Source organism: Acipenser ruthenus, chromosome 33, assembly GCF_902713425.1.
Source record: "Acipenser ruthenus chromosome 33, fAciRut3.2 maternal haplotype, whole genome shotgun sequence".
Lineage (NCBI taxonomy): Eukaryota > Metazoa > Chordata > Actinopteri > Acipenseriformes > Acipenseridae > Acipenser > Acipenser ruthenus.
The window spans coordinates 4,928,430-5,072,608 of NC_081221.1; the positions used below are offsets into that span (position 1 = coordinate 4,928,430).

Genomic DNA, 144,179 nt, shown 5'->3' on the forward strand with positions numbered 1-144,179 from the left:
GTCAGGGCCACACCCAGTTTCCCTGACAAACTGTATAAAATTCATTATTGCGAGTTGCATGTACAGTTAATTTGTTGACTTTCACAAATCCAGTTTTCAGTAAATGTTATTATATAAATAACCATTTCAAATGTCAAATAACTTTTATTGTAAATTATTAGGGATACAGACCTTGTAGAGAGTAGCATGTTACTGCTCTATTCAAGCCTACATCAGATTCAGTGGTTACCAAGGCTGGTGTATTAGATTAGAAACAGAAGATGCTATGGGTAAAATAATGGTAAGGATGGAGGTCAGTGGTCTGGAACAAAGACACAAATAGCCACCAATACGCTGGCAGCAATTCTTTTGAAGTCAAAGTTTTGGTTCAAATTGTGGGTGTTCAAACTGTAAACAGGCAATTTCAAGACCTCAAGCTACTTTTCAAGAACTGTACTTGCTGTACACGTGTGTAGTCTAAAACTGAAGCTTTTACCAAGACAACCCCTTAGAACTAGTAGACCATCTTATACCCACGTGCCCTGCGTTAATTGTCCAAATACATTAAGGGTTGCTCCTTGACATCAAAAGCTATCAATGATGAGAATAGGCAAAAGGTTACTACTTCACAAACCAGCTTTGTAATCATCACAGCACTTGAAGACAGCAAATGGATACAAAACAGAAACTTGAAAAATAACTACCCCTCTGAGGCCTACACAAACTCTTGAGGTGTCAGTTAACACACGTGGCCGTACGTACAGCTGAACAGAGCAATGCAATAGTGTATGCCAGACATTTTGCTTCTCAGATTGCTGTCCAATAGGCAGGTCATGTTACACGTTTTTTTTTTAGATTGCTACGAATAAAGATCACTGCTATCTGTTCCAACTAGGTTATCAAACATTGAGTTTTAAATTGGAGGCATACTAAACAAAATAAAACACACATTTTTTAAGGCGATGGGGCATTGAAATATGTTTTGCTACTTACGAGCAATTGACTATATAAATTGGAAATTCTGGCCTGTGATTGGTTAAATCCTCATCATAGGAGCAATAGTTTCCCTCCGACATTTGATTGGTTTACATCACTGTCAGTCCTGTCCCTTTTCAAAGGAACGCCCTCCACCTCCACTCCTAACAACAAGATAAAATGCCTGAACTGCTTAACGGTGATTCTGTGACATAACAGAAATTTAATTACAAAACATACTACAAAAGAAAGAAAAAAAACTTGCGGTATGAACTTCAAAAACATTTTCTGTTATTTATTAAACTACTGTAAATCCATAAATATTTGTGGCCAAAATATTTGGCGAATCACACCCATAAAACCTATTTTGCTTCAGAAATGTTGGCGACCTGCTGCACTGGTAGTAGTATTTTACATAATTATCTGTACAGCACTAAGTTTTTTTTTTTTCATACGTGAAAAACGCATAATAAAAGTCTCACAAATATTTATGGCTTTACAGTATATAAAGTCATATTTACTATCCTCTTATTTTGACGGACTCATATATTAAATATGTACTGCAGACTCAGCTCATAGTGGAAAATTAAATGCCCCTCGGGAAGACTATTGTTACAAGCAAGGTGCAGGGTGGCTTCAGGCATTATAGCCCCCGGCCGGTAACAATAGTCTTCCCGAGGGGTAATCATTTTCCACTATAGCCCTCCTCTCCAGTGTGTATATTATATATATATATATATATATATATATATATATATATATATATATATGACATTCCATTCTAGTTACACACAACCCCTGTGTAGTTGGAAGCTTTGCAGCCACAAGTCTCTGTCAGTTTCTGGCTACCTTATTTAAACATAACTGTACACGATGGTGGCTACTTGGTAATGGAGCAGCGTATAGTTGACAGTTGGTCTCTAAGGCAGTGTGCTGGTATTCATTTGGGCTTTGTTGTTGGTCTACTCGGAATAAGGGGCTCTCCTAGTATCAGCTGGTTTTCTGTTAAATCCATTACAGTTGGCACATATCCATTGGTTATATGGGTTTTTGAGATTGGCTCAAGTGGTACGTTAAATGTACAAGTAGCTCAAGTCCCTTAGGCATCCTCCTCCACTACCTAATTTAATCAGGAGCAGTGTGGTGTGTTTAATATCTCCCCGTAACATCGGTGACAGTCTTTCATTGCTGTGACCATGATCTCCAATTTGCCTGAGGTTGAAATGAAAGTAATTCCAGTCTATACATTAATACCACGCAGCATTAAAGGATACAGTGTTCTTGCTCTTTGATATTGATTTGCTTTACATTGTTATATTTCATCTCAAAATAACAGCAAAGAAATTAACTTAAATCTGTGCAGCGCAATTCACTATGCTTGTGTTAAATTCTTGTTTATAAAAGAACAACATACATTCAAGGTAAGACTTATACTTTAACAATATCCTAAGATTGATTTAATTTACTTGTGCACTTTAATGTTAGGCTGGAGTTTAACTGCATCACCCTAAATATTTTTTTCTGGAATGGGTAGATGCTATTTTTTTTTTTAAAATAAAGACTATCAGCTGCTTAGTTGGTTTGTTTTTTAAATGTGTTTCATAGTTGTGTGTGGCATTTTTTATGGCACCTTAATAAATCCTATCATAACGTCTCTCTTACAATGTAAATATAAAAATGTTGTTTGAGTCTTACAAAAGCGCTAACATGAACTCACTGATTCTGAAAAAAAAACGTGCACTGAAAAAAAACAATTACAACTGAATAAATGATAAATATATCTGGTTCTACAACGCTCTGTATATTGTGGACAAATGAATTCCTTTTTTGGGGGGGAGGGGGAGAAAAGCACACAATTACAGTACACTTCCTCAAAACATACAAAATAATGAATGTGTTTTTCTAGAATGAATTTTAACCTCAAATAAATGATACAAAATGTGCTATAGTCAATTCATATTAGTATCTGTTGTGGTTATTGTGGTACTGTTTGTAACCCAGATTGACAAACATGACAATTTATACCCTATAAAGCGTAGCAAACTTTTCTATCAAATATCGACCTTGCTTTTGCATGGTCTTTTATTCCACTCACGAATGAAGCAGTATTTTTGACACTTTTGTCCGTATCGCTATTCTTTTTTTTTATTATTATTGATTACAAAGGGAATGGTATTCTGTTCTTTAAAAAAATTACAAATAAATCATGAAATTACATTTCATTAAAATGTATAAAAAACTACACTACCGAGTGCATGCAAAATATTAATTATATATAGTAGTCCTAATTGCGTATCCCTCGCTTTTTTACAATGTCTGTTTTTTCATACTTTGTCTATGTTTCTGTGAACGCAGGAAAACAGTTTAAACCTCACAGTATTGTCTTCAGGCTATACAAAGTTGAGATTTAGTTTACAAATTTGGCACATATTTCCTCTATATGTAGCCAGTAACTGTCTCTGCATTTCTCTGAAGTACTTATGGCTGTCTTACACATGACCTTCATTCCCAGAACTTCTATGCAAAGAAGGCACTTGGCTGGTTCTGTTTGCAATATTACAATGCTAGTTGATTAATTCACATGCTCATTTTCATTGAGGTGTGATTCAGAAAGGAAAAACATGCTCAATAAAATTACCAAACCAGATATAAACAACTCAGACATGTAATGTCAGAGCTTGCAAGTAGACTAAAGCTGTTTTTGTTTGTTATTGTAATTGGTGTTTCTTTCCATTCCTTTGGAGTAAATAGCTTTGTGTATCTGGCCCATTGTTTTAAAACCAAGGGCCTTCCTTTATTTAGATGCAATCTAAAGTAAACAGTTGCATCCTTGCGTGGTCGTTTTAGTTTTGTTTTAAATTAAACCATGTCTGCAGCAAGGGTAGGCAGCCTGTCCGTAGAACGGACACGAATGTCTCTGGCAGTGAATACATCTAACACACACACGCACGAAATTGTGGCCAAGAAGTTGTTTTTTTTTGCTTTTTTTTTTAAATGTCTGTCACCACTCGACATGGGGCTGACCCCTACAAGCTGGGTCACAAAGTGGATTCAGCATCTTAGCCTCATTAAAAAGTGGATTTCTCACAACAAATGGGTCCCTTCATGTCCAGGATGGGCTTCCCCATTTAAGGGGTTAAAGGTTAGACTTCTTTGTACCTCTGAGAGACTGCTGGGAAGTTTATTCTGGATTTTGCAGTTGCTCATAATATCTTGTATGCAGCGGTCTTCCGGGGTAAATGAACAGTCGCGGCAACTACTGAAACCCTGCCACATCCACAAGGTATTATGGGCAAATGTCAGCAACGGATTTTGATAATTTGAATGTTATGGCAGCATGGTAAACTGTTGCTGTCTAGTCATACTACAGGTGCATTATGCGAAGATGTACATTATTAGTTATGCTTCTACAGGATATGAAGTTTTTGCTCTTTAGAATAAGACTGTACCTTTTGCCTTGGTGCTATACATAATGCTCCCTGGAAAAAAAACAAAACAAAAAACAATACACTAAGTAGCTGTTATAGCTGTACCACTCAGACCTCTCATTTTACAGACTGCATTACCGTATGTATGCCCACCACACATGTTAATGAAACGCTTCTCAACGGCACTTATTGAAGGATGAATATTGATATTGAGCTTTGTCAGGGTTGTGCCATCGAGCACAGCAACCTTTAGGTTTAGTTTTTTCTTTACAAAAAGACTGTAATAAGTAAGTCCTATATAGGTTCAATTCAGTCCACAGGTTAGAAAATAAAAAAAACAACAAAAGAACAAACCCACAAAGTTCATTTGGCAGCATGTGGAAAAAAAAACAGTCCCCCCTCCCCCACCCCTTAAAAGAGTTAAAAGAGTTTTAAACGTTCTTCAATTGTGTACCTTCAGTTCAGTCCGGGGGCTACACAACACAGTTACTCACAGGAAGAGAAGCAGATTCTAGAAAGTGTAGTCTTCCAGAAGGTGAAAAGCAGGTCATTTTTTCTTAGAAGGATTTACCTGTGAGAACTAATCAAAATATCTTGGGCTGGTTTACTTTTTTCCATGTAATTGCTACAGCATTTTATTCTGATCTTGCCAAGTAAACATCCAGTAAAGTATAACGTAGTAAAAATTCCCACACTGGTAACTCCATTATCCATGTCAGGCTGTACAGTCTTGGTGTGGGGGCACATAAAGTTAATTATTTTCAATATCCACATCCCTCTATCCTGCCTCAGGTGGATCACTTATGCTTTTTTCCATAGGAAGAAAACAGTTCAATAAAGCAAGCTGGTTTGTTCCAAAATTCTATATAAAATGGCTCATCATAGATGGTTTTGTTAACAGGGATGACATAACACCATTACGGCAGTTGTGGACTATGATTCACCACTCAGGGGAAGGTTTAAAAAAACAAAAGGCATGTATCCTTTGGCTCCAAACAGTTGCAATTCCCTTCTCACTTTCATTTTCCTATAAGCCAAATGATTTTGGGTTGTCAGCTCCAGATTCTCTATGATATTTCTGTTTGGCTCCTGTCCCACATTCATAGGTATTTTCTCCTAATTTTACTGCAAAGATCAACACCTGCTGTAAAAAACAAAAGCTAGGAAACTAAAATGAAACCTAGGACACTAAGAAGTAGAAGCAATCACTTTGAAATGATGAGTATAAACATAATGGGGTACAAATCGTGCTCCTTTTTATGTGGTCTTGGTTGTACTTGTGCTTTTCAGTGTCAGACCCTCCGCAAGGTAGAACAACAGCAGTTTAGGATGAAACGAATAAATGTGACAACAGAATGACAGCCCTATTAAAAGTGGTCACGTTCTACGTCAACGTTTACTTGACGTTAAAGACCATCAGGGGCCGTTCCTCTCGTTTCTGCCATGGGCTCTTCTTGTCCCCTTGATCGTCCCCCCCTTCTGACGGGTCATTCATTTCATCTTCGGGGCTGGTCATAGAATCCCGTCGGACTTCACTGTTGCTGCTCCTGGAGCTATTACCTCGGCTCCGTCCTCTTCTGGGAATGGTAGCCCCTCGGTTTTCCAAACTTTCATCCAGCAGTGGGGTCAGAGAATTATCCTCCGGGGAGCAAACGGCCGTTCTGCTTTCGCTGCTGCTCTGCTCTGTGTCATCCATGTACGCCAGCTTGGAGTACGCCATGGTTCCATAGCCATGTTTTTCCCGTTCCTCCTTTATTCTCCGGGGAATCTTGGATTCATTCACATCTACTCCTGAATCCAAACTGGCATCGTTACTACGGCTCCTCTCGTTCCCTTGGAGGTCAATGTATGAATGCCTGATGTGGGAGTTGGACCTTCCATCTAGAGACACAAACCATGCCCTTGGGTGCGGCTTGACCCCCAGCTCTAGTAGCTTCTTCTCCGTCAACGCTTGGAGTTCTCCGTTCATCTGAGCTACGGTGGAGTCGTTAAACAGCACAGGGATGCGGACCGGGCCTGTGGAGGGATGGGGTCCCCACCCTCTGCCTTCCGGGTCTTCAGTCTGCTGGTTGGCCTGCTGTTGCTGCTGCTGTTGTTGATTTAGCTGGTGAACTTGCATCTGGATCCCTTCCATTTCCTGCTGCTGCTGCTCCAGGGTCATCCCCATGGCTTGCTCCATCTCCTGGTATTCCGAAGCCAGTCTCATGTAATGAGCTGGTATGACCAAAGTCGGCATCACTTTTCTATACATATTGTCCTTCATGTGGTCTATGGAGCCGCAGAAGATCAGCTGCCCAGGCTGGGACAAGGATGTCGGTCTGGCCAAATGGTCGACAGATTGAGACATCATGAAATCATGAGGAGGTGGCAGGGGCGGGGGAGAGGGAGGATCTTGAGTGTAGCCCTTGTTGTCATTGATGATGTGTCTTCTATTGATTTCAGTGCTCTTATCTTCCATGGTTTGCTGGGACATCATGGAGTTGTAGCTTCTTCGGTAGTCATCCAACAAGGGCGGATCCACTGTGTTAGAAGGGTCTATGGAACGAGCGACTTTCATTTGGAAGCTCTCCATCGTTCCCCCCCTGCGAGTGATAGTATCTGTATTAACTTTACTGTGCCTCATCTTCTGGGAGGGGATCTGCGTGAAGAACTCTTCACGGGAACTTTCAAATTCCCGTGAGGACGAGAATGCGGATTTCAGGATGGGAGTGTGGCCGTCCATGTCTCCATTGGAAGAGGCCGACTCGATGTGGCTGCTGCTGATCAGGTTGAGGTGGGAGGTGGACGTTCCCTGGTCCTTCTTGGAGCTGTCGAGTGTGCAGGAGATCTGCAGTTTGCGGTGCTGCTGCTGCCTTGGTTTCAGACACCTCCTCCTGAAAGACAACCACAGTAAAGAGAAACCTAGTTACAGCTGTAGCAAGAGCTCCTTGGCTTCTGAAACATGACCACTTATTTTATAAATGGGAATGTACTCCATTTCAATTATGACTCATAATTGCAATATTGATTGTCTCTATTTCTTTGTGAAATGAGGCAAAGTGGAACACATTTAGATATGCGGTGCAAATAGTCAACACGGTGTGGCGAACTGATTTAACAAAGAACTAATCGATATTATAAATGGTATGACCTATGATGCCTGAGGAATGGGACACCCTGTATATAAATCTGTCTTCCCTGTGCAAATATATCATTAAGTACCTGCAATAGTAAAGCAGTAAGCAGAGTAGAATTAGGACCAGGAGAGCCATAGACCCCAGGATAGTGAGCAGGAAGATGGTGTGATAGGTGGTGATGTCACGCAGACCTGAAGGATTCATCGCCATACCTGCAAAACAACAAAACCAATCAAGCACAGGTTCAACATCATCTTTATATGTCCATCACTGCAGAAGTGTTTAATAAAAGGGACCCTGAGTGAACAAATAACACCAAAAATGGATACATATTTAATTTATTTATTAAAGAAGTTATGCAACACCCAATGCCCCCATGTGAAAAAGTAAATGCCCCCTTAGACTCAATAACTGGTTACGCCACCTTTTGCAGCAATAACTGCAACCAAACGCTTCCTGTAGTTATTGATTAGTCTCTCACAGCACCGTGGAGGAATTTTGGCCCACTCCTCTATACAGAACTGCTTCAACTCAGTGACATTTGTGGGTTTTCGAGCATGAACTGCTCGTTTCAGGTCCTGCCACAACATCTCAATGGGGTTTAGGTCTGGACTTTGACTAGGCCATTCCAAAACTTTAAATTTCTTGTTCTTCAACCATTCTGATGTAGACTTGCTTGTGTGTTTCAGATCATTGTCTTGCTGCATGACCCAGCTGCGCTTCAGCTTCAGCTCATGGACGGATGGCCTGACATTCTCCTGTAGAATTCTCTGATACAGAGCAGAATTCATGGTTCCTTCAATGATGGCAAGGTGTCCAGGTCCTGATGCAGCAAAGCATCCCCAAACCATCACACTACCACCACCATGCTTGACCGTTGGTATGAATTTCTCACTGTGGAATGCAGTGTTTGGTTTTTGCCAGACATAACAGGGCCCATGTCGGCCAAAAAGTTCCACTTTAGACTCATCTGTCCATAGAACATTGTTCTAGAACTCTTAAGGATCATCCAGGTGCTTTTTGGCAAACTTGAGACAAGCATTCATGTTCTTCTTAGTGAACAATGGTTTCCGCCTTGCTACTCTGCCATGAATCCCATTTTTGCCCAGTGTCTTTCTTATGGTAGAGTCATGAACACTGACCTTAGCCGAGGCGAGAGAGGCCTGCAGATCCCTGGATGTTGTTCTAGGGTTCTTTGTGACTTCCTGGACGATTTTACGCCTTGCTGTTGGAGAGATTTTGGTAGGACGGCCACTCCTGGGAAGATTCACTACTGTCCCAAACTTTCTCCATTTGGACAATATGGCTCTGACTGTGGTTCGATGGAGCCCCAGAGCCATAGAAATGGCTTTGTAACCCTTTCCAGACTAATAGGCAACAACAACTTTTTTCCTGAGGTCTTCAGGAATTTCTTTTGTTCGTGGCATGATGTGCCTCTAGAACCTGTGTGCTGACAACTTCACTCTGATGGTAAGGACCAAAGTTAGTTAGATTTATGTTGGGCAGGGCTGGCCCAAATCAGGGCTGGTTGTTAACCAAAGTACTCAAACTGCTGACCCTAATTATCCCTTTAATTGGGTTGAGTTAACTAGGGGGGGCAATAACTTTCACACCTGAAGATTGCATGTTTGATTACCTTGCACACCAAACAAATGAAAGAAGCACCAAACTTTGGTGTCATTTTTTCTCTCAGACTCCCTCTATATACTACAACAACCCACAAAAAAATCTGACCAAATACAATGTGAAAAATGTGCAAAAATCCAGAAAATCAGACAGGGGGCAAATACTTTTTCACGGCACTGTATATTTCCAATCTGTACTGTAGAAAGAGAACAAGAAACCCCACTGTGGCGCACTGGCTGGTCAGCGGCAGAAATTGGCACACTTTTATTATATACACAAAACAAAGCAAACACAGGAACAAAGAACAGGTTTAAACAAAAACCCTACAAACTCTTCAAAACAAACAAAATATAACACCCAAGCTTCAGCTAGCCCGGTGTTCTATTACTTTCTTTCTCTCTGTTCTTTCTTTCTATTCAGGCTGGGCAACTCACTTTCACTGAACACTCTCCTACACACCCACACCCACTCTCACTCTCCAACACACTCACTCCAAGATGGCCACCAGCCACCAAACTCTCCCACACACCCATGCACCCATGTATAGAGCCTCTGCTCTGTCACACCCACTTACAAGGCTTTCATATAGTCTTTTATGGGGTAGCAGTGTGGAGTAGTGGTTAGGGCTATGGACTCTTGACCGGAGGGTCGTGGGTTCAATCCCAGATGGGGGACACTGCTGCTGTACACTGTTTAGATGTATCATTCAGATACTGAATCATAAAATGTAAAACTAAGTCAAGGAGAGAGATTATGATAAGCTGATCTTGGGATACTTTAGGTCAGTGGTTTTCAACCCTGGTCCTTGGGGACCCCTTTGTCTTTTGGTTTTCATTCCAATTGAGCTCTCAATTACTTAACTAAACCCTTAACTGAACTAACAAGTAGCTTAATTAGTCTTTTAATTGTTCTCCTCCTAAACGGGCAGCAGTGTGGAGTAGTGGTTAGGGCTCTGGAATCTTGACCGGAGGGTTGTGGGTTCAATCCCAGGTGGGGGACACTGCTGTTGTACCCTTGAGCAAGGTACTTTACCTAGATTGCTCCAGTAAAAACCCAACTGTATAAATGGGTAATTGTATGTAAAAATAATGTGTAAAAAATAATGTAATTGTATGTAAAAAAATAATGTGATATCATGTAACAATTGTAAGTCACCCTGGATAAGGGCGTCTGCTAAGAAATAAATAATAATAATAATAATAATATCTTTCAAACTGAACCATGCTGTTGCAAAGCATAAACATCTTCGCGTGGAACAAAAATGCTGCATTTTACTTTAATACATGTTTTATAATTAGGGCATCTGTTTCTAATTTAGTTTTTCGGTGCTCTTTTTTCGGGGCTTTTGTTTTTTATACTGTATGAAATTATTGTTTTTGGTGTTGGGCATTTTTTTCTGTCACAATATGTATAGTAACTTGACAATACTCTGCAAATTTTGTGTTTGTATCTGAAGGCACATGTGCTGTGTGCTCCTACTCGTTGGCTGAAATCTGTGCTGCTGGTTGAATCAACATCTAAATAGGTAAGTGGATTGCAGTTAATTTGATAGTTAAAATCATTGTTTGTTAAGGTAACTATCCAGCACTTAATAATTGTAATTACGTTTTCTTAACTGTGCTGGGCTGTGTTGAATTGTGAGGTTGATTAGAATATTGTGTTAAGTATACGGCTGTAGGCCTACAGGATAGTATAACTTGGTAAACTGTGTCTTAGAACGCCAGCCGTTCTAAGCGCCAGACAGTCGAAGGGCCACACGTCCAAAGGCAGCCTGAGCTGTGGCAGTCAGAGCAAGGACTTTTTCCAAACCTCTCCCAAAGGCTACTAGAGGCCTCATTCCTACACTGATACCAAACTTCTGGATCCCCTGGACAAAATATGCTCACTCTTTCTTCCCTCCTAGAATGAACACGGATAAGTACCTGCTTCAGATACTGCTACTAACTCCCACTCCCCCTGTACTGCCTGCTACAAACTGTAAATTCTCCTTCCTAAATTGCTGTTCTCTGACTAACAAATCTCTGCTTCTCAACAAACTTATAACTGATGCTAATCTTGATATTCTCTGTCTAGCAGAAACCTGGCACTCTGAAAATGATAAGCACATACTACATCTATCCACACCAAATGGCTACTTGCTCTTTGACAAGCCACGCCTCAATGGTAGAGGTGGGGGCAATGCTGTTATTGCTAACTGTGCTTGCTGCCTCAACTCTCTCTTTGCCAGCCTTCTCTTCGTTTGAGCATCTCGCTATCAAGCTCCCCTCTCCTATGTCCCTCACCCTTGCTGTTATCTATCGTCCACCAAAGAATAACTCTGCCTTTATTGCAGAGTTCTCGCAATTCCTCTCCCTAATCTGCACTTCAACTGACAAAATTCTACTCCTAGGTGATTTCAACATTCTTCCCCTCTAGTGACCGACCTTGTCACGCTCCTGGACTGTCTTGGACTCTTTCAATGTGTCAACGTTCCCACTCACACCCGTGGACACACACTGGATCTGCTCATCACCAGGGGTCTTGATATCTCCAATCTCTGTCACGGATATCTCCTTTCTGATCATTTCTTAATCACTGCCAATATTAATCTTCCTACACCTTAAGCTACTACTGATACTGTTATTTCCTTCCGTTCCAAAAATCATCTAAATCCTATAATACTCTAAGAATGTGTCTCTTCTTCCCCTCTGACTGGTACTCTCCCGTCTTCAGTCGATGAAGCGGTGACCCTCTACAGCGCCACCCTTACTCAGATCATCGACACAGTTGCCCCGCTTACAACCAGAACAGTGAAGAAACATTGCAACTGTCCATGGTATACCCTCGAACTTCGACTGCTTAAGTCTGCCTGCCGCAAGTCTGAGTGCAAATGGAGGTCATCTGGACCGATCACCTCAGTAGCTACAGGCGTGCGCTCGCTGCTGCCAGGGTGAAGTACTTCTCAGAAATCATATCTATGGGACACAGTAAACCAAATATTTTCTTCAAAACCATTGATCAAATTCTGCATCCATCCACAGATAAATCCATCTCCCATTCATTCGCCTTTCTTACCTGCCATGAGTTCTCCTCTTTCTTTCGGAACAAATTTATTCTTTCGACACCATTTATTCTATGCTCTGCTTCCACAAACCCAGTATAGTACTTTACCACCTTGACTCCCCTCCAATTGCCCCTCTTGCTCTCCTCTCTCCATTACTAATGTCTCCAGCCTATTGTTGAAATCAACTACTGTCACGTGCCCCTTGGACCCCTGGCCAACAAATCTCATCCGTCTCTGTGCTTCTGATCTTGCTCCTTCCATTATGTACACTTTCAACCTGTCCCTGGTTTCAGGCCTGGTTCCTGCTGCCCTCAAGACTGCCCGAGTAACGCCAGTGCTCAAAACCATCCCTTGACCCGGCTGTCTCATCTGACTTCTGTCCCATAGCCAATCTTCCTTTTCTCTCCAAAACTCTCGAAAGGGCTGTAGCCAGCCAGCTGATGAAACACCTCACAGATAACAATCTGCTTGAATCTCTGCAGTCTGGCTTCCGGCTGCATCACAGTACTGAAACTGCTCTGCTCTGGATTGTAAATGATCTTCTGCTCAATGCTGATGCTGCTGCTCCCTCTGTCCTTGTCCTCCTTGACCTAACTGCTGCTTTTGATACCATAGATCATAGCATTCTTCTTGACTGCCTTCAGAAGTATGCTGGGATCTCTGAAACCTCCTCTCTCCTGGCTGTCCTCTGGACGCATGCAGTCTGAACAACTTCTAGTAGAATTGAAAACTCAACTCAAGAATCTCAATATTACTGCCTTGAATCTCGGAAACTGTCTGCTGCTGCCTTCCCCCACTGTATGAAGTCTTGGTGTACTTCTGGATAGTAACCTTTCCTTTGATGCCCAAATCTACCACCTCCAAAACATCTCAAAGGTCCGTCCCTACCTTGCCCTCCCGGATGCAGAGATATTCTGTCATGCATTCATCTCCTCTTGACTTGACTACTGCAACTCTCTATGGTGGTCTTCTGTCACGCGCCATAAACCGATTGCAACTGGTTTAAAATGCCGCTGCTAGGATCCTTACCAGATGTAAAAAACATGATCACATTACCCCGTCTTGCCCAGCTGCACTGGCTACCTGTAAAGTTCAGGATTACTTTCAAAATTCTCCTGCTTGCCTACAAGGCCCATCATCACACAGGTCCAAAGTATCTCTCCAACCTGCTGACCAGCTATGTCCCTGAATGCAAGCTGAGTTCTTCTGACTCTGGCTTGCTTGTTATACCCAAGCAAAAGCGCACCACACTCGGAGAGCACTCTTTTAGCTTTATGGTCCCGACTCTCTGGAACTCTCTCCCAGCTTTAGTGCGTGTAGCTCCTACAGTTGCTCACTTCAAATCAATCAAGACCCACTTGTTCTCTCTTGCTTTCAGTGCTCTTCAAGCTTGGCATCTATTATTAGCTATATGTCTAAATTGCTATTTCAGGTTTTTCACTCCATCTTATTCGTATATTTCTGCATGACACACGCATCCACAATGTTTAGAATTCACATCCTAGCCCTGCATTTAATGTATTATGCCTGTATTTAATGTATTTGCATTGTTTTTTACTGTTTGTATTTAATGTACTATGCCCTGTATTTCACTGTATTTAATGTATTATGTATTCTTCCTCACTATCTTGTAAAGTGCTTTGTGATGGTGGTCCACCATGAAAGGCACTATATACAATAAATACTGACTGATTGATTGATTGATTGATTGATTGATTAAGTTGTACCTTTTTTCCTTTGATGGCTTCCTCAACAAAATCTCTATGATCATTGACACACTCTTCTGGGGTTTTTGTGTGTCTAGGCATTTTATTGACATTTCACCACAATTTGCAATTTTATTTTAAATCCTCCCTATCCGACTGTAATATGACTTTAAATCCTGCGAACAAGTCTCCGTTCCTAACTGTAATCTCGTTTTAAATCTCGTAAGCGGAGTCTCCAAAAGAAATATAGAAATGTGCTGCCACTGAGTAGTTGGGTGGATTTTCAGATCGAATCAGTGACAGATACGAGTCAGGAAAGAGGGACATTGCCCAACTGCACTTGGAAAGGTAGTCTGTGTTTGGGGAAAGGGGTTACGTCAATAGGAATTGAGTATCCCTTTCCAGTGTTTTTCCGGTGTTTATTGGTTATACACTGATTTAATTTGTTTTGTATTGGGGAGTGTTTTATTGTTTTTTATCGGTTAAAACCAAAAATCAGAAGTCCTATTTATAATATATGATTTCAGTCTTTATACTGTGAGCAGTATCTGTCATTAGGAAATAACCTTTTAGGCTGACTTGCAGACTTCCCAGAGTGTAAAATTCTCTTATCAGGAGCAGAGATTTTTATGGCCATCCTCAGACTCATCAGAGCTCAAGAGCCTATTTAAAATGTACCTGTAGTGGTAGGGCATATATAATCATTTCAATAGAAAACACGTGGCTGAAAACGTGACACAATTTAAAGCACCTGCTTTTAATAAAAGCATTAAAACAACGTCAAGCTTCTATGCATTGGGTCTCTCATGTGGCGCACAGGATATGACGTTGGGTCGTTGAGCTCCCTATTTCCGAACACTGCTAGTCTATACTGCAGCTAACAAAATTATTTGTGATGGCATTTATCGATTATTATGGATGAAAAAAGTCAAATAGAAGGATACTTATATGAACCGTTGAGGTCCGACTACCCCATTTTAGCTTTGTCAGGCAGTGATAGTGAATATTCAGATGAGGATAACGAGGAGTCTGCAACCAGCCTAATCCGAGAAAACTGAACCAAGAAGGCTCCAAATACTTGTTGCACTTGTAGGAAATGCATTTTATGGAAACACTGCTGCAGTAACTTTTGTCTGTCAATTATTTTTATACAAGATCTCCATACCATGCACATTTAAAGTAAAATCACTCTAGATGTTTACTTCAAGGTACATAGCCTGTCAGAACAAAGCACTCTGTACTGTAACTTGTGAAGACATTATTATTATTATTATTATTATTATTATTATTATTATTATTATTATTATTATTATTATCAGAAACAGCCGTTTACAGCCCTATACATTCTGTAAGAACTCCCAGAGTTTACAGCCTTTATGTAGGCTACCTAGTAAGATTATAAGGTTTATTATCCTGAAACTGTAAGAGAAAGGGAGTATTACCGGCCAGAAAGAGAAAGGAGGAAACACACAAACAGGCAGTTTCAACCTAAAAATACAGTAATTGTAATCAGTAAAAAATGTAAAAAATGTACAAAAAGTACATCCTGTTATACTAGTATCTGGGCTTCAGGGTGACATTGACCTTCGGTCTCGCCATTTATCTTGCTCACTTTGATGTAGCTAAACGAAAATGCCGGCCTTTGCTGTGTGACATTTCTTCTTGTTGTGAGGAAATATCGTTGGCATCGCATCAGGTTTTAACCTCGTCTTCTATTCATACCCCAGATGCTCTGCCTGCATGTTCCTTTTGTAGCAGGTTCAAAGTTCACATACAAAAGAATGTCGACCGAACAGAAAGGTTTTCAGTGTCTCAAATTATGTAGTATTTTTTTTTGGTTTTGATCGCCATTTTGAATTAATAGGTTTTGGCACACAAAATAACTTTTTCTATCTTGTTTTTATGCTTATTATTCAAGTACCTAAAAGCTCTGCACTCCCCATGTCACACGCTATGGGTTTTCACCGACGTATCCCATAAACCCATGTGTGCAACTTTTAGTCTATTGGAGAAATCAACGACTTGACGTCATGTCGCTGCCTGAAAGGCTCCAATATGTCAGCTCCCTCAAGTGTTACTTGACCCAGAAAGTGGACAAAGAAATTGAAAACACTGCTAAACATGTGACTTGTTGACCAAATCGGTGCAGCAAGAAGCATTTGTTGGATATGCAGAGCACAAAGAGAGCTTTGTTATTTTTGGGTACAGGTACCCTTTAACCAATATGTGTCACACTGCAGACCCAAGAACCACTGAATGTGTCCTTTTGGTAACCTAGCCAGTTTTCCTACAAGAATCAATATCACAGTCATTAGGTTGGGAGGAGATATGGAAAGGAGGAGTGATCACTTCTCGACTGCTTTATGTACAGAAGGTTTTTAGCTGTTCATTTTACAGCGAGTTGAATACATCATTTTAAAAAGTGTCATTTGGTAGAAATCTGGCAGAATTCAAATTCATGTACAAGATTCCTCTGTGGAAGTAAACAATAGCATTGGCAAATAACAAACAAGGCTTACGATGTTGCAAAAAACATTTCACAAACCTATTGTGAAAGATTTATAACGCAGTTCATAAGTGAAAAATAGACATGTTGACTGAAAGATTCTGAAGAACATCTTGTTTATCTCTTTTTTAACCATTTTATTTAATTCACAAATTCATGATACTGTAACCAGACTGACAAAAATGCACCACCATGGATGTTTCAATGTATGGACTGGAGCACCAGTCTGGCATGCATTATGAAAACATGCTAACCCCATGAAATGAACAGTCACTTATTTTTCACTGTCATTTCCAATGTTAACCAAGAGAGAACAGAACAGAGGATTGTTGACATCCCAGGAATAAACCCACAGTCCTACAATCTCTATAAAGGGCTGATATGGAGAGTAGGTTGCAGTTCCCAAAAGAACTACATTTAAAGAAAACAACATTTAGGCCTGAATATAACACCGCCATAATTTAAACTGAATCCAGACCTTTTTGTAAGAATTTGTTTTTTTAACCCTAAATAAAAGAATTACTGAAAAATATCACCAAAGTACCTGGCAAACCCATATAAAAAAAATGTAAATACCATCCAAATGCATACAGTAATTAGAGTATAGTGCTGTACATACTATAGTAAACTATAGGATCACATAGTGTTTTTGGATGGTACTAGTGTATATTTTATACAGGTGTTGAAACATTTATATAATTTTAATTTTAAAAAAATGTAATACTGTACTACTGAATATGTTTGAGTGGTGTTACCAAGTACTGCTGGCTTTAATTATTATTAGGGCTGTGCTTTTTTTTTTTTTTTTTTTTAAATGACCCTATATGACTTATTGTCTTATTCCACAGTATGTACAGTGTAATAGATTGCACCCCCCTCCCCCCGCCCTTACCTCCTGTACCTGAAGATATGGCTGCTACCCAGTATCCAAGCTGAGGGGCGATGAAATTCCATGTTAAATGAGCTCCTTCCTTCTTTACGTAGCCCGTTCCATTCCTAATCCAAACCCCTGCAAGACACAAGCCATCAAAACCCATAAGTCAACCAGCTTCCCGTTACTCCTACCTATCAAGAGCTAAGCAATCAATACCCTTTACAAAAAGATCTTCAGTAGCAATGAAACGGCACTGCAACCACTATGCAGTCGATCTGTACAAAGATCAGTTGCTAATAAACACAATGGTAACCCGCTGCAGTGTGCTACCGTATCAGGAGCACGATGTAATCAATAGATTCTTCAAATGCATTCCATTGCCAATGCTGTTAATGCTATGGTCTGCTTGTGGTACAGTTACTTGAGGGTAAATCCTACAAAAAAATATATATATAATACGAAAATAAAGTGATGGTGTGGTCTTGGAGTCTGCACTAAAAAGCTTGTCCTTGAGATAAGTAAGCCTTATTTCTGAAGCAAATTAAATAATCAATAACCTAGTACTACTTGTTTATTACAAAACAGTGCAAAACCATTAAGGATTTGCTGTATATCAACAGACAGATTCTGGATCATTGATGATCTATGATCCATTATCAGAATCCAACATCTGCTGCACTGTGTAGACAATAGTCTTGAGTTGAGAAAGGTTCTTGGAAATCTTGGAAAGAGTAAAGAAACTTAAACCAAAGAGGAAATATGCATTTCCTGTCTCCTACTTATACCCATGGGCCTGACAGCGCAAGTCAGTGCGCTATCGGCCCCTTGCAAGTGTCCACTAGACTCCACAGGCGCCTGGCGTGTAGGAGTCTCTGCAGTGCAGTGAGGTGTCTCAGTCCCTTCCAAACACTGTACTGCACCTGAGGGAGTGCCAGAGTCAATGCACAGCAATGACTCACCTGACTGTATGACTCACCCTTAACACCACGTGGTTGTGTAACTTTTATTTTCTTTTACAGAAAAGGGTGAAAAACTAAGAACCTTAACTAGGCTCATTCTAATAAAGCTGGTTATGGTAATTTCCCCATGTAGCAAATGCACTGGGCTTCTTGTGTCAGCAAAACATTTCCTTAGTTACTATCTCAGCCTAGCAACAGGATGGATAGGAAACACGGAGGAAAAACAGACAACAACAATCAACAGCTGAAATACACAAGATACTGCCGGTTTCTTTTAGAGGTTCTGCAGAAATGTGGGAGGAAATTATTGTAGAGAAAGTTAATGATGTTTGCCCTTCAAGTGGCACAAAAGGGTATTGTGCAATTACAGAACTCATTATGAATAAAGAATCTGATGCCAGAGGCAACCAAACCTGTCAGAGAGCTCATCTGAGCTCATAGCGTTTAGTTCTACTAATTGCTCAGTCTCACCCAGTATATCAAAGATGAAGTCAGGCCCAGTATTCTATGCTTAAATAACAGAGCTCTGTGATCGGATCTTTTGAAGTAGATCAGACAAGTAGGTTCTTTGTTGCATCAGACTTACAATGTAATGGAGGTGAACTAGCAATGTGGGTAGAGGGAGATAAAAGAGAAAACACAGGTATCAAAGGGTGTAGAAATAATGCAGATATTATTATTATTATTATTATTATAAGTAGTAGTAGTAGTCGTAGTAGTAGTATCTAAATCAATAATAAGTTACATTAGCATCCAAGTTAGTTTTCAGAAGGTTTGTTAAAAAAAAATGTTTGTCTTATTAGAGAGGTAAATTAACAGAGGTTTGATATGTTTATGGACTGAGGTAGCCAATAAGCAAGGTTTTGCAACAGGCCTGTAGATTGAATATTCCCTATATTCAAAAATATTCAGAAATATTCAGAAATCCAGAACTCCGCTGCTCGCCTGGTGTTCTCTCTGCCTCGCTTCTCCAATGCAACGCCACTGCTCCGCTCACTCCACTGGCTCCCGATCACCGCTCTCATCCATTTCAAGACTCTTGTACTAGCCTACAGATGCCTTGACCAGACTGCACCCAGCTACCTCCAGACCCTCATTTTTCCCTACACCCCCACTCGACCTCTCCGCTCCTCCTGCACTAGAAGACTGGCTGTACCTCCTCTACGCTCCCCTGCCTCCACAGCCCACTCCTTCTCCACCCTCGCCCCGCAGTGGTGGAATGACCTTCCTACAGATGTCAGGACTGCCCAGTCCCTGACCACCTTCTGGCGCCTCCTCAAGACTCACCTCTTCAGACAGCACCTGTAGAACTCCTCTTTTCCATCTAGACACTTATCACTCTTCCTTAAATGCACTTTACTTGCTCTTATCTGCTCCCTATTTTACTGCATTTAATCCTGTACTCTAGAGTACTGTAATCTGTCACAAGTGTTATTTAATCTGTAGTATTTTGTATTTAATTATATCCTGATGTAACTATCACTGACACTGTTATCTGCTCCGTTATTGAATCGTATTTTGTCATATACTTGTACTTGCTAGAACCAAAGTCATTGTATTTTATCTTGCTCTTAATTGTATTAATACTTCTACTGTGGTTCTTGAAATGTATTTTTGTTTATGACTGTAAGTCGCCCTGGAGAAGGGCGTCTGCGAAGACATAAATAATAATAATAATAATAATAATAATAATAATAATAATAATAATAAAATAGACTATAGAACACTGGCTTCTATAACCCGTAGGTTTGTTATCAGGATTTATTTGTAGCTGTCTAAAGCCTTTTAATTCAAACAAAAACTTGGGAATATAGAAAAATGAAAAAAAAAAAATGTTATATCCTGACATTTTTTATAAAGCAAGAAAGGCATCAAATTCTATAACAACAACAAAGCCAGACAATACACTGCGGTCTCCAGTACCCTCTCTTTGAACTGTTTATTTACTTATGAATGCTGAGCTAAGGGAGACAACATAATGTCACTCCCAGAAGCTCCCAATCGGCAGCACCATCACCATCACTGTGACATAGGGGAACAGAATCCTGCAGCATTCTCCCATAGAGAACAGCTTGTTTGTTTTTTTGTAACCTGATTTAAGAGCCTTGAGTCTTTAAAAAAAAAAAAAACACACACATCAAATTGCAGGAGGCTGCAGTTGTATAATAAACTAGCCAGCTCCATAAAGTGTAATCAGCAAACAGTTTCCTGAGTGAATATTGGACAGGTAATAACCAGCACTAAATTGATTGAAAATACTTTATAATTCAAAAGCAAGGGGCAATAAAACATGTAGACTCCTCACAAGTCTTCAAATACAACTGAAAGCATGTATGTGCATATTATTATACATACATAGCAATATAATGTATGCATTGAAAAAACAGGGATGGAAATAAGACCCCCATTGCAAGGCAGTTTGAGCCACTCCTGGTTTTACTATGAGTTTAATAAGACACACCTATACACTGTGGCTGATCCAGCTCCTAGTAAAACCTGGAATGGGGGTACTGCTATGCAATAAGTGTTATTTCCATCCCTGGAAAATGTTACCCATAAAAAGCAATAAGCAAAATTATTGAAATGATCACAATAGTGATTGTGGTCATCCTTTAAGAAGCTGGCATCTGATATTGGGGTTTCCTTCCCAGCTGTTCTGCAATATCAGTGGCAAGCCTGGCTTTTTAGTATACGGTTTGCTGCTCACACCCTCACATCTCATCATACATTACTGTGGAATTAAACAAAACCTGCAATCTCTGTGCAGAATAAGCAATAAATTGCTATGTCATTTATTATATTAACTGCCTCCAAACCAGTCTCCCCTATTAGAGTGGGTAGATCAGTCATAGCTGACAGCTCTGTTCTCCTGAGAATCCCAGCCCTTTCTGAAAGAAACTCAGGCAAGAGTCAGCATCTGCCAGCAATGTTGTTTCTGGACTGTGACGATATACTGTACACAGCAGGGGCCAGTCCCATTTAAAAAGCAGGCCAACATGACCTATATCCAAGTCACAGCCACTTCAACATTGACTATCAGTTCACCAGTAACCTGTCAAAATCAGCCTTACAACACAATAAATGTGCCTGTTTTGCTGTGAAGTCAAATATAGTACTAGGTATTGCATTAATAACAATTTTTTTATGTTTATTAAAAACCCTTCTTTTCAATATACAGTCTATTACACTATATACGTACTATATAATAGATACCCTACTTTATATTCAAAATATTCTGTACAGCAACTTACTTAAATGTAAACCTTCTTAACTAATGCTTATAAATCCCCAAATAATATACAGTAAAGCAGGGTAGAAATCAGTATGAATGTTAAATGTGAGTGATATTAACCAGAATGTGATAATAACCAATGATATTATAGGAGCTTATCCCCATTGGCTCCCATTATATTCTGGCAGTGTCATTTCTATGCTGTGATAATTAGTGGAGGGTGACAATAACTGGAGCGATTCAATACAAATTACCCATAGCACTAATATTGCAGATGGAATCGCAAGACACCGATGAAGGCTTTAGTCAAAATGGCTGTTTGACTCTCATATACTATATATATATATATATATATATATATATATATATATGAGACATCAGATATGCTGCGTAGTGAATTGCTACTGTTACTGTGCTCAAGATACTGCTTATACATAAATAAAGAAGTATGATCCTGCAAGGGTTGCACCTTGATTTAGGAACTGACTGTGTTAAAAAAAAATCCTGTAAATTGCAGTTTAAGAACAGTTACACTAGAGGGTGGTGTGAATCCACTTGACTGGAGCCTGGCATTTTCCTGCAGTTGCTTCTCTGACCCCAGTATTTCCTGGATCGGTCTCCTTCACTATTTACAGATAGTAACATTTGCCATTTGCCAAGAAAAGCCATTTCCAGGTCTAACATTTATTTAAATAGCAGCAGGCTACTGCATTTATGTTACAATACAAATCAAAAAAGGACTGACCAGGAAACAAAACATGAATTGCACGTTGTTTTGCTTTTCTTCAGAACAACGATAGAAAACAAAGGTTGTTGGATCATGAAAAGCCACTACCCTATATTGAAATATAGCTCAGCCAACCTAGTACCAGAATCATAACGTTTCATCTGTCAACTGAGCTGCAGCTATGAGCCATCAGTCAAAGTCTGTCAAATCGAGTCCTGCCAGTCCTGACTTTAACAGGGAAATGCATCTTTTATATATCACATATGTTGAGTAGGTCAGTCAAGCGAGAGGCAAACCGTTCACACAAAAATTACTCTTTCTTCTATCAGATTACTATCAAGTAGTTATCAAAAGGAAACAACAGCTGTTGCTTAGAGATATGTGCTTTCTTTCACAATGGTCTCTTCTCATAACCTTGGCTTGTTTGTGAAGCTCCCTCTGGTCGTGCTTCTTAATTTAACATCTTCTGGTGTGTGTGTGTGTGTGTGTGTGTGTGTGTGTGTGTGTGTGTGTGTGTGTGTGTGTGTGTGTATTGAGGAATATCTTCTGGTGTGTGTGTGTTGAGGAATTCCACAGATCTCCGAAGCCCATGACAGCTGCATCCAGGAAATACGACCAACAGCAATGAAGGCAGCCCTGGTAATTCCATTAATCACATGGCACCCAGGAGCACAGGGCCCGTCCCTAACCCCTTGTGATTTAAATTCATGGCAGGCATCGTTCTGTGTGCAGTTCTCCATAAAAGAAACCCTGCAGGGCCCAACTCTTGTACTCCCTCTTTATTCTTTTTCTCCTTCCTTTTTTCTTTCCCCTTTCTTGTAGGGTTGGAACAATAATCGCTTCTCTTGATATTATTGCTAATTTGTTTAGTTTTGATTATTGTATTGAAAAACTATTAATCGTAAGCTAACAGTATGAATTGGCAATAAAGATGTTTTTTTGCTCCTGTTCTGTTCTATCCTTTCCATCTTCTCTTTTCTAATCCTGCCCCCTCTCCATACTTTCTTTCCACCTTTGTTTCACCCCTATTTCCTTCACTATCCTCTATCTTCCATATTTACTCTCTCTCAAGCACAAATAGTTCACACCCTCCACCTGGTTTTAACAACCCCCCCCCCCCCTCCCTTCATGGAAAACAGCCACTGTCATCAAATCTGAAGGACACCAGCAGTTGTGTTTAATTAAAGGGCAATATGTTAATACAATGTGTTTCACTTAATTGCATAATCTGCCAAAAACTGCAAAGCACATTTCTAATAAAATGTAATGTCTGTTTTTGATAATTGAATTTTCTGTTTAATTGCCTACATATGTTTGTCAACCGAGCTAAGTAATTAATAGGAATTTCCTGTACAACTATGGCCAACGGTTTTGCATCACCATATATCGTCAATTATTTTTCTTATTTTCTCCCCAATTTGGCAAGCCCAATTATTGTTTATTTCAACCCGGCCCACCGCTGCCACCCCCGCGCTGACTCGGGAGGGACGAAGGCGGACACATGTGTCCTCTGAAACGTGTGCCATCAGCTGTCCACTTCTTTTCACTTTGCAGGCCGGCCATGCAGTCACCTCAGAGCTTTAGTGTCAAAGGACAACGCAGCTCTGGGCAACTTACAGGCAGGCCAGCAGGGGCCTAGCCAGTCTACAGGGGTCACTGGTGCGCGGTGAGCCTTGGACACCCTGGCCGACCTAAGCTCCCCCACCCCCCCTACCCCCCAGACGGCACTCGGCCAATTGTGCGCCACCCCCTGGGAACTCCTGTCTATGGTTGGCAGAGGAATGGAGTAAAATTCTTGGTGATAGAAAAAAATCAAGCTAGTGGTGTTTTTTGTTGTTGTTTTTTTCCTTGTTATTATTATTTGTTTATTTAGCAGACGCCTTTATCCAAGGCGACTTACAGAGACTAGGGTGTGTGAACTATGCATCAGCTGCAGAGTCACTTACAACTACGTCTCACCCGAAAGACGGAGCACAAGGAGGTTAAGTGACTTGCTCAGGGTCACACAATGAGGCAGTGGCTGAGGTGGGATTTGAACTGGGGACCTCCTGGTTAGAAGCCTGTTTCTTTAACCACTGGACCACACAGCCTCCTAGTTATTGAACTACACCATGATCCTGCTCTACAGAGTCACAAACAGCATTAAGAAATGCATATTGCTGATGTGAGCAAATATCAAAATATCTAAAATTGCTCATGCTCTTTTTGAGAATATGTGTGGCTGGCAACACAGCACATCACAGGGAAACCAAGCCACTACCCTCCTCCCCTCCTCTCCTCAATTCAATGCCACTCATCCTCTCAGGACTGGTAGTCATGGCAACAGAAACCTAGCTGGTCTGCACAACGTTTCCTGAGTTCAGGGAAGAGAATGTTTAGTTCAGTCTTCCAAATGCTTCAGAGACTTTCTCTTAACAAATGAAATACTTGAAATGCTCAGCAGAATCAATCAACTGCATTTACCAGTATACCTACAGCAGTTTTATTGGGGGGAAACCATAATTCCCTTTATGGCTGTGTGAATTATGCCACATCCTCAGTTAAGATTGGTGAACGCTGCAAATGCTGTCTCAGAAAAGCTACTTTACAATAGCCTTTACAAATAAATAAGGTTTGGCTGTGAAACAGGCTGCTTTCTTCCCTACATATTGGGCTTATATCTTATAAGACATGTCTGGTAAGATAAACTGTACCCAGCAAAACAGGACGGTGTTCTGCTTTGCTAAATGTCACGAGTTTTTACCAGCTGGAGCTTGTGAATGGGTCTCCATCAGGACTCTTGTAACACGCACAGACTGTACTCTTCTCTGATGAAGCCCAAAGACTTTAGATACTGCAGTAATATCAGATTTTTTTCTTCCTTAGGCAGATTTATGTAAATAGATGCACAGATGGAGGGTGAGAGTAATACAAATGTTAGTACAAATTGTGTTTCCTGTAGCAAAGCCTAATTTAAAGCTTCAGCACTGTTACATAACAGAGCTTTAACCCTTCAAAGCTCAGCCTTATTCCCCCAGGTTAACTCTTTAGATCAAGATAAACTGAACAAGATGCGCCTCAAAATGAAAGAACAAACACAATGTTTAGCAGGGTATTTCTGCACGGTACTTTTGCAGTTTCCCCATGCGTTTCCCATGCTATGCAGTTACCTTCCCGTGTTTTTTTTTTTTTAATATGCTTTACCGTAGCTCTCAGGGCTTCACAATGCTTATGCTTTACCATGATTTCACTATGCTTTATTACACTTTGCTATGCTTTTCCTATGGTCAACTTTTATAAGAGAAGATATATCAAGTATTTCTATTTCAAATCATAAAATATTATGTATTTTCTCTTTTCTGTAATATGCTGTTTCTTTCATCATATACTGAAGTTTATTTGATTACATGATGTTAAATAAAATATCATAATTATGTTCATATAAATATGTCCTTCATTAACTAAATGGTGACTGAATTCTGAATTGCTGTGTAGTCCTTTGAAAAAGTTAGTGTCAGTGCCACAGTTGAAGGACAAAGATGCTCAACACATCTCTGCTGGTCTGAATTGTGCCAAACTGTGGGGCAGTTTGTGATGTGTACAAATGTCCAATCATTCTACTCGTGGACTGAGCTGAATTTGAGGTAAAGGTCATGGAAAGCCTCTGCTGTGAACCATACAGTTTGCAGTCCTTGTGTTTAACTCACCAGTCTTGGCGTCAAACCTCCAGGCGGGGATGCTGGTTGCGGCCCTCACAGGAGTGTCCCCAGGCAGGGGGATGGAGATGTGGATCGGGCCGGACACCTGGACCATTGTCCCATTCCTGGTGAAGAGGTGAGTGCTGACCGCTGCAACCGGGGTCAGCTCCAACCAGCTGCTGTTCACTCCTAAACACGTGAAACGCAGCACCACACGGGTCAGGGCTCATATTGCAATCGGGCCTAATTAAACAAGCTGCCATTTTGAATATTAGTTTTAATTCATATACTACAAAGGTCTGCAGTGTTGACTGAAGTTATCTTTCCTCAACCTCTATACATGTCTGCAAGAATTCACTTTTGAAAAACCTTAAACTTTTAGGTTCCCCGTCGGAGAAAAGTGTAAAATAAGTAAACGAGGCCCATCCAAGATACAACATCTTACCCAAACTCACAATTGTTTTAAAGTATATTACAATATAACTAAAGCATATACTACTGTGGTGAGATCATCATATAATTCCAAAGTTCAATGCATTATAGATACACATTAAAAAAGAAAAGAAAAATACTTTCTCCAACTGGTTTAATTGAAACTCTTTTTGTCTTTCAACGCAGCTCTGGAGATCTCCAACGTTAACATTTGGAGAGTTTGCCTTGCCTTTACATTCACTGTTCTGAAAACACACAGCACTTCCTGTCAGCAGCCAGTCTAACACCTCAGAAGCCAGATTACTGAATCATTTAATTATGACTGCCAAAGGTAATGAGTTCTGGGAATACTCTTCTGTTGATTCAGCATATGCAAATATTTCTAAGTGCCACGCAATTCAACTGGGCATTGGACACTTGAATTCAATCCCTCCTCTATTTTGGTGCTAGAACAGTGGAAAGACTTTTAAAGCCAACAAGCGAAAAGCAGACCAAGGAAAATAAAAAGAAAGAGCGTGGGAGGGAGTAGGAACTACTAACTCTCACTAAATGAAAGTTAAACATTATTTAAGAAAACTTGATCAGTTTTAGCCTAAAATCAACAACTGAAAATGGCATTATTGTTCCAAGCTGAAGCCCATGACATATTCTCTGTATCTTCCTTCAGGACCGTGCTGGCTGCTGGACGCTCACCTGTTCCATTGCTCTCCAGTCCGATGAGGTAGGGGAAGCCCCCGATCTCATACTCGCTCTTGGCTGCTGTGAGGACTGCAGACAGCTCAGTGTAGGTGGAGTTGGGTGGCAGTCGAACTGCCTTTCTCTGGAACTGAACCCATGGCTGGTTCCTGACACCTGAGGAGAAACACCACAGACTTCAAGCCCTTGCTAGCAGATGCAATAGACATTTACTTCTGTCTGTCTAAACAGGATTTATTGACTTGTATTAGGATTTAGTAAGGGAACACAGGGTTGACGTCACCATGGCTACCATTGTTGTTATTTTTGTTTAATCTGCTTTTACAAACAAATAAAAAATTAGACACGGTGCATTTTACTAATCCTAATATCAACATGCATCTTTCCTGTCATTTTATTTGATTGTATTTCAATAGAATCAGAGACAGTAAATGGAAAATATCTATACAAAGTGTGCATAATTTACAGCTTGTGACAAAAGTCCTTCTTTTGTGGTGATTCTGCCACTTTTCGGGATCTTGACCGCTGTTTAAATACTCTTTTTAATTAGCAGCAGGTGTGCCACATTAACCAACTCTGGGTTTGATTTTACTCGGCCATTTTTAAAAACCCCAGTGGTTTCTGGAACATGTATTCCCCCTTGACCCTTTTAAAACTTCAAGGACTACATTTATCCTTTGCTCTGCTATAGAGGGCATAAACTGCGCACTATTTAGGGACCAACATACTGCCCCTCTATAACTTTTCCCCAAACTCTACCACAAGCTGCACATCCAAAGGGACCATTTTTCAAACCAGCTCTTCATAAACTCAGCAAGACCCAGTGGCTAAAAAAGGATATTTCTGCTGTTGAAGTTAGTAAGCCTGTTAATAATACTGAACTTACGAAATTCAACAATAGAGATGATAGACAACACACAACATGAAATATAAGACAGGTAATACATTCAATATTATGAACATGTAGATACTTTAGAAAATGTAGAATGAATTTGTTTTGAAAAGCTTTACCATTGCAGTCTGACAGGAGAATTAACCCTGCAGTTTAAATAGCAACTTGATATGGGTGTGAGTTATCAATATATTATTTTTGTTTAGTATCACCTTTTCTGTTTTATTTACCCTGGTGCCTTTTTAAAAGTCAGAGGTTTAAACCAACCCTCAATAGAGTTCTCTGAATCATGTCTAACCTACATATGATACACTTTGTAAACGCTTCCTGAAATAGCGTCAATTCCTTAAACCTTCACAGCGCATTCCTTTAAGCCCTGGGATTAACGTGGTTGCTCTTCGCTGAACTCCTCTGTGGGCTACAAAGAGTTCTCAAACATGTCTACTCTCTTAGCTGATACATCAGAGTGTAACCATTAATCTGTTCCCCTGCAACACTATGTAGTAGATGGAAGAAATACACATTGAACACATGTGGTATATCTTACTTCCACTAGGGGCAGAGTATGAAAAATAAAAAATAAGCACTACTTAGATATGCTGGTGTTCAAATCAGTTAGACTCCTACATCTTTCACCGTACTTCCTATTCTAGTACCAATTTAGTACCACCTATACAGACCGGATTACACAACCATTTTAGTTAATTTCATTTTCTTAGTTTTATTTTACTGTCCTGTTGCAATGTATGAAGTTAGCAATCATTATTGCAATTACTCAAATGTTAAAAATATGTGTATAAAAATCGAGAGTGCAATCCCTTCGTGAAGATGGACAGACAGATGGACACGATTAACGCATAAGGGGACGCATCATTTGAATAACGAATACAATTTAATTTGAAGCGTGTTCCTCTTTAAGCGAAGCAGTTTACCACAGCACAGCACCACATTTCTGCAGTGAGACCTTGTTTTAAGTATCTTTTTAGCACTAGAGCTTAGCCCTGGCCCAAAATGTTAAAATCCCCTAGCGATTCTGAAGGCTTAAATCACATCTGGTTTGATCCTTTATAAACCTGATACCACAGAAGTGATTACCCTTTTAAAACATTGGGTTGGCTCAGACACACTTTGCATTTAGCAAACTATCTCCATCAAATTCCCAGCCCCCTGCCCAACCCCACACATGAAGAAAGCTGGAATAATACACATTCTACAGCTGTCAGATGTGTCCCGTGGGGTTATGCTTTAAAGAGTACGACTGTAAAAGATACTTTTACCATTCGAGTGGCAGCCAGTATGTAATACGGTACATATGTGATTCTGCTAAACTCGCTTGTGACATGGCCTAAAAAAGAAGCACACTTTAAAGGAATATTGTATGACAAAAGCTGTATTCTCAAAGCTCTTCATTGGGTTGTACAAATTATCATGTGTAAAGATACGAAAGCAGCAACTAATAATGCAGACATTTCATTTAGTGGTGTTACTTGTAAGTATTCTTAAGTTGTTATGTGTTTTGGCCTTGTATCTGGTGTTTTTTTTCCATGGGAGAATCACATTACCTGATACAAATACATTTTTTGTAAAGTATGCTAAGAGATAAAGAGTTCTCAAAAGCTCTCAGCAGCCTTTGGAGCTTTCAATCGCTGTGTCTTCTATGAGTGACATGAATAAGGGTATAAGAGAGAAATAAAGGGTTGCACTGAATACAGTATGCAATGGATAAACAGTTAAAGCTTTGTAGATTACATCATGGAAACCTGATCTGATCACTTCAAACTGTACCCTCTCTGTCCCAAGTACTTTTGAGTTCAATCTTTTTCACTCAAGTGCCCCAGAACAGTGACTCTCCTGTCCACTGCAGGGAACCGCTGAAGCAAACCCAGTGCCACTGTCAGGATTACTGGCACACTGTCTAAAGGCGTGCTGTGGGTAAAAGCCTCATAGAATGAAACTAGGATTCTAGCATTTAAAGTGGTAGCAGCTAACAAAATAACAAAAATCTTAACTGTTGTGTACTTCCATTAGCTGCATAGTTCTCAGTTTTAAAATGTTATAGCAAACATGTATTTTCATTTTAAAACATGATATCTGATACTACATGAGGCTAAAAAAAGTAATCAGATTCCATGCCTTACTCTCAGGAAATATGTTACACATCCCAGAGGTGGGGAAATGACCAAGGAAGTGCAACACTATATGATTTGCAAACAGCAATGTTTTTAACCTAGAGCAGTACCAGATACAATTCCAGAACATGCACGTGTGTGACCTGCATAATGAAAGTGCACAATAAGTTAGAGTTATGGAATAATTGTTAGCTCCAATCACTTTTAGTCTTCAATACTGTAAACACGGTGCTCTGCTAGTTATCCTGGCATAACACCTTTACTATCATGTTGAGCCACACTGCTGCTTCTCGAACTGACCCCGAGTCAAAGGTCAAAGTACCCCATTATTAACTGCATGACCTCGACAATATGGCTGGAATACGAAAAGCACTTTCCTAATCTCGGAAAACCTTGTGCAGCTGTTTGCTGAGTCCTTTTGAATTTGTAATGCTGTTTTTTTTCTTTTCTTTTGGTTTGTTTTGAATATTGCAGGAGATGGCTGGCTTGATTCCAAGCCCCTCTAATCATGGGTACACAGGCTTTAATATGCTGCAAGCGTCGCTCCACTCGACATCATGTCGTACTCAATGATAGTCTCTTGTATTGTTTTTGTACGGTACACTGCTGCCGTTTTGATCTACAATCCAGTATGAACACCACACAAGATCTGCAAATAAAATATTCTACTGCAACAGTTTTGTATTAATTCAGCACAGAAGTCACTTGTGCCATGTAAAGCTACATTGAACTAGATTCTGTCTTACAATTATTTAGAAGCCTAAATATAAGAATGTGTTATTATTATTATTATTATTATTATTATTTATTTCTTAGCAGATGCCCTTATCCAGGGTGACTTACAATTGTTACAAGATATCACATTATTTTTACATACAGTTACCCATTTATACAGTTGGGTTTTTACTGGAGCAATCTAGGTAAAGTACTCAAGGGTACAGCAGCAGTGTCCCCCACTTGGGATCGAACCCACGACCCTCCGGTCAGGAGTCCAGAGCCCTAACCAATACTCCACACTGCTACCCACATTGCTGTTCTTTAAGTCTAAAGTCTATTCCATCTACAATTTCATAATCATGAGGCAGACATAGAGCATTGAGTGTTTTAATTAACACAAATGCTGATGCTAGGGTACCAGCAATGGTAGCCCTAGTGTTACATTTAATAAACAAAACAAACCTTAAAATAAAGGTTTGCCACAAGGTGAGCGCTAGCCTCATTGAAAGAGACACTCTGCTCCAGGAGCCTACTACACTACAAAAACCCTATCTATACACTGCTTTGGAACAACCTCCCTAAACTAATCTACTACTGGACAAATGGTGACTCCTGCCTCTTCAAACGGCCTCGGCTGAGCAATCCCTTCATGAGCATCGTCTAGCGGTTGAAGGGTTCAATAATAGTTAAACCTGCGGAGCGGACGCTCTCCTCCTCGATGTTAACAAGCGCAAGGTTTCGCTCAGCGCCCGTCTGTGTAACAGTGGCCATGTGGTTGCTTCGAGCTGTGGCACAGATGCTTTCTGAGTTCTGGGCAGCCTCACTGGGCGAGCCTAACTGCTCAATTAGTTGCTCAGCAATGCGTCTCCTGCTCCACGTCCCAGCTGCACACATTTGCGCAGGAACCAGTGATAGGGCTCTCTCTGTCATAGGGGGTAATAACCAGGCTATTTTCTCAACTCTCATTAAGACAACAACAACAGTCCCATAACCCATATAGCTTTCCAGACTGTACATTTAGGTGCAGGCATTATATCTAGCCACCACACTACAGATTCCCTTCTTGTGTGACAGGCTGGAATCAGGACCCCATCTGACCCTGCAAGGCTCGGCATATAGGGTCCTAATACCATATGCACCGTAATGTATATTAATATCAATGAGGTAAAAAAAAAAAAAAAGTGTTTATAATGTTTTACTTCAGCATATACACTGTTCCCAGCATAGAGTCAAGGCATATATATATATTTTTTATAATGATGTTGTGGCAGGTTGGCTAAGCGGTGATGTCAGACAGAAGCAGGAACGTAAATAAACTGACACCGATACTGCAGTTTCAAAAAGAAAGACGCGGCTGGCCGCCGTTTTATTTAAATTAAAAAATAAATCAAAGCTTTGAACAAAAAGAAACTTGCTCACAGAGCGAAAGTAAATATTTTAAATAAAACAAATCACGAACACAAAATATAAATAAAACACAGGTCAGGCTGGGCAGATTGCCTTCACTGTTCCTATGTCTATTATTAATTTAAGTTTCGTTTTATCTCGTTCCTCTCACTCTCTCCACTCTCTCATATACCCCACCACGAGTGCCCAGAGCTGCAGACTTTTATGTGCTTTTAGTGACCAAGGGATTACCTACCTATTAATTATTTAATAATCCCCCGGTCACATTCTGCACAGGTTTTCTAATTATTCCTGGCAGAGGACGAGTACCCACTCTCGTCTCTGCCAGAACACATTTTAAATAAAACAATAACAAAACCTGCGGTGCTTCACCCTCACAGAATACAATAACTAAATACAGAACACAAGGCACCTCGCCGTCATAAATATAACACAATAATAAATCATAAAACAAAACAATAATCTGCACAGGGGCGGAGGGGGAAACCCCGTTCTAAAATAAACAAACCCTGTACAGGGCTGCTCGCCCTGTTACAGATGTATTCAGGTTTTATGCTCCATTCATTACTGTGTTCAAAAGTCTTTTCAAACTCATTTCACTCAAGATGGAGGGTAAAGATTGGCTTTCACACCATCCAAGTGGAGAAAAGCAGAATTAATATTTATTTAAACCCAGACAGCAAAACGGTCTCCTAGCATTATTACCATGGCAACTGCTGTACAGTATATTTTCAAAAACGAATTACCATCAACCCTTATAGTCTGTCTTTGACTAGTTCAAGCCCAGACAAAATACAGTACATTTTCAATGCCTTCAATGAAGCTTAGGGCATGGAGTCCAAGCTGAAAAAAAAAATAGTGACCCTCAAAATGCATTTATTTGTTATTATATTAGTGGAGGCTCCTTTGGAGGTACATATACACACACACAGTATGCTTGGTCACATGCATTTGCTTTACATCTAGAGAACTGTTTATTCATAACTTCAGAATGCCTAGAATTTGGTCAAGGTTGATTATGGTTAGGACATAAAACTTCTAAGAAACAAGTATTTTGGCTTGTGCCTTTGTTAGTTTGCTTGACAAATGTGACGCTGTGAATCAGAGAATATACTCTAGCTGGGTATTATCCCAATGTGTGGTCTCCATCATCTCAAAGCCAAAAAAGTCACATGACCACAATATGGCAGCCAGATTAGGCCAGAGGTCAAGGTCACTGGGAGAGCTGCCTTTCTATTTTCTTGTTACTAAAATGAGTTTTCATAGACATACTATGCTGTGAATGTTACATCAACCAAAGTGGTTTGTGAAGTGGTCAAGTGAATGCCATTTAGTGCTTGGCTTTATTGGGAGACATTATAAAAAAAAAAAATCATAAAGCTTTGAACTTTAAGGCTGTATTACTTCACACTGCCTTGTGCTTGTTATATGCTGTGAATACTCTGTGAATTTTCTCCAAAATCCAATTAAAAATAATTAAAGCAGACTGTGTTGTTTATGGCTTTGAAAAAACATTTCCACATGTATGAAGTCACAACAATATGGAGTTAACCCAAGGCACCATACTTTTAATGGAAGTGAATTATACAACTTCAGCAGTTATTGAGCCTAAAGTTAGTAGAATTTTATAAATGCATTACCCTATACACTGCAGGTGATAAAATACAGAGCAACTGGAGGGGTCATTAGCTGCCCTCTCTACCCAACTTGGACCCCTTGCTTCCAAATCCTTGATTATGCAGTAGACACAGTATCTCAGCCTTTTAATGCTCTTCTCTTCATCAACCTTCTCAATGAAAATCACAATGCACAGGATTGTCAAATACAGCTAGAGTTTGTATTTATTTATTTTTTTGTAACTTATACAGTACATTAACAATTAAGTAGTATATAATAGAATTATAGGACTGTGAACGCCTGTGTATGGGTTATAATGACATTTATAGCGTTCAATCAGACCTCAGCATTTGTTTTTCATTTTACTCTAATAATAATAATCAATGTATTATTTTTTTTGGGGGGGGGGGGGGGGGAGTTGGCAATGGTGACTGAAAAAAAGCCTCTGTTGTCCACAGTGACGGCACAGTTTTTGTGTTCAAGTCTTTTTCACTCAAAAGTAAATTCAATGTTAAATGCTAACAAGGCCAGTTACTTTGTCTTCTCTTTCAGCATTGAATGGAAACAGTCGGAAGCTGAGGGTTGAGACCATAGGCCACACAACTAATGCATTATGCCCTTGAATACAGACAGAAGTGGGCAGGAGACATTTTGCATAATCCACCCTACATGAATGGGACAGTGTCCCGTAATGTAACAATATTAACCAATTTAAAAGTGTTCTAGATAATAATGAATGGATGTAATTGTAGAGGCTGACACACTGGTGTCTTTAAAAAATATAAATTAGATGATGCCCTGGGGAAAATAGTGTACAAATAGAACATGCCTCAAACATTTAGAACGTGTCTCTTCTCATTCAATACAACATGATTAGCAATTGTAATAATTTCTAATGCTGTGTGTTGATGTAGTTTAATACCTTCATATTATGGTTAAAATGATCTCCCATACAATAGCCTGCCATAAAGCTATGAACCAACGCCAACTGGTGATGCTTTGAAGTACAATGGTACCATGTGTTGTCATTGCTGTAGTCTGCTATTAGTACTAATAGTGGTTTCTTCTTGGTAAATCAAGGGACTACAATGGATCGTTCAACCTTTTCTGTCAGGGTAGTTTACTAAGCCCGTAGTTGACAAGTTTGCTGTTTGAATGATACAAGGCTCATGCATGAAGCAGTATTCATATGGTGTGGACTACTATCCACTGAATATTTAAACTAATGCAAACATACATTTCAGAGTGATGGCTACTTCAAAATAAATTGATAATTGGTGGATTAGGATGGCTGCTTGGAGATGTACATTATTTTGGCAGGACATTGTGCTAGCAATGCCCCTGTGCTGTGTCCCAGCAGCGAGCCACATTCAGCTTTGTTTTTGTATCCCCTGCAGGCCTAAGCCATGCATTCCCGTCTGTCAACAAGTCTGCCATTGATTACCAGCAAACAGAGAGAGAGAGAGAGAGAGAGAGAGAGAGAGAGAGAGAGAGAGAGAAACTGAGGCATAAGTCAGGCTTTTAACACCCTTTCTCAAGCTATATTACAGGCACAACAAAATAATAGTATTCGATTCTGACATGTTAATAGTAGTTATGCATATATTTAATAGGTTTTCTGGCTTTTTACCTGGCTACCTATAGGGGTTAGACAATATAATTGTAAAAAATAAACATGCTTATAACCAAGGCTTTAAAATCAAACACAATATTCTGTTACCTATAATTAGCTTATCGTTTTTCTGTAGCTTGTTTCTTTGTGTCAGGGTCATTTATCCTGCAACAACAGTGTAGATACACTCCCTGTGCAGCAGGTAATAGGATCCCACCTGATGCCACCCAAAGGCAGTCTCTAGTCTAGTGGCAGATTAAATTAATTCAACAGTAAGTATTTCAATAACAATTAAAAAAACAGCAACATTTAGGTTGTCAAACATTATTATTTGAGAACACGAATGTCTTTTGAGGAATCAGATTAAATCAACATTCTGATACAGATAGTTTTGTATTTCTAAATTATTGATTGTTATGGAGGAATTTTCAAATACATACGAATACACATTTCTATTCATTTTCCCATATGAATTCCAGTGTTACAAACAGTTAATAAACAAGGCATTTTTAAGAAGATAATACATTTGACCGACTAGCCAGGCTGTTGGCTGCCTGAGCTGCCTCCCTCTGTAGCCGTCAGGATCTGATGGGATGTACAGGTCTGTCCTCGTTACTGCCGGGACAGTGGTAGCATTCAAACAGAGCTGAGATTTAAACTCTGTCTAGACTGACTGAGGCACTGTGCCACAGTGATCTGTCAGTAATAAGGGGAAAGCAAATCTGTTGATGAATAAGCCATGGCTCTCTCTAAAGAGGATGCCAACATGGTTTTACAAAGGGACAAAATAAAAGGGGAGGTTTAAGATGAGTACAATAGCTTATACAACCGTTTGCTATTATTTAATTTGTATACAAAGCTCAGGGTTGTTTTACCAATTTATTATGCAGCAACAGCACAGATCCAACCCAAGCCATGTAAATATGTCTACAGTATGTACAGTAGTGCAATAAGACAGTTAAGAAACCTACCAGGTGATCCCAGGAGAACTTGAACAAAGTCATCATAGAGAATGAGGGTGGCTGGTCGTTGGGGAAGGAGATAGAGACTCACAGAAGCATACACTGCAAATAAGGAGAAGACGTCAGTGTACAGTGTACATGCAAATCAAACACATTCATGGGAGTCTATAGTTAACAGCATGACTGACTGCAGTCATTCTTTTTGTGAGCCCCACCTATAGTTGTACATGTTCACGTGATTTGAATGGGATGGGAAGACTATTCAGTGCAGACACTTAGGATTCTCTGGATGAGCTCAAAGCCAGGTAAGGTTGATTTAGTGAAAAATTCTCAATATTGGATCAACAGAACTCAGAACCGCTCAGAATGATTGCAATCACAATAAAATAGTAAGGGAAAGCATGTGATGAAAAACAACTATTTCCTTTGAAGCTACTTTCTCTTAAAAAAGACTCTATTCCCAAATGAGAGGAGCATGTTTAAAATTCACCCAGTAACTGGATGAGGACAGAATGTCTTAATAGATTCCAGTTTGTGGAAATGCCACCAAATGCACATGTGCCAGTCTTTATTAGCTTGCTACTCAGCGTTTTACACAACTATAAGTAACTGTATCTGCTTTCTTTTGCTGCTCCACAGATGTGTTCTTATTAAATCAATACAGTCTCCCCTGGCTTTATAGCGTTTCACAAGGATTTATTGCATTGTTCATTTAACAGTCCTGTTATCCATTGCTCAAACCCCTTTTAATGTCTTTCTAGTTGATGCATATATTGTATAAGCACACTGGAATGCGGTCAATACAGCCTAATTTGAGAACACTTGACGGAAACCACAGATCATTGCAACACTATATTTCAAACCTGAAGCTTACATATGGCAAATTTACTTTTTTTAAATCCATAACTTTAAAAACTCAACCATAAGATATTCAGAAATATTAAAATACAAAATAGTTACGAGATGTCAGATTATTATGTTGGCAATGTTACATTATAAACCAGCCCATGTAAAGTCTCTCTGAGCTTTATTTATGGTACCTAGGGGTTGATTTGATCAACTTACATCTTGATAAACCACAGTTACATTTTTGAGAGCATTTTATAGCACTGGGGCATTGCATCAACCACTGTGGCTTTCCCGGGATTAACACTAAAAATAAGTACTGGTACTGAAAATGCTCTAAATAATCCAGCTGTGGCTCATCCAGGTATAAATGTATCAAACCAGCACCTAGGTACGATTTGATTTAAAAGTAACCCTTTAACTAGCTTGTATCTACAAAATGTTAAATATTCCAGAACAAAACGCTATTTTCAATTACTGAAGTTCAAGTTCTGATTTACAATAACTTTTTAACAGAAAGCAGATGTGGGCCTTGCGCTGCACTGTGGATTCCAGACACCTGCTCCAGAATACCAGCTGGAGGGGTTCACAATTTTCCAAAACAATGAGTCACGCTTCCGATAAGAAAATGTTGTAAGTGCAGCCCACTCATTCCATCTGTGCACACCACTGGGGCAGGCTGATTCATTTAGGTATTTATTTTCAATGTCCTTTGGTGTTTTATCTGGGAAAGCCTCTTTCTTGATACTCTTGTACAGACTACAATATTGCGTAAAGGTCACAATAGGGGAAATACCTGTGATATGTCCAGTAAATGTCACATGACTGATTCACTTCTATGATATATTGAAGAGCAAGTAGCATCAAATGTCATTTCCTTTATTGTACTATTTTATGTTTTTTGCAATCATGCTGAGTGGTTCTGGATTATGTTCCTCCAATACGAGTGTGGCAATGCGCCCCGCCCCTGTGTGCATTTGTGTTATGTGTTGTATGGATGCGTGCGTGTGTTAAATGTTGGTGTATAGATTGGTACACGGGATATAAACGGGTCTGTGTTTCACGTGTATTTAAAAAGTGTAGATTTGTATTTAGGCACGGGATTGCACATCACGCACGTGCATTTAAAATATAATATGTGAGCACGGGGTTGCACAGAATTAATTCACGTGCTGGGATTCAAGTGAATAATTAATTAGTAATTGAATCCCAGCACAACAGTATATATAGAGACACGTAGCACTCAGTCGGGGTTAGGTGTTCAGAGAGTGGAGAACGGGTGAGAGAGAAGGAGAGTTAAAAGCGTAATTATAAATATAATAAGTGTTTTGTTTGTACTCACCGTGTTTGTTTGTCTCCGTGCACCGTTTGTGTTTAGTGCGTTTTGTTTGTCTTTTTACTTTGGCGTATAGTGCCGTGTCCTGTTTTTGTGTTCCAACCTTTTATTTTCTGTTCTGTTCTGTTTAATTATTAAATGCTGAGCGCAATCACGCGCTCAGCTTTACCAAAACCCCATCTCTGTGTTTATTTATTTCCTCCATCTGGTCTGACGCCACCCACTCCGGCCGTCTTTGTGACACGTGGTGTCATCGTGGGATTATAGCGCCTCCAAGCGTCAGACCAGGAGAGGGGGTTCTGTGAAAAAAAAAAAAAAAAAAAAAAAAAAAAAATAAATAAATAGTAAAGCGATGATGGGAAGAAAGAGCTGCAGGAAGCAGCAGAAGCAGCAGCAGCAACAACAGCTGCAGCCCTCATCCTGCATGCCGGGCTGGGAGGAGGACAGCCGCAGCGGGGCAGTAGCCACCCCTCTACCCCCACTGCCACCGGGTTCCCCACCGTCCCGGGAAATATGGGACTGGCTGGTGCACCCCGAGGGGAACTTCGCCAGTGACCTCCCCATGGTTATTCACGCACTGCAGATGCGAGATGGGAGACGATGGGAGGACTGGGAGCAACAGCACAACCCGGCATCCGTTCGTGACCTCACCATGGTGGTGCTGGGTTACCTAGCTGCAGACATGGGAGGGATGCCTTCCAGTGAGCAAGAGGGAGAGGAGCAGTCGCTGCCCTCTCCAGTACCTGAGCGGGAGGAGCCTGAGCGTCCACAGCCCGAGTGGGAGGAGCCTGAGCGTCCACAGCCCGAGTGGGAGGAGCCTGAGCGTCCACAGCCCGAGTGGGAGGAGCCTGAGCGTCCACAGCCTGAGTGGGAGGAACCCGAACGTCCTACGCCTGAGTGGGGGGAACCCGAGTGTCCACAGCCCAAAAGGGAGGAGTCGGGGCGTCCACAGCCCAGAAGGGAGGAGGTCGAGGATGATGGCTGGGAGGTTTTTTTAAAGAACCTCGCAGCAGAGTTATGCCCTGGCTGTGGGGCTTATGGGCACACGTTAGCCATATGCCCCACCCAGTATGAAGAGGAGGAACCAGCGCCCAGACGGGGGGACCGCGAGCGTCCAGCGCCCAGACGGGGGGACCGCGAGCGTCCAGCGCCCAGACGGGGGGACCGCGGGAATCCGAAGCCTGAGAGGCAGCTGTTCCCACCTTCACCAGCAGAGCAAGAATGCCTGCTGGTTTCCCCATCACAACCAGCAGAGGAAGAATGCCTGCTGGTTTCCCCAGCACAACCAGCAGAGGAAGAATGCCTGCTGGTTTCCCCAGCACAACCAGCAGAGGAAGAATGCCTGTTGGTTTCCCCAGCACAACCAGCAGAGGAAGAATGCCTGCTGGTTTCCCCAGCACAACCAGCAGAGGAAGAATGCCTGCTGGTTTCCCCAGCCCAACCAGCAGAGGAAGAATGCCTGCTGGTTTCCCCAGCCCAACCAGCAGAGGAAGAATGCCTGCTGGTTTCCCCAGCACAACCAGCAGAGGAAGAATGCCTGCTGGTTTCCCCAGCACAACCAGCAGAGGAAGAATGCCTGCTGGTTTCCCCTTCAGAAGCAGAGCCGCACCAGTCCGCTGCAAGAGAGGCAGAGCAGCACCAGTCCCCTGAAAAAGGGGGAGACTACACGCTGCTCCCACCTCCATCGGCAGGAGACTACACGCTGCTCCCACCTTCACCGGCCGGAGCAGAGCAGCCGGAGCTGCCTCTGCCTCCGCCACCTCCACCGGAAGGAGCAGAGCAGCAGGAGCTGCCTCTGCCACTTCCAGGAGCAGAGGAGCAGGAGCTGCCTCTGCCTCCGCCACCTACATCGGCAGGAGCAGAGCAGCCGGAGCTGCCTCTGCCTCCGCCACCTACACCGGCAGGAGCAAAGGAGCAGGAGCTGCCTCTGCCACTTCCAGGAGCAGAGGAGCAGGAGCTGCCTCTGCCACTTCCAGGAGCAGAGGAGCTGCCTCTGCCTCTGCCACTGCCAGAAGCAGAACAGCAGGAGCTGTCTCTACTTCCCATACCTCCACCACGGGGAGTACGGTGGCCGGAGCCCCAGAAAGGGGAGCTGTCGGCCACGAAGAAGGGGGAGGAGGTCTGGAGACCACCAACCCCAGCAGCAGTTTCGCTGCCGGAGATCGTGGGGGAGGTCAGGAGACCTGCTCCCACTGCAGCAGTTTCGCTGCCGGAGAACGTGGGGGAGGTCTGGAGACCTGCTCCCACTGCAGCAGTTTCGCTGCCGGAGATCGTGGGGGAGGTCCGGAGACCTGCTCCCACTGCAGCAGTTTCGCTGCCGGAGATCATGGGGGAGGTCCGGAGACCTGCTCCCACTGCAGCAGTTTCGCTGCCGGAGATCGTGGGGGAGGTCCGGAGACCTGCTCCCACTGCAGCTTCTTCACTGCCGGCAGTACTGTGGTCGGAGCCCCACCAAAGGGAGCTACCGGCTACAGAGACAGGGGGAGAGGTCAGGAGACAACTTTCCCCAGCAGCAGTTTCGCTGCAGGAGTGGACCAACAGGCTGTCAGCCGTGCCACTACCGGCAGGGGTGCTGACAGCATGGCCAGCCATGGGCCCACTGAAGCCTCCCTTCCCAGCCCGAGACTTTGTCCTGGACTGCTGGGTTTTTAAGGGGGGAGGTGGCCGTTGAGGCCATGTGTGCTGCGCACAAGGGGGGGTATATGTGGCAATGCGCCCCGCCCCTGTGTGCATTTGTGTTATGTGTTGTATGGATGCGTGCGTGTGTTAAATGTTGGTGTATAGATTGGTACACGGGATATAAACGGGTCTGTGTTTCACGTGTATTTAAAAAGTGTAGATTTGTATTTAGGCACGGGATTGCACATCACGCACGTGCATTTAAAATATAATATGTGAGCACGGGGTTGCACAGAATTAATTCACGTGCTGGGATTCAAGTGAATAATTAATTAGTAATTGAATCCCAGCACAACAGTATATATAGAGACACGTAGCACTCAGTCGGGGTTAGGTGTTCAGAGAGTGGAGAACGGGTGAGAGAGAAGGAGAGTTAAAAGCGTAATTATAAATATAATAAGTGTTTTGTTTGTACTCACCGTGTTTGTTTGTCTCCGTGCACCGTTTGTGTTTAGTGCGTTTTGTTTGTCTTTTTACTTTGGCGTATAGTGCCGTGTCCTGTTTTTGTGTTCCAACCTTTTATTTTCTGTTCTGTTCTGTTTAATTATTAAATGCTGAGCGCAATCACGCGCTCAGCTTTACCAAAACCCCATCTCTGTGTTTATTTATTTCCTCCATCTGGTCTGACGCCACCCACTCCGGCCGTCTTTGTGACAACGAGTTATTATAATTTTCCTCCTAATGCCTTTACCTGGTTTTGAGCTGCATTGAGCTTCTGGAGTATCCTAAGTGCTGGGAATGTACAACCTTTCCATTAAAATCATGTGACAATGTGACTTTTCAACTCTGCTAGCTCCACCTATTCTACATATACAGACACAGAGAGTAGGCGAGGCTAACAGAGTTGAAAGGTCACATTGTCACATGATTTGTATGGAACGAGGGAGGCCATTCAGTCCCGGCACTTAGGATTCTCCAGAAGCTCAAAGCCAGGTAAAGGCAGATTTAGAGAAAATAGTAGGAAGTCAATATTGGATCAACAGAACCACTGAGAATGACTGCAAACACCACAAGAATGCAATCAGATGTGCTTTTAACAAATTTCTAACAAGAGTCAAACCAATACAAACTTCAATAGAATAAAGGCTATAATTGTTCCACTCTAAAGAGCTTAAAATGTCCTTTTTATTTAAGGTGACCACAAGGCTTTGTGTTCAGCGAGACAGTTTGGGATAGTTCAGGCTTTTCAACTCACAACCCAATGCATTCTGGTAAGCGTAGTCCTGCTTCTCTTAAAGGCAAGAATGGTACCTGAGACAAGTAAAACATACCAGAATGCACTGGGTTGACAGATAAAATGTACCACAATGCATAGGGTTACGAGTTGAAACGTCTGAACTGTCCCACTGAACACAGAGCCATATGGTCACCTTATTTTTATTCTAACTGTCCACTTAATGTTATATGCATGTGAATATTTTGATGAAACACAAATGTATTACATTGACAATGGTCTTAGATGACACTGGGGGATTGCTATTTGTTTAAATTTTATGACAACATTGAAAACACTGAGAAAGATCCTATACTACAAGGCGCTCTTTCAACACTGCAGCCCCCTGGGAACATGGGAAAAATATGCAGACTGCTCGTGAAGGCTAGGAAAAATGACTTTGCCTTGGCTTAGTGGCCCAAAACATTATTACAAAAAAAGGTTAGAAGAGTAAACAATTATCATGATATTCTCGTGATCCTGACTATCATCTAAAGTTAAAAAGGATCAGTGCCACTGATATCAAGATGTTTCGTTCCTCTCTTTTCTTGTAGACAAACAATTTGTCCATAATGAGATACTGAATTCAGTGCCATGCAATTAAACTGGTCATTGTAAAAATACTTTAATTCAGTTCCTCTCCATTGTAGGAGAGAACAGTTGTATGGCTTTAAATAAAAAAGCCAACAAGCAAAAAGCAGACAGAAAAACAGAAAAGTTGTAAAAAAAAGTCTCAATTAATGGGAGCTAGAGCTTTAACCCTTTGCGGTCCTATGTCGGACCCTGTCCGACATCATCAAAAAGACGCAAAAAACAGGTCTCTAGTAGTTTTTTCTCCGGAAAAAGCAGAGAAAACCATTCAATGGCCGAGTGAGACCGATAGGAGCTGAGAGAAGCCTAAAAAAAAAAAAAAAAGGGGGCGCATCTCATGAATACTGATAGCCCCGACACCACATAGATAACACGGACATAAACAAACAAGACAGCTGCTTCTGCATCCAGCGCTCAAAGAATATCACAGACATTTGCAGAGTTCTTTTTAGATGTTATAGTAATAAAATAACGACTTGGATCACATTATTGAGGAGTTTGGTGATAAAACGAGTGATCAAGAGATGATTTATCGGTATGTACTATTATTAAGAGTTATTTGAAAAATATAGCGAACGAGGGGTGGGGCGGTGCTGGAGATGCAGTACTGAGTGTCCTGTTGATATGTAGTGCCTTTTAAACCTGTTTTACTGTGAAAAAAAAATACTTTTAAACAGCGAGTCTAAAATAAACTGTGCGTGTGAAAATAAATTGGACCTGACGCGCCTGAGACGCGCTGAATAAATGGACCGCTAATGTAATCATGATTACCCTATTACAAAACACAAATACGATAAAATGAATAAAAACTGACACTCAATTCAATCCAAAACCCTGTTATCTAAAACCTTGATTACCGAAACAAATTCCATGTAAAATTTCAATTGGATTATCTGAAACACAATCATAAGAACAAAAATGTGTGTCGCCTTTTATCAAGATGGTAGCAATGACCAGCACCTTCACCACAAGGCTATCTGATGCCCAGTATGGTACAAGTGACTTCCAGCTGTTGTTACAGACAGCTCTCAGAGAACTGCAGGGTTACTTCAATTAGCAGCATCCTCTTCAGATCAAGGAGATGAAAGTGGAATAAAAATAAACCAGCAACTGTCACGGTTGGAAATTGTGGGGCTGTGAAATAACAGAGATAGTGTCAAGCAGATGTTTTTTTCTTTATATCCTGGGTGTGTTAGCTGACAATGCACAGTCTGGGAGAGGGAGAAATGTGGGGGCTAATGAATCAGTTGCCCTTGATTAAATCAACAGCAGCTGGCAATACACAAAGTCTGCAACCTTAGGGTAAGGAAGTCTAGGATGAACTGGTTTTCCCCCAACTGGGCTGATGAACAAACGGGCGCCAACAGACAAAAACCACACTATAGCAGGACATGTTCAGAGGTCAACTACAACATAAATTCTCCAAAGAGGTGTCGTAGCAATGGGGGAGAAGTGTTATTGACTAGTATATGGAATTCCTACTAGCTTGGCTGATAGGGCTGTTCATTTAGCCCACCTGGTAGAGTTGTAGCATTTGAGCCGGTAGGAGCTAGGCGTTCAAACACAGTCATTAATGATTTAGTTGTCTGGAGTTATTGGTATTTTAGCAATAACTACAGGATACATTTTCCGAGTGGACAGAAACCAAGACGATGTCAAGGGAGACTGTTATAATTTTATGGTTGAACAGAGAACAACAGTTACAAAAAAATAAATAAACTCTGGACACTTACAAGGTATCCTGTTGGCATGCCATGGTGCCGTGTTGGTCACAAATCCATGTTTCGAAGCAGTGACAAGGATCCAAGTTCCTGGCTGGTACTGAAACGTGACCATGACCACCCCATCACTGCCTGCCACCCCTGACGCCAAGGCCGAACGGTTCCCATAAACCTCCACCACCGTGTTGGCCAAAGGTGAAAGGTCGCTGTTGTCAAAAACCTGAACTCGAATCAACACCTCTGTGGAGAAAAAAAGAAGAATTGGAAAAGATGGATAAATACAACTTGCATGTCAAATGTAATCCCCTTAACCCCCAACTAGTCTGAACTGAAATCATAGGTCAGGAATCCTTCTTCCAAAAGAAACTGTGTACAGAGTAAGGATGTATTAGGTACAGTGGTGCAAAGGGAAAACACTTAATCGTAAATAGACAATTCTAGGTGGAAAAGAGCTTAACTCACCATTCATAAAGCTTCAAAAATAAGACTAGCACAGCAAACTCCTGTAGTCAATGCCAATGATAACTTTGAGTAAAAGGGTATTGCACGTGAAAGGGTAATATATGGAGCAGTGTGACTACAAATATCACCTCTGAACAATTAGTCTTTTTGAAGTTCTTGCCCAAAGAGAGGTGCTCAAGAAGTTAAATAATTCAAGCATTTGGTGCCCTACATAATGTAGCTCAAAATATGTATCGTGACCAATGTTTTGCTGCTTTCCCCCTCTCCCTTTCAGCTTCATGAGGTCTGCCATGTAGTCAAGTACCCAAAACTGGTAAATATGAGTTCAAGAATGCCCTTGTCAACTTCATCACTTCCATGTATATTCTGTACTGCTCTATTATTCTGGTCTTTGGCTGAATCAAATATGAGCTTCCCAGTATTTCTTCCTTGATTGTCTCCATTTGTTGTAACAGAAATTCTTACTGTAATTAACATCCACTACTATCCTTCTTGCTGCCTGTGTTTTGTGTAGGATTGAATGCTTTTGTATTGCCCAGAGATCAAAACGGTTTGTTTAACGTGAAGATTTTAAGCATTGTCAAAACTACTCTATAAGCATACTGTAGATGGCACGCAGGAACTTATGCCTGGGGCACTTCTAACATCCCCTAAATCTTTTGGGGATGTTTGCCAAGATTACAAGCATTACAACAGTGTGCACTGTGTCTATTAATAGTATGAACTGTACATTGACAGATAACTAAATATCAATCTGTATACTATTGCTAGGGTGACACAAAATGTTTAAAAAACTCCCGGTTTTTAGCCACTTCATGTAGTGCGACACACTCTAAATACCTTTTGTCAAAATAACGTAAACAACCGCTTTTAGTTTATGGCACCTGCAGTGAAAACAAAATAAAACAGAAAAACAAGGTACTAGGGTAATCAACAACATTATTTTTATAAAGTGATTAACACAGGCGTATGTGCTTGCAACTCAGTGCGGCGTGTGTTTTCATTTAGTTTATATTCAATATGAATCTACAATTGTGTGTACTACGGTAATTTTGTAGCTGTTCGGTTCTGGCTGGATTTTGCCCAGACAGAGCAGGTTAAACTACACCAACAATGTCAATAGAGCCTAACGCAGTGAGTAAAAAAAGAAAGCAGCAAAAATGTCATAACATAAATGTATGTTTACTGATTTACTATTATTATTATTATTATTATTATTATTATTATTATTATTATTATTATTATTATTATTATTATTAATAAACTCAATATAAAAGTATGCAATACGTGTAACAGAATATGGCTACTTGAACGTATTAGCCACAAATTATACAACCAGGAGTGTACTGAATTTAGCTAGCTGCTTAAGAAAAAAAAAAAAAAAAGATAATACTAAGAGTGAGAGGATGGCTATTTAAATAACCATTAAAATAACCTATACATTTAAATGGCTTAATTAGTCTTATCAATTATTTAACAATGTGTTCTGGTTTTGAGCTTTGAAAATCTGCTCACCCTAACTATTGCCAGTCAGCATATTCCAATTGATAAGTGGACCACACAGTAAGTCTTTCTACATTGATAACACTATGTAACACAATTTTTGTTCCTGGGTAGTAAGTGTTATTTCCTAATTGCTTATGCCTCAAAAGTATAGAAAATGGCTATTATTCCCCACAAACTTTGCTTTTGTGACCAGGACAGTGATATTTTGAAATTTACCTATTTCCAATGAGAAAACGGGCGAATTTGTGTCTTTTCGTTCACATAAAGTCAGAAAAAAACAACATATGAATCCAAATTAACATGTATTTATACTAAAGTAATACAAAAATGACTACAAAAGATTTAGAAGTGAGTAGTTTTTCGAGATTTACGATTATACTGTAAATCACTTTCACGAATCAGCCCCCAAATGTAGTCTCCCATCATGTTCTCGTTATACTGTCCTTGGTAGCGGCGTTCAAAGTCCAGTATATCCTGGTGGAAGCGCTTGCCTTGCTCCTCCGAGTACGCTCCCATGTTCTCCTTGAATTTATCAAGATGAGCATCAAGGATATGGACTTTGAGGGACATCTTACAGCCCATTGTGCCGTAGTTCTTCACCAGAGTCTCAACCAGCTCCACATAGTTTTCGGCCTTGTGATTGCCCAGGAAGCCCCGAACCACTGCGACAAAGCTGTTCCAAGCCGCTTTCTCCTTACTAGTGAGCTTCTTGGGGAATTCATTGCACTCCAGGATCTTCTTTATCTGTGGTCCAACGAAAACACCGGCTTTGACCTTTGCCTCAGACAGCTTAGGGAAGAAGTCTTGAAGGTACTTGAAGGCTGCCGACTCCTTATCTAGAGCTCTGACAAATTGTTTCATAAGGCCCAATTTGATGTGCAGTGGTGGCATCAGCACCTTCCGGGGGTCCACCAGTGGCTGCCACTTGACGTTATTCCTCCCCACAGAGAACTCGGTCCACTGTGGCCAGTTCCGCCTGTGGTAGTGCGCCTTGGTGTCCCTGCTGTCCCAAAGGCAAAGATAGCAGGGAAACTTGGTAAAACCACCTTGGAGACCCATCAGGAATGCCACCATTTTTAAGTCTCCTATGACCTTGATGCCATCTCAGAAAAATGCAGATATGTATCCACTTAGGCAGCTGGAACTAAACTGAACTGGTGGGCTTAAGGCCCCTGTATTTATACTACTATTTATATTACTGGAAAGTTCTAGAAAGTTCTAGAAGTTACTCCAAGTTTACTCAGCACTGAATCTATCTGGAATGTTCTGGAAAATAGGTACATTTCAAAATATCACTGTCCTGGTCACAAAAGCAAAGTTTGTGGGGAATAATAGCCATTTTCTATACTTTTGAGGCATAAGCAATTAGGAAATAACACTTACTACCCAGGAACCAAAAAAAAAAAAAAAATTGTTACATGGTGTAATTAGGAGCAATGAAATGGGATGCCACACTTAGCTCAATCAAGTTGAAATCTTTTTGGCTCTGACAATGCAGAACCAATATCTTCTGCAGCCTTTATTACTTATCTTAGGAATTTGTGTCAGATTGATTGTATATGAAGTCAGATTAAAATTAATTTAGCACAGTTCACCACTGTAAAACTATATAAATATCACCAGCCAAGCTATAACTGCCTGGAAGGCAAATACTTGATTTTGTGATTTTGACTTTGTGCCTGTTACCTTGGAGATGACCTCATTCACCACCGTGGAGGCCTCAGGAGAGAGACAAGACTCCTCCTAATGGACTAAGCTAACTCCCAAAGCTTTTAATTTAGTCAGCTTTCCACAGGATACATCTTTTACAAAGTAAAAATACTGGTTCAAGGCCAGGCTGACAGTATGCCACTTTTTTTCACACACTTACACACTATATAGTAATTAATGGACAACTAGGGTTCCTCCAACTGATAAATCTATGCTTTGTATAAAATATTCCAGGCCTCAGATGTAACACTTAGGCCTAAAACAGCCCCAGAGCCAAACTCTGTACTGTGCTCCTTCACCCTTAATGTGACACATTTATTTTCTCCAGAATTCAGTCACAGTGTATTGTCCTTGAAACTCTTTTGTGTTCATTTTTTTTTAAATGGGCCAATGTGTTGTAGGTTTCCATGGAAACTAGAAGACGTGTCTTCCAAGTAACTAGAAAAACAGCCATACTTGTGTAGAAAGCTATAGTAATCCAAGTCAATTTCATAGCTTAGGGCTCACTGGGGCCTCTAAATTATATATATATATATATATATATATAAAACATAATTTACTTGTGGAGGATAAGGTACAGTATATCCCATATTATATTATTAACATTTATAAAGTGTAGCTGTAAACAGTTTAGACCAAATTGGCCAACCAGAAGAAAAAAGGTTTGATATCTGATAAGTATACCAGGTTTTTCTAATGATATATATTAACTAACCTCTCAAAGCGGCAAATTTACTATCCTCAGGGGGTCCCAATCACTTCCATCTACAGCAGTAGCAATCCATTCCCCTAATTGTACTGTAATAAGACCTGTAGACAATTGGTGGTGGATAAAAAAAAAAAAAAAAAAACTACAAACATTTTCCAACCTGTGTTACAGAATATCCCTATTATTGCATGTCACTCTAAGCTATTTAAGCTCTGTGCTTTAGCTGGGCAGAAGAGGGAGTACGGTAGTCTCTGCATATAAGAACACCTCCTAAGAGAACACTTCTCTTAAGGGAACACCCTTGTGGTGAAACAGATTTTTCCCATTGGAAATGCTCCGGCTAAAGGACAGGAACTTCACTTAAAAACACGTACCTTCTTGGCACCGATAGCGATTCTTTCACAATGGGTACAGTACTGTTTTGTAACCTGATAACTCATCATCACCAAACTTAAAATGGTTTATTCAGTCTTTTCAAAAGCGACTTGTCATCGCAAGAGTGTCTTGAGGCACACTGATTGGTTTGTTAAATCTTTCCAGAACCGCCGTCATATCATTGCTTCGTTTTGTATTCTGATTTCCACCTCATCGCTACAAAATGGCATGTAAACAAACGACAAAACACACTGCTGTTTCTATTGCTACAAAAAGTTTGAAATTGTATGACATTGGAAATTGTTTGAGCGCTTGAAAAAAACCTGAATCAGACACAAGTGGCCGAGCAATTTGGTGTTTCCCGTTCTGGTGAGTTGCTTCACCATTCTGTTAAATAATGTGTATGTCTTGCATCTTGCTGCTGCATTTTTTAAACCTGTGTAGGGGTGTTGTGTTAATTTAGTTTGACAGTTTATTAACATTAGTCTGTCTGTTACTTTATTATTATAGTTTATTAACATACACTTGCCTATTGCTTTTCTTTTACTTATTCAGTTCATTTCATATGTTGATGCACGTGCGTCATGACAAGTAATACATATTTATTTATTTATGTATTGATTCATATTGTGTCTGGTGGCTAACTCCGTCTTAGAGAACGCTTCGGCTATAAGAACACTTTGCTGGCTTCCCGAGGGATGTTATATTGTACATTGTCAATCACCAGGTTCCTGACAATCAGAGCCTCGAGAAAAATCTTCCCAAAGCACAGGAATTTCACCAATGGCAAAAGACTGTCCTTGCGCTCTCAAAATTGTCTATCAGTCAAACAAGGTCACAAAATAAAAAGGGCCAGATCCTGAGGGACAGTGGCAATGTGGGTCAGCTGCCCTTATTTGCTAAGTCTGTCAGCAGTAAAGAAAACAATAAAGGCTGTACTGCAACCATCCTCTCAAGTGCTCTGGACAGAGAGGAAACTGGTGAGAACAGTCTATAAGCTGCACAGACAGCTGGTTTCTTTTTAAAAAACAAAATAGGTTTTTATTTCCAATCTACCCACAATACACTTCAAGTGGTTGCTTCACTAGTGTACTATAGAACAAGGTGTCAAAAACAAGGCCCAAATTAGGCCTCCAGGGTGATTTTATCAGGCCCTCCAAAGGGTGACACTACTTCTTGGGTAGATGGGATTATTTTAATACATTTTTATGATACAGGAGGTCGAGACATATGTTTTTTTTTGTTTTTTTCTAGCTTGTTTGCAAAAGCAGAAGTAATAGTGAAGGTTTTTTTTCTGTCCAAATATCAAATTAGTTTGTCTTTACTGTAGTATTGTACTGCAATTTAAGATATGTGTTTTCTGTACAATTTTTTAGCTTACAATCTTCTAATATATGTTTTTCAAATGATTGTTCCACAGTAGTTTAATATACTGTAAACAATGATGAAAATGTAATAGTAAGGTGTTTTAAAGAGGAAAACATCAGTTGAAATGCAAGTGTAGTTGAAATTAATGTCCCTTAAGAGCACAACAGCTGTGTTCAGCTGCATTCCGAGCAAGACAGAGATCATAGTCAACTGCTGGCCTCCCCAGCCACAGAGCGATCTAACCTGAATACTATAGAGAATTAGCACAGAATACAAGGGCATTCTTCTACACTGAGACATTAAAAACTATACATATGTATTATCTGTTTCAGTCATCACATCCTGGTGACTTTTTAAAACACAAGTTTAATGCATCCCCTGACCTCAATAGATCTCAGAAACATATCTAATATCCAAGTACAGCTGGTACAACATCATTAACTTCCAAACCTGCACCCAGGGGATTAAGCCATGTGGAATGCTTATGTTAGAGGTGACAACTTGCTTAAATCCACCTCCCATTGATTTACACACGTTTAGCTTTGTGTTCCACTGTTGACTCAGCAGTGTGATAGTGTATATAGTTTGGAACCTCAATAATTCAGTCTAGAAACATCTTTCTTGCATAGTAAATATCCCTCCCAATGAAAAGATTGCATTGATCTCTGCTCAATGAATGTACCACAGTTGGTTTACAAAAGGAGGATATCACAGACAAAGACAAAAAGTACATTAGGGTGTTAGTCAAGTAGACAAACTTTTCAGCCTACTGATAAGAATTGGAATTATGGAAAACTCTTTAAATCTCCATCCAAGCACTGAAGTCTGCCATCTTTACGCTATAAAAATGTATGAACAAAATGGCTATCCTGTATCAGTTTTTGTAGTGTAAGGTACTGTTATAATATATATTTTATTTTCCTAATATAAGTCTATGTCACTTTTCAAAAGAACATTCTGGAACACAAGGTTACAAAAAAAATAAATAAACAACACTGTCCTCCAGATTTCAGATTTCAAATTTATGAGGAAGACAAGGAGAAATTCCTGAAGAGCTGAAACTGATATCAACTTTTTAAGAAGCGGACTCAGGAAAATCAGTCAAACTAGATAACATTTAAAAAGTCTATCAGACCCACTTCACACTCCACTATCATTCTCTCAGTACAGGGCTGAAATGCATCTTAATAGTTGTTGCCATTCTTAATCACACTTGCCTATTGCATTACCAAACTAGTTTTTTTTTTTTAATCATGTAGGAGGGTAACCCAGTGTCCAGACTGCAGACTGCACCTATTTTCTTCATCAAGCCTCACAGCAGCTGCTTGGCAGCAGGTCTCCAGTCCATCATACCGAGATCCTGCAGCTTTTGCCAATGGAAACGGCTTCCAGTGATTAATTCCTGCTTCTCCTCAGGCACAAATGCTATCCACCACAAGCGAGGGGGAGATAAATCACCTTCCCTTCAAGCTCGCTGGAGAATTTAAATAGGAATGTTCCTTATGCTAAAATACAAGGAGCCCCGGATCTTCACATGTGAAAACTGCAATCCGCAAATCCACACAAGAACGGTTCCGGCTTCAGTAAAGGTTTATACAGAGGCAGGTTTATACAGACTGGGTTTACAAGAGGCTTCCAGCTGCTGCTGACATGCGCCTGCTTTGTGCACGGAACATCGCATCTGCTTATTTTAGACCCATTTTGTTAGTCAATTTCAATACAAACCCATAGAACAGTTAAAGCTTAGTGCATAGGGCCCATAATTTAAATAAGTACTGTGAGTGGGTGTGGCAGGACAGAAGCCCTGCACATGGAAATTGTGTATTTTACTTGAATGCAAATTTGTGCTACATATGGCAGGGCTGGAAGTTAGAATCCCCTCCCTAATTAAGACAAGCGTGGAATGGGGCCAGGTGTTAATTAATTGATTGAGTTTAAATCAACCCTGGACACATGCCTTTAAAAAGGAGCTGTTTAGACCAGGATAACCCAACGGCAAAATAGGGATTCATTTAAGGGATTCTAATCCCAATCAAAGTTTATTTGAGATACAAAGACAGACAGTTCCTTGATAGTTGTGTTTTACTGTATTTTGTTTTGTATTATTGTAAATATATGTAAATAAAAACTACGTCTGAGTGGCGTGTCAACCACAACCTCCAGTCTCTCTCCTATAAAAAGATAATTTATTGTACACATCCAGGTTATTGACCGAATTTATATGCATCCAGTTATCAATAGGTTGTTTAATCACAGAAAGCACTAGCTTTTAATTAGAGATACACACAGTATTGATAGTATTCCTATAGAAGGGGCTGGTTATGTATCACCTTATGGGTTAAAAAGGATGACTTTGAATAGCTTCACATGTTGGCAAATTAGTTTTGAAGATGCTGACGGACGAATGCCATTATTGTACAACAGCAGGCTGCAGGTTTCATCTATTTATACCTTTTACGTTTCTGTGCGATTATCGCACTGCTCCCAAGTACAGCAATATTAAGTAGATGCAGAGCTTGATCTAAGATAAGTAATACTCTGAATTCAGCCAAGATGAAAAAACAACCCACTTGTCTATTTGGCCATCTTTATATTTGGAATAAATACAGGATGTCCATGGAATATCCGCTATACTAACAGAGAAGCTGCACAGTTCATTAAGCCCTCTACTGAATTACTGAATTGGCTTAAAAAACAATACAGTAACACTTAACTTTTCAAAAAGAAATTGGGGGGGGGGGGGCGGTGGATTTCAATAAACAATTTAAAGCTGAAGATACATGTTATTATTAGTTTATTTAGCAGACACCTTTATCCAAGGCGACTTACAGAGACTAGGGTGTGTGAACTATGCATCAGCTGCAGAGTCACTTACAACTATGTCTCACCCGAAAGACGGAGCACAAGGAGGTTAAGTGACTTGCTCAGTCACACAATGAGTCAGTGGCTGAGGTGGGATTTGAACCAGGAACCTCCTGGTTACAAGCCCTTTTCTTTAACCACTGGACCACACACCCTCCTACATGTCTCAAACATATTATTTTTGCCTCTGAACTAATGAAATATGAATATGGAAAATTGTTGCAGTGACACAACAGGCCATATTTTCTCCACACTCAAAATGTTAAAACAAACAACTGGAGTGGTTAAGAGACTTTATAAATGGTTTATAAATATTTATATTACGGTACAAATTGTTTCAGTATTTGGCTTTAGTTTTTTGGGGTTTATTCCCTTTCAAAAAACAGACAGAAAATGTTTTAAAAATATGCCCAAATATTTATGAAGAAACAAACAACAAAAAAAGCAAATGCCACGAACAAATGGAATAAGATGTCAGCTGATATTCTCCAGAAATGTAATTGCCGCTGACAGGAGGGGAGAGGGTGTGGGTAACAGATGAAGACCCATCTGTTACATGAGACCCCACACTAGTTAAGGTCTTTTTTCCCTTGCCTGAGAACTTTGTAACATGTAACTAGTCAATAGAACCTCAGAACCACTTGGCATGATGGTTTCCATAAGGGAAGGGGACAAATCAACAAAATGTCTTTTGAACCCACTTAACCTTCAAAAAGCACATGCATGTTGTGCTATAACCTCTTTGAAAAGACTTTGCACAGCAGCCTCAGCAAAGGACAAGGGTCTAGAAGAGGGACATTTTGCCTGAAAGTGATGTCCAAAAATGAAATATTTACTATGGAACTACCATATGGTACTGTGACAGGGTGGCTGTGCGGTGACATCAGGCCAGAAGCAGGAAGGAAAAAAAAAAACTGACACCAGGCAAGTACTGCAGTTACGGTGCAAAGGCGCTTGCGCCGTTTTATTTTTAAATGACAAAAATAAAAGGTTTAACAAAAAACACTTGCTCACAGAGCAAAAATAAATAGTTAAACAAAATAATCACCAACTCAAAATAAACAGCCAATACAGGTCAGGCTGGGCAATCGCCTTCACTAAACCTATACGTTTTCTTTTAAATAAAATTCTCTCCTCTCGCTGTCCTGTATGCTCCTCTGAACCACCCACTCTAAGGGTAGAGAGCTGCAGGTTTATATACAGGTGACCATCTCCCGATTAGCAACAAATTAATCACTTAATTAACTCGGGAGATGGCCACCTTCTGCACAAGGTTTTTAATCATTCCTGGCAGAGGACAAATACTCAACCTCACCTCTGCCAGAACACATTTTAAATAAAAACAAAACAATAAGAAAACATGTGGCGCTTCGCTGTCATATATAAATACAATAATAAATACAAAAACAATACCCATGGCGCTTCGCCATCATATAAATGCAGAAATCATAAAACAAACAAATACAAAACAATAACCTGCACAGGGGCGGAGGGGGAGACCCCGTTCTAAAAATAAATAAACAAATAATACGTACAGGGCTCCTCGCCCTGTTACAGGTACATTTGCAAAATCAGTTTTCAATGTGTTGTTTTACATGATGAGATGTGATCAATATTAAAATATGATATTTAAAGGATGCCGCTCACATAAAAAATATATATATATATATATATATATATATATATATATATATATATATATATATATATATATATTAAAAGTAGGATCAATTATCTTAAATTAGCAAAATTGCACAAGTGGGCCTACATTTTATACATGTGGAAAAAAAAGAATGTGACAATAGACAAGTACATTTCTGCAAATATACCGTAGTAGTTCCATTAGAAGTAGAAAATATTTCATTGCCTTTAGAATATGCCTATTACTACATGACTTAGATCTAAATATGCATCAGCAATGCTTTAATTGGTTGTTGTTCTGTATATGTATTCATTTTTTACATCCCTCCCAGACTACGTATATATTTTCTCTTTGCTTTTCTTCAAAAAGCATTCATACCTGTTAGATTAATGGCTGACAGACACACACAACGGATTTGCAAGTTAAAGGATTTTCCAGTTACCAGTCAGCTGTAATGACATTGCGATAAAGGAAACTGACTTGACAGTCTTCTATAAAAATAAATGAATTTGTTCGGTCACCAATGAATAAAAAATTGTCAAGAAAGAATGATCTGCAAGAAGGGGGAGCATAAAAGAAGAAACAAAAGCAGTATTGGAACAACTGTGAAAACAATCACCAGGGGCCAGTTTTTCAAAACTTTGGTAATCGGATTTCCGCGTTTGATTTGGATTATATTCTGCAATTGGGTTTTTCCAAACATCAAAATGCTATCGCGATTACTGTGATCCAAATTTCGTTTTGGTAATCCGATCGCACTTTTAATCACGATTAAATGTTGCAATTGGGTTTTTCAGAATTTAAAAGAGGAGATCACGATTACTTGGATCCAAAATACCAGGATAATTGTGATCCTACTGCGGAGGTGGATTTAGCTTTTAAATGACCATAGAACAGCGATACTTTGTTTGAATTGTCATAGCAAAATGTTATAATATCATATTTACATATTTATTTAAGTTTTGTATCCATGCAAGCAAAAAGGAAAACACGTATTTAGTGGTATAGCTTTAATCTGAAAAAAGCATATGCATACACCTTCACATTCGCCTCCTTAAAGCTCGTCTGAGATACTGGACTCCCGACCGATGAGGAAGACATGTACTTTTTTCAAAAGTTTTATTTTCATTCAATTTAGATTTAGTTATTTAATTTCTGCTAAGTAGTCATACATAAAATAACAATTGCTTGCATGCGTTAAATGTGCACTAACATTAAAAGTGAAAAAAATATATAAAACAACAGAAATAAAGTTGTGTATTATCATCATTACCATGATCTTATTTATTTTGTTAAATTAGGCTATATAAAAAAAAAAACTATACACTATTAAGAACTAGCCCACTTAAAAAAAACTGGATTCTGTAATCATGATTATTTGTTATCTGGATAAATGTAATCCAGCAGTGACATTTTCTGAAAAACCGGATCAAAAAGTAATCTCGATCACAAAATATAGGATTACAAAATCCAGATCACTGTTACCCAGATTAAAAGTTTTGAAAAACCGGCCCCAGGGCTACTGGAATAAATAGGGTTAAATACACACAAAATAAATGCATCCTCTTGTTCTGGATTTGTGTGCATGCTCTTGCAAGTGATGCAATTGAGAGACAGTGTCAGTATCGATGACGCATCATTTAAGGAGGGCTTCCCTGAGAACATATCCCGCTTTTTCATCCTGCTCTCTGTTACAGGAGAGACCTACATTCATCAAACAGACCCCAAGCCACCGTATTTTTATTGATCCCCTACTATATTACAAAAGGGATCCAATAAGTATGTTGGTATCCCGCATACGGATTTATATCCACATGTAAACTATGTAATCTGAAACCCAAATGTAAAACTGCCTTTTGCTCGGAGATGTTTACTGCTGACCTGCACTGCAAACAGATGTTTCTTCATTCATTTCGATGCCAGACATTGGAAGCACTGGTCTCTCATCCTTGGGGTCAATGCTAAATGGGCCGACCACGCACAGCTGATTGGCAGACAGAGGTGACCAATAGAAATCGGCATTTATGACATTCACAGGAAATTGATTTATATTGCAAGCAACAGGGTAGGGACTGGGCGATGAGGATACAGAATGAAGATGAAGAACACAGCCTCAAGACAACTGTACTGTACTGCAGCAGTGGGAGCCAAGATGCCATTATCCTCCCTTTACAATACATACTAGCATTACTGTGATGACTGTACTGTACTTCAGATACAGTAAGTTGGTAATGAAGAATAATATATATTTTTTAAAAGAATGAGAGGTGTTAATTTGGCCCACCAGTGCTCATCTGGTTCCTTATCCCAAAACCAGCTACTAGTCGTGTCCTCAATGATTAAGCATTAACAACATGGCTGGGAGCCCATTCCAAACCCTCACCAGTATAAACATCTGTTCTAGGATCGGTCAACTTGGTAAAATAGATCCATTTATAAGATTTTAAATAACTCCTTTTAGGAGTTTAATACATTATAAAGTTACACAAGACTACAGTTTAAACTTCTTCACTTCATAACAAAGTACATCCTGTTTACATGATAACATTTGTTAAGAATGACTAAACAGTGTTGTAAGGTTAATGGCCAACACTGCATACCTTAGGCAGGTGGAGGTATTATATTCCCCGTGGCCTATAATTGATGGCTTTCTGAACATGAATATCTTATATAGGGGAATTGTGAGATTTTTTTAATTGCATTTCTTACTTTTAGCATGGTCTTCTGTAACGGTTGCTATAAATGGGGTGCCAGGTAGATAATTTTTACAACTACCAAAAAAATAAAATAAAATTTAGGTACAACTCATTACTAAACCAGGGTAAATGGGAAACAGAAATACAGAACTTCAGTACTTTTAATTATTTTATTATTTAAGATTAAGTTAAAGATAATTCTTATAATAGAAAACAGTGTCAATGTTAACATTTTTAATCAGACAGGCGTTCTGTTTCTGAAATGATCAGATACAGCAAAAAAACAACCAAACAAAAAACATATATATTTACAAAAAGACAACAACAAAAAACAACCAAATCACAGACACACATTTTATAAAGTGACACTCAACACCCACAGCCTGCAATAATCAAGCAGTCTGTTAATAACTTTTAAGTTAAATATAAAAAACTGGTTTACGCTTAGGGTGGTTGGTTTAAAGTAAAAAAATTAAATTAAATTAAATTAAATTAAATTAAATTAAATTAAATTAAAACAAACTTAAATGAGAAGTTTATTTATGCTGAAGGCTCCCTTTCATCAGCATAAATAAACTTAAGGCTGCCTTAATTATTTTAGCAAAACGCCAAATTCTAAATATCGAAACAGGGGGATTTCAGTGTTCAAGAGTATGTTTTTAAAAGGTGTCCAACACAGTGCAGGGGAAGCCTAACACTCAAAAAACAAACAAAACAAAAAAATATGTACTCTGTGCTAAATCATGGAGACCAACACTACTCAATTTCCACTAGTTTGTAGGACAAGAACACAAATTGTGACTTCCTGTTTACACAGAGCTACACAACTGTCAAGCGAGACAAATACTGGGATTTTCCTAAGTACAAAGAAGAGAAATGCAGCATATTATATTCCATAGTCCTCTCAACAGTTTGTAGCAGTTCAGTTCATTGCCGTCCACAGTGACGCGTCACGGTTTAGATAATTCCTTTAAACACAATTCGATGAAAACAGAAAACCATACGACTTGCCAAAGCTTCTCCCAAATCCAGACTATTTCATCTCCAGCTTACAGACGGTTAGTCCATTTACGAATCCATTTGCAGTTCAATGGAAATGTAGCTACATTTTTATGAATATGGACTAGTTGCACTAAAAAATAAATACAATTTTTATTTTAGTAACCAAACATATTTTGTTTTCAAACATGATATATAATATTGATGCAAAACTGGTAAAATGTAAGTGAAAGTTTAGAATATTGCAAATATGACACTGATTCTACTGTAAGTGAAAAGACTGGACAGCTTTCTTTCAGGATAGAACAGACACTGTCTCATGTAACCAGATTATGTTTCCATAGCAACAGAAAGGGGACACTTACATCATCCTAAAAACTGCTGTACTTTTGGCTGGCCAAACAAGGTCATGCAGTGCTCAAAATGAGTTCACCAAAGCAATGTTGCTCCCTCTTCTCAGGATACTTAAACATTCAATTAAATTCAGTCCCTTTTCTTTAATCCTACTGGTGGTGTTTACTGGTCCTTAATAAGTAAATTCAGACCAAACTTTAGAACTCCTCTGATAGAGAGCATAGCATACATCTACATTTAATATACATGATTTACAGTACAGAGGTACAATGTTTTATACATACATCAGGGATGGAAATAAGACTCCTATTGCATAGCAGTTTCACCCATTCCAGGTTTTACTATGAGCTTGATTGGCCACAGTGTATAGGTAACAAGTTCAGGCGTGTCTTATTAAACTCATAGTAAAACCAGGAATGCATCAAACTGCTATGCAATGGAAGTCTTATTGCCATCCCTGATACATACATACATACATACATAAATATATATTATATATATATATATATATATATATATATATATATATATATATATATATATATATATATATATATATATATATATACACACACACACACACACACACACACACACACATATAAACAGTATCCACCACTTACACCGGCCAGGGTTATTGTGAGCAAACGTTTATATCGGGCAAATAGCGATTGCCATTCCCACTGATTTCAATAACAAAGTCACCATTTATACCGTGTTAAGCACGCAGTATATTTCAGGCAAACTCAACTGTTTGGATCTCGTTATGAGCCATTCATATAGATTTAAATAACAAATGCAATGCTTATGCTGTAGTATTCACTCTTACTAATCCACCAATCAGCTGTTTTCACCTGCCATTCACACAGATTTAAAAAAAAAGACAGAACTTTACTGTAGTAAAAGCTTGACAGATTGATCAATCAGCTGTTTGCACCTTGTTACTGTGCAATTATCCCTGTACTGTACCTTGGCTATTTAATCCCTGCCTGTGGTTTACCAGCAAACAGAACCGCCTGGATGACTGGGGAATTATTTTTCTGAATGGCTACGTATGTGCGTGCTGCACTTTAAAACTGCGGTGTGCTATGGAGCCAGATATAGAGCCGAACTGGGATTTTTTAGAAAACACTGACAGTTTTCAGTCCATACTTGCAAATAAAGACCTTCCAGATGCATATCACAGAGTTCTTCGCTGGAAACAATTTGCAGTAATGTAGCCTACCTGTCCTGTACTTTTCTGCCTTTATTACAGTCAGCACTTATCCGTTACCCAGATATGCGTCAGTCGCGTTTTACCACCCTTGTATTAAAGGGTATATAAGGACCTTTTTATTTTATTGTGTTACATGTTCCCATGTGTTGCTACAAATATGGCTGCATGAACTTCTCACTGGTAAATCTATCTCAATTACATATGTGAGCAGGAGGATGATGGGAAATGTAGTTCTGAGAGGTCCATGCGGGGGTACATGTGAAGCAGAAGGTAGGAGAGGAAGGAAAGGAATAGCACAGGAAGAAAAGGAATAGCTGGCAGGATGCACTGAGTTGACTCCAAATTCAACTCCACCAAGACGGCAACAACTTAGCAGTCAACAAGAATAATATTTTTGGCAAAGCGGTGTGTAAACCGGGAGTCGTGCTGGAAGCAAACAAATCTTGTCTCCTCCAATATTGAGGAGCTTGAATCTTTCATTGATTCCTACCTCGAAGCGGCTTGGGATATCACCATGGCAACACCAGACGCATTTGTAGTCGGTCAGGGAGATTGCATGAAAAGGCTTCCTGAAAAGCAACAGAGGCAATCATCTAGCGAGGACAAGTTAACTATCGATGTAGATTTTAATATATGGGCATCGATTGATGTAAACTGGCCATTCTGGAAGTGTTGCAGAGAGATATACTGGAGATGAAGCAGAGCCTGGAGTATAGCCACCGGATGATCGAAGAACTGAATAACAAAAATAAGGAAATACAAGGTACTGTAAATCTTTTGCAAACTAAAGTCGAAATTATAGCCAAAGAGAATAAAATGCTGAAAAATACACTGCTCGACGTACAGAGTCGTAGTATGCGAGATAACCTGATCTTTAAAGGGATTAAAGAAGATAAAGCAGAGGACACCGAAGCGGTAGTAAAAGATTTCATGATGAAAGAGCTTAAAATCCCAGTCGATCAGGTGCAAAGCATTTCTTTTCACCGAGTGCATCGTCTAGGAGGAAAGGTTACAAACAGTACAACCCCTCGCGCAATTGTGGCAAAGTTTCAGCACTTTAAACAAAAAGAAATGGTGAAAAACAAAGGAAGAGAACTACAAGGCACTAACTTTGGCATGAACGATCAGTTTCCAAGGAAAATCATGTTTCTACGCAAGAAACTCTACCTGGTGATGCGGGAGAATAGGAAAAACTGTCATGCTACAATTGTAGTGGACAGACTGGAAATGACATTAGTAGAGTCACGCGACAAATGCGTAAGGGAGGCAGCACCTGTGTTGAAAACTGGAAGAAAGTGGGCGGCAAAGAAAGCTGTGGAAGATGCAAAGGCTGCCCTTCGAATTGGTGATATCATGGGGCAAGTTCAGCATGGAAGAGGGGGTCTTGGTTTCAGTTCAGCTCCTCCTACATGGCACAAGGCAGCCCCAGCTCAAAGGAGGAAGCTGGTAGTCAACGAGGTGCAAAAGCAGGAGGAGAGGATGAGGTGTATAAAGGCCATTTCCCAGGACAAGCAGGGAGAATGGATGAGATGGGAGAGTGTGGAACAACGCAAGATTGGCTGGCAAGACCTATGGTCAATGGAACAGAGCAGGATCAGTTTCCTCATCAGGTCAACATATGATGTTCTCCCATCACCACAGAACCTAAACCTCTGGGTAGGAGAGGATCCCTCATGTCCTTTGTGTTCACCACCTGCAACATTAAGGCACATTTTGACAGGATGTAAGGTGGCTCTTAGCCAAGGACGGTTTACTTGGCGCCATGACCAGGTGCTGCGATGTTTGGCCTTAGCATTGGAAGACAAGCGTAACATGACCAATAAGTTGCCACCTGTTCCATCAAAACATTGCACACAAAAGACAACATTCCTCCGCCCAGGAGAGCAACAACCAAGAAAAGGTGTTAAAACCAATCCTCGCCCAGGACAACTGGAAGCTGCTAGAGACTGGAAAATGCTGGCAGATGTTGGTCAACGGCTTATTTTTCCACCTGAGATTGCCACCACTAACCTTCGACCAGATATTGTCTTGTGGTCTGGATCAGCACGCCTTGTTCACCTGGTAGAGTTAACAGTGCCATGGGAGGATGCTGTAGATGAGGCGTATGAGAGGGAGAAACTGCGGTATGCTCAACTAGCCACTGAAGCGGAACAGCGAGGATGGAGAGTCCGGGTTTACCCAGTGGAAGTGGGTTGTCGAGGATTTGTGGCACACTCTACAACCCGGTTTCTCAGAGACGTCGGATTCAGTGGCCAAGAGTTGCGTCGCACAGTGAAGAACTTATCTGGAGCAGCAACTGGCTGTGGTTGAGACGGAAAGATTCTGGCTGGGGATCTCAAGCACAATAGAAATAAAGAAACGCTGATGTACAGGTAAGTAAGCTGGGCTGAGTTGAGTGGGGGACGGAGGGGGGTGATGCTGGGACGCCAGAATCACCGTCGAGCCCTCTTGAGGTGTCGTGGGCTAGTCGACGAAACACTGAGGATGGAAGGTGCCCACTTGAAAACCCCAGAGATGTACCCTACTTAGCTCAATCCAGACGGTTGTCATGCTGATGCACTGGGGCGGCCGCACTATGGTTGATCCCCGGAGCCAGCATTGCAGCCGTTGTGTGTGCTGATGCGCCAGGGAGGCAAAATAAGCTGATCCCTGGAGCCAGCATTACACTTCAGCCATTAACACCAGACAGAAGGATATCTACATCATCATATGGAAGGAAACGTAAATGGATGGAGACACATATGGATCACATTAGTTTACTGTAAAGCTACGTCTTAGTTGGTGCTTATCTTGGCGAGAGCCGAGTTCAAATCAGCATGAAGTTTTAACATCTACTCTCGTGTAATGGAAATCATTTACATTGAAGGCCCACTGTTTCGAGATCTAAATGTAACACCATGGTTATTTTAATGACCAGCGAGACTGAAGTACACAGTATCTGAATTATCTCGACAAGTATAAAACAACTGTACATTACTTGACACTGTGCATTGTATTTCAGACCTACAGTACATTGTAGCCTCTCGGTTTTCTTTTTTTCTTATGCTCTCTCTTGGATATGTGTATGTGTGGTCTGCATGTGTATGTATGTGTATACATATACATACTTTTATACTGTATGCTGATATACACTTGTATTACACTCCTCTGATAGCAGGTACTGGTGTATGTATATGTATATTGGGGTGTGCCGGCATAGATATACTGTATATAGAGCACATGGTCTGTTTTTTTACTCAATTTTCTTTTTATTATCACTATTTTATTTTATTTTTACTTCTTTGTATAGTTATTTTGCTTACATAACCCTTCAATGATATTCAAAACTCTGTAACAAGGTTCCCTGTGGAGCGGGTGGGTTCGGTGGGAGGGGTGGGTGTGTGTTGTCCTATGTGTTTGCAATAAAATTAAAAAATAAATAAATCAATAGATTTCATTTTGCTGTTAGGTCGTTAATGGCAAATTTTACATACTGCTACAATACTGTGATAAAGAGAGAAAGAATCGATGCTGTAAATCTCCCTCACGATCGGAAAGGGCGGCGGGTAAGGTTGGTAGTACACTTCCCCATAGATGGGTCGACTCAACGGTGGGCGGAAACAGGAAGTCGGCCATCTTGGGGAAAGTGCATAACTGCAAGTACTCTAAACAACTCCACTGCGATCAGATATGGGTCAGTCAGCGACTGGATAAACCATGGCAACTGGCTGATTGCAGGGAGGAGTTTGGTGGTACAAAGGGGATGCAGTTGCGTGAAACGTAACGTAACGCACTGAAACGTAACATACTGCCGGAGTCAGTGTTTTTTGTGTGTCACAGAAGAGGACGGAGCCAGCCCAACCAATTGAGCACAACCCTCACCTCACGACACAAGCACCACCACCACCCCGCTGAAAGCAAGAGCACATTTTCGTGCACGGGACTGTGGAGTGGATTGTTACTGTTATTGCTTTGTTTTGGCCTGCAAGCCGGTGTGCTCCCCCGATACCATTGCTGGTAGAGGGGCGGCTCTTTTTGTTTGTATTAAATAAACACCGACGTTTTGGGAGTTTACTATTGTTTGGACCTTGCTTTTGTCACCACATCACACTCAACTGACAACAAATACGTACCAGATTTAAGTATGTACTGTATTGCAGTTAACGTGTCGTCTCTTTAGTTTTGGCAAGGGATATTTTCTGAATCATATCGCTCTGAAGTAAAATATTTATTCTGCTGAAAATACAGTACTGTACCAACAAAAACAATACAGTACATCTAAATAGAAGCCTACTTATTTTAAAACACAGTTCTTTCAGCTATGTCTTTTTTAAATTGTATTTTTTTGTGTTCCCTGAAAAACGGACAAGGGTTGGATGGGCCAAAATGAAATAATCAGATAAGCGTCACACGTGTTTAACCCTCACTGAAGTCAAAATTTTATAGGGTCGGATATGTGAGTGCTGACTGTGGTGTAATGCGTATCAATCAATCAATCAAATTTAATTTGTATACAGCCTTTCAAGCCAAGGCATCCCAAAGCGCTTCCCATTACAAATAAATATACTGTACAATAATATAATATACAATAAAATATTTAAAAATAACGAAAAACAAATGAGAAAAAAATAAAAATAAAAAATAAATAAAAAATACCGTATTACTTTCAATTAACGCCTCACTCAGATATCAGCTTTTAAATAAACGCCACCCTTGAATAAACACTGCTCTAAATAAAGAAACGTAAAGGTATTTTTTTCTACCCCTGCTCAAAAAATAAAGAAACACGCAACTCTGGCTATGTACATGACACCCCCGAAGAGACTGCAACCTCAATCCATCATGTAATACAAACTGATGTACACCCACCTTAGCAAGCAAATGTTATTTTATAGTACAGTCCAGACAGACAACCCAAGATGAACTACTTACAGCACAGCAGTCCGTCACGTCACTTTTTTCCGGCACATTTCAGTGCCAACACAGCAGCGGATAAAACAAGGGCTGTCTGTTTACCGCGTCGTCAGCTTGGATGGTGAAAACTTAAACTCAGAGGAACTTACAGCTTTGCAGGTCACTCTAAGCGCTATCCGAAAGCTGGCTGAAGATATCTTCTTGTAGGAGGTTTAGTTTTGTTTTGTTTTTTATTCATTTGGAATTTTACTCAGTCCTGTACAATTATTTTATATATATATATATATATATATATATATATATATATATATATATATATATATATATATATATATATATAAACTTGCTTACTATCTATGAGAAGATTTAGTTTTGGTTTCTCTTACAGAGAAATTACAAACAAGCAAGCAAATTACAGTGAGAAAAAAAAATGAGTAGGATATATTTTAGCGTTAACAGAAACCGATATCCAGAGGTAATATTTTTCGTTAAGAAAAACAACTCAACTACTGTTCTCTCTCCTCTTCTTGTCCCGCCCCATAGCAACCAATACACACTCCTGATTCGCTGGTACAGTACTCCCCTGACCTCCCAACTCCCACCTAATAGGCTCTCGTTAACTGTCAGTAAATGTACTGTATTCAAGCCCCAAAAACACACAAGAGTATAGTACTGCAGATCGGAGCCTCTCATGGTGCCATTTCTAAAATGCCTTAAATAATTTAATAAAATATTGCAGCGTTTGTAAAGCATAGTATTAGTAATAAAGGCCACCCTCGTAAATCGCCGCAGTCATTTTGATCAATTTAAACTAAACGCTGCGGCGCCAAATTGAAGTAATGTGGTACATATTAACAAAATTCTAAGATAGGCCATCCCAATCTACAAAAAGACCTCTGCATAAAGATGTGTTTTACGCTTTGATTTAAATGCATTTATTGAGCTAGCTTTACGGATTTCAATTGGAAGATTTTTCCATAATACAGGTGCATAATGACTAAAGTCTCTTCCACCACAAGAGCTACGTTTTATCATTGTAGTCACCAGAAGCCCAGCATCAGCAGATCTCAATTGGTGTCAAGGGACATAAGGTAAAAGCAAATCATTAATGTAAGCAGGGCCATTTCCAGAGACAGCCTTAAATGTCATTAATAAAATTTAAAAAAATAACTCTGTACTTCACCGGAAGCCAATGCAAGCGGGCAAGAACAGGTGTAATATGTTCAAATCTTTTTGTACCTGTCAGAATTCGTGAAGCTGTATTCTGAACCTGCTGTAAGCGACTGATAAGTTTACAAGGTTGACCAGCCAATAGGGCGTTACAATAGTCCAGACGGGATGAAACAAATGCATGAATTAAAATTTCTACGTCAGATTCTGCAAGATACAAACAGACTTGAGATATATTCCGCACATGATAATAAGCAGACTTCACTACAGTTGAAATGTGATGCTGAAAACCAAGAGTAGAATCAATTAAGACTCCAAGACTTTTCACAGCTTGGGAAGAGGTAATGGGGAGGCTGCCAAAGGTCACTGGTTGTGGGATTTTATTTAATGCTGTTTTAGAGCCAATTAAAAGAAATTCAGTTTTATTTACATTTAACTGCAAAACATGTTTTGACATCCAAGTCCCTATTTTGTCAAGGCAAGTTGACAGTCTGGAGTTTACGTTTACATCATCTGAACTCATTTTAAAATAAATCTGGGTGTCATCAGCTTAATAGTGGAAATTAAAACCATGCTGTCTGATCACATTACACAATGGTAGCATATACAAATTAAAAAGTAAAGGACCAAGAACAGAGGTGGAACGAGCTTTATTGATAATATCTAAAACATCAGTAATATCAGTTGTAGCAAAATGCGCAAGTCTATGTGGAGGTACTATGGTCTTGATACCCACATCAGTTAAATCTTCACTCGATTGGATAAGAGAATTCCTTATTTTAACAATCTTGTCAGTGAAGAAATTAGCATAGTTATCACAATCCAATACTGAAGTACCTGCATCACATTTTGGTGTTATAAACTGATTAAAAGTTTGAAATAGTACTCTAGGGTTTCCCTGCCCCTCAGTTATAATAGAAGAATAATTAGACCTGGCAGAATTTAGGGATAATCTGTAATCAAGAAGGTGTTTTTTCCACATTTCTTTGTGAACAACAAGACCTGATCACTTCCACTGGCGCTTCAGTTTTCTACCAGTTGTTCTTAGAGCCCTAAGCTCATCATTGAACCAAGGTACTACATTTACTAATGGTGAAGAGGCAAGACGTTCATTAAAGACCACGGGATCTAAAAGACAGTATCTTAATAAAGATTGTTAACCGCATACACGCGTGTTTGTTTTGTTTACTGTACTGGTGACTAGGGGACATTTTGAATGTCAGGTTATTATTGTGTGGGAGTTTATACCGTCCATAACTTACTGTGGGCGAATCACGTAACACAAATGCACCCGTTCTAAGTGGTGGCGACTATATATATCCCTGCCTGAAGAAAATGTGTTGGTGGTTGGCAAGGACAGGGTTGATTTCTGTCCCTGCCAGATAAATGTGTGTGTGGCTGTGTTTGCACAGCAACAGGTGTAAGTTTATTTAATTGACTACCTGTTAATTTTTTTTTGTTTAATTAGTATCAGTAAATGTTTGATTGGTGCAGTCTGCAGTCTGTGTGAAGGCAAGAGGCTGCCACTGTGAACAGACCTGTGTGGTTTATCTAAAGGTAGTGTGTGAACCTTTTTGTTTGTGTGTGTTTATAACGTTCTTTTTATCGGTAAATGGCTTAACCATCCAATTTTAGTTAGGAACTGTAAAAAAAAAAAAGTTTCGTTAGTACTCCGTGCTTTAAAACACCTACATGTTGTGTCTGGAGCTGCATTAAAAGGGGCTACGAACCTAGAAACAAGTGAAATCCTTAGAAACCGCTTAGAACGGGCATGTTTGTGTTACGTGATAACATATATAATCTGTATTCTCATAACTGGCAAAAAATGGCAAACTAGTTTCATCAGATGCTGGCCTACCCTCTACAGTAGAAAAATAAGGCGACCCAAAAACAGTGAATGGCTTTGTGAACTGGCCGCTGAGGAACTGTGGCGACAACACATTTTTCTGTCGACTTGGAATCTCTGGCCACCACCTTTCGGAAACGACTCAGACACGAGGAGAGTGGGTAAGCGAGACTTTGATTTTAAAGGGGGTGCTGAAGAGCGGTCTAAGGCTGTGAAGGGACTGGAAAAAAGGGGTTGTGGATGAAAAACCTAATGACAGGTTCAGAAATTACCAGTATTACCGGTGTCAAGAGTATGGTCACATTGCTAAAGTGCCCAAATGAGCCAGAGCCCATGCAATGTGCAGTAGGGGATACTGGTTTTTGCAGGTTGTTAATGTGGTAAATGTGGCTGTAGGCAGCCACCCATATATGCATAACATAAATGTAAATGGAAAAGAGGTCCTGGCTCTGCTTGATTTGGGAAGCACAGTTACTTTGGTTTCACCTATTTTTGTGAAATTAAACATTTTAACCATGATCTTAAGACTGGTATCACATGCATACATGACGATGTAAAATACTATCCCACAGCCGAGGTACAAGTTGAAAAGCATGTATTTAGAGTGGGAGTGGTCAACCAGATGCCGCATGCCGTGTGTAGAGCAAAGCTTCGGCACAAACATTTCGATCACAATACTGCAAAGCTGCACTCAGTGTAGATTTTCAGTCACATTTTTCAATTTGTCAGGTTTTTTTTAAGCATATGGAAAACTACAAAATCAATATGTTAATGTAACATTACTCAGCAGGTTTAATTCGACTTTATGAAGCTAAATTAGTTAATTCTATAGGGTGATGCAAAACCTTTGGCCATAGCTTTACTCTGACTACCTCATGTTACATTGGGTAAGGTACTGTAGTCCACGATTAGTGCTAATCAGGGTGTATGAAACCAGCTCAATATGATATATGCATAGGGAGATCTTGTGTGTGTGCAATCTTTAACCATCCATACTAAAAAGGGTGCTTGGAAAATGCCTTTTGACACAGCTGTTTGTATTAACTTGTTAATACCAGTAGCCGTCCCAGGGCCTGACCAGTATATGCAGCCGTAATCCAGCGTGAGAACAAAGTAAGGTCAAAGCCCTTTTAACCCTTTCCATCCTATTTTTCAGGAGGTGGTGCTCACAAAATGTACTAGAGGCCTTTCAATTTATCCTCAGTGCTGGGATAGCTTAAACTGTGGCAATGTGATTCTTTACCTGCATAGTGTCAATGGTGTCACCTAGCCTTCAATCTTAAAGAGCAACTTGGTACACGTATGAAATACCACAGTTCTCAACTTATGTGTTCTTCTTCTTGTTTCGAATCACTGTGTATATTAGTTTCTGTTTAAGTGATCACATACTGATAAAAAACCCTCAATGTGGTGTCAGAGCTTTTAAAAAAAACATGTCTTCTCCATAAGTTCAGCTGGTACAGTAACCATTAATGTGTACCCCTGCCCTGAGTTGTTTTGTATGCTGTATTTTTTTACTGATGTTTTCTTCCAACTACAGGTTACACTCTGGTGTACCAGCGGTGCCTAGAGAGAAGTCATGTTTGTGAGCCATGAGCCCTAATAAGGACACAGGGGTAATCATCTGAATTTCAAAAAAGACAGTGTGATCTGATGACCGACACAGTGTTTATTACCTAATACACATGGACAGTATGGATGTTTGGAAGTATTCTCTACCATCACAAGACCCAATCATCTTGTTTTGAAAGCCATCGAGTTTGAACCCTGTCATTAGGTTTTTAAATGGAGTATATTCATACTTTCTACTTAACCCTATGCCGCCTACTAGGAATGACTATAAATTGTGCATGTATCCAACAACTTTCTATTTTAGTGCTAGTTTAATAACCATAAACCACAAATTAATACCCAATATATCAACAGAAAGGTATTGAGTAGACCTTTCCAATGACATCACCTGTTTTGTTGTAGGGTCTTTACAGATTTTGTCTTACAAGCAACGCCTGAAAAAAAGATTGACATATGAAATATTAATAATAATATTTCAAAAATGTGCACATTTTCATAATTTCCAAACCAAGTAGAAAAAAGGTTAGAGTATATGGGAGATGTGCAATTTTATGAGGATTTCAAATATTTAATCAGAATTGAAATTGCTTGTACAATTGCAGAGCTACATAAGGTTTTGTAATGCAAAAACAAATGTGCATAAAAGAGCCAAAATGACGGATGTAGAACTAAAAGTGAAACTGAAGAAACCTGGAAAAATAAAATAATCCCGTTTGTGATTAAAGTTAATTATTTATGTGTAGAGTTCTTGATATGTATGCCACACAATATGTTGAGTATGTTTATTATTATTATTATTATTATTATTATTATTATTATTATTATTTCTTTATTTTTTTTTTTAAAAGAAGAAACTTGTGAATACTGTATAGGGTAAAAAAAAAACTACCAATAATAAACAGCTAAATAATAATAAAAGTAATGACTACAGCTACATACTTATCCATCATTTACACACACAGAAACAAAGTACACTAATAATAATAAACAAAATAACAATAAAACAACATTGACATGGCAAATAAGTTAGCTAGCTACAGATCAACTGTCATATTTACTTTCGCCTCCGTACAGAGAAACATTTTCAAAACAGGACATGAAATACAATAAAAACGTATATAATTAAAAATAACAGTAACACATTTATAAGAGGAATATCTTAGATGTCTTTTCAGTAAATCGTTTTTTGTCTCAGTTGGCATCTGATGTGCCCTGCAGCTGTACACATACGCACACAGACACACAGATGAGTTACAGATCAGCACTTTTGGGCTTGTAAAACGGGAGATATAGACATTTCAAATGGGTGAGTGTCAATACAATTTTCCATTTAGTCAAAAATGAAACATAAATAAAAAAGCCACACCCACCGCAGCCCTAAACCAATTACATGGGGATATTCACCGAAGCCATGGTTATGGCCCAATGAAAAACAAAAAATCAACAAAGTTGATTGGACGGCTGAGATATATCATGTTTCGTCATCATACCTAAAGTTACAAAATTAGAACGCGTCGGCAGCAAAGGGTTAATTCGGGATATCACGGTATAACGGCATACCACGATATTAACTCACCGCGTTATTACTACCGCTGCAAAAAATATTACCTCGTTAACCGTGGGATCACGGTATTGTGAATAATAAGGAAGGCAGACTTGTGCACTGTATTGCATTGCTAGATTGCTTGACTAGTAATATTAATAAGTGAAAAAAACAATTGTTTAAATGTGATTTACACACATTATTTATTAGAAAAAATACAACTAATTATCAAGGTTCGCTTTGTGGCTTTGGCCATGATTTAAAGTAGTCTGCAGCGTCTTCACTCCACCAGATACAGTATGTGTTACACTCTGTTGAATTTTATAATTCAAGTGTTTTAACTTAACTTGTATTATGGATTTACACTGCTGTAAAACCACTGCTTCATTGTACAGATTCTTGATCAAATGTGTCAGCCCTATGTAGCAACTGTAAGTATGATGCTTGAGTAAGATTGGCTGAATGAGACATTAGTTTAGGTATTTTAGTAGCATAAACATAAAAAAAAATGGTGGTTATATTTTTTTAAACAATTAAACCCAAATTGATTATTCTGTTTCTTATTTTTGTATGCCTAATATCGCTAGAACTGCTTGCTTTTATTTTGAGGCAGGCCTGATTTCCATGAAAGGTTTTTATAGAGATTCATTTATTAAGAACACTAAGGGCCCCATTTTGAAGTGAGTGCAAATTTGCCCTGGGAGCTTCCACAGCACAGGGGTTGAATACTTATGCAAGCAAGATATTTCAGTTTTTTATTTTTCTTAAAAATATTTCCCAACATAAAACCAATGTCACCTTACAATAATTGATTTTGAGTTTCAGTGCTTTAAAATAAAATATCAAACAGAATGAAATTTCAATGTACCATTTGTAATTCAGTAATATGAGAGAATTAGTCAGGGGTCTGAATACTTTTGCAAGGAACTGTATATATATATATATATATATATATATATATATATATACAGACGTGCTCAAATTTGTTGGTACCCCTCCACAAAAAACGAGGAATGCACAATTTTCTCTGAAATAACTTGAAACTGACAAAAGTAATTGGCATCCACCATTGTTTATTTCATATTTAATTTTTTTATTCAACATAATATTGTAAATAAGAAAACAAATGAAAATGGCATGGACAAAAATGATGGGACCGCTAACCTAATATTTTGTTGCACAACCTTTAGAGGCAATCACTGCAATCAAACGTTTTCTGTAGCTCTCAATGAGACTTCTGCACCTGTTAACAGGTAGTTTGGCCCACTCTTCCTGAGCAAACTGCTCCAGCTGTCTCAGGTTTGATGGGTGCCTTCTCCAGACTGCAAGTTTCAGCTCTTTCCATAGATGTTTGATAGGATTCAGATCAGGACTCATAGAAGGCCACTTCAGAATAGTCCAATGTTTTGTTCTTATCCATTCTTGGGTGCTTTTAGCTGTGTGTTTTGGGTCATTATCCTGTTGGAGGACCCATGACCTGCGACTGAGACAGAGCTTTCTGACACTGGGCAGTACGTTTCGCTCCAGAAAGACTTTATAGTCTTTAGATTCCATTGTGCCCTGCACAGATTCAAGGCACCCTGTGCCAGGCGCAGCAAAGCAGCCCCAAAACATAACTGAGCCTCCTCCATGTTTCACTGTAGGTATGGTGTTCTTTTCTTTGAAAGCTTCATTCTTTCGTCTGTGAACATAGAGCTGATGTGACTTGCCAAAAAGCTCCAGTTTTGACTCATCTGTCCAAAGGACATTCTCCCAGAAGGATTGTGGCTTGTCAATATGAATTTTAGCAAATTCCAGTCTGGCTTTTTTATGTTTTTCTTTCAAAAGTGGAGTCCTCCTGGGTCTTCTTCCATGGAGCCCACTTTCGCTCAAAAAGCGACGGATGGTGCAATCAGAAACTGACGTACCTTCACCTTGGAGTTCAGCTTGTATCTCTTTGGCAGTTATCCTTGGTTCTTTTTCTACCATTCGCACTATCCTTCTGTTCACTCTGGGGTCGATTTTCCTCTTGCGGCCGCGCCCAGGGAGGTTGGCTACAGTTCCATGGACCTTAAACTTCTTAATAATATTTGCAACTGTTGTCACAGGAACATCAAGCTGCTTGGAGATGGTCTTGTAGCCTTTACCTTTACCATGCTTGTCTATTATTTTCTTTCTGATCTCCTCAGACAACTCTCTCCTTTGCTTTCTCTGGTCCATGTTCAGTGTGGTGCACACAATGATACCAAACAGCACAGTGACTACTTTTCTCCATTTAAATAGGCTGAATGACTGATTACAAGATTGGAGACATGTGTGATACTAATTAAAGAAACTAATTAGTTTGAAATATCACTATAATCCAATTATTTATTATCTTTTCTAAGGGGTACCAACAAATGTGTCCAGGCCATTTTAGAATATCTTTGTAGAATAAGCAATAATTCATCTCTTTTCACAGCTTCTTTGCTTTATTCTATGACATACCAAAGGCATGCAAGTATACATGTTAAAATAGCTTTTAATTTCATCACTTTTCAGGAGGAATGAAGCATTATTTCAATGAGCTGTAAGGGTACCAACAAATTTGAGCACGTCTGTATATATACACACACACACTAATCTGCAAAAGTCTTACAGATGTTGCATTTTTCTACTCTTATGCATTATGAGCATCAACAATTTACTCAAAGCCTCCACTAGTGTTTTCTACTATTATATATCAACCTTGACTTGCATAAAGAAGGAAAAAAATTGAGTGAAATAGCTCGCATCACTCGATTTTTATGGTGTGGTATCTGAAGCATAATCAACAAGTACAGAGAAACATCAACAGTAATTGACAAACCCAGGACTGGAAGACCCAAAAAGTTGTTTAACAAGGATGAGCAATACTTGAAGATAATATCCTTAAGGAATAGAAAGAAGACAGAACTGGCAGAAGGCACAAGTGTCGTTGTCCATCAAATCAACAGTATGAAAGTCACTCTTGAAATCAGGACTTAAAGGATGTGTTGCTGTAAGAATACCTCTGTTAAGAAAGGGGAACAAGACTAAAAGGCTAAAATATGCACAGAACACAGAAATTGGACTATGAAACAAAGGTCAAAAGTGCATTTGGACTGTCGATGGATGGACAACAAATTGTAAAATTCCCCTAGGTGTAACTATTTTCTGGAAAGTTAAAAAAAAAATACTATTGTATCACCCTGAATAACCCCCACTAGCAAACCACAGCCTTACCAGCAATGGCTCTGGATTTGGAACACATATTATATAAGTGGTGGATTACCAGCTAAGTATAATACCAGTGTAAAGAAAATACATTTATTACCACTGTGATACCATGGCAACATCAGTTCAGTAGCTGCTTTGTCTTTACCATTTATAAACCTGATGACATTTGAAAATGAGTAAGGAACTGCAACAAATAAAAAGGCCTCAATCACCCCCTGAAAAGAAGACCACTGAAACAGGCCTACATTTTCTCTATAGGCCTCAAGACAGTTCACAGAGTTAAAATCAGTGTGTCGCATAACTGCAGTGTTTTAAAGATGAAGCTAGTAACGGTCAGTCAGTTCATATTAAGCTTCAACACAATGATTTTTACAGAATGTCTTCACCAAATAAAGGGAGGGCTCAGAGTCTGTCCGCTTGATTTGTGTGCAGAACCAAAAAGAGAGGCCATCTCATTTTTTTTAGTGTGGAATCCTCACGGGAATACATTGTAAAGCCAGCTCAGAACAAACCATTTAAATATTTATAAAACAAATAGCTCTTTCTGACATTGATATCCTTTTAAACTACAGCAATGCTCTTGAATGCCATAAAATCAAAAGAGCGATTACCATATTCCTTTTACCATAAAACTAAGCTATCAATCTAATGAAGGAACATAAACCACACAGTCATGTATTAGAATCAGGATTTACTACACTCATGCACAGACCATTTGGGTTGCTTTTCTCTTTAGACTGTGCCTGAGGTAGTTACAGGGATGACTATACCACCCTTTTTAGTAGCAAAACACAATTTTCTGAAAAAAGAAAATATATTTATTTCAGAATTACTTTTCCAAAAAGCTTTTTTTCATCACCAACAAATTAAAAGCCTCTCTATATTTTTTTTAGTTTTCAAAGATTTACAAGTGCTCTAAAGTCACAATGGTTTTGGGATGCATGTTTATGGCTGCACTTATAACAGCATTATTTACTCTTTAAAATATCCTAATTCTTTACACTTTTTTTGATGTATGTGCCTTACGAATGGTTCTCTATACTGTAAGTTACTAATGTATTTGATGAAGTATGTAGCTGAAATGGAAGATGAAAATGTATTTAAAAAGTAAATCAGTCATCTCTACAGGCAGATTGCTAATGCAATCGAATACTTGTAATTCTGCAAGTGGGAGGTGAAATAAAAATGAGAAACCTTAATCTCTCAGAACTGTACTCGCTTTCAGGATCTATTTCCCTTGTGTGAACTTTTATAGCGAAATTTCTCTCTCACTCTCTAAGAACAAAGCCTTGATCCAACCACGCAGCCCTTCATTTAACTGGAATAAAATGTGTCCTGTAAAAAACAATACGAACATTAAAAAATGTAACGCTGTAATAAACTTTGAGGCAGGTTTTAATTGCAAAGTTTGTCCTTCTCAATATTATAAAACTAATGACAAAAAATGTAGTTGCAGGTTTGTTTTCATTTTTCACTTTCATTTTTAATAAATGTATTACACTAGAAGGACCGGAGATACCTAGAAGCCCCCCAGCAGTCTTTCTGACGGCTGTATTCAAAACACTGTAAATAGTATAACGAAAGGAGAAAGATTTGGATGTAATTCTTTTTTTTTTTTTTTTTATTGAGTGCATCACATAAACATCTGAACAACTGAAGTATATATATACAGACGTGCTCAAATTTGTTGGTACCCCTCCACAAAAAACAAAGAATGCACAATTTTCTCTGAAATAACTTGAAACTGACAAAAGTAATTGGCATCCACCATTGTTTATTCCATATTTAATAGAAATCAGACTTTGCTTTTGATTTTTTATTCAACATAATATTGTAAATAATAAAACAAATGAAAATGGCATGGACAAAAATGATGGGACCGCTAACCTAATATTTTGTTGCACAACCTTTAGAGGCAATCACTGCAATCAAACGTTTTCTGTAGCTCTCAATGAGACTTCTGCACCTGTTAACAGGTAGTTTAGCCCACTCTACCTGAGCAAACTGCTCCAGCTGTCTCAGGTTTGATGGGTGCCTTCTCCAGACTGCAAGTTTCAGCTCTTTCCATAGATGTTCGATAGGATTCAGATCAGGACTCATAGAAGGCCACTTCAGAATAGTCCAATGTTTTGTTCTTATCCATTCTTGGGTGCTCTTAGCTGTGTGTTTTGGGTCATTATCCTGTTGGAGGACCCATGACCTGCGACTGAGACAGAGCTTTCTGACACTGGGCAGTACGTTTCGCTCCAGAATGCCTTGATAGTCTTGAGATTTCATTGTGCCCTGCACAGATTCAAGGCACCCTGTGCCAGGCGCAGCAAAGCAGCCCCAAAACATAACCGAGCCTCCTCCATGTTTCACTGTAGGTATGGTGTTCTTTTCTTTGAAAGCTTCATTTTTTCATCTGTGAACATACAGCTGATGTGACTTGCCAAAAAGCTCCAGTTTTGACTCATCTGTCCAAAGGACATTCTCCCAGAAGGATTGTGGCTTGTCAATATGCATTTTAGCAAATTCCAGTCTGGCTTTTTTATGTTTTTCTTTCAAAAGTGGAGTCTTCCTGGGTCTTCTTCCATGGAGCCCACTTTCGCTCAAAAAGCGACGGATGGTGCGATCAGAAACTGACGTACCTTCACCTTGGAGTTCAGCTTGTATCTCTTTGGCAGTTATCCTTGGTTCTTTTTCTACCATTCGCACTATCCTTCTGTTCAATCTGGGGTCGATTTTCCTCTTGCGGCCGCGCCCAGGGAGGTTGGCTACAGTTCCATGGACCTTAAACTTCTTAATAATATTTGCAACTGTTGTCACAGGAACATCAAGCTGCTTGGAGATGGTCTTGTAGCCTTTACCTTTACCATGCTTGTCTATTATTTTATTTCTGATCTCCTCAGACAACTCTCTCCTTTGCTTTCTCTGGTCCATGTTCAGTGTGGTGCACACAATGATACCAAACAGCACAATGACTACCTTTCTCCATTTAAATAGGCTGAATGACTGATTACAAGATTGGAGACATGTGTGATACTAATTAAAGAAACTAATTAGTTTGAAATATCACTATAATCCAATTATTTATTATCTTTTCTAAGGGGTACCAACAAATGTGTCCAGGCCATTTTAGAATATCTTTGTAGAATAAGCAATAATTCATCTCTTTTCACAGCTTCTTTGCTTTATTCTATGACATACCGAAGGCATGCAAGTACACATGATAAAATAGCTTTTAATTTCATCACTTTTCAGGAGGAATGAAGCATTGTTTCAATGATCTGTAAGGGTACCAACAAATTTGAGCACGTCTGTATATATATACACACACACACATGAACATTTATCAAATCAAAATAAGAAAATGTAAATAAATAAACATCTGAACAGACATCGGTTTTTACAACATACATATTTATAAAACTGAAACGATAGCAATACATTTATAACTTTTTAACAGCAATCGGTTTATTATCAGATGAGCAAAAGCAACTGAACGACGTAGATAAATAAACTTAGAAGAAAACATTTTACAGAAGTGCAGCAGCACAACAAGGGCAGCAGTGTGGAGTAGTGGTTAGGGCTCTGGACTCTTGACCGGAGGGTTGTGGGTTCAATCCCTGGTGGGGACACTGCTGCTGTACCCTTGAGCAAGGTACTTTACCTAGATTGCTCCAGTAAAAACCCAACTGTATAAATGGGTAATTGTATGTAAAAATAATGTGATATCTTGTAATAATTGTAAGTCACCCTGGATAAGGGCGTCTGCTAAGAAATTATTATTTATTAATTAATTAATTAACAAGTTATAAAAAAAGTCTTATTTGTCTTTTTTTCGACAAAATGGTATTCCTTTACCTTGAGTCTAAGGCTGTTCACAATCAACAGCGATAATACGCTTCTCCACGCGGCCTTTCTGTACAGGGGCACAGCTTTCCGAAGTTTTATTTTTATTGCACTTGCCAACCTGGCACTGGCGGCTCTTGCGGCTCTCAGCGGGGTTGGCATCTTCAGCTGTGGGTACACGCTTGGCAGTTTCACTCTGTTCTAAATGCTTCTTGCGAAGTTCCTGTGCTAACTGTAAAATATATTCTCTCCTTGGTAAATTCGTCTCCATACAGTCTTTGTAAAGTACCCAGGAGTTGATGGCTGCTAGGTCCAATGCATTTTAAAACACCTGAACAGACCACCGTTGGGAGCCAGCTTTCACGGAATACTTCCGTGCCATCTGATCCAAAACATCAACTCCATATTTTGTTGTGTTGTAAAACTCCACGGTCTCTAGTATTTATTTTCACTAGTCTCGATGCTAATGGACTGACCAAAGCAGCGCACCTGGCAAGCAGGCGCCAGCCAAAAGGCTGATTGAAAAACAATAGACTGTCAGTCATTCACTCAGGCAGAGAGTTGAGACTACTCTAATTGCAGCTAAACACATTGCGGGCTGGTAAATAAAAATAATAAAATAGAATACCGTTCTGTATTATCAAAACACAATTGTTTTCTGTTTGGCCATCAATGTGACTGCTCCCAGGGCTATTAGGTATAATGTAATATATCTCCTTTATTTCTGCACTCCCGTGTTTCATGCTTTGTGAGAATATTTAATACATACGGACAGAAAGGTACATGAACACACAGCCCCATATGTGTTACACGACTGGAGAAAATTACATTTTAAAACCAAAAACCGCCAAAATGACTGCCGCGGGGCTTCTAGTGTTAAATTTATTATTATTATTATTATTATTATTATTATTATTATTATTATTATGATGCTTGTCATCTTTTATGTGTTACTATTATAAAACAGTACCTGGTTTTAACCTTTTTTCCTTTATTTTGTGCATTTTGTGCAGAATTACAGCCAGATTAAAAATTCCAATTAAAAAAGTAACCCTAAAAAAACCCCCCAAAAAACCCTGAACCCCTAAAAGTTGGAAATGGAGAGAAAACAACATGTAAAATGAAATTAACCTTTTTACTCAGACACCATCACGGGGTTGCTTAGAGAACAAACTGACTGCACAAACAGAAACACTCACTGGATACTGTTGTAGGAGACCAAGCAGATGCATTTGCTTACGATTGTAAGTCGCCCTGGATAAGGGCGTCTGCTAAGAAATAAATAATAATAATAATAATAATTCTGGCTGGCATTCTTAAAAAGGCGCTGCCATTCCTTATATGGGGAGCACCTTGGTGTTTTTGCCCCTGGAGCACATGCCCGACGATATTGTTGTTGTTCAAACAATACTATGCTTCAGTAGTTACAATTTGTGAAATAAATTGGTTACACAAAGTTTAATAAACAACATTTTTTTCAATCAATGGAATACTGTATGTTGGGTAATCGGTAGACAATTGCTTTGCTTTCTTTGTGTTTTGACTTATGTATCCTCGGGAATGTTAAATCTTTTAATCATACGGACAATTGTCAAAACACAAAATGAGTGTACAAGGAATGTCCCTCCAATCTAATGAGCCGGAGTCTAATGGAAATCCTTATATATCTGGGTACTTGAGAGCCTCAGGTCTAGAGTTTAGAACACCACGGAAATCCCCTCGTAATTACACACACTACTGAGATATGTTGACAAGTTGCTTTTCTTCCTGGATTCCTGAAAATGTCAAACTGATCACTTCTAACCATTAACACATTTGACAGATATTCTACAGTGGACAAGCTAAAACTGACACATATATTGAAATGTATTAATGGAAACTTGATAAGGACAGTCTTTATACAGATGCAACAACTAATCGATTATTGATCGCCATGGATATTATTTTACAAGCCTCAATTGAATATTTCAGTTGAATTTGAAGTCTTTTGTGAAAAGTCTACATATTTTCTTGTTTCTTGCTTTACAGTAATTAAGTTTTCTCAATGCGTCAATTATTACCAGTCCGATATTCAATCAGGAATTTGATTGCTGAGAGTATTCGAATCTGGGGATATAAGGAGGCACCCATCTGTCTGTAAAATATGAAACGGTCCAATTTATATTTACAAAAATAAGTTAAAAAATGTTGCTATTATGAACGGATGCAAGCAACACAGAGTAATAAGAAGAATGACTAGATCACTGTTCCTGTGCTGTTTGTCACATGGTCAGATCTCAGGTTAGCAGCAAGTAGCAGAAACGTGTTTAACATTGTACTAGAAATATCTGCATGACCCTAATTAAAGAAAAGATAAAGTGATGGTGCTTGTGTTAATAAGATAACAAACTGATTTCAAATCCTTGCTTAGCATTTCTTTAGGAATCTAGCAATTGTCACATTTACACCCATATGCATTAGCATCAGCATTATTTTTTAATCAGTTAATTTTTTGAGGGGTTTGTTACGCAAGTGACCTGATGTTGATTAAGACATTCAGATCTAAGGCATTATTGGACATATCGGGCAGGATTTTCAAAAGTTCTTAAATGATAACCAGTGTTAATCAAGAAATCAGTATGTAGCATTGATTTTGGCATTTTCAAGCAGTTGTTATGCCTATTTCGTTATTAAATAATCGTCCTAATGTGATTTCCGAAATTATGTCAATTTACAAAACAATGTTAATATTTTAACGAGCAGGGCTTCTTGTGACTATTTCTTTTGTTTGCATGGGAATTTAAAAGCAAATCTGTGTTAATTGTCATAATTTGCACTTGGAAAAGGAGGATTTTAATTAACGAAAGAGTATATAACTCACCTTGAAACAGACATTTAACAGACCGTGTCTGTGACGCCGACGATACAGAGAGAGAGTGTACAGGACCAGGTTTAAAATCTTACACTACCTTGATAATTCAATATTTATAGTTATGAAAATATTTTAGCCTTGTCTATATTTGTGGTTATGAATTCGATTTATTCTTATTTTAACCATTTGTAACCTTCCGGAACATCTGTTGTATTGCTACAGTGACTACCAATAAATACCAATAAATTATCAATGCAACTGTAACCTATTTTAATTCTGCATACGTACATTATATGACAGCTGTACTGTAAATTTTATTTGAATTATACAACTGAAATCTTGGTATGGAAAACAGCATTTTAGATATTACAATAAAGTTTCCTGAGGTGATTGCGGATTTGCTTTTAACACCTGTGTCTTATCCACACAAGAACGAAGAACAGGTGTCAAGGACACACAGCGATGCACTAGGAATGTGATTGAGAAAAATCATTGACATGGATTTTGCCTAGACATATTTGTAATGTTGTCAGACTCCCCCCACACTTTATGTACAATGTACACTTTCACCTTCACACGTTTATATGCATAAAAAATGTGCTTATAAAACTAAGTGTTTTGTGGCTAATCATGTTGAGTTCAGTTACCGCGGGGGCAAGCAAACACTAATAGAGAAAATGCATGATTAGAGAAATTCACCAAACAATTAATTATAAACAAATTGTGTATTGGGTTAGGGAGTTATTTTAAAAATGTAATAACTATATAATGAAGTGTTACATACATGGTATACATGTATAATAACTAACAACTACAAACACCAATGGCACTTGAAACGTATGTATTTATATATAGCCTATAAACGTACATATTAAAATACTGCAGCGATCCTGAGGGGAGGGGAGAGAATTAGGACAGTGCATACAGGGGAAAGGGGTTCCAGGAAAGATGTGGGGAGCGGGTGTCTGTGTAAGGGGTGGGGGGAGCGAGGGCATATAAGGGGGTGCGTGGAAAAGACCAGAAGATTCAGGGAAGACAAGAGTGAGACAGAAGGGTTTGTGTAGAGAGGTAGAGAGATAGACAGATAGAGGGGGAAAAAGTGTACAGGGAAAAGCAAAAAATAATTGTAATTAATTATTTTCATTAATTATTGCTGTACCACAAATAAACGGCTTGAGCCTTAATCTACTCACGGTTGCAGTCTCATTTCTGTCCCAAAAAGAACCCAAAAATGCTACAATACATACACAAGTAGATGTCATCAGAAAATAAATTGCAACCAATATACATAGATGGCTTACGGTATTTTTTTCTTTTTAATAAAAAAAAGATTGCACAATGAACATTAAAAGAGTTGTATATAGTAAACTGTGGTAAAATATCCCCCCGAATGAGGGTAAGAGACAAATGTGGTTTAATTATATATATATTTTTTTAAATATCGGTGCCATCTGATTTTTACCCACACGCCAGATAGCCGTAAATCAGCATTTCATATGTGAAGTGTTCTAAATAAATGTATATTCTGCATGACAAAATGCACAATTTTAAATGAAGTTTATTTTTATTTCCATTTGGCTGGTGGGAGAGCCGTCTCGCTGTACGCTAGTAGTTTCCATAACTGCGAATTCTGCTTCCATTCATTTTTCTTGATCTCGTTAACATGCATTTTGATTAACAAGTTCCCCTTACAGGAATGGATGTACATGACCTCCGATAATTAAGCTTTTTAACGAGAAATGCGTTCACTAACAACCTCATAGACTCAATTTCAAAGCATTAACGGATTGATTTAATTAACACATTTCATTTGGAAATCACTTGCTACTAAAGCTCTCGTTACTACACCGCGAGTTTGATACAATAACACTGTTTTTAGAAAATCCTGCACACAGAATCAATCAGACAGTTTCTTCTAATTCAGTTTACTTCCAATTGTATTTTAGCACAACACACAGGGCCACTAGTGGCCAAGTGTTGTAACTGCAGTTCCTTTATTTGGCACGTTTAACCCATTAAGTACCAAATTCATCTTTCTGTGAAAAAATTCAGAACACAAGCTGTATTTATGTAAATAAATTACATTTAAACTTAACTTTTGAGGTTAACAAAATTATAGTAAGTTATCATAACAATATAGTTAAAAGAGAACATTAAAATAACAGGTAGATGCCAGTTAAAAATGTCAAAAAAATTACAAAGTAGCCTGTCCTCAAATGCGGACATTGGCATTTAATGGGTTAATAAGCACACAGTGCCACCAAGTGGCACAATGCAATAGGCGAAGAGACTGAAGAAAAGAGATTGACCATTGTGTTGTTTTGTTGACTGCTGTCCACCAGTGTCTAAATGGGTAGGAATCCGCTTGATGAAGAGACTTCCTGGTTTTATTTTCTTTGACCAGGAGCATTATCTTCTGTCTTGCTTGTTTTATTAAAGTACTTATTTTGTACAAGTAAAAGAGTGGCATATTTAAACAATACCACTTTTGATCTCATCTTGCAATGCTAAACAACATACTGAAATTGATTAAATGGCACTGACATTAATAAACAGATGTGATCTCCAACCTTTCCCATGACCCAAGGCAAAAATATAATCTGGAGTCACAGAAAATACTGAATGCGGAACATTCAAACCAGTGGCTATGTAGGGCCCTGTGACAATTCTACCACGCTACATATTGTGGGTTAATGTTTTGAAATATCACTTATATTTTAGGTGTAATAATAATAATAATAATAATAATAATAATAATAATACGCCTATTTGTTTACACATTATCAACACTGTATTAGATTCCAAGCATAATATGGCTAGTCTAACAGTACTGTACAGAAATATATACACAGGAACAAAATAATACAGTACACCATTATCAATAAACACCACATCAACAACATTCGGCTAAACTGAAACTAAATGTCGCATATTACTATTAATTGTTATGCGTTGCATATACATGCAAACCAAGGAATGTGGATATGTATTTATGTATAACATATCAATTAAACACTGATGTTGCTTGCGTGTACTACTAAACGCATCCCTGTATGGTTTGTTTTTATTTTATTTTTAATATCCAAAACAAATCATGGTGGACTATAATACCGCATCTCGCATCTGTGCCGCTTTCCCAGTGACATGCATGCTTTCTCTTACCTCCTCCCATTCAACTCTACATCATGAATCTGCTGGGGTTTCCTTGCAGAATCCCTTTGTTTCCACGCAATACATAAAATATACCTGACGTATTCAATCAAAATGTTATTATTAAAAAAACACAATGCAGTCTATATACGTTAGAGAACCAGACAACTGTAAAAAAAAGAAAGGGGCTGGGTTGGCAAGTCCAGGCAAACGGTGTACTTATCACCCTGCTACCTAAATAAATCTAAACACCAAACTCACCAAGCGTGCCTTGATCCGGGAGGGATTTTGTAAAAGCCTTCCAAACGTTGCCCAAAAAAAGAAGTAGGAGAAGAAAACGTGAGATGTGCAAAGCTGGCATTTTTAAAACAACATCACTATTCCTAGCAAGGTAGCCATGCATCCATGTTGTTTTTCTAGCGAGCTTTTGACTACTGATCGCTGCTTCGGTTGCCACCTCCCCTCCTTGCTCCCTGATCACATTACAGTTCCATTGTCTATATGGGAGGAGATGTTGTGGAATTCTCTATGTCAACACCCTCTGCTGGTAGACCTCCTGGTAAAAGCGTGCAGAGGGTACTGTAGCTGCCGAAAAAAAAAGGCGTTTGATCTTCACAGGGCTTTAGAAATGTGTCTGTTAACAATTAGGTGTCTTTAATCATGAAAACGCCCGTATTACACTGTTTAAGTGAAAATTAAAACTGCTTATACAACCTCACAATACATATACGTGCATACAGTACACATTTTAAACACATGTTGACATACCCCATACTGAAAGAACTTATATTTCACTATATAAAAGGCAATATATGCTACAGTTATATGCTGCTATTTCTCTTCATTTGGTTTTTATGTGTCCACATGTATGTTCATATATAAATTATATACGGATTGGTTATGAAATTGGCCCGATTTTATAGTATTTTCAAAATAAGGACTTTATGTGTTAGTACATGTAACATATTGCTCTCCATATTTTTTTTTATACTCCAAATATGTGTCTTTATACTTTAAATAAATGTGTTTTATAACCTACGTGTGTTTGTTATACCTTATACTGTATATATTTTGTATAATCTAAATGTGTGTTTTTATACTTTAAATATATGGTTATTTTATAATCTAAATGTTTTTTTTTCTATAATGAAAATATACCCCTTCATTTGGTGAATGATTTATGCAAACGACTACATATGTCATATTATCCATTGTCTAATTAAAATGTGAAAATTAATATTAGAATATACACACAATGTATATAACACATGTATATACTTACACACTGTAATCAGAATATAAAATGTGACACTATAACACTTTCATATAAATATAATTCCTAGGATTTGTCCTTTACAGAAAAGACAACACAAGATATATAGATAGGTGTTAATAAAGACTGGAGTAAACGCTTTGAAAATATGTCCCTGTGTATGATAGACAATCTAATATTTATTCAAGGGTTGTTCCTTGGTAAAATGTTACAATGAGATGATATGGGTGCTAAGGTAGCTTTAATTGTGTCTTGTGTAACTAAGCTATCTTGTATCTTAAATGACCTGCGTGTTTGATATACTCTTTGCAGGTAAAAAGCAGCTTTAAGCAGAAAGTGATTTTATGCTATTTACAAAAATGTTTATGGTGTATGATAAATATAAATTGATAATTTTTTAATTAATTAATTTTTTTAATAAAGAAAACAAATCTTGTATTTCTTATTCTCGTTATTTTCATATTTGGAATCAGTGCATTAACTCACATTTTTGTATATATACTTTTGTGAACATTTTTAACGTATTCCTTATTTACTCTGTCTGTATACACACACATTCATCTATCTTTTTATGGCATACAAATCAAGTCGCATGATATCATTAATTTTGATCATGCATGTTCCTGTTTTGCTTATATTTAAAACACATTAAGCACATATGTACATCAATATATGGATATGTGATGCCTATATGTAACATATAAAATGGTATACATTGCATATATGTATAATATATAGAAAATATGTGTTCTTTCCATATGGGACAGGACGCCAAATTGTACATTTACCAAAATTCTGAGATCAATTAAATCATTTTGTTCTAAGAAAAACTAAATAAAATGTATGTATTAACATTATGTGTATTAGAACTCCTAAAAAAACTCAATACGGTGCTGAGTATGAGGCCACTTAATTAGGAACATCCTCAGGACAACATGAGCACCAAATGGTACTATTCTATTGGTTTTGTGTGTTAAAAACTGTAATGTTTACCATTTATTCTATTAATCATTCACAACTGGCACAGAACCATTGCAATGCCACTGTGAATCAATTTTGGAAAAGAGAGTACCTAATTTCAGTTGTTTTGCAGGGTATTTCTCTTACTCAGTCTTTCTCTGCAGCCCTGTTCAAAATAACAGGATACCAGTACGTGTTTTTTTGTGAAGTCTGGACTGTACTTTACTTTTAACTCCCACAAAAGGCTACTTAAGGAAACCAAGACGGGGCTGAGGTCTTTAGCCTGAAAAAAGGATTTCCTTTCGAGTAATATAAACAATATCATGATATCTTCTTTCCTAACGCAGACTTGAGTTTGCACTGTCATGTTAGCCACAGTGAAAAATGGCAGAATCCATGGGGAAGTGCAGATGTTCTAAGGTGTTGCACCAATTTCATCATACACATACAGTACAGTCTACATTATTACACTGGGACTGTTTGTGAAAATGCAATTGGGATACCATTATAATACCAGTATAATACCCCAGCAGAAATGAGCAGGACAGGGTCATAGCAACACAATGGATGCGAAACACATATTGAGCAGTGGCTCTGATGTTGTATCACACTGTTTTGTATTGATATTGTACTGCAATGAATTAGCAGCAATGTGTATTGGCTCATAACTTTGTGGTACCATGTTGAAACATTCAACCAATGTCCCATTCACCATTACAGTACAGAAGTGCTGATCGTTAAGTTCAGGGATCTGCCAAGTACAGAGAGAACTGCTAAATTGGACTCCATCTTTGCGTTACTGGTAAGTTTTGATTTTAATGCAAATACAAGCAACTATGAATGAATGACACATAACTGTGATTTTAAAAGTTCGGGAAGGATTTTTGGACAAAGCTCTTTTCAAAGCAGAGCAATAGATAAAATATGACCCTTCCTTTTTCTTGCATGCTCTATTTTTAGTAGGAGAGAGCTTTTTAATCTTACAAAATGAGTTAAATCAACAAGTCCAAAATTTGAAAAACAAACCCCAGAGTAAGCTTTTCCATGTCACAATGAATCTTTATCACTTCATGTTCTCCACAGCAAGTTCGGAATGAAAGACCAGACAGCCGTAAAAAGCATTTAATCTCAACTAAGAAGAAAAAAGGCTTTTGTAGTCACAAAGACACGCAGCACAAAGAGCTGAGCCTACTGTAACTTCTCTGATGTCTACAGAGTCAACCACTGTCACCCTATTTGACTTTTGGTTTTTCCTCAGAATTCTGTTGTTTGCAATTACTGATGAATAACAGGTTTATCATTTTGACTTTTTAAAAGACATTAACCTCGAAACTGCCTTTGCAGAGTAGCCCCTTGTTTGTTTTTGCAAGGAACACACACCTCTTTCTGTGAGACTTCAGGAAGATTAAAGGGCTAACTTTCTGTGCTTTTGCATGTGTGATTACATTTCCGTGGTCCTGACCTTGGTATGTGCTGCTGGCATATTGAATGAACTTCCAAGTTCATGTGGAACAACGTTGTATGTTTCGTACATATCTATAAAACATTTATTTGGTCAAATGGTGTTAATTCTCAGATATTTTTCATTCATAAACTGTAAGTCCTGTGACAGCTGACCTGGGTCTGTTTTCTTTTAATAGTTTCCATGGTAACAAGAACTGCATTTACTCCTTAACCCAGAATAATCAATCTCTGTGGACCTCCAGCCAAGATAGTCAAGGGGACAGGATATGAACTAGTTTGTATGCTACATAATGGCATACCTTTTCCAGTATGTTTTCATTGCAGTGGCCTTAAGCACATGTCTACTGCAATTGCATGCCCTTTGCCCAATGATAGTGCCATGGGAAGTTTAAAACAGTAATAATGCTTATTCAGGTCACTGGCCATTGAAATGCTCAGTCAGTGAGGTTGTGCAAAGAGGCATGACAAGTAGAGAGATAAGACAGAGACGGTATTGTCTGGGTACGTTTTGTTCAAAAACTTGATCATTGTTTTAGCCAGCAGTTCAGAAAGATAGCAACAGTTTGTATTTGCAAAGGGGTCTTGCATGCAAAAGTTTAGCCTACGTGATGGTGTCAAATGTCAAGACATTGAGGTGGTTTGCATAATGTTTGTATTGACTGATGTTTAACATTACTAAGTGTAAATCCTCGTTTAAGTTAATTAGCATGTCAAAACCCATTTAACAATGAACCAGGATCTAGGTTAAAAAGTAAGTAGCTTCAGGTGTCATTTTAAATATCTCTAAGTCTGCTTTACCTGTCACATGATTTCAATAGAATGAGGAAGGCTGTTCACTCCTGGCAATTAGGATAATCTAGACAAGTCTGTCAGATTTAGAGAAAACGATAATAATTCAATTTTTCAGCAGCAAAACCATTTAGAATGATGCAAACACCATAACATAGTAAGGGAAATGTAACAAAGCGAGCAGTTTTGTGTCCCAATGTCTTGAGCTCACCACATCAATAACATTGTTATTGGTTAAAACTCTTATCTGCTGTGCCGTGAGACACACATTAACGGCAGATAAGAGTTTTAACCAATAACAAGCTATGGTATTAATTTACTAGCAATACGAAATCACTGGTTAAGTTAAACTTGCATAATAGATTTTTACAGTTCTGGCTGTGAAGACTGCTTTATATGGAAGCACGCTCAAGTGAATATAGATTAGTGACGATCTTGTCTTCTGTATAATTAGTCCATGATATTGCTTGCAACTTCAAAACCATCACATTCACCCTAAAAACTTGCAGCATACCAGCAAATCATTTACCATTTGCTCAATATGGAGAGTGTATTTCAGTTAACCAGTAGAAATATTTCTAAAGTACTACTGTACTTGGGTAACATTCTCAATAAGCAGATATCTAATGTCGGTTTATCAAGGTCAGTCTCTCACACACGTGTAAGAACACTCCCAATTGTCTCATTCTAGAATGCAGTGAATTCTCACAGGCTTTCTCCAATCCATCAACACAATAGAAGCAGGATTAATATCAGTGCTAAACAGCATGCAGCAAGGATGGCTATTGACAATCTCTTGTGGCTTAATTAGCACTTACCATTCTAAACAAATTGTGACCACAGGGGTTTAATAGTAAGTACAATCAACTGTTTTGCCTGTTCAAATGTGTTAAAGCCTTATTTCTGTTGTACACACAGACCAGCTGCATAGTGACTAAATGACTTCTAGCATATTTAGGATAGGACATGATGTAAAACTGTAAGTCAATAGAAAATGTGTTAGATAAAGTGGAGCCCAAGTCTTAACAATCAGTATACAGTAAAAATAATAGTGATGGAAGTGACTATTGTATAATTTCAGGTTAAAATTTTTAAATATAATTTAGAATGCATCTTTAATTATCTATCAGCACTGAAGATTATTACATATTTTGCATTGCTAATATGCGAGTGCAATCGCAATGCCATTTTGCACTAAAGATTAGTAGTAATATCAACCTACTGGATTATTTAACAAAATTATAAACAACACTTTAAACCATCTGATATTTAATGAGAATAATAAAAAAAAAATTGTATCGCAGATAAAGTCTAGTAATTACCTAATTGTTGTGGAGCATCACCACAACACACACACACACACATATATAGAGAGAGAGAGAAAGAGAGAGAGAGAGAGAATATATATATATATATATATATATATATATATATATATATATATATATATATATATATATATATATATATATGACTTAATGTGTGTTATCATTAGTATAGAATCTCTGCATTTCCACTGAAGATCATACAGGTAGGGGAGTTAAAATTCAAAAGCGTAAGGGAACAAGCTTGGCCATGGGTGCTTTAATTTTCAGTTGTACACTGCATCTCTGCATACTCTCAATTATCCTCTGGATTGAGTTCTTCACTATTATCATTCGGAGGTCGTGTTCGTTCAAAGAACCCAATCTGAAAAAAAATGATAACAAATTGTGTTATACTTTCTCTCTCATATGAGGTTTCCAGATTCCAGCTTTTGGAATCACAAGTACAAACTACAGTTCCCACAATCCTTGGCAGCATATAGGTTTTCTTAGGAGAACATCAGTTAGACAGCTGGCTGGGGGTATGTTTTTTGCTGTTCAGAATGCAATGAAATGGTTGATGTAGTGACTCAGAGCTTAAACAGACCCAGGTCAGCTGCCACAGAACTTACATTGTTCCATAAATAGCAATGGCATTCTTACCATATACATGGATAATGGCAGCAATGGTTTGAATTCAAACAGACGTCAAGTTGTTATGTAAACACAGGAATTTAGTAGACTATACTGGAGAAGATGTAGTCAAAATACTAGTAGTTTTACGAATAGCTTACAAGAGTTACTTTTAAAAAGTATGTTAGTTACAAGTTACTTGAACACAATTATAACTACAGTAATTACAGCAACTTACTACTTTTAAAAAGTCAGTTACAGTTTATATTTTACAGATATATTTATTGATTGATTGATTTTTTTGGTTTGATCAGGCTGCAGCTCGAAATAGTCTTTGAAGATCCAGCCATCAAACCCTCTCGTTCCCTCCTCTGACACGATTTTCTAGCATGGTGATATGTAAAGCATGTTCATGTGACACGTAAGGTTTGACTTATACTGCTGAAGCACTGTCTACCATGTTATACATTAGCCAAAGTCCTTTTTTTCCTTTTTTTATATTTAAAGAAAAGTAACTAAGTAATTGTTTCACATAAAATGTAATCCGTTACCACATTTCGTTACTTGTCTAAAAAAGGAACAATTACTGAAAAATGTAAATCAGATTATAGTATAGTATAGTAGTGCTCCTAATTCTAAGGAAGCTGTGTTCTATAAATACTGTTTATAGCTAGGAGCCAGATTAAAAATTGGTATTTTTCCAAAGCATAAATTCATCGCATTCTTTAAAATTACACCATTGACAAACAAGTTGGCTGTCAGATGTCTATCGTGGGATTTGAATCATCAAATGAAAGCACTAACTCTATAAATGCCCCAGTAAAAACAGCAGCACGTAACAGTGTACAGTTACAACAATTTAAGTGCATTGTAACTGTACATTATGAAGAGTAAAAGTAAATGTAATTGACTATGGGCAGTGGTCCATGCAGCTTGCGCACACCTGGATTCTGATGTTAAGAGTAAAATAGTTAATCTCGATATTACTGCCCAGATGATTAGACTTTCAGATGACTGGGTAATGTTTAACCAAACCACACGAAAGAATATGTGAGAAGGTTGATCAATGTCTTATTGAAGAAAAACTAAAGGAATCATATAAATAAAAACTTTTAAAAGGACTGGATAATAATTGTTAAACTGTCCAGCTTCTGTAATTCCTTCCATAGCTACTTCAAAACCACTACCCTTACTGGGCACAGGGGATTCTGGGTAACAGCGAAAAGGTCTATTCAATAGTAAAAGTGTCAAAAACTGGTGTTAATATTTTATAAGTGCTCATACCCACACCTTTCACAGGAACGTCAGTAAATTCAGTACCTTCCACAAGATGAAGATGAGGAGAGACAGCAGGATGAGGCCTGCAATAATAGCTACAATAATCCACCAGAGAGGCACTTCCTTCTCACCATCTGGAGAGATCCACACAATCTCAGTAAGGGTCTGCAAGACAGCCATCAGTTTGAGTAGCTTTTACCTTGGTACTGAAGTGGGGGTGTTTACAGCTTTACAATGTTCTTTTCATGAGACTGAAATGTTACATCATTGTAGTCACTTTGTCACATGATAAAAAAAGTAGAATGCCACAAATGTCACAGCACAAAGAAGATAATTTGTGGAAAATGCTTCATGTTTTGAATTCCTTTTTTTTTACATTTTCTTTACATTGCTTTTTAATGACGTCTGTAATCATTCTGAGTTGTTCTGGGTTCTGTTGTTCCAGTATTGAGTTGATCATATAAATATTGATAATTTTTTTTCCTCTAAATCTGCTCTTCTTTGCACTCTTTCTAGAGCAGCAATATCCTTTTTGTAACGAGGTGACCAGAACTGAACACAATATTCTAGGTGAGGTCTTACTAATGCATTGTAAAGTTTTAACATTACTTCCATTGATTTAAATTTTTATTTTTATTTTTTTCATTTTTATTGCCTGCGTGCAGTACTTTACACTTTTCTCTATTAAAGGTAATTTGCCATGTGACTGCCCAGTTCTGAATGCTGTCTAGATCATTCTGAATGACGTTTGCTGCTGCAACATTGAAGGAAACATAATTCATTCAGGAACTTACTGATGTCTTACTAATACCTGGCATTTCTAAAATGTGCAACTGTGGAGGAAGTACCCCTACACACGACCAGTACTATAAGACAGGACTGCATCTTCAATCTTACCTCTGCACTTCCACTTGGGAGCACCTCAGGCTTGATCTTGTATGGCATGCTGATCACGCTGTACGAAGCCATGGACTGCAGGATGAAATCTTCAAAGGGTCTCTTAGGTAAAACACATACGAAAAATGTAATTCTCTTCAATTATATATAAATATAATTTATGAAATGATAAGTATAATACAGGTAAACTGTTAGTACCGATGCAGTACAGTACACGTATAGTTTTGAATACTGTTTTTGATGCAGATCTACATCAACATGTTGGTTATTCTTGCACATTTATATTCACAACTGAATGCTGTTAAGGCCATGTTTGTCGGTATTGTGAATGGCAGTTCACATGAATACATTGTCAACAGAAACAATGGCAGAGTGTTCATTGTGTTTAGTTTATTAAATTGGGGTTGTGAATGTACACGTTTGGTGCCCGTATCACATTTTTCTTACCTTCAAGAAGCTTTTGACCCAGAGTCGAGACATCACCCTGATGACAGCACTCTTGCCACGCTCCAGGTTAGTCACCTGACACCTGAAACTCACACACACCGCATGGCTGCAGTTCTAGAATATGAACGGAAACAGAAATAAAGACCATTTCTGAAGCTTACATTTGAACTGCCAACCACAAGCAGCCTGCTTTTTTTTTATGAACACTAAAGAACTAGACTGGAGGACATAAAGCTTATACAGCTTTCTAATTCTGTCACAAAAACACATATTTTTGTCATAATGGCATATATATATTTAGCTGTTGATAATGCATGTATACTATATCTGATGTTATAGTCCAAGTACTTCAACCATGTCAACAGTAAATTGTCATCTACTATGCTTCAATGTATAATGGCTCTGCTAATTTACTATTAGGGCAGCAGTGTGGAGTAGTGGTTAGGGCTCTGGACTCTTCACCGGAGGGTTGTGGGTTCAATCCCAGGTGGGGGACACTGCTGCTGTACCCTCAAGCAAGGTACTTCACCTAGATCGCTCCAGTAAAAGCCCAACTGTATAAATGGGTAATTGTATGCAAAAAGAATGTGTAAAAAAATAATGTAATTGTATGTAAAAATAATGTGATATCTTCTAACAATTGTAAGTCGCCCTGGATAAGGGTGTCTGCTAAGAAATAAATAATAATAATTTTCAATGTTTCACAATTGTTTGATGTGTAAGTCAAATGGTACAAAAAAAGAAGCACTGTACAGTACATTCAAATGTTTGTTAAACTAAGCTATGCAATGAACTGTGTGACAGTGATTACACTGTTTCATCCTCTGTCACCCTCTTGTGGTCTAACTGAGACATCACATTTAAATATGTTGGAATTAAGTGCTGTGTCAAATGTATTTGAAATACTAAAATATTTAACATATGTAATAGGAAAAAGGTGATCCGTTTTTTAAATATGTGTTTGAGACTTGAGGCTTAAAGTTGTCCTCCATGACATCCCACTGTTATAAACAGTAGCAGCATCATATCTATTTACAGTGGCTTGCATGTTTCATTCACTATGATGTTGGTGGGGTGCCACTTATCTCTTCAGTTTTGGTTACAGCAACATGCTTTTCAAGAAATATATATATATGATACAAACTTAAAAATGATCCAGCAGTAAAAAAAAAAAGCTTTTGTGACTTTTGTGTTCTGAACTAAATCAGTTCTGATTGTAGTGCACAGTACCCCTTATAATAGTTTTGTTTTGTTTTGCTATTTTACCATGTCTATGCTATGCATTTACCATACTTTACCAGGGTTTGCCATGTTTACTAATATGCTTTACGATCCTTCACTATTCTTTACAATGCTTACCTATGCTTTGTTACACGTTGCTATGGTACACTTTTATAAGGTATCATTAAGAGCTACAAGATACAGAGCTACAGTACCACATGAGTTGGTTCTTTGTGCAGTTGCTCTGGCTGGTCCACTTCTCGTTTATCAATATTGTGAGGGTTGAAAGCTATGGATTGGTTCAAAGCAGTGTCTGAAGGCTTCACAAGCTAAATTTAAGAAAGAAACAAAACGCAAGGTTAGTCTCCAAGTCACTGGGGCTGGAGTGCATGAATATATCTTATTCCAAGTTAACGGCAGTAAAGTAATTGATGAAAACCTGTTCCAGGACCATTTGCACTCCCACCCTTTTCTTTTTTAAACATTTACCTTTTTTTTACAGTGCTGTAGAAAAAAGCATGGTAAACAAGTTGATTAGCGTGTCCCTGTGAAAATGCTGCACTCGACTGTTTTTAACATGATCTCAAAAATGGAACACCTTCTGAAAACCAATGGTGCCCATACCATTAACTTTAGCTGTGGGTTACAGCACACTCTATGGCGGGAGTCCTACAATCTTGTTACCTTTCATTTGGAGCCTCCCTTTACAAAGTGTTATTACTCTGTGGTGAATGGTACAGTGATGAATGCACTAACCAAAACATTTGTCTACTTGACTTAGTTTTTTTTATTTACCTTATATTTTGAGTGCTTTGAAGTGGGTGAAAGGTTTTTCTACAACAGTGCCACCAAGTGGACACGTGACTTTATAATAACCCTCTACATATATAATATCACTTGCAGCCTTGGATTTTTACATGACAGCTTTTGTTAGAAAAAAAAGTTCATACTTTGAAACGATCAATGGCAGACAAGTTTGTTTCACACTTCAAGTTCTCCTCCACAGCATTGCTAAAGACATAGAGAAAGATATCTCCATGGAGATGGGTGGGAAAGTCCACCTCCATCCTGGCATTCACTGTCCCTGGGCCTTTGTTGTGCAGCTTTAAAATCAAAAAGACAGTTTTATATACAAGTTTACACACATACCATTTTAGGGAGTACAATTAAACACGAAGTTGAAACTATCTAGGGAAAAGTGAGGTAGAATTGAGTAAAGATAAATTTAACAACAAGCACAATTTTAGTCCCCAAATACCACTTTTTAATACAGATTGCAGTGGTTAAATAAGTCTGTGTGAAGGCACTACCCTAAGTTCAAAAAGCTGTTTTTCAATGATATAACAGGTAGATCAGCCAAAGTGGCTTTTCAGATAGAAGCAAGAGCCAAAGCTATCTAGTGATCTTTGGATCAAGTTTCCTTTTGTTTTGCTGACAATACAATGCAATAAGAAACAGAATGACTGCAAACATCACAAATAAAACTAAGAACATGCAATATGTGGCACTTACTCTAAGTTAATTAAGAAAACTAATTTTACTATTGAATATATTAGTAAAGATGTTTGTCTGTACTCTGGTGACTTTGCACTATTATTAATCATGTTTATAGTGTGTACAGACCATTCTATACCATGGATGACTTTGGTCTTTTTACCCAGTGATTTACCATACTGACTATATGCCTTATTGTATTTAGGTTATCATGTTTTACTGCCCCATGCTATACTTTCACCATTTGTAAACCAGCAGACATGTAGTTTTCCAGTTTTTTTCTTTTAAACTCACTTCATAGATATGTTCAATCTGTGGACCAATGTCCTCAATTGTTTTAAGGTCTGATTGTGGCTGCCATTCCGTTATTGGTAGAACACACTCAACAGGAGAAGAGCCCCTGAAAAGAAAAATAAACACCGTAAAAATTCAGTATATCCCAGCACCCTTATAAGTCACACATGTTTGGGGTTTTTAATTTTTTAAAATAAAATTAAAGCTGCAGTTACATATAAAAACACAGAAGCAATAATACATACTTGCAAAACAACATTTTACTAAAACTGTCCTTAAACACCATTACACGGTACATGCTTTGAACTTAAGTCTCATTACTACCACTTTACAAGCTGCGCCAGTGTTTCTACCATGTCCAGACTGCTTAAAAAACCAAATTACACATCAGACTGAACTGCAAATACAGTGGGGTGCATTAGCTCAATACAGTATTTCATAGAGCTGGAGCGATGCAGATGTAGAGTGTGCCTATGAAAATATGGATCAGTATCAAATTGCTATTTCATGGTTTACAATAAACGATAAACTCTTACCCACGCATTTCCAGTGAAGCCACAGCACTAACACTGATCTTCAAATTCACCACATTGCTGTCTGGGTTGTGGCTGTTTTTACTAAATAAATAAATAAATAAATAAATAAATAAAATCAGGAACATCTACTATACAAGCTCATCATCTTCTTATACTGACTGCTTTTGTTTTTCTCAGACTTTATTTTCACTTCGTCTCAGGCGAAGACCACATATTCTTCCCCACTGCTACGCCCCCTCATTCACTTCCTGTGCTGTAGGTAACATGACTCTTCCTGCCCCCCTGAATGGACCTAGGCTAGTTTTTCATATTGTTGCAGTATAGAATACATTAAGTATCTGTCATCATTTTCTTTACTTTTACCTTACTATTTACAACGTTGTCTGTGGCTGAGTGGCACTAGGTTTCTTCAATATCGAGTTATTTTCATTGTCCTTTATATCAGTCTTTGACTGGCTTTGAACTTTGAATTGAGCTTGTCAGGGGAATCCTAATTGCCGGGCACTCAACAGACCTCCTCATTCCACTCAAATCATGTGACAATGTAACATTCTGCTCTGCCCATTTCACCTACTCTATCGGTCTATAATATAAATAACATTATTTGCATGAAATTAGGTCTGTTTAGTCCTGGCACTTAGGATTCTCCAGACAAGCTCAATGCCAGGTAAAGTCAAATTTAAAGAAACATTTGAATTACTTAATATTGAAGCAACAGAAGCCAGAATCATGCAGAATGGTTGCAAACACATTGAAATAGTAAGAGGAATGTAAAAAGCAATTAAAATGACATTTTTAAAATGGATACAGTTCCTGTTGAATTGAAATATAGTAGCTCCATTCTGACTGATAACGATACATTTTAAGCTAAGGAAAGTAGAAGAAAACTTACCTTTTAACCTGCAGTTCAAACAAAACACTGCTTTCCACCTCATCTAAATAGCTGACACTGAAGTTGAGACCCGCCTTTAACTAGAGAAGGTAACAGATATTACTTGTTAGAATAAAGTGATCAACACTATTACTAAATGTATATCACTGTGTATTGTCTAAATGTATATCACTGTGTATTGTCCTATATTTGGCACATAACTCTAATTCAAGCTATTTCAAGAAATGTTTGCTACCTATAAACAAGGTTTTCAAATAAATGTTTGCTGTTTGAAACATTATCACTGGTCTCTAATAAGTCTTCAGCATAAAAATAGTGGGAAACATTAAATAGACATTGAAGTTAAAATACTTTGGTTATTACTTACCTGGCCCCCCTGTTTCATTGGGTTCCCCAAGTCACAGATCACAACTACAGTGTCATTCTCCTTCATCTTGGTACAGGTCAGCTTCGTGAACCCCTGATTGACAGAGTACTTATTACATCTTTGGCACTATGAAACAAACCTACATGTGTCATAAAAGAAAGATCCTAAGCAAGCAGGTACCTCTCTGTTCCTCAGAACTCCCTGGAAGTGTGTATGTGGGGGAGGTTGAACACGGAGTTCCGTCTCATAGGCTCCCTCTCCCTGGTTCTCTGCACTGACAACCAGCAGTACTGGGTTCTCATTACCTATGAGCAGACGGGTCTTGTCCCTGGAAGCAAAACAGGGAATCATGTTTACTGTAGTGTGCCAAAAAAAAGAAGGTAAATCATGTCTCATAACTTATTGTAAATACATCTTATGCTTCATGAAACTGTACTGTAAAAGTAATTTCGATATCAAATTGAGTCCTATGATGGTTCTATCTGCAATCAACAGCTATGGCCAAAATGTTTGCATCACCCTATAGAATTAACAAATTTCGCTTCATAAAGTCGAATGAAACCTGCTCAATAATGTAACATTATCAAATTGAATTAGATACCGCTTGTAAAAATAAAAAAAATTGACATTTCAAATTCTGAAATACTGTACTACTAATATGGCTTCCGGCAGACTTTTGTGATATCATTTTGTAGTTTCTTTGATGTTATGTAATAAAATATCTAAATTATGTAAAAAAAAAAAAAAAAAAAAAAATTCTAGGTGATGCAAAACTTTTGCCCATAGCTGTAACTTTTTGCTTTCATACATTTTCTTTCCATGTTTTGTCCATCACATTTAATTCACCGATGAGAGCACAAGAGATTTCTGGACGACTGCTGAACTACTTTGAAGAATTGTGCTTTAGAGTACCGATGCGATACTCACAGATAAACTGAATTGTGCTCGAGAGGACTGATGTGATACTCGCATATAAACCGAATTGTGCTTGAGAGGGCCGATATGATACTCACAGATATGCAAAAAGTTTCATTGAATTGTGCTCGAGAAGATCGATGTGGTACTCACAGATATGCAGAGAGTTTCAGATCTGGAATGCAGATATTGTCAGTGCCACAGTCCAAAATTATTCGAGTCTGAAACATAAAATTAGGTTAAAAGCGTAAAAGAACTGTAAGATTGTATTAATTGTGACCATTTTACAACTCTCTTTAGATGTCAGAAAAGGGAAATCATTAAATCTCTCTCTGTAGTCTCCCACAAGCAAATGCTGCCTGCTTGACTTTTAAACAAGCAGACAAACTGGTTATTTTATGATCTAGAGACCGGTTGTTACTTCGGGCTGAGGACTCCTTGGCTAATTGTGATCACAGGTACAAGCCAGAGACAGGATAAGATTGGGTTATTTTTGTAGTTCAAAAGTCCCTTTGTTTTCTAAGTGTTGTTTTGGATTTTGAACATAGGTGTTACCTGACAGAAACCAGGTTCTCACAACAGACAGCTTGGGCTGGAATCTGTATATTTATGCCGGTATGTATCTGTACTGAACACTCAACCAACACTAACATTGGAGGTAGCTTGCTGCTCTTCAGTAAAAGTAACTTATAGGCCGTTACTGACTCTTTATCAAACCTCATTGATGGGCATTGAAGTTTTTTCAATCAATAGAGTCCTGTAGGATTAGACCTATAGTTTTTGTTTTGTTTCAAGATATGTACGTGCAGTTTGCATGTGGTTACGTTTTGTACTGTTTGCGTTGGATTTTCTCTCTGTTCTGGAATTAAACTGTTTTTAATGAAAATCACCTGCAAGACTGAAGTTATTGAAGATCTGACAGGACATATTGTCACAGGCATGATTGTATCTTCAGTGCCATGCAGTTAGAATTCCCTGAGCAAACTCAAAGACAGGTGAAGACAGATACAAAGAACATTCTAATAACTCAGAACAATTTATAGACCCAAATTAGATTTGTTGTAGAGTGATGGCTTCATATCCAGTGAAGACTATTCACCTGTACAGCTCCTGCCTTCTGTCCATGCAGCACTGCCAAGGGAGTCTTTGACCCTTGTGGGGACGACTCATTGAGGGTGTAATTCAGGCTGATGATAATAGGACTCAGCTTGTCTTTAAACTCTGATTTATCCTGAAACAAAAAGATGAACACTTTGCTGAAGTTCAATCAGCGATAACCAACAGGATCTGTGAGACTGATGTTAGGCTAAGGAAAACTTTGGTTATAATATCCTCTTTAGATAGCTTGGTTGAATGTTAGCCAAGGGTATTAGTAGATATTTTAAAAGGAAAATATGTGTATGCTACAATATGTGATTCTTTCAAAACTGCACACTTCAGATGTTAGATTAATAAGGGTTGGTTGGTTCATACTTCTGTCGCAGATGAATGTGATACATCAGGTGCAGACAGCTATAAAAGCTGTGCAGCTTCACTATTTGCTGTATGAAGGACACGTCGTGTTGCAACCCCTTTGACTGCACAGCTGTCATTCATGCTTCAAAAACAGACTGCATTTGCGTAATTGTAAAAATTGACATTTTAGGAGATGTGCTGAGTTTGTACCTCTTGTACACCCTTCCTATCAACCAACAGAGAATCCGAAAGTGAGAATGTTATACATTAATTAGAGAGATGTGGGTATGTGACAGTGAGAGATATTTTACATATTTTAGAATGACAGGTGAAAGGTTTGACGATCTGTTAAACAGATTGGGACCATTGCCTCAACGCAAAAACACACATGCAATGCCAGTGACACTTGCAGAAAGACATGCAGTCAGACTGCACATAGCAACTGGCAATTCCCAGCAAAGTGTGGCCACGAGCTTTTCTCTCCTGTCCTTTTCTATTTTGTTTTCTGAATAATACACACCAACACTGTTTCTATTATTTGGGCATCTCTATATACTTTAAGTGAGGGGTTATAATGTTGATGTTTATAATTTTTTTCTATTAAAAGTTCCTCGAAGTCTTGCTCCATGATGGTACATTACAGGTAGCAACACGTGGGGACATGTAACGTTATATTTTTTGGAACCCCGCTACTTACTCTTTAAAGTCAATAGAAGCGCTACAGGATTCATTGAAATATTTTGTCAGCTACAATCCCTTTCAGCCTTTTTAAACACGCTTATCTAGCCTCACCCTGAGATATGCAGTGAAGTTCTTGCAGGCAAACCCCTTGTCTCTGTCAATGAACAGGGAGAACACGTCTTTGGGCTGGTTTGAGTCCAGAAAGAGCGTTCGTCTCATTCTCCTCTGTTTCATCCGGTCTAGCTGGAGTTCGGAATTCAGGACTGGGGATGTGAAGGAAAGACATGTGAGGGAACACACTAACTATAAATTTGTTTTGAATTCCAATGGAGTAATAATCAATTCAGTAGAAATTCCACTCTCACTCGTATGAAAACAATGATGTTTAATTACTGTACCTATTTGTTTTGGAATGCTCCGGCCGGACACAGTGACACATGACATGATGGTAAAACTGCAAAGTAAAAGGTTTATCAAAATGATATTAGTCCACTAAAAAACAGCAGGCTCAGTAAAATAAAAATACCACTTCTAATACTAGTACTACTACGACTACTACTACTATTATTCTGAGTGGTTCTAACAGCAATTACTCAAATACTCCCCCCCCCCCCCCCCCCCATAAGGCTGTGTTAAAGTGCTTTCATCCGAGTTAGGGAGCTGTCCTTTAGTTCTAGATGCTTGCCATAGATATACAGTATGTAACATAGGCCTTTAAACTGCAATAAACTGCTTTACACTAGATGGTGCTGGTGCTTACTAGTATACAGACACCATGATCTCCTTAACTCCTTTACACAGACTTATCAAACAGTCTTACCAGGAGACTGGAGTGTTGGATTGTGGTAGTTTACAGGTCATGGTGTCAGGATTCAGAACATCAGGGTAAAGAGTGATTTTGGCTTTTGCTAGGATAACAGGCTGTGATCTGCAAGGAAGGGATGTGCATATTAATGCAGGGTTTATAACAGCATTAACAGACCCATGTGCGTGTTTATTATTTGACAAGTGGAATCGTTCTGCCATTCACTCTCATTGCCTTAAGTACAGTATTAATAAACAAACATCACAAATGCTACCATTCACAGCACAGCACAACCAACCACTACTTAACCATCTCCCTTGCTTAAAAGGATCCACTCTGAAGACTGTTATAAAATGCATGCCTACCTGTACACAGCAACTTTGCTGACCCCCCAAGCGCCGACGAGCAAATCTACAAGAGAAGTAAAGTTTCACTTACAAGTAATTTAATATAGAAATGGTCATTGCACATTTAGAACCCTGGTTATCTGTAATATAACCATGTAACAAAACAATATGTGAAACTGATGACAGAATTTTTTTTTCCTGATCAAGCCCAACATTTTTCTAATAGTATATAACTTTTGCAGTCACTGCTCTACAGAATCACCTTGAAAATGCACCGTGCAACATGTCAAAGGAAAACCCAAGACCTTAAGACTGGATATCCGCTGTAGTGCTAGGACATAAATCCAAAAGGGTTTTAAAACTACAACTGCAGCACACTTCCATTTATTGTACTTGTCAGTTAACAGTTATTTCCCCATAAAAGTTGGACTGTCTCCAATAATTTGACTTTTAGAGTTTATCATATGTCAAATGACTCAAGTGCATAAGTGTACCCATTTTTTGAATGAGGACCCAAATGATACAAAGTGAATCTAAACAACAACAAGAACAATACATTTGTTAAGATAGACACGATGATTACTGAACTGAGCAGGGTTTTTTTTCCACAACAGATTTAATTTTTCAATTGATTCTAGGTACTTGATTAAGTAATTGGATTGGAATGGATTGCTGTAGTATACAAGTAGGTTATTTTAAAATGGCTTTACCTGGATAGCCATTGGAATCAATATCTGCCCCCCCTCTAAGGGAAAACCCAAAGGCTGCTGAGGTGCTTTGTTTGGGGAATGGGCTTTCCAGGACCTGGGTGTACTGAGGCTTCACTCCATCGCTTTGACCAGTGAAAATGAACACTCTTCCTTCACTGCCAGAATAGGGAGCTCCCACTGCAATGTCTAACAAAAACAAAATAAAATACATACTACTTATACTAATAGATCATTCACCCTTGTGCTGGAAGCAGTTTTTCCATGACAATAAAATGCTCAATAGTGCTAAATTTAAAAAATACTAAAAGAAACGTTTGTTTTAGTATGTCTCAGCTTACAGGTTAAACCGTTTAATAATACCGTTTTCAACAATAAGTAGCCTTCTTTTACCAATCGTATTTATGTTTTACTTTCATGTTTCAAATTATAAATTCATTTTCACACATAGAATTAGTATGGTTTACAAAACATCAAGATAAAATATGAATGTTGAAATTTATAATATATAATATGATAAACTGAATGTTTGAGGAAATATGAAAATCAATGCAAAATCCTCGTAACCCAAGACATTTTGAGCTAAACATAAAATCCTGAGTCGTTTATTTTCTCTTATCATATTGAAATTTTTTACAGCTTGAAATGATATACTAATCATGGAGAATATATGACTAGAATTATAACAATAGCAATAACAACAATCAACTTACAAGGCACAAATGATATTTTATTTGTGTGACTTCTAGGATACACAGCGATTACTTGTTGCTATCTCAGTGAGAAAAAAAAAATATTAACGGTATAAACCAAAAAGCTAGTTAACAGCACAAAATTTAATAGAAGATTCAACTTAATTTATTATCTTTAAGTGCGTAAGTGCCAGTGACAGCAAATTGTCCCCATAGCAAATTTAACATATTACCATTATAACCGTCTTGATCTATGTCTCCAAGTGTGGCTATAGCGCTGCCAAACCTTCCATAGACGTCCCTCCCGGTGAGAGTCAGGTCTGGTTTGGGAGAAAAGGCTGAGCCCTCCCTCTGCAGGAACAGATACACCTGTCCCACCTGGTGCAGCTTGTTGTCAGGCCATCGTTCCATGAAGAGGGGTGCGCCAATGAAAACGTCATCCATGCTGGTAAAAAAAAGATTGAAAAAAGCTTTCCGTTTTCCACCATGACTGGCCTCTAATCACTTGTGACTCCAAATTGTCACTGTGTGTTTTTCAGAAAGGACAAATGCAATCAATAAAGTTTCTGAGTGTATTGTTCCTTTTTAGAACTATGGTGTGGGTTTCAAGGAAAGTTAAATTGTGGATTTGCCACCACCCTGTACTGTAAACAAGCCTGCTTTTAATTCACAATTTAGAAGGTCCAATTATGTTCACACACCACAGCAATCCCCACAACAGCTCAGAAGAACTGTACAGCTATGGCCAAAGATTTTGCATCACCTAAAATAGGTGAATAGAGACATAATAAAAACAAAACAAAAAGAAAACACACTGCATTAGTTCATTCTCATGATGCTTTATAACTAAGCACCATAGTAACCATGACCCTATCTACACACTGTAAGGAGTGATAAGCTAGTTTTACATTTTTAGGAGGAGAGGTTAAAGGTCGCAGGTAATTTTTGGATAGAGCACATATAGTTTCCTATATGTGTTCCATAGTAACCATTAACGTATCTGCCTTTTGTAGGAGCTATAAGCTAGTTTTACATTTGACCAAAGATTTTGAAAGATTTTTAAAGAAATGCATCTTGTGGCCATATTGGTTTACGCACAAACACCATTTTTGAAAAAGTCAATTGTATTGACACAGGAATGAGGCTTGTCAACTTTGGAGTTAATGAAATAAACACTTTTTCAAATGAAGTGGTTTTAAATTTAAGAAGAAAATGTAGGTCTGGCAGCCATCTTGTTTTACAAAAGAACACCATTTTGCCATATTTGAATTCCATTGTCCCCAGGATGATGCCTACCAAGTTAAGTGTTAGTTGGTTAAACGGTTTGCAAACAGAAGCAGTTTGATGTTTAGGGCATGTTTTGGCGAATTTGGTGGCAGCCATTTTGATAGTAAAATTGATCACAGCAACTTCTGCTTCACAAACTTTGGTTGCTGATGACATATGCAAAGTTTCAGATCAATCAGTTCACCGGTTCCCAAGAAGAAGATTTTGAAAGGTTTTTCAAAAAATGTGTCAGGCTGCCATCTCAGAGTGCAAATTTTTTTTGCATCTGAACTGTAATCTACATGGGATGATACCTGCTAAGTTTAATGTTGCTTGGTTACACTGTATGTGAATAGGAGCAGTTTGAAGTTGATGGAATAATAATAATAATAATAATAATAATAATAATAATAATAATAATAATAATAATAATAATAATAATAACTAGAACTGCCAGGCAGTTTTACAACTCCCAAGCCCCAGCACCAGTACCAAACACTGACATAGGCATAGTTTCAGATCAGTTCACCGCTTCCCAAGAAGATGATTTTGAGTTTTTTCCCAAAAATGTGTCAGGCTGCCATCTTGGTTGACGCAGGAGTGCAAATTTTTTTTTTTTGCATCTGAACTGTAATCGACATAGGATGATACCTGCCAAATTTCATGTTGATTGGTTAAACTGTGTGCGAACAGGAGCAGTTTAAAGTTTTGGGGGAAAAAAATTAAAATCCTTACAATGAAAAATGATATATATCTATATTATATATAGATATATATGATTATAGATCATTTAGATCTTTTATTTAACATCATGTAATCAAAGAAACTACAAAATGATATTGCAAAATGATATTGATATAAGTCTACCAGAAGCCATGTTCCATGTTAGATTTCGAAATGTCACATTTTCCAATTTGTCAGTTTTTTCTTAAGTATATGGAAAAATACAAAGCGGTGTGTAATTCAATATGATAATGTAACATTATTCAGCAGGTTTCATTTGATTTTATGAAGCAAAATTAGATACTTCTATAGGGGGATGCAAAATATTCAGCCATAGCTGTCAGTCAATTAGCCATCTAAATTATGTTCAGTTTACTACACAGTTTACTTATATAGTTTAGACTTCTGGGCACTGCACCTTATCCTAAAGAAGGCCTTGATAAGAGCATAATGCAGCTTAAGCAGTAGAAAATACATGATGATAGCCCTCTAAAAAAAGTTATAAATATAAATTAGTGAACCTTAAAAGAAGTAATGTAACTTATAACAAAATATTTCTCACCCATCATTGTTGATGTCAGTTACAGCCACTGTATGCCCAAAGTAGGCTGTTACCTGAATGAAGAACAACATAGATAAGGTTTGGTCTAGTAGTTTAGATATTTATTTTGTGGGTGGAAGTGTAAAACAATTATTAGACAATATTACATATTACTATCCTAAATTTGCAATCCAATGGCTTACCTGTGTTCCAAAGAAACTATGGACTAATGATAATGTGTATGTTGATTGTCCATTATAGATTACAACCTGTAAAAACAAAACACATGAAATACAAATAGGGTGATATATAAATGTCTTAGCAGTCACCATTGAAAAAACATGAATATATTTTTAGGTCAAAGCCTGGTAAAGGCAGATTTAGGCCCTGTCCACACTATATAACCGATCTCGAGAACTGTACTCAAAAATGTTTTAATTAATCCAGCCCAAAACGTCCACACTAAAGTAAAGTTTCATGTTTAGTCTGGCTTAATGCGTACAAACAATATTAAAATAGTTCCTAGCAGCGCAGTGGACTGTGGGACTTAATATGACATTATCCCACCCAGTGGCAATGTTTGTCCCATGATGGCCCCATGCAAAGCTTGATTCCGGGGCTCCTATTCCCTATTCTTACCAGTAATACTATCATACCATGACATTCAAACAGAGCAACAACTCTTAAATGTATTGCATTTTACTACAGCAAACACAAAAAAAACACACTCAGAGACAGTTTTCGGCAAATGTGGTGCTCCATCGATATCTGCCCTAGTCCAGTCAAACGTCCTTGCGACATTTTAGAAAGTAGATACTTTTTTTTGTATTAATTTCATGTTTAGGCAAGAAAAGCGTCTCTTTCAAGATTCATTCAAACACGCAGCCCTACATGTGAGACACTCTACATGTATTCCCCTCAAGTCTGCAGCACTGATGGCACACGCAAGCAAACTTTGTTTGCAGTGTCTCGAAATGAGTTCATTTTTAAGTCTTATCATTTTTAGCTTAAATCGTGGGTGGTACGCAATAACTGAGTGCCTAAAACAGCTACTCATCCCACCATGTGCTGTATTTTATCTCTACAACCCGGCAAATATGGAGCATGTGCCTATGGAACACAGAGCTTCTCCGCATGAACTTTATGGCTTTTGTTTCTTAAAACTACAAGGTACATTTTATCATAATGTGTGCGTTTTGTTTTGAATTCTGAATTTCTTCTTGACCGATTTCATCGCTCCAGATATCAATGTGCCTTGATTTCGCTATCCGATCGCGTTGCTCCATGATCCACCATTTTGCAACAAACCTCAGAAATTGTATTTGTTACAGCAGTATTGATAATCATTCTCAACTCCTTCAGGTGTCTGTTCTGAGTACTGTATATGTGTAAGGACTACCCCCTGAGGTGGTCTTGAGTCCGGTTCTTGAGTACGGTATTAAACGCTGAGTAGCGTGGACGCTAACCGTAGTTAGCACTTTTACGGTTTAAAGTCAGTGTGCACAGGGCCTTTGAGACAAATGACACTTAATCCTGGAGCAACACAACCCAGAACCACTCAGATTCCAAACACCATAAATAGTACAAAATATTACATTGATAAAAAAAAAAAAAAATCTAATATTATGATCCATCCATTTTAAATAGATTGAAATATCAATGCTATGGAAAACAAAGGTACTGTTCAAAAGGTGCATACTTACAGTGCCAGATGTGCTTCTTCCATTAGGGATTCCTACCACATAGTCTGTGAAAGATGAGCAGTGGTATTATTATGAAAGATGACATACATCACATATTTAGTTAATTTGATTAAAAAATATTATTATTGTTATTTAGGCCTGCTTGTTATACCCAAGCAAAAGTGCACCACATTCGGAGAGCGCTCTTTTAGCTTCATGGCCCCGACTCTCTGGAACTCTCTCCCAGCTTTAGTGCGTGCAGCTCCCCCAGTCGCTCGCTTCAAATCAACTCTCAAGACCCACTTGTTCTCTCTTGCTTTCAATGCTCTTTAAGCCTGATATCTGTTATTAGCTGTTGTCTAAACTGCTATTTCAGGTTTGACACATGCATCCACAATGTTTAGAATTCACATCCTAGCCTTTTAGTTAATGTATTATGCCTGTATTTAATGTAATTGCATTTTTTTTCTGTTTGTATTTAATTAACTATGCCCTGTACCTCACTGTATTTGATGTATTATGCATTGTTCCAAACTATCTTGTAAAGCACTTTGTGATGGTGGTCCGCTATGAAAGGTACTATATACAATAAAGATTGATTGATTGACCCACATAGCTCAATATATTATTCATATGCAATTATCTTTTTAATTGAATTTCAATTACATGTTATTAAACTGTAAATGTATACATATACAGTATATTTCTATGGCTGATACCTTACAGTGACTTTCCCATTAACTTTGCAATTTAAAACCAATTCACCCCTACTTATAATTACAAATTTTAAGCCTTTAACTATCGCTATGGGCCATATATGTAACCATTTGAAAATGACAAAGAATCTGTATTGTTCGAAAACCTAATATCTAATGGTTTACACAATCTTTTTATGTCTTAAATAATTGAAGCAACGTCTAAATAACTGTCCTCTCTTCAAAATACATATTAAATATGAGCAAAGGCGTGAAGGGCACTATATATTATTTTGTGTATTATCATGGAACTGAACTTCAATTAAAAGGGTAATTGTGTATCATACTTAATAAAGCGATAATGCATTACCTGGTACAGAGTCTCCTGTAAACTCCCCAACAGCGACAGAATAACCTGCAGGAGAAGTAAACAAACACCAAAAAATAAACCACATTATAGTGACTCAAACTTTGAAATGATATTAATATTAGCTATTTTCCCACACAAAATATAGAAGTTAAAACTAATTTGTGCATTAAAAGCTCAATTGATTAATCATTTATCACACAAGTTAGCGGTAAATCAGTAAGTTAGCTTTACAGTCAATTAAATCTTGAAATAATTAAAGCATAATAAACACCACCGAAGAGACCAGATTAAATCGTAAGTTCACATGCTGCTATTAATCAATTAAAATAGATTTACCTATATATAGCATATTTTAAATATTGTCTTTAAACTAGAAGTATGTCTTACCTTGGTAACCATCATATTCATTGTAGCGATCTTCAGCAGTTTTAGTTTCTCCAGCTACATTAACTATTGGCCCCCTATGGATTTTGCTTTCAAAGACTTTTGGTATGTTTGCTGCCATGGTCTGGCCTATGGAAATATACAGTGTGTTTATATTTAATTATTTTAGAAAAGGTTTAAATGCATACAGTGTGTAAAAGTATACTGGGTTTTATATGCTTGTGGGATTACATGGGTCTTGATAGATGTTCAAAATAGACCCACAGGCTAATATTTTTAGGCCTTAAGCATACACTTTCCACTACAAACTGTTGCTATGACAGGCTTGGATATCATGTTTTATTGCCTAGTAACCTACATGAAAATGGTCTTTGGTACTAAGGCTCAATAAAGCATTAAGATAGTGCTAATGATTGAACACAAGAGGGTACTGTGCACATGTATTTGCAGCAGTTAACAAGCAACCCATCTGAAAATGTAATACAGTCCATAAAAACAATACTGTTTCATCACAGATTTCCTGTTGTGTTAGAATAAACTAGGCCTACTTTATAGAGGTTTAGCTTGTAAGGGTGCTAGATGGTACAGAAACCACCACTCAATCTGGTACAATTGGCACCTTTGTCAGATTGATCTGCTCCCACTTCACCTAAGATGGGAAAAACACATAATTTGCTATACTTTCAATGGAACAAAAAAGTTGTATTTACCCATAAAGTAAAATGATCCTGGTGCACCAAGAACGATCTTCCCATCCTAAAAAAATATAAACAATACCAAAAGGATTGTACAGCAAATTCAGATCTGACTTGAAATTATTATTGGTGCGACTACAATACTTCTCACCAAGTGGCACCAGTCAGCAGAGTCTGTTTAATACAAAATTACTCTCAATGACACTGAGAAAACCTTAGGTTCTCTTAGTATTTTTAAATAAACTACCTTGGTTATGTCAGAACTAAATCCAGTTTCACAGAACCTCCGGTCCCCATCTGAAAATATAGAAATAAAAGCATTGACTGTGCTGACCGATGGCTCATTTCTTTTGTAAGCAGATAACATAACAGCAATCTCTACAGCTAAACAGGCTTTCTTTTGCCACAACCAACTAGAGCATGAATATAATTTTAAACATTTGTTTAAAAGACAACAACATTCATAAAACGTAACCATTTTTTCACACTTAATAATATTATCACTGATCCCCTTTTTCTTTGGTTCTTGTATTTTACAGTGTGGAATGTGCAGATATTTCAAAGACAATAATATAGATGAAAAGTTGTTGCTGCTGCTCTTAGGGTTCCCAGACATCCTGAGAAAACTGGGATTGCCCCAGCTTTCAGTCAGAATTTTTTGTCCCGGTCGGAAACAGTAAAATTGTTAAATTGTCCCAGTTTTATAATTTGGATTCACATTTTTACAAAACTGTGATGGAGGGGGATGCTAATGATAACACCGTGTAACAATTTTTTTTTTTTTTTTTTGTTCCTGGGTAGTAAGTGTTATTTCCTAATTGCTTATGCCTCAAAAGTATAGAAAATGGCTATTATTCCCCACAAACTTTGCTTTTGTGACCAGGACAGTGATATTTTGAAATTTACCTATTTTCCAGAACATTCCAGATAGATTCAGTGCTGAGTAAACTTGGAGTAACTTCTAGAACTTTCTAGAACTTTCCAGTAATATAAATAGTAGTATAAATACAGGGGCCTTAAGCCCACCAGTTCAGTTTAGTTCCAGCTGCCTAAGTGGATACATATCTGCATTTTTCTGAGATGGCATCAAGGTCATAGGAGACTTCAAAATGGTGGCATTCCTGATGGGTCTCCAAGGTGGTTTTACCAAGTTTCCCTGCTATCTTTGCCTTTGGGACAGCAGGGACACCAAGGCGCACTACCACAGGTGGAACTGGCCACAGCGGACCGAGTTCTCTGTGGGGAGGAACAACGTCAAGTGGGAGCCACTGGTGGACCCCCGGAAGGTGCTGATGCCACCACTGCACATCAAATTGGGCCTTATGAAACAATTTGTCAGAGCTCTAGATAAGGAGTCGGCAGCCTTCAAGTACCTTCAAGACTTCTTCTCTAAGCTGTCTGAGGCAAAGGTCAAAGCTGGTGTCTTCGTCCTACCACAGATAAAGAAGATCCTGGAGTGCAATGAATTCCCCAAGAAGCTCACTAGAAAGTGGCTTGGAACAGCTTTGTCGCAGTGGTTCGGGGCTTCCTGGGCAATCACAAGGCCCAAAACTATGTGGAGCTGGTTGAGACTCTGATGAAGAACTACGGCACAATGGGCTGTAGGATGTCCCTCAAAGTTCATATCCTTGATGCTCATCTTGATAAATTCAAGGAGAACATGGGAGCGTACTCGGAGGAGCAAGGCGAGCGCTTCCACCAGGATATACTGGACTTTGAACGCCGCTACCAAGGACAGTATAACGAGAACATGATGGGAGACTACATTTGGGGGCTGATTCGTGAAAGTGATTTACAGTATAATCTTAAATCTCGAAAAACTACTCACTTCTAAATCTTTTGTAGTCATTTTTGTATTACTTTAGTATAAATACATGTTAATTTGGATTCATATGTTGTTTTTTTCTGAACGAAAAGACACAAATTTGCCCGTTTTCTCATTGGAAATAGGTAAATTTCAAAATATCACTGTCCTGGTCACAAAAGCAAAGTTTGTGGGGAATAATAGCCATTTTCTATACTTTTGAGGCATAAGCAATTAGGAAATAACACTTACTACCCAGGAACAAAAATTGTGTTACATAGTGTAATACATCTAATAAGAGACACCATTTAGTTTTTGGTCTTTTACCTAGGAGCAAAATGGCTCAGCTTGTGTAAGAAGGAAGCTGACACTTCAGGTTGTTACTTACTGTAACTGCGACCTTTGTAGAACTGCTCAGTTTTGTATGAACGGCAAGGGGAATATTCTGTATAGGTGCCAAAAGACATGGCTGCAATATGGCAGTTTCCAACTGGGGTTATTCCTGACTCATCCTGACCCTCAACAGCGTTCCACTTGAAGTAGGGAGCACAAGCCTGCAAAGAAAAGCCTGGAAATTGGTTTTGGGAGTACATTTTTCCACCATGCCCCCCAGAACAAAACACTTATATTTATATTGCATTGTAAGTTCCTTCTGTGCAGTCAAACACGTCGAATATAATTCATGTCAATGTCACCCTCTGAATTTTACCACCATATTGAATTGTCCCAGCTTGGATTAAATGGGAGTCAATAAGGATGATATCCTGAATACCCCTTTAGTTATTGTCACATTACGGTTAGCTCACATTTATCAGTCATACAATTGATTTTTGCTTCATATTGTTTTGGGAAATAAAAGCATACCATTATAAGGGTTTTACATGTAAGTAGGTTGTGGTATAATTATAAAGATAGCATACAGAACAATGTGTATGCTTACAGCTTATGTTTAATTTTAATAATGAACACTATTGTAGTCAATGCCGTACTATTTTTCAAGTTCCACAGTAAAGTAGGCATGTTTCTTGTATCAACACTTCTACTACTTACCACAATGTAATTATTGTCTGATCTGACTGTCGCCCCCAACCACTGGTTTGATTTGTTAGTCTTCAGATTCACAATGCCATCCGCATACACATATTCCTGGTCACCTGGGGAATGGGGTATTTGTTACAAGAATATTGAATAGCTATCAATTAACTAAAGACTATTCAGATATTATTATTATTATTTACTTATTTATTTATTTGGCAGATGCCTTTATCCAAGACGACTTACAGGTTTTACAGGGCAGTACAGGGTTACAATGCAAGATTAATATTTAAAAACAGTATAGTTTACAATAATTGCAATAATACCACTAGAATAAAATATGAACTAGGATGCAACAAGTTAGGATTACAACATTTATATCTACAATGACATAGTAGTGCAATAGTGCATAGCTGAGGATCCAGTGATGTGGTGCCAGGTTAGCAGTCCAGTGCAAAGTAGGAGGGGTAGATCATGAGATCTACAAGTACAGTATAAACTGGTGGGGAGGAGGCGGTGGAAGGCAGTGAGAGACTGAGCAGTTCTGAAGTTCTCCAGTAGATCATGTAGTAGTTTATAACTGTATACAAATCCCATGACCGTGTAATGGCACTTTGTAGTCATGAATTTAAATAGTTCTATATGTATAATAGTATTAAGATGCTCTTTAATATAATTAAAATGATCATTTATTAACACATAATTTAATCATGAAGTGTTTATACTAAATGTACATGTTTCTAATTTAATGAACAGTATTTGCTTTATATCATTCATAATATAATTATTATGCAGCAGTCAATTTGGTTCTGTTATTTATTAAGTTTATAACTTCAAACAATCAAGAGGTAAAAGTATATACAAATAAATAAAATCAAAGGTTTTGAATACTATTGAATAATATTGAAGGTATTTACTGAAACATTTGCTTTCAATAACAGTTGTATCTTGTGATGTATTTAAGACAGGCTATCATCTATGGCATACCAGCATATTTTAGCCTGTATAAGATTTAAATACCATTCTTTAGTTATTAAAATGTTACGTGTTAAAGTTTGAAAAGTGTTCAAATGACTTAAGCATATTCTCCTTTTGGATGTGAAAAAACAGTACACTAAGCAGAGATGGACCTATTTTGAAGAAAATACAAAAGGTAAGGAACTATTCAAAACAATCATTTCCTGAATTTATTATTATTATTATTATTATTATTATTATTATTATTATTATTATTATTTATTTATTTCTTAGCAGACGCCCTTATCCAGGGCGACTTACAATCGTAAGCAAATACTCCTCCTTATTCCTTCCAGGAAACATTTACTTACTTTTGCTTCAAAATAGGACCTCAAATATGTCACAAAATGAATTCATATCGTCCTTCACATCTTTCATCCCTGCTAGCACGGGCCATATTCATAGAAATGTAAAGACTTTAAGGACTGTTTTAAAAACTATTCTCTTACAGTAACCAGTGTTTTAAAAATACTAACCCTCTCTTAAACAAAACATATGTCATGATCTGCAAATGTATTTAATCCAAAGGATTGAGAGAAAAAAAAAAAAAACAGTTCTGAACGAAACACTCCTGTAAAGTTTATGAATAGGTTCCTTTGTTTTAGGGTTCTCCTTACTTTTGGTATCGAATGGTATGATGTCACACTGACCCCCGTTCTCTGACCAGGGGCAGAGGAACACTGCTCCACTTTCAGTCACACCAAGCTGGCTTGTGTTTGTCTTGGGAGCCCCCACGACAATTTTGGCACTTATGAAAAAGAAGATACAGAAATGCATAAGAAAACAGACGAAAAAAGAAAAAAGAAGATTGAAAATAATAACACTTACTTCCCTGTGGCTGGTAGATAAAAATCCATTGAAAATCCAAAATAACTTCCTTCAGGTCCTGAATATACAGTAGGCTTTTTTACGTCTAAGTTTATAGCACATGACTTGCTGAGCAGAACTGTGTATAACATAAGGTCTAAAACATTTATTTGACAAACAAACCGTTCTCCAATTGTTCCTGCCATCTGTGAAATATTAGCGAGTGTCCTACACACAGCTTAAGTTTAAAGTGCTTGGAAAACAGTCTATCCTGAACTCCCACTCTTCTTGATTACAGGGTTCTGGGGTTTATCAGCAGGATTTCCGTATTAAACAGACCAGCAAAATTATAAATATGCTCAACACTGATACCCTACCACAGTGACTGGCAGTACTTATCTATCTAACCTGCCATTGACAAGTCAGTGCGTTACACGCGTGCCACATGGTTCTAATGCTACCGATCAGTGTTAATGTAAGCAATTGATACAGAATTCTTTAGTCAAACCTGAAGCAGAGCAAGTGAAAGAACATCTGTCTTTGTTTTATAACCATTTCATGAATGCCCATTTAATTCTGTTGTTTTTGTAAGTGTAGCTGTTAAGAAGAAAGTCTAGCATATATATATATATATATATATATATATATATATATATATATATATATATATATATATATATATATATATGTAAGTGTAGCACATATATGTGTGTGTGTGTGTGTGTGTATATATCGTTTGAGAAAAAGGAAAACTGCTCTCTACCAAAATGATCAATAAGAAAAAAGAAGAAAAAGAGAAAAGGATATTTCATGTACTTAAAAAGGTAAAATAATTGATTACAAATCAATTTTCAGGATGTTTCGGACTACAAGTCCTTCTTAGTACTTTAAGAAGTTGATAAAAAACAAACAAGTAGTCTTTTAAACAAAATTCCAGAATGCTGCTGCTGATGATGATGATGACGACCTCAGAATAGAATGTTCATTCCAAATGGCTCCAAAGTGCCTAGGCCTGTTTTTTATCAACTTCTTAAAGCACTTTTTTTTTTGTTTTTTTGTATTCAGCTGATGAAGGACTTGTAGTCCGAAACGTCCTGATAATTGATTTGTAATCAATTATTCTACCTTTTTAAGTACATGAAATATCCTTTTCTCTTTTTTCTTTTTTCATATATATATATATATATATATATATATATATATATATATATATATATATATATATAACGTGTTTGAAAAAGGAGGTATAACTGCAGTGTACAAAACTTAAACAAATGAAAAAGGTTTTTCATATTCTGGCAGGTAGCGGCAAGACAGAGACTCAGAAGCCAGGAAACGGCAGTACAAAGCGCAAACGCTCACTTTTAATAAACAAAAATAACACCAAAATACAAACAAAAACGCACAAGGGCCAAAATAAAGGTTTAAACAAATCACAAAATTTGGGCTGGGCATTCTCCTGCCCTACTTAAAAAAAAAGGCTGGGACAAACCTTCACTAAACTTTTAAAGACAGTATGCAGAAACCCAGCAACACAGGTTCACTCATCAAACTCCTCTCCTCTAATGGAGCCCTGTGCTCTCCATTTATAGGACGTGGCTGTTCCCAATTAGCTCAAATTGTTCAATTAGGAGCAGCCACTTTCTCAAATGTTTTTGGCAGGGACAGGAATTAACCCCATCCCTGCCAACCACCACCAAAACACACACAAACACCACAATATTTACAGGCAGAGCTCTCGCTCTCGCTCTACCACACATATATAAAAATCTTTTATTTCAGGGCGTTTTGGACAAAAGACCTTCTGCTGTGTAGAAAGCTGTGATTACTTTTATTTCTACACAGCTGAAGAAAGGCTTTTCTGCAAAACATCCTGAAATAAATACTTTTTTAATCATTTAAACCCTATGTGTACATCCCAAAAATGTTGTTTTTATTTATGCACAGTGCAGCTATACTCTCTCTCTCTCTCTCTCTCTCTCTCTCTCTCTCTGGTGCACACACGCACACACACACAGCTAATATACAGAGGATATTACAGCATGTCAGTATATTGAATTACAGTCTGCTGCTCTCTCTCTCTCTCTCTCTCTCTCTCTCTCTATATATATATACATACATATATACACACACACACACAGTCAGCACTCACATACCCAACCCTATAAAATTTTGACTTCAATGATGGTTAAACGAGTGTGAGATATATCATTATTTCATTTTGGCCCATTCCAACCCTTGTCCATTTTTCAGGGAATACAAAAAAGATACAATGTCAAAAATACATAGCTGAAGGATTGTGTTTAAAAATAAGTAGGCTTCCATTTAGATTTATTGTAGTTTTGTTTGTACAGTACTATAGTTTCAACAGAAGAAGTAATTTAATTCAGAATGATATGATTCTGAAAATATCACTTGCCAAAAGAGATGGCGGAGGACACCCATGCACTGAACTACGTAACATGTAAGAGGCAATGCAATTTAGCAAAAGATAAAAAATAACAACAGTTTCCAGAATTAAAACAGTATCCAAAGTCGGTATTCAAAATTGCAGAATATAGTGCTCGATAAGGCCATAATGTCACAGTTCACTTACAAACGAAAATGCACAAAAGCAGTTTGATTTGCGCATGTGAGAAAAAAATAAAAATAAAAACATGGGCTGTGACGGATAATGAAATAAATTGTAACATTGAAGAGATGGGCTTTGTATCAGAAAACTGGTGACGGAGTCGGTATGTGCATTCATTTGTTACATATATCTATAATGGGAATTGATTTGTTTCTTAAGACAAGGACGGTAAAATGCGACTGACGTGTATCTGTCCTCCTCCCCCTCCTCTGATCTCTCCATCTCTGTTCCTCTGGAATCTACCACACTCTCTCCCTCTTCCTCAGCTAAGAACCTTGGAGTCACCCTGGACCCCTGTCTCTCTTATTCCCAGCACATCTCCACTCTGGCACGCACTTGCCGATTCTTCCTGAGCAACATCCGAAGAATCCGACCCTTCCTCACCAACTATGCTACCCAGCTCCTGGTCCAGGCCCTGGTACTCTCCCGCCTAGACTACTGCAACTCCCTCCTGGCTGGCCTCCCTGCGTCCGCCACCCGTCCGCTCCAGCTCATCCAGAACTCTGCTGCCCGCCTAGTGTTCTCTCTGCCTCGCTTCGCCCACGCTACTCCACTACTCCGCTCGCTCCACTGGCTCCCGATCACCGCTCGCATCCAGTTCAAGACTCTTGTACTAGCCTACAGATGCCTTGACCAGTCTGCACCCAGCTACCTCCAGACCCTCATCTCTCCTTACACCCCCACTCGACCTCTCCGCTCCGCCTCCACTAGAAGACTAGCTCTACCACCGCTACGCTCCCCTGCCTCCAAAGCCCGCTCCTTCTCCACCCTTGCTCCGCAGTGGTGGAATGACCTTCCTACAGATGTCAGGACTGCCCAGTCCCTGACCACATTCCGGCGCCTCCTTAAGACTCACCTCTTCAAAGAGCACCTGTAGAACTCCTCTGTTTGTATCCTGGGACACTATCACCCTTCATGTAAATGTGCTTTATTTTGCTCTTATCAGCCCCTATTTTACTGCATTTAATCCTGTACTTCAGAATACTGTAATCTGCCAAGTTTTTAACCTATAGTACTTTGTATTTAATCACATCCTGATGTAACTATCACTATTTAATCATATCCTGATGTAACTATCACTATTACCTGCTGTATTATTGAATTGTGGTTTGTCAAACTTGTACTTGAACAAAAGTTATTGTATTTCTTGCTCTTATTGTATTACTTGTATTGTAACGCTTGAAATGTTTTTGCTTACGATTGGGCGTCTGCTAAGAAATAAATAATAATAATAATAATAATAATATCCGAGTGCTGACTGTATATGAATCAGTCCTTAGAAATTCTGGCATGTGATTGGTTAAAACCTCATCACATGACTAAAACTAGCTCCAACTATTGCCCTGGTGAAGCCGCTTTCGGTTAATCATTTTTTTTACCTGCATCTCACTGGACAATGATTTTTTGACTTTACAGGAAATGAATGACAAAGTATACTACAAAACAAAGATCTTGCAAACACTAAAATCATCATAAAGACTTTGCTTTCAGTGTTTTCCGACTTCCTAAAATTCAAACAAATCTAACTCGACGATGTATAACTGCTTCATTCACAAACTCAACGGACTCCTCCGAGAATTCTATACCGCAGTTAGAATGTTATTTATTTGTTGTAACAGCTATATTTAAACAAAATATATAAAATCATATTTAGTACACAACCTTACCTCACTTATTTTCTTGACTAATTCATAAAACAAATATGGACTGCAGACCTCAGCTTACAGTGGCAAGCTAAAGGCCCCTTCCAGGGGACAATGCCTGCCTGCGGCTTCGAGCATATGAGCCTCCTCTCCAGTCCATATTTACTATATAATATATATACACTACCGGTCAAAAGTTTTAGAACACCTCAATTTTTCCAGTTTTTATTGAAATGTACGCAGTTAAATGTCTCAATGTACTCTGAAATTAAAGCATAGAACAAATAAACAATTGGAGATAAAAAAAGAAATCATGGAATCGTTTTGTTTAACAAAATTTAATCTAAATTTTTGACTAATCAAAGTAGCCACCTTTTGCAGATATAACAGCCGAACACACTCGTGGCATTCTTTCTACAATGGAAATCAAATATTGTTCGGAAAGTTCTTCCCAACACTGTTGCAGAAGTTCCCACAAATGTGTTGCACTTGTAGGTTGCTTTGCTTTCACCCTTCTGTCCAGTTCATCCCAAACCAGCTCGATGGGGTTTAAGTCGGGCCATTCCATGATTTGAAGCCTACCGTCTTGTTCTTTTCTTCTAAGGTAGTTCTGACATAGCCTGGAGGTATGTTTTGGGTCATTATCTTGCTGTAGGATGAACCCCTGACCAACTAGGCGTATACCAGAGGGTACTGCATGGCACTGCAAAATGCTGTGGTAGCAGTTTTGGTTCAGGGTGCCACTCACTCTGTGCAAGTCGCCGACTCTGGATCCAGCAAAAGAGCCCCAGACCATCACGCTTCCTCCTCCATGTTTGACAGTTGGTGTCACACACCGAGGAACCATCCTTTCGCCTACTCGACGGCGTACAAAAACCCTGCGTGATGAACTGAAGATTTCAAATTTTGATTAATCGGTCCATAAGACCTTCTTCCAGTCTTCAGTAGTCCACTGACGATGCTTCATGGCCCAAGCAAGCCTCTTTTTCTTATTTTGCCATCTTGGCAATGGCTTTCTTACTGCCACTCGACCTGTCAAACCTGCAGCTCGAAGTCTTCTCTTCACAGTTGAAACTGAGACTTGCTTACTTCGACCAGTGTTAAGCTGTGCTTGAAGCTGTTGTCCTGTGAGACGCCTATCATGCAAGCTGTTGACTCTAAGAAACTTGTCTTCTGATTCTGTTGTGGCTTTGGGTCTGCCAGACCTCTTCCTGTCAGTTTCCTCCAGTTTCCAAGTGCCTTTTGATGATGTAGGAAACTGTACTCACTGACACCTTGGCTTTCTTTGCAATTTCTCTAAAGGAAAGACCTACACTTTTAAGGGTTATAATGGTCTGTCTGTCTTCCTTTGTTAATTGCCTTTTTCTCGCCATTATGAGAGCAATATACTACTTCCTGCAGTACAATACTGTCCAAATAATGAGGGTGTAGTACCACAGTCTGTTCCAACACTGCTTTTATACAGACAGAGGGTTTGTAAGTAATCAACAAAAGTTGGGATACCTGTAGGAATTGTTAGCATCAACTTTCAAAGCTTAATTTACTTCCATTGCTGCAGAACAGCTGTAAGTTGTTAACCCATTACTTGTTCCCTGAAAAAGGCCTTTTTGTATAACTCTGAAATGTACATTATTTTCAGTTTTTGGTAACCTAAACTTTTTTTTTTAACCTCTGGCAGTTTACCGCTTACCTTTGTACCATTTCAGATTATTCACTGGACTTGAACTGCTTAAATTTCAATAAAAACTGGAAAAATGGGGGTGTTCTAAAACTTTTGACCGGTAGTGTATATACATACACACACACACACACACACACACACACACACACACACACACACACACACACAGTAGATGCCAGTTACTAGCAACCCTGATAAAGACAACTTCCGGTTATTAACAACGTTTTCCCAGAACCAATCCTGTCACATAGACTTTAATGTTAATGGAATTCTGATATTAGCAACTGCACACCACTTATTGACAACTTTATTACTAGTTGCCAGTGCTATAGCGCGCACTTGCATGATTTATGCACATACTTCATGCAGCTTTTATAACATAAGAACATAAGAAAGTTTACAAACGAGAGGAGGCCATTCGGCCCATCTTGCTCTTTTGGTTGTTAGTAGCTTATTGATCCCAGAATCTCATCAAGCAGCTTCTTGAAGGATCCCAGGGTGTCAGCTTCAACAACAACATTACTGGGGAGTTGGTTCCAGACCCTCACAATTCTCTGTGTAAAAAAGTTCCTCCTATTTTCTGTTCTGAATGCCCCTTTATCTAATCTCCATTTGTGACCCCTGGTCCTTACTGTGTGTTTCTAGTGGACTGAGTCAGAATTGTGGCTTTGAAACTGGCTAAATAAACAAAACACCACATTGTATGGCAGAGTTTTGCCTTACTCCCTTTTCATGTGCAGGGCTTCTAGCCCTGTCACAGTACAACACATATATATGTTTGCTTTACTCATTGTAAGGACAATTGTAATACATTGTTGTGTAGTACTATTTAAGCCTACTCCATTTTTTTTTTTTTTTTTACACACGCGTGAATTAAACAGTTCTATGTTTGGGTAGTTCATGTTTCTCATGTTAATGTTTTAACACTGTAACATTTAAAACACATGTATTTCAGTGCCATATTTGTACAACTACAGTATATATTGTTGATCCATATGAACACACTTGAAAACAGGGCTTTTCGCTTATTGGCAATTTTTTGGTTAATGAAAACTTTTAGCTGGGAACCGAGAGGTTGTTAATTGGCAGAGATAGATAGATAGATAGATAGATAGATAGATAGATAGATAGATAGATAAAGCATATATGCAGAACTGAATGTTCTCTCTAAAATGTGATGGCCACACCCAGTTGACTAGCTACATCACACATCAAATTAATCCAATTTAATTATTTGCTTAAAGACATGAGAGACAGACAATATTAACAATTGCACTTAAGCTGTATGACTTGTGGGACAGCTTGTGTATATGCAGGATTTAAAAATAGAAAGCAGAACTATCACATATTTATTTCAGATCAGAAATAACTGATAAACATTAACAATGAAGAGTTATTAATACTTTAAAGGCAATATACTATGTGTGTCTAATAATCTTTACAATTATAGTTTCACAGAGAAATACTATATTAGTTCATTAATTATTGGAGCAATTAATCACAACAAAAAATAATTGACAAACAGGCAACTCCAGAATTTAATACCCATCAACAAGGCTTCTGTCTAGATCAGGATGAAATTAGCTCATTAGAATAATACCCCATGTGAAAGAGGAAAATTCAAATGCAATTATTTTTTTTTACTGCAAAAGAAAAAGTGTGTTTGGTATGACTGACAACGCCCTTGGTAGATTTTCTGAAACAGGAAATCGTGAAGTTAATTAGAGTCGCTGGAAGTATCCTGATAACACACTGGAATTATAAACAGAGCCTGGCACAGGATATAATACAGAAATAATACAGAAATGAACCAAATATTGTGATAGGCTTTCCTTGCATGCTGCCAGGCTAGAGATAGTGATTGCTCATACTTCCTGCCTGAGCCAATCATTACATAAATGTTCAGAAGTGGTGCCTTAATGAAATGGAATCAGCCTTAGTAGCACATAATTTAGACTGTGCATGGGGAAATGTTATTTAAATAATACGGAACATTTTGTAACAGTGTGCTGTTTTATCTTTGCTCTTTTGTTTTCTTTGTTCATTGTAAAAAGTTTGTTAATGATTTTTTCAATCATTCTTAGTTGTTCCTACTACAATTACTCCAATTGTTTCGGTGCCGTGAAAAAGTATTTGCTCCCTGTCTGATTTTCTGCATTTTTGCATATTTGACACTGAATGTTATCAGATCTTCAACCAAAACCTTATATTAGATAAAAGGGACCCTGAGTGAACAAATAACACAAACATTTGATACATATTTCATTTATTTATTAAAGAAAGATATGCAACACCTTATGCCCCCGTGTGAAAAAATAATCACCCCCTTAGACTCAATAACTGGTTACTCCACCTTTAGCAGCAATAACTGCAACCAAACGCTTCCTAGTTATTGATTAGTCTCTCACAGCGCCGTGGAGGAATTTTGGCCCACTCCTCCATGCAGAACTGCTTCAACTCAGTGACATTTGTGGATTTTCGAGCATGAACTGCTCGTTTCAGGTCCTGCCACAACATCTCAATGGGGTTTAGGTCTGGACTTTGACTAGGCCATTCCAAAACTTTACATTTCTTGTTCTTCAACCATTCTGATGTAGACTTGCTTGTGTGTTTCGGATCATTGTCTTGCTGCATGACCCAGCTGCGCTTCAGCTTCAGCTCATGGACGGATGGCCTGACATTCTCCTGTAGAATTCCCTGTTACAGAGCAGAATTCTTGGTTCCTTCAATGATGGCAAGGTGTCCAGGTCCTGATGCAGCAAAGCATCCCCAAAACATGACACTACCACCACCATGCTTGGTATGAATTTCTCACTGTGGAATGCAGTGTTTGGTTTTCGGCAGACATAACGGGGCCCATGTCGGCCAAAAAGTACCACTTTTGACTCATCTGTCCATAGAACATTGTTCCAGAACTCTTGAGGATCATCCAGGTGCTTTCTGGCAAACTTGAGATGAGCATTCATGTTCTTCTTAGTGAGCAATGGTTACCGCCTTGCTGCTCTGCCATGAATCCCATTTTTTCCCAGTGTCTTTCTGATGGTGGAGTCATGAACACTGACCTTAGCCAAGGCGAGAGAGGCCTGCAGATCCCTGGATGTTGTTCTAGGGTTCTTTGTGACTTCCTGGACGATTTTATGCCTTGCTCTTGGAGCGATTTTGGCATGACAGCCACTCCTGGGAAGATTCACTACTGTCCCAAACTTTCTCCATTTGGACAATATGGCTCCGACTGTGGTTCGGTGGAGCCCCAGAGCCTTAGAAATGGCTTTGTAACCTTTTCCAGACTGATAGGCATCAACAACTTTTTTTCCGGAGGTCTTCAGGAATTTCTTTTGTTCGTGGCATGATGTGCCTCTAGAACCTGTGTGCTGACAACTTCACTCTGATGGTAAGGGCCAGTTGCACACCAAACAAATGAAAGAAGCACCAAACTTTGGTGTCATTTATTCTCTTAGACACCCTCTATATACTACTACAACCCACAAAAAAATCTGACCAAATACAATGTGAAAAATGTGAAAAAATGCAGAAAATCAGACAGGGGGCAAATACTTTTTCACGGCACTGTGTATATATATATATATATATATATATATATATATATATATATATATATATATATATGAATCAGTCCTTGGAAATTCTGGCCTGTGATTGGTTAAAACCTCATCATAGGAGCAAAAATAGATTGAACTATTGCCCTAACATCCTTACACCACCGGGCAATAGTCTCCATCTGACATATGATTGGTTCACATCACTGTCAGTCCTGCCCCTTTTCAAAGGAACACAATTCACTTCGACTCCTAATAACAAGAGAAAATGGCTGAATGAAAAAACTGCTGAACAGCGATTCTGTGACAGAAAATGAATTACAAAACATACTACAAAAGAAAGATGCTCCAAACACTAAAATGGTGATTGAAACATCACTGTCACTGTTTTCTGACTTCCTGAAATTCAAACAGATTCAACTCGGTGATGTAAATAAATATGATGGCCAGGATCTAAATTGTATTATGCAGTAGTCATCAAGCCAGACAGACAGCTGTATGCCAAAAAAACTTTTATAACTATGTGGTGAACTATATGAACTTCAAAAACATTTTCTGTTATTTATTTCTGTTATTTATTTATTCATTTATCCAGTATCAACTATACTTAAACAAAATATATAAAGTCATATTTACTATCCAACCTTGCCTCATTTATTATTTTGATTGATTCATATATTAATTTATGTACTGCAGGCTCAGCTCATAGTTGAAAATTAAATGCCCCTCAGGAAGACTATGCAGCTTTGGGCATTAGCCCCCTGTCTGTAACAATAGTCTTCCCTCAGGGGAATAATTTTCCACTATAGCCATCCTCTTCAGTCCATATTTACTAATGTATATATATATATATATATATATATATATATATATATATATATATATATATATAATTTTGCTACATAAAGTCTAATGAAATCTGCTGAATAATGGTATGTTGACATATTGAATTATATTCTGCTTTGTAGTTTTCCATATACTCAATGAAAAACCGACAAAATAGAAAAATGTGACATTTCAAAATCTAACATGAAATAATGTACTACTATTATGGCTTCCAGCAGGCTTTGATTACATGATGTTAAAAAAAATATATCTAAAATTATGTTTATTAGGACTGCTACGATTAAATTGGAAATCAATTTTTCAATCAATTCCATTCCTCATTATATACATCGATATAAATACTCGATTCAATAATTACATTGGTGTTAGATCTCCCTCTCGACCCGTGAGGGCACTGTGTAACGGGAACAGAGTACCCTTAACTAAATGGCACGTAGGGTTGGTGGAAGTTGGTCATTTAGGAAAGGGGCGCAGCTACGGTATCCAAACTCAATGACCCAGACAGTAAACGGTGTGGCATCTGAGGATTGGAGGAGCTGATGCGCTCGTTAACCTAGGGGTCATGAGCGAGGGTATAAATAGGGGACTTAGCATACGTGATCTGTTCCTTGGTAAATGGTTAGTCTTGAAAACCTACAAGGAGTCTGTGTGCTGTTTCGTGAACCGTGAGTTTTGTCTTGTGTTTGTTAGTGTTTTGTTAACTGTCGTCTGTTTTTAATAGACTACCAGTTGCACGATCCGGAGCTGTAGCGGAAGTCAGCATAAAGCCGGACATCACTTTCACCCCTGCATTTCACTGAGAACTGTATTACACCACTTGCACGTATTCACTATCACTAAGAACTGTGTTTGTGTTTTGTGTTTAGTGTTGGTGTGTAGTTTGGTTACGGGTCAAACCCGGGGAATTACAAATACCGAGTGATACACGCCGCTGTATCACTCCAACATTATTATTTACAGGTGTTTGCCATAAGGCTCTGGAGATTGTTAATCAAATCAATAAACACCCTTGCACCTGGAAATCATTGTCTGTCTGTTTTATATTCACTCTGCACTGCACTCACCTGTATTCACTCACCACTTTGCCACACGTGGTTGTCAGAAGAGGGATGGACTACGCAGCACTGTCGGCACTGCTGTAGCAGCTGGACAGCAGACGTGCTGCTGAGGAGAGACGGAGAGAGGAGAGGTACGCGGAGCTAATTGAGAGGGTCGGACTGGGAACACAGACAGCAGCGGTACCCGTCATGACCGCCCCAAAGGCGAGGACTCACAAGATGACTGTGGAGGATGACCCAGAAGCCTATTTGATGGCTTTTGAGCGGTTGGCTAACACTGCGTCATGGCCCTGAGTTTTCTGGGCAAGCCAATTGGGACCCTGCCTGATTGGATAGGCACAGGCAGCTTACCAGGCTATGTCGGATGATGACGCCGCTCAATATGATCTGGTGAAGCTAGCCATCCTCCGCCGTCTGAATATTACGGAGGAAACCCACCGAGTGAGGCTCAGGGAGTACAAGAGGTCCCCGAATACACACCCCAGGGTGGTGGCGGAACACTGGCTTACCCCGGCACTGAAAACAAGTGCGCAGAAGGGTGAGGCCATTGCTATCTAGCAGTTTTGCCATGTGGTCCGCACTGAGACCCAGGTGTGGATACGGTGCCACAACCCCAACACCCTGGACCAGGCAGTAAAACTCGCAGAGGACTTCAAGGACTCCCTGGTGTCAGCCCAGTCCGGGCTACTCATCACTCCAACACCGCGGAGCATCCGAGCACCACCCCCTCTCTCTGCACCTCCACCCCCACCACCGGGACCAGCTCAACGACCTTCTAGACCGCCGGCCCCAATGGGAAACATTGCCTCCCATCCATGGAGACCAAGGTTGACCCCCAGCTGGGGTAGAGGTGCTGCCCCTGCCCCGTTGCCATACCAGTAGCGGGACAGATATCTAACCTCTGTGCCCTCCTTTCCCGCTACCTGTTTTAGGTGCCACCAGCCGGGTCATCAGGCCAAGTCATGCCCATCTGCGATGGAGTGTGACGTGGCCACATGCAATCTGGCATCAGAAGTGGGTAAGCAAGAGGAAAATGGTCGGGAGGGGCCTTGTTTTGTTAATGCAATTTTGGGAAATGTGAAAACCCATGCATTAGTGGACATGGTGTGGTCAGACCTTAATTAGAACGTCTCTCTTGGGCGGTGTGTTGTGGCAGCCACAAGGTCAGGTGGCTATCTCCTGTATCCATGGAGACACGGCAACATATCCCACAGTCAAAGTATATTTAATCGGTCGGTCCGATAAAACGTCACGTGATAGTAGGGGTGGTGGAAAGGTTACCACACCCAATTATTCTGGGTCGAGACTGGCCAAACTACAGAGAATTGGTGAAATTAATGGCAGTCCCGACCGCACACGTAAACGTGGCAGAGAAAGATGAAAGGGAAATGATTGGCAACATGTTTCCCTTTCAAACTGAAATGTTTTCTCCTCTGCTCCGCCTGAGAAAAACAAATAAAGAGAGAAGGATGCGGAAATGGGAGGGAGCATTAATGAAACAAGGCTGGGCACTGGTGGGAGCCTGCTACAATGATAACAAACGCCAGTCAAAGGGGGTCGGAACACAGTGTGAGCGAGAGGGCGAGGTTACTGGGCCATCAAGGGCAGATGTTACTCCCGTCCCTCTCAATATACCGGACATGTGGCACTCAAGCGCGGACATAGTGTGTGGCCAAAATAACGACCCCTCACTAGTGCACACTTGGGGACAGGGCCGGTCTATTGAAGGTAAGGATGTTGAAGGCGCTAGGGCACTAGTATTTCCACATTTTATTATCAAGGGGCAATTACTGTATACGGTAAACCTTGCCACAGTCACAGGACATTTTGTAACACAATTATTGGTTCCCCCGTCTTGTCGACTGGAGGTCATGAGGCTGGAGCATGATATCCCTTTTGCGGGGCACCTAGGGGCTGACAAGACAATGGAGCGAATATTGGCTCGATTTTATTGGGTAGGACTTCATAAAGATGTGTCGAAATATGTAGCCACATGCCCAGACTGCCAGTGAGTAGCGCCGGGTCGAGTGCGCCCCGCCCCTTTGGTCCCACTGCCGATTATTTCCACCCCCTTTGAACGCATTGCAATGGACATAGTCGGCCCTTTGCTACCTTCTGACTCCGGGTATACGCATATATTAGTAGTGGTAGATTACGCAACACGATACCCGGAGGCAGTTCCATTGAGGTCCACTAGTGCAGCTGCGATAGCCAAAGAGCTAGTGCAGATTATGGCTAGAGTAGGGATCCCCAAGGAGATCTTGACTGATCATGGAACTAACTTCCTGTCTAATACGTTAGTTACAGCAAGTATACAAAATATTAAAAACACGTCAGGATGTCTGTTTATCATCCACAGACGGACGGTTTGGTGGAACGGTTTAATCAGACCTTGAAGGCGATGCTGAGATGGTTTGTGAATTGGGAGCAAAAACATTGGGCATCGCTTCTCCCCTACCTCCTTTTTGCAGTGAGAGAGGTGCTCTTGTACGGCTGACAGCCTCGCGGCATTCTCGATCTGTTGAGAAAGGGGTGGGAAGAGCACAAAGGCTCCTCCAAAAATGTAGTGCAGCATGTGCTCCTACTTAGAGATCGCCTAGATTTGGTCGGTCGTTTGACCCAGGACAATCTCAAATCGGCTTAGCACCGACAATAGCAGCATTACAATCAAAATGCATTAATTCGAACCTTTCGACCTGGAGACAAGGTAATGCTGCCGCTTCCCTCCTCAGAATCAAAACTATGTGCTAAATGGCAGGGGCCATATGAAGTGATTCGGGCTATAGGAAAGGTGAATTATGAAATTAGACAGCCTGATCGCCGTAATGAAAAATAAATTTATCATATAAATTTATTAAAGCCCTGGCAGGCAAGGGAGGCCTTATTTATAGCCCCAGGCAATGTAGAGGGTGATTTGGGCCCCGAGTTATAGACCTCTAGCACAAAGGACATTTCGATGGGGGAACAGTTACTTCCTGATCAGCAAAAGGAACTGTGTATGTTAATTGAGGAATTCAACAATGTTTTTTCTGATGTGCCCGGTAGAACTAACCTTGTTGAATATGCCATTGTCTCTCCCCCAGGTGTCACAGTGCGAGAGAGACCTTATCGGATTCCAGAAAGTCGACAAGGTAGTGTTCGCAAAGAGGTATGGGACATGCTCGAACTTGGGGTGATTGAGCCTTCCAGGAGTGAGTGGTGCAGTCCAATTTTGATAGTGGCCAAAAAGGACGGCACCAACCGCTTCTGCGTTGATTTCCGCAAGGTAAACGCTATTGCCAAGTTTGATGCGTATCCCATGCCTCGGGTCGACGAGCTTCTAGATAGACTGGGGACGGCAAGGTTTATTTCCACTCTGGATCTGATGAAGGGATATTGGCAGTTCCCATTAACTCGTAGTTCTAAGGAGAAAACTGCATTTTCAACACCAGAAGGGCTGTTTCATTTCACAACCATGCCATTTAGGCTACATGGTGTGCCCGCTACTTTCCAGAGACTGATGGACCAGGTTTTACATCCACATCGTGAATATGCGGCAGCGTATATTGATGATGTGGTGATTTACAGCTCCACCTGGCGAAAGCATTTGGCTAGGATCACAGCCGTCCTTCAGTCTCTAAGGGCAGCCCGGCTGACAGCTAACTTGCGAAAATGTGCGTTTGCAAAAAAAGAGACACAATATTTGGGATTTATAATGGGGAATGGCAGGGTGAAACCCGTTGTCACCAAGGTTCAGGCCTTGGTGGACGCGGCAATCCACAAAACCAAAGCTCAGGTGAGGTCTCTACTGGGGTTAGCCGGTTATTACCGCCGCTTTATCCCAGAGTATGCCACAGTGGTTAATCCCTTAGTTGACCTCACCAGAAAGAGCGCACCAAATTCAATTAAGTGGTCAGAAGAATGTCAGGGAGCATTTGATATTGTGAAGCAGAGACTTTGCCAGGCCCCCGCTCTCATCACGCCAGACTTCACCAAGAGATTCATCCTCCACACCGATGCATCGGATGTCGGTTTGGGTGCAGTCCTGTCCCAAATAGTAGATGGAGTAGAGCATCCCATTCTGTATATAAGTAAAAAGATGCTCCCTCGGGAGCGCAACTACTCCGTTGTCGATAAAGAGTGTTTGGCCATCAAATGGGCTACTCACTCTTTGAGATACTACCTGCTGGGGCACTGTGGCGGACTGTCCCGCCCCTTTGTTTATTTATTTATTATGATTTGTTTGTTTATTATGGCAAAAGCCGATTTTGCCAATTTGTATTTGTTTTTTAAAAACCTCGGCCACCTGCTCGGCCACATATGTATGTGGCTGAGCAGCTGTTGTTGAGTGGCGTGTATGGTGACGTCATGGACCAGAAAGTACCAGAAACAAAACAATGGATGGGCGGGTGAAGCTGAACGCTACGGCGCTCAGCATATTTATTAAATAATAAACAAAAGATTTAAACAGACAACAAAACAACAAACAAAAAGGCGCGTGGCCAAACAAATAAGTATCGTGCTGGTGTAAACCAGCACGCTTAGCAGTTATTTAAGTTCAGTTTTCGCTCTCTCCTCGCTCTCTCGTACACTCCTCTGTACACACTCTCCCCAGCACGGACAGCTGCAGGTTCTTATACTCTGGCCGAAGGGTTAACTAGCTGTTAATTATCTTATTACCCCTCGGCCACAGTCTGCACGAGTTTAGTAAGGATGCGTGACTGTCAGCTAGTTAAATAATCAGTAGCTGATCAGCCACACATCCCCACAAGGTTTTTAAAATATAAATACAAATAACAAAATCGGCTTTCGCCGTAATAAACAAATCATAATGAATAAATAAATAAATAAATAAATAAACGGGGCGGGACACTCCGCCACAGGCACTCATTTGATCTCGTCACTGACCACGTCCCACTCGGTGGTATCTGGCATTGCAGCCCTTCATGTACCACATGGTACACCGTGCAGGGAAAGACCACCAAAACGCTCCCTTTTTGCAAATTTATGCAGAAACGCTCATAATTACATATTCATCTAAGGTTAAACCGCAAAGAAAGCTGCTGCCGCAAAGCATTCTCTAAGAAGTCACTAATAGCTATGCACATGTTTAGTACATTTCACTCTAGACTTCCGACTCGTTTGCAACTGGTTTGTGACTATTGCGACCCTTGTGAGCAAAGTGTCTAAGGTAAATGAGGTAAAACAAGCAGGTAATCTATGGGGTACTGTGACGAAATGCCCGCCCCTGTGTGTATTTTGTGTGTTATGTGTTGTATGTTGCGTGCCTGTGTTAATGTTGGTGTATAGTCATTGGTACACAGGATATAAATGGGTGTGTGCAGCACGAGTATTTAAATTGTATAATTATATTTAGGCACGGGATTGCACTTCACGTGCATTTAAAGTATAGTATGTGAGCACGGGGTTGCACAGAATTAATTCACGTGCTGGGATTCAAGTGAATAATTAATTAGTAATTGAATCCCAGCACAATAGTATATATAGATGCACGTTTCACTCGGGGTTGGGTGTTCGAGAGTGGAGAACGGGAGAGAGAGTAGTAAAAGAAAAGTAAATATAAGTAATCTATAAGTGTTTGTACTCACCGTGTTTGTTTGTCTCTCCGTGCACCGTTTGTTAAGTGTTTAGTACGTTTTGTTTGTCTTTTTATTTTGGCGTATAGTGCCGTGTCCCGTGTTTTGTGTTAAAACCTTTTATTTTCTGTGCTGTTTATTAAATGCTAAGCGAAACCATTCGCTCAGCTCCACCAAACCACACCTCTCTGTCTGTTTATTTCCTGCTTCTGGTCTGACGCCACCCACTCCGGCCGTCTTTGTGACAGGTACTGATATGGTGCTGATGCAGATGTTGTTTTCGTTTTTCTTGAAAGAGGGATCGGTTATCTTTTAAATAGTAGCAATATATTAATTGGCAAGATATGTAAGTGAGTTAAAACACACAGATAGTGAGTTAAAACACACAAATGAGCAGCAGTGTGGAGTAGTGGTTAGGGCTCTGGACTCTTGACCGGAGGGTCGTGGGTTCAATCCCCAGTGGAGGACACTGCTGCTGTACCCTTGAGCAAGGTACTTTACCTAGATTGCTCCAGTAAAAACCCAACTGTATAAATGGGTAACTGTATGTAAAAATAATGTGATACCTTGTAACAATTGTAAGTCGCCCTGGATAAGGGCGTCTGCTAAGAAATAAATAATAGATAAAGGTCAAGCTGCTTTGTCAACTACACCACGAATAAGGAACTGGGAGTAAGTAACCAATTTCCAGGTGGTTATAGTTAATAACAGTATTTAAGTATATCAATGAAAATGCACCGAACCCTGCCTTCCTATTTACAGTATTTGTGCCTAACAAGCAATGGGCGTGCTCTTTTCTGGCTCATTTTTTACTAGCATCTGATTTGCTGGTTCCATCCTACCAGCAAATCAGTTTTGAAAATGCTTGTAAGTACGCCCCTCTGTGTATTCAAAACAAATCTTCTTTGGAGTTTAAAATGAACTGTAATGAATATTTAACAATATTCAATAATGTTGAAATAAATAAAAAATGATCAGCGATGTATGCATGTTGTGGTAAATCAATTTATTATTATTATTATTATTATGATGATGATGATGATGATGATGGCGATGTTTTAGGCAGGATTTCCGCATTGTGTGTCCACAGATAGTGAAGGTTAGGTGGTACAGTATTAACAAGATACAATACGTGATGCTGCAGCTGCCACTGAAAAAAAAAAGACAGTTTTCATAAACTTGTGTCTAGTTTATATAGGCCTAGATTACATGCCAAAGTACTGTAATCTGTTTGGAATAAATATGTTAGTAACACCCCTGTAGTATGTTAAACTTGCTTTAGGCTTGCTGTGAATGTTGTTGTGGTGTTTTGTTGTTTTTTTTCTTCTCCAGAAGCTACCAAGGTGTAATTACCCCTGCGCACAAGCTTCTCACTGCAATGCTATTAGAATAATCACGTCGGGGGAGAGGAATGGAGCGAAAATGTATGTGGGCGGTACAATCATCAGTATTTATTCGAACGATTCGATTTTGTGTGCCCAATTAATCGATTGCCATTTGGAGGCTTAACTGACAGCCATAATGTTCATAGAGATTTTCAATCCTAAAATTGTAGGTGATGCAAAAAAAGGCCATAGCTGTGTGTATGTATATATATGAAGAATGACACTTAGGAAGAATTTGTTTTTGTTTTTATTGCCAAACATCTTAGAAACCTGTGACTTCAAGCCTGGGATTTAGAGAAAATGAATCACAATGTTGTAACCTGTTCACAAACAGTTAAAACAGTACATGTTAAATAGTCTGTGTTAAGGTGCTTCCACTATGAGTTCAAGTACACTTCAGATCCTCTTGCCTGCCATACACCATATCATCCAAAGCACTACTCTGCTTTGCAAGCCAAACAAAAGGAAACAGACTAAAGTGGCAGATCACTAGATGGCACTGGTTCTTACTTCTATAAAGGCACTGACTGGACTAGTCTAAGTTACGTTTATCTATGGCAGGCAACTAGAACTGAAAAGCAGCTTCTGAACTCAAGAGAAAGCACCTAAAACATACAGTATCTACACATTTCTAACAAGAACCACTCAGAATGATAAGAATAGTAAGGGTTTAATATATAAACGTAATGTCCCTAATGTTTTTTTAATAACATTGAAAGTAGCATATTTTAGCAAGACAGCAGTACCAGTTTTATTAAAGACAATTATCTACCTTACTTAATCAACAACACACAGATTCTTCCAGAAAATATTAAAAATACATCTTTAATATGTTGAATGTAGCTACATCACGATTAATATGGTATACAGCAGATATCCCAAGAAACAAAAGCACGGTATGCAATATATTAGCAGGAAGACTATAGTTAAGGGATGCAAAGCAAGACTGGTAATGCTTGGGAAAAACAACATGGTAAATGTTTAACAACCAAGAGTAAACTGCAAAACTACAGGACCACAGTAAACGATTCAGGACATACCCATGGCTTTGCAATTCCTTATGAATGATTCATTGTGTGAACAGCTGTTTTTTCATTCAACATCAACTCGAATACTATACAATATCCATTTATTTTCATGGTTCATTGGCGTTGTTTGTGCTTGTGTTGTCTGGCGATGTGTCAGAGTCTGTCAGGAAGGCCTCTCTCATTCCTGTCAGCCATTCAGTCAAGCTGCTCCATCTTGGGACCAGCATGAAGTCGTACACCAAAGCTGCCAGAATTGCTCCTCCCAATGGACCGACCCAGAACACCTGCAAAACAGAGTGATGAGTAACCGGAATGTATTAGCTTGTGGAAACAAGTGTACTGTGTAGGACTGAGACTGAATAAAAGAAGAAAAGCTTAAGAAAAAAAGCTGAAGAAAAACTTAAAAAAAAAAAAACTATGTGAATATAATTCAGATATTTTATTTAACATCATGTAACCAAAGAAACTTCAAAATGATATCACAAGTATACCGGAAGCCATACTAGTACTACAGTATTTCATATTAGATTTCGAGATGTCAAATATTTCAATATATGGAAAACTACAGAGCAGTATGTAATTCAATATGTTAACTTAACATTATGCAGAAGGTTTGATTTGACTTTATGAAGCAAAATTTGAGAATTATATAGGGTAATGCAAAACTTTTGGCCATAGCTGTACAAGGCTGACAATTGAATTGGTTCTTCATTACACTTTTTATTTATTTTTTATCACACACCCCCCCTCCCCATTTGTCAATTTGGTACTCCCAATATGAATGTCACTTACTGATCAAGGGGACTGGAGATCAATGGACGGCCTCAACCAATGTATAAAGACAAGCGCTTACCCAGTGGTTTTTGAAACTTGCAGTAACGACAGCAGGACCAAAGGATCGTGCAGGATTCATACTACAACTCGTGAAGCCAATCTAGAGAGGAAAAGTAAAAACTGAATCAGAAAGTTAATCTGCAGGAAAACGCACTACACTGCAAGAGCAAGTGTGCCTTTGTAAGAAATAATAACACACTACACAAATGGAACACATACGCTTTTTCTGATAAACACGCACCCTGTGCGGGGCAGTGTACACAGGTTTCTGGTCTAGTTAAATTGCACAAACTCTTATTGTTTCATCAACCGTTTGTTCCTTTCCATTATGCAACACTTGCTTTGTGCCCCTGTAAATGGTAAAGGAGTGAGAAATTATTGAAAGCCTGTCTCTAAACATTGTGTGATTTTCCTGTGTTTAATGTAAGGCTTTTTTGAACTACTGCTTAACTAGCCCAAACCTGTGAACCATGCAACTCTGCACATAGACACTTTACACCCATGCTGTTTTAATAAGACCAAGATGAATTGATATAACCCTGGGTCCCATCTTTGTTTCTATGTTACTGCTTCAATGACTGTTTCTTCATTTCTATTGAAAAACCACAAGCCTGTCTGATAAACCCAGACATGCAACTTGTATCCCTGCTCAAAAAGCTATTTGTGATGATATGTGCAAACCACAAACTTCTGTTTAAATGACGCAATAGAATCATATAACACCACCTCCTATCGGAGGGGTGTTGGCTCGGCTATTGGTAAGAATTACTAGGTTTACACCTCTTTTGGGTTGGAACCCCACATCCTGTGGGACATAACCTGCCCAGTATATCAATGGCTGTAAATATTGTTTAGGGGATCGAAAATCAGCTGTTGAGACCTGTCAATTTATCTGTAGCTGTGTTGCGCAGAAACACCATCTGTGTCGCCATGGCAGCTCAGAATACCATCTACTGACACCTTGTGCATGGTGTATGTATTACAATTGATTTGCTTTGCTCCTGTTTTACTTTATTCCTAAATACATTATTTTGATTGATTGAAGTTCACAGAAAAAGACTGACATTATTTTTAAGAAGAAAATGAACCTTACACCTTACTAACTACAAACCAGTTGCACATGTCTGATGTAGAGAGCAAAATACGAGCACTAGATTACTGTATTCATGTTTCCATTTTATAAAATATACATATTCCCAAATACAACACTTTTGTTATTTCCCAATTTATTCAACAGGGATGTGTACAGTATTTTACATTAAGGGTTAATTGGATGCTCAGTTTTGTTAGTTTAAATTAGCCTATACAATCACATTTCCCCTCTACTGTCTTCTGGTTGCCATGTAACAGAAAGGTTCATCAATCTTGTGAGATGGATAGGTGGACAGACATATAGACTGATAGATTAAGCATATTTCATAGGTAATGAACATAAATATATAAAATAATGTCTTACAGCCACAAGATGTCCCAAGGTAACTGATAGACCGATGATAACAGGTGCAAACTTGTTCAGGGATGATTTTTTGTCTGAAGTGGCAAAGACACAAAGAATGAGCTGAGAGGTGATCACCATCTCTACACCCAGGGCTTGAAACTCGCTGACTCCTGGGGAAAGCTACAAAAATGCAAAAAAAAAAAAAAAGAACCAAAATAATAGTACAAATAATAGTACAAAAACAGTACTTGTGATAATTCTGCTAAAGCTAATAAGAGGTAAGAAAGTTGATCATTAACAACAAAAGAACCAGTTCTAACTGTTGTACGTTCACCTGGAGTTACTGTTCAGCTGAGCTGAATATAAAGTAAACATCTAAGCTGTTTGTACCAACTGAATGTGTTTTAGTTTAATGTTATAAAACTGCTATTATACAGGGTAGAATCAACATTTTCCAAACACAGAATATTACACATAATATAATGACCTTAAACAGACTATGTATTTCCAAATGTTTGTGTTATACAGTACTTTGTACAAAGGTCTGGATAAATAGATCTAATATGTTCTAAACCTTGCATGTTATAACTTTTTTGAAAAGCATAATAAACTACAAACAAACCAAAAAAAACCCTGCAAATGTACTACGATAAACTTTAAATGGGTTGAGATTATACATTTTTACAACAATCAATTATATGCCACCCTATTATCTCATCTCATCCATCATTCTATCACATTACAAAACATAACACTAATTTTCATCAATAAAAGCAAAAACAGTATAGTACCAATTTATTTTTTGTATGCATTTTACTCACCGTATTCAATCCAAGGTCTCCACGAACCCCAGCTGGTGTGACTCCATGAAGAAAAGCTGAAGCCGTGATGGATCCCAGAAGCTGAGCAATGACATATAGAACTGCTCGCATGGGGCTTACTCGAAAACCAGCAAGAAGAGCCAGAGTCACTGCTGGGTTCAAGTGGACACCACCGGCTGATCCCAAACACAAAGACACGATGGCCACCGAAATCCCAAAGGTCAGTGACACATGAACGGGATCTGGAGAAGCCTGCATCACTGAAGCTGTGGAGTGTTGAGGGGCTCCAACTGAAAGGTCATGGGTCAGATCAGTGGCCAAAGAATGAGACTGAGGACCACTGGAGGACCCTCCTGCTTCAGCTGTAGGCTGATGCCACATGATGGTGGAAGCCAAGCTAGCAAACACAAAGACGGCAGTCCCAACAAATTCAGAAAAAATGCATCTCAGGAAGGACAAAGTCCATGTTTCCTTTAAGATTTGGACCAGCCTCATCTCTTCCAGCATTTTGGATGCCAAGAGGATTTCAACAAGAACAATAATTGCTACAGCAGTCATCTCAATATTAATACGTTAGGAGAAAAATGACGTAGTCAGCTGGGAGGAGATTTAGACTTTTTTTTTTCAAAAGGGATAGTGTTGTAATCTTTGTCATGTCATGTTTGTTAAATCCAATCTAATATTCTCCTCTTCAACCTTGTAAGTTATTTCCAGTATTTTCTTTCCTGTCGATTGGTTTATCAAGTGTTGAGTGGACACTTTAAAGACACCTCTCAACAGCTCACCTTCCTGTTTTGACATTTAACTGGGCTTGACTGCTCATGTGCCGATGGTGTCCGTTTCTGCAAGTTGTGTTCTTTGAACAGGGTTTCTTCTGTTATTCTACCAAACCTGAGCCTCCTCAAAAGTAGTTCTGGAGGATTTGGATGGATCCGTATGATGATTTAACATCTTAAGTCCTATAGGAACTTAAAAAATGTCTTCAATAAACCACTTCTATTCAAAAAAATAAAACAAAATAGATCCTTAATGAGCCACCGCTATCATTATTTAACTATTTGTTGCATTATGTAGTTCATATGGGGTGTTTTTTCAGATAACTATATTAAAGTGTTTATAGTCAGAGGTTTATATTCTTATTTTATCTTTTTATTATTTTATCTTTCCATTCAAACATTATTTATACATGGTTGGACTAGAAAATAGAAAAGATTTATGTTTGGTTTGAGTGATATTTAGCATTTTTAAGATTTAGGGAAAGAAATACAGATATTTTAAATCTGTTTTTTGTGAAGAAAGAACAGTTTGGTTTTCATGAAACTCTTGTAGACTTTCCTGTTTAACAGCTGGAATTTGAATGAATATTAAAATGTAATCAGTACTCTTATGAGTTAAAGCTTTGTGAATGGGGACCATTGCACTGTGAAATTCAAACAGCACTCACATTTTTAAACTCTACATTCTAAACCTTGTCTTCTTAGGAAGAAACAATGGCTGTAGTCAGTAATATATATATAAATACATTAACCTCGGGATAGCATTGTAACAAATCTTATTTCAATATATTATTTTAAAGAAGATAATATATGCAAAGATATGAATCGAAGACATGCACATCTTTAATTGAATAGGTTTAAAAAGGCATTCATTATTTTATTTTACAGATTATGCAAAAACTATGCACATTTCAATATAACATGTAATCTCTCTTGAGCTGTGCTTTATCATTGTTAAAGTTCCATATCCTGCTCTTTTAATAATATACAATTACAAATTTTAGTTTGAAAGGTACATTTGGCACTTAATTCCACCCACTATCTACTGGGAAACAGCAGTTAGTGTATCCATGGAAACTAGTTATAAATTAATATAGTATTTCTGACTGTAATTGTTAAACTCTGATCTACAGAGGCCATCGTGTTACCCAAACTTGATCTTAAGAATAGTTTCACAGTCTGTTTTCATAAAGAAAAGCCTCTTAACTGCTAATTATTTATTGATAATAATTACTGCCTCAAAGCAACTTGCTAGGCAATCTTACACAGTACCTGCATTCTAATCTAGTCCAGATGACATCTCTAAACCACAGCACTAAACAAATTAAACCAAAATTCTATATTAGTCCTAGCCATCTACTGGAAACTTGACATGTTACACCTTGTGAACAATAATTCGATAACATGGGGTTTAAGAAGTTTGTAGAATGATGACACTGTCCATTCTTACTGTAGGGTGTTTTTGAGGATTACTGGTCCCCATTACCTTCTCTTTCAACAATTCCATTCCCCTAAAAGGCTGGTAAAAAAACCAAGTCTGGTAAAAATAAAATGGAAAAAAAATTGTACTGTTGACTTGTTTTTATACTGAATATACTTAAAAGATGTTCCTTCTTTTCACTGGAAAGTTACCATACAGCTTCAGATATAATGGGTTAACTGGGGAACTAAAAAGGTGTGTGCTGGGGGAGGGGGGGCATATATGATGAGCAATCAGTCAGCAGTGCATAAGATGAACAGTCAATTTTCTTTGACAACCCCTTAGGAAAACACTGAACCATTGAGATACTTTACAGAAGGTCAAATGTAACAATAAGTGTACAGTTGTAGGGGGTAGATACTACTCCGATAGCACTGAAGGACATGGAAACGCACAAGCTGTTGAAAATGTAAAATATTTTAATCAAAATGATTAAGTTTCCACAGGCTGAAAAGTTGTTGCTCAGTGTGGACGACAGAAAGTCAACAGAAGGGCATTTGTGACTATAGTAGATTCCTCTAAAGCTTTGAAGAAGTGCTATTAAATAATATTTATGTGTTCAATTGAATAATTGAATTTGACACTTTGTAGCATTAATAACATAATGGCTATGTAATACTGTAGAACTATGTACATAATCCTTTTTTCAAATGCATTGTCATAAAAAGTAACAATGTAATAAGTAGTACCATTTTACGAATTTATATTTTCGCTAGATTTAATTAAAATTGTATACGTCATACGTTTAAACTGTACAATGGCTGTGCCAACAAATACATAGAATGAACATAAACAGCAACTGTTTTTCCTGCCTGACGTCACAAATGCCACCATGACTGCATTTACTGTCTCGTGTGTAATTTATTTGCTCAAAAAACCTTTGGAACAGAAAACTGTACGTATTAAACTGTATATACGTTACAAAGAAGTCAATTTTAACCAGAGTAATTCCCGATTGAAACCAATGTTGTTTGGCAGGGACATGCCTCCTCAATACGTTGTAAATGGAACTCCGTTCTAACAGGATCCATTATAAGTGGAGTGCACCTCTATTTATAAAGAGTGTTAGGGTGACCAGATTTTTGAAGTTCAAAACCGGGACACATTGTTTAATAAATTGATAAGACTAATTCAACAATTTAAATATAGGCTATTTCAGTGGTTATTAAATAGCCATCCTCTCACTCTTAGTATTATCTTTTTTTTTTTTTTTTTTTAGCAGCTAGCTAATTTCAGTACAACCCCGGGTGTATAATTTGTGGGTAATATGTTTAATTTGCCACATGGTGTTATATATGTATTGCTAGTTTTATATTTAGTTTATTATTATTAGGTTTCCAAACTTTTATTATTATTATTATTTTATTATTGTCGTTTTTCCTCCCAAAACTTTAAACTGCTCCTGTTCGCATGCGGTGTAACCAATCAACATGAAACTTGTCAGGTATCATCCCGTGTAGATTACAGTACAGATGCAAAAAAATTGCGCTCCTACATCAACCTTCTTGGGAACCGGTGAACCAATTGATCTCAATTGACTTTGCATATGTCATCAGCAACCAAACCCGCTTCAAGTTTACAAAGCAGAAGTTGCTGCGATAAAATTTTACTATCAAAATGGCTGCCACCAAATTCACCAAAACGTGTCCAAACATTAAACTGCTTCTGTTTGCAAACCGTTTAACCAACTAACTCCTAACTTGGTAGGCATCATCCTGGGGACAATGGAATTCAAATATGGCAAAATGGTGTTCTTTCGTAAAACAAGATGGCGGCCAGACCTACGTTTCTTAAATTTAAAACCGCTTTAGTTTAACATGGTTTAGCTGATTAACTCCAAAGTTGACAAGCATCATCCCTGTGTCAATACAATTGACTTTTTCAAAAATGGTGTATGTGCGTAAAGCAAGATGGCCGCCTGACGCATTTCTTTAAAAACCTTTCAAAATCTTCGGTCAAATGTGAAACTAGCTTATAACTCCTTACAAAGTGCAGATAGGTTAATAGTTACTATGGAACACAAATAGGAAACCATATGTGCTCTATCCAAAAATCACATTGCCTGTGACCTTTGACCTCTCTAAGATCAAATGTAAAACTAGCTCATAACTCCTTACAGTGCACATAGGGTTATGGTTACTATATAACACATTTACAAACCAATATATGCTCTATTCAAACCATAACCATAACCTTTGATCTCTCCTTAAGGTTAAAAGTAAAATTAGCTTATAACTCCTTATAGTATGTAGATAGGGTCATGGTTACTATGGTGTTTAAAGTTATAAAGCATCGTGAGATAATGAACTAATGCAGTATTTTGAATTGAAACTGCTCCATAAAACTGATCTGTTACTGACACTTGTGAGCTTGGAGGCCATAAAACTGTCAGGCAGTTCTAGTTATTATTATTATTAATACCATTACTACGACTACTACGATTACTACTACTAATAATAATAATACATTAAATCATTAAAAATACATTAGGTTTTGGCATTTTCGTTCTTTCTTTACTCACTGCGCCAGGCTCTATTTATTGATGTTGTTGATGTGCTTGCAACCTCTCGCTGCTCTGCTTACTGTTTGGGCTAAATCCCGCCAGAACTGAACAGCTACGCAATTACTGTATTACACACATTTTTAGATTCACATTGGAGAAATAAACTGAATGAAAACGCATGGCGCACTGCGTTAATCACGTTATAAAAATGATGTTCTTGATTACCCTAGTACCTTGCATTTTATTTTATTTTGTTATCACTGCCGGTGCCTGTGGCAAAGTGGCTGGCTGCAGTGTACAGGTGCAGGAGTGATGCGGTGCATAATCAGGAGACAGACAATTGAAATCCACAATAAACAGGTTTTTAATTATAATCTGGGTCTTGTGACCAAACAATAATTCCAGGCAATACACAGCAATGTGTAATGCACTGGAATAAATAAACGTGTTGCAATCCCAAATAATAAACACAGTCAATAGTACATGGACAATATACAAACACAGTCACCAGTCCTGGGTGAGTGCTGTAGTGCTCGTGGTGCAAATACAATAATTATCGTGACACAGGTGTTCATGCTGGCCTCTGGCGACAGCTCCGGAATGTGTTAGCCATCTACTAATAACAACAATCAACAATTAGACATGAGACAAAACAAGCAAAACACTCACGTACGACATCACAACAATGGTCCTTCCGGGTCGTTTTCGTAACCATAAACGAACAGATTGAGTCTCTCCGTCCCCTTTTATGCCGTTGCACATGACCCCTTGGTAAACCAGTGCAGCCGCCCCTCCAATCCGCGGCTGCCACATAGTTTCCCTTCCGGGTCGATGAGTTAATGCACCGGAGTTCCGCCCCCTTTCTAGCTGGCCGACTTCCCTTGAACCCTGGGAAAGAACTGCTGGGCCAACCCGTCCAAGGTACTCTGTTCTCACTACTTAGTGCCCTCACAGGTCGGGAGGGAGATTTACCACCAAGAATCACTGTATTTCTGTTACAGTGCCATAAACTAAAAGTGGTTGTTTACATTATTTTGACAAAAGGTATTTAAAGGGTGTTGTTTCACACTACAGGAAGTGGTTGAAACCTGGACTGTTTAAATATTTTGAGCAGAATGTCGGGACCTTTGATGAAAACTGGTCTCGGCTAAACCAGGACGTTGGTCACCCTAGTAAAATGCCACCTTACTGTTAATGCTATTTTTTAGGGGTGTACTAATGTTCATACTTTCCAAGTAATTACCTTTAAGAAGTATTTGTTGGCAGGTATTAAAAAAATCACATATTAATTAACATGCTGATTTAAAACCAAGAAAAGTTGCCCTTCCCTCACCTTTACAATTGCGTACCAATTAATGGCAATTAATGGCAATAAACTGACAATGAAAATATGTTGCAGAACTAGAAAATGCAAATGATTCATCACATAAACATTACCTTTTGTTAAACCTACAGTGCCTTGCATAAGTATTCACCCCCCTTGGACTTTTCCACATTTTGTAGTGTTACAACCTGGAATTAAAATGGATTTAATTAGGATTTTTTGTCACAGATCTACACAAAATAGTCCATAATGTCGAAGTGGGGAAACAAATCTACATATTTTTCAAAATGATTTACAAATAAAAAACTGAAAAGTCTTGATTGCATAAGTATTCACCCCCTTTGCTGTGACACCCCTAAATAATCTCTGGTGCAACCAATTGCCTTCAGAAGTCACATAATTAGTTGAATGGAGTCCACTTGTGTGCAATTAAAGTGTCACATGATCTCAGATTA

General features: G+C 38.6%; 3 protein-coding genes across 4 annotated transcripts; all 3 read right to left on the reverse strand.

The window, feature by feature from the left end:
* Positions 1-1,344: 1,344 nt before the first annotated feature.
* On the reverse strand, positions 1,345-85,237 carry fam171a2a (family with sequence similarity 171 member A2a). Of its 2 annotated transcripts, none has more exons than XM_059006774.1 (8): positions 84,934-85,237; positions 44,711-44,938; positions 36,322-36,414; positions 26,974-27,132; positions 25,858-26,037; positions 17,272-17,388; positions 7,584-7,710; positions 1,345-7,255 (listed from the first exon to the last, which is right to left on the reverse strand). In XM_059006774.1, exons 1-8 carry the CDS (start codon positions 85,073-85,075, stop codon positions 5,779-5,781), a joined length of 2,523 nt encoding a protein of 840 aa, XP_058862757.1. In that variant the 5' UTR covers positions 85,076-85,237; the 3' UTR covers positions 1,345-5,778. The 2 variants fall into 2 exon arrangements, with proteins under 2 accessions (XP_058862757.1, XP_058862758.1); XM_059006775.1 differs by having other exon boundaries at positions 17,281-17,388; positions 84,934-85,236.
* Positions 85,238-90,350: 5,113 nt separating this feature from the next.
* Positions 90,351-115,423, reverse strand: itga2b (integrin, alpha 2b). Its single transcript, XM_034055335.3, has 30 exons — positions 115,164-115,423; positions 114,953-115,083; positions 113,334-113,437; positions 112,672-112,837; positions 110,727-110,776; positions 110,495-110,540; positions 109,788-109,913; positions 109,401-109,445; positions 108,357-108,400; positions 106,857-106,922; positions 106,675-106,727; positions 104,357-104,568; positions 103,435-103,620; positions 102,743-102,788; positions 102,393-102,500; positions 101,971-102,026; positions 101,684-101,835; positions 100,536-100,667; positions 99,590-99,657; positions 98,702-98,849; positions 98,522-98,614; positions 98,155-98,234; positions 97,263-97,343; positions 96,727-96,832; positions 95,889-96,041; positions 95,154-95,267; positions 93,718-93,831; positions 93,271-93,372; positions 92,416-92,538; positions 90,351-90,847 (listed from the first exon to the last, which is right to left on the reverse strand). Exons 1-30 carry the CDS (start codon positions 115,346-115,348, stop codon positions 90,779-90,781), a joined length of 3,159 nt encoding a protein of 1,052 aa, XP_033911226.3. The 5' UTR covers positions 115,349-115,423; the 3' UTR covers positions 90,351-90,778.
* An 18,340-nt stretch (positions 115,424-133,763) lies between these two features.
* On the reverse strand, positions 133,764-138,157 carry LOC117433308 (aquaporin-1). The gene is made up of 4 exons (XM_034055443.2): positions 137,642-138,157; positions 136,839-137,000; positions 135,402-135,482; positions 133,764-134,832 (listed from the first exon to the last, which is right to left on the reverse strand). The coding sequence occupies exons 1-4, from the start codon at positions 138,146-138,148 to the stop codon at positions 134,656-134,658; spliced, it is 927 nt and encodes a 308-aa protein (XP_033911334.2). The 5' UTR covers positions 138,149-138,157; the 3' UTR covers positions 133,764-134,655.
* Positions 138,158-144,179: the final 6,022 nt, after the last annotated feature.

Excerpts from the sequence above, each read along its gene's own strand:
- fam171a2a (XM_059006774.1), bottom strand. The coding sequence starts at position 85,075 with ATGCATGGCTACCTTGCTAGGAATAGTGATGTTGTTTTAAAAATGCCA. Across the intron at positions 26,038-26,973 it reads ACTGGAGAGCAATGGAACAG|GAGTGAACAGCAGCTGGTTG; the intron begins GTGAGCGTCCAG and ends TCACGTGTTTAG. Across the intron at positions 7,711-17,271 it reads CATATCTTCAGGTACAGGAG|GTATGGCGATGAATCCTTCA; the intron begins GTAAGGGCGGGG and ends GTTGTTTTGCAG.
- LOC117433308 (XM_034055443.2), bottom strand. The coding sequence starts at position 138,148 with ATGCTGGAAGAGATGAGGCTGGTCCAAATCTTAAAGGAAACATGGACT. Across the intron at positions 137,001-137,641 it reads GAGACCTTGGATTGAATACG|CTTTCCCCAGGAGTCAGCGA; the intron begins GTGAGTAAAATG and ends GCATTTTTGTAG. Across the intron at positions 134,833-135,401 it reads CAAGTTTCAAAAACCACTGG|GTGTTCTGGGTCGGTCCATT; the intron begins GTAAGCGCTTGT and ends TCTGTTTTGCAG.
- itga2b (XM_034055335.3), bottom strand. The coding sequence starts at position 115,348 with ATGGCAGGAACAATTGGAGAACGGTTTGTTTGTCAAATAAATGTTTTA. Across the intron at positions 106,923-108,356 it reads GAAGAAGCACATCTGGCACT|GTTGTAATCTATAATGGACA; the intron begins GTAAGTATGCAC and ends TTGTTTTTACAG. Across the intron at positions 98,850-99,589 it reads CTGAAACTCTCTGCATATCT|GGACAAGACCCGTCTGCTCA; the intron begins GTGAGTACCACA and ends TTTTGCTTCCAG.